This window comes from Salmo salar, chromosome ssa09, assembly GCF_905237065.1.
Source record: "Salmo salar chromosome ssa09, Ssal_v3.1, whole genome shotgun sequence".
Lineage (NCBI taxonomy): Eukaryota > Metazoa > Chordata > Actinopteri > Salmoniformes > Salmonidae > Salmo > Salmo salar.
The window spans coordinates 18,202,973-18,346,729 of record NC_059450.1 but is presented as its reverse complement, the minus strand read 5'-3'; the positions used below and the strand labels follow the sequence as shown (position 1 = coordinate 18,346,729).

Sequence of the window (143,757 nt, the reverse complement as noted above, 5' to 3'; positions counted from 1 at the left end):
TTGGATTATCACGCCGAGTCAAGAAGCCACACTATTTCACGTCACTCAGAGCACTGACATGATGGATTTGCTAGGCCACCTGGCAGAAGAGTGCCATACACACAACAAGAATCATTCATGATTGAAGAATACCATGGATTAATTGGCTATATTTTGCTGTTCTTGTTGGAAAGAGTGTGTGTATGCAAGACAAGTGCCAAGAAAGCCTAATATGGACATTAGCATGCTTGAATATAATTTACCCCTCAAATCCTAACGAATGTTCTCTCTATCTCAAACCGGTGGGAAAAGGGATTTCTCTCCAAGAATGCATAGGTAGAGAGTTCTGTAGTGTATGGTGATAATATATGGAGGTGTCCTTGATGTGAGGGGGTGGTGAATTCTCTAAACATGGTTGATGTAGGAGTCAGTCACTCCTCTTCATGTTCCTGCTGTTTAGTGTCAATGTCGTTCGTAGGCGTTCAATAAGTAGACACTTAATATGAGCCGTGGAGGCTGGCTTTGAGAAGGAGCTGTTGAGAATGCATTTGGTTATTACTAAACCTTGATCTGGTTCTTATTAGGAAAGCAATGGGGCCGAACTTACAAACATTAGAAAATGTTTGTTTAACCTGGACCTCAAAATGTGCCAATTCCAATTCCTGACATAGGGTTTGATCACGTGCAACTATGTGTTAGCTGTTCCCACATTTACATTTCAGTAATTTAGCAGACTGTGTTATTCAGAGCGACTTAGTTAGTGCATTCATCTTAAGATAGCTAGGAGGGACAACCACATATTTCAGTCATAGTAAGTACATTTTTCCTTAATAAAGTAGCTATCAGCAAAGTCAATGCTAGTAGGAAAATGTAGGGGGGAAATGTGTGTTCCCATCAGATAATGTGTCAGATTTAGTCTTGTGCTAACCTTTCTCTTCCATATACGTGCAGGCTAGGGATGAATATTTTCCCAAACATCTTCCAAGTTTCAATAGCGGGAATAATTCATATTTATCCCAGGGTCCCGGGAAATGCTTGAAGAACCGGAAGTACCCATTCAAAGCATTTAAAACCAAGATATGGTCAATGCCAGGATTCTCCCCAAATAGGAGGGTCGCTGCGCCACCTTGTCGGCTTGGCTGCATGTGCAAATGACACTGATATTTAATAATGATAGAGTAAATATCTTTGATCGCCAGTGACATTATTGTGAATTGTTCATAAATTCAGAGTGTTGTCATGTTCCTCAATTAATTCAGCGCATTTTGACAAACCATTTCTGTATGGACTTCGCTTTGTGCATGGGGACATTGCCATGCTGAAACAGGAAAGGGCCTTCCCCAAACTATTACCACAAAGTTGGAAGCACAGAATAGTCTAGAATGTCATTGTATGCTGTAGCATTAAGATTTCCCTTCACTGGAACTATGGGGCCTAGCCCGAACCATGAAAAACAGCCCCAGACCATTATTCCTCCTCCACCAAACTTTACTTTTGGCACTATTCTCATGGCATCCGCCAAACCCAGATCTGTCCGTTGGACTGCCAGATGGTGACGAGTGATTCACCAATACCGGCAAGCTTTACACCACTCCAGCTGACGCTTGGCATTGTGCATGGTGATCTTAGACTTGTGTGAGGTCTCGGCCATGGAAACCCATTTCATGAAGCTCCCGACGAACAGTTCTTGTGCTGACGTTGCTTCCAGAGGCAGTTTGGAACCCGGTAGTGAGTTTTGCACCTGAGGACAGACAATTCTTACGCACTTCAGCACTTGGTGGTCCCGTTCTGTGAGCTTGTGTGGCCTACCACTTTGTGGCTGAGCCGTTGTTGTTCCTAGACATTTCCACTTCACAATAAGCGCACTTACAGTTGACCGGGGCAGCTCTAGCAGGGCAGAAATTTGACGAACTGACTTGTTGGGAAGGTGGCATCCTATGACGGTGCCATGTTGAGCCACTCAGCTCTTCAGTAAGGCCGTTCTACTGCCAATGTTTGTCTATAGAGATTGCATGGCTGTGTGCTCGATTTTATACACCTGTCAGCAATGGGTATGGCTTAAATTGCCGAATCCACTAATTTGAAGGGGTGTCCACATACTTTTGAATATATAGTGTATCTACCAGAGCGAAAGTTGCTATTAGTAGTGGAGATGTTGAGTGAGCTAAAGGGGTGGTACTAGTGGGTCTGCCGTTGTGTATGTAACGAGGGCCAGTTGACCAGGGTGTAAAGGTCATGGTAATGAGTGTTGAAGGGGGCACTGGTAACAAAGCAGATGGCAGTTTGGTAAAAATACGTCTAGTTTATTGAAGGAGGTTTTGGAGGCAAGCCTGTAAAACTACGTCGCAATAGTCCAGGATTGACATTATGGTCATTTATACAAGAGTGTGCTTGGCAGAGTGGGTGAAGGATGTTTTGTTGCGGTACAGGAAACCAATTCTGGATTTAACTTTAGACTGAAGGTGGGGGATGTGGGTATGGAATGAGAGTGAGCAGTCCAGCCATATACCAAGATATTTATAGGTGTCAACATACTCTAGCTCTGACCCATTCAGGGTGAAATTGTTAGGAGGACAGGCACGTTAAGGTAGGTTCCGGTTGAAGAGCATACATTTAGTTTTTGGGATATTGAGGAATAGGTGAAGGTCAGAGAAGGCATGCTGGATGTTGTTAAAGCTATGTTGTAGGGTGGTCAGCACGGTGTTCAAGGAGGGGCCAGTTGTGTACAAGATAGTGTCATCGGCATAAAGGTGGATGGGGGAGTCACCACCAGCATGCGCAACATTGTTAATCTACTCAGGGATAAGGTCGGCCCAAGAATCAATCCTTGTTGAACTCCCATAGATACAGCCAGTGGTTTGGACTGTAGGCCTTTGGATTTCACACATTGTACACAGACAGAAAAATCGTTTTCAAACCAGGCTAGACAGTTCTCTGAGAACACTAGGTCGATGAGTCTATTGAGCAGGATACAGTGGTTAACAAAATCAAAGGCTTTAGCCAGATCAATAAAAGCAGACGCACAATACTGCTTGTTGTCAAAAGCAGATATGTTGTTTAGAACCTTCAGTGTTGCAGAGGTACACCCACGGACAGTTCTGAAGCCAGACTGCATTGATGAAAGAACACTGTGGGAGTCAAGGTGGCGGGTTAACTGTTTGTTGACCAGACTTTCGAAAACTCTAGAAAGGCAATGCAAGATGGAGATTGGTCTGTAACAGTTGGGGTCTAGCTTGTTGCCCCCTTTGAAGAGTGGTATGACGGCAGCAGCTTTCCAATTCTGTGGGACTTCAGATGTTTGTAAGGTGAGGTTGAAGAGGCAAGTGATGGGGGCTGAGATGATGCTTCAGCTTCAGAAAGAAGGGGTCCAGATCATTGAGCCCAGCTAATTGTATTAGGTTCCAGATTACTCAACTCCTTTAGGACCTCGATGTTCTGTACTGGCTGGAAGGAGAAACGGGGGGTGCTCTGAGGGAGAACTCTACTGGGGGGAAGCATGGCTCACAGCAAGCATGGTTAAAATCTGAGGTGAACCCTGCCAAAGTGCTTGTTGAAACTCTCAACCCTTCTGACTTTATCAGAGGTGATAGTGTTTTCAAAGTTGAGTGCAGAAGGCAGCTGAGAGGTTGAATTTTCATTCTCCATGGTTTTCAGTGTTCCAGAACTTCTTAGGGTCAGAACCACAGGCAACTAATAGTTTTTTTTTGTAATATCCTGCTTTTGCTTTCCTGATTGATTGAGTGCTCTTGTTCCTTGCTTCCCTAAAGAGCTGCGAGTCAGAAGGGTCCGTGGAGGTCTTTGCTTTATGCCAGAGCAGGTGTTTTCACTGGATCAACTCAGACAGTTCAGCGCTAAACCAGAAGCTGTAGCAATTTTTGGTTCATACCTTCTTAAGAGGAGCATATTTATTAAGGACTGTGAGGAAGAGGTTTTTAAAATGGCACCAAGTGTCCTCAACACAAGGGATAAGGTCCGTTCTGGGCCTGTGTACAGATACCAGGTCATGTATCAAGGCCTGCCCATTAAAGTGCTTTAACAGATGTTTGACAATAATCAGAGAGGGGGCGTTTAACATTGGTACTGTTGTGGACAATACAACAGTAGTCACTATGGCCTTGGCAGAAAACTGCAGAGGTGTACTTAGCAGGCATATTAGTGAGAATAACATCTATGAGTGTGCCATTATCTGTAGACTTGGGCTTGTATCTGCTGGGAGGAGCTGTACAATCTGGGGGAGGTTTAAAGCTTACAGCTGGAGTTGTACAGAGTTGGGAGGTCACCTAATAACACAAACTCTGAGGAGGTATAACGGGCAATCAGTTCACTTAGAGCAGTCTGAGCACAGGCGGGAACAGACTTCTAAATAGCTGTCACTAGCCGGCCTCCACCCAGTACCCTGCCCTGAACTTAGTCACTGTCACTAGCCGGCCTCCACCCAGTACCCTGCCCTGAACTTAGTCACTGTCACTAGCCGGCCTCCACCCAGTACCCTGCCCTGAACTTAGTCACTGTCACTAGCCGGCCTCCACCCAGTACCCTGCCCTGAACTTAGTCACTGTCACTAGCCGGCCTCCACCCAGTACCCTGCCCTGAACTTAGTCACTGTCACTAGCCGGTCTCCACCCAGTACCCTGCCCTGAACTTAGTCACTGTCACTAGCCGGCCTCCACCCAGTACCCTGCCCTGAACTTAGTCACTGTCACTAGCCGGTCTCCACCCAGTACCCTGCCCTGAACTTAGTCACTGTCACTAGCCGGCCTCCACCCAGTACCCTGCCCTGAACTTAGTCACTGTCACTAGCCGGCCTCCACCCAGTACCCTGCCCTGAACTTAGTCACTGTCACTAGCCGGCCTCCACCCAGTACCCTGCCCTGAACTTAGTCACTGTCACTAGCCGGCCTCCACCCAGTACCTTGCCCTGAACTTAGTCACTGTCACTAGCCGGCCTCCACCCAGTACCCTGCCCTGAACTTAGTCACTGTCACTAGCCGGCCTCCACCCAGTACCCTGCCCTGAACTTAGTCACTGTCACTAGCCGGCCTCCACCCAGTACCCTGCCCTGAACTTAGTCACTGTCACTAGCCGGCCTCCACCCAGTACCCTGCCCTGAACTTAGTCACTGTCACTAGCCGGCTACCATCCGGTTTCTCAACCCTGCACCTTAGAGGCTGCTACCCTATGTACATAGACACTTTAATAATGTTTACTTACTGTTTTACTCATTTTATGTGTAGCTACTGTATTCTAGTCCAATGCCTCTCTGACATTGCTCGTCCTAATTTATATATTCCTTAATTCCATTATTTTATTTTTAGATTTGTGTGTATTGTTGTGAATTGTTAGATACTACTGCACTGTTGGAGCTAGGAACACAAGCACAGGGTTCGATCCCTGGACCTTTGTTATTCCTGATCTATATCTATATCTATATCCATGTCCTTGCTGCTTTGTCTGCTACCGTACTTCCCATTTATTTTTGATGATTTTATCACGCAAGAATCTGATTAAGAAACTCACTATATTGTCTATCTACAACATTAATATACAAGAAACAATGCACCTTTATCTACAAATACACAAACCTCCCAGACAGCCTACCTAATCCCTTCAATAGATTCTTCCAGGTTAATTCCCAAATCCATGCATACAACACACAGCGATAACCTTCACCCTCCCCACTGCTGCACCTCACATAGTCAATTCTCTATCATGTAGCTTAACTCTCTTACTCACACATACACATAATCAAACATGTTTTTTCTTGTATACTGAGTATATCATGTACATTTATAATTAGTCTGCTCTGTTTAACTGGTGTAACCTTTTTTTGTACTTATATTTGAAGCCCTTTTGGGTTTCCAACCTCACCTGCTCAGTTTTATGATTATTCTACAAATCTTGGATGCTTGATACTTGGAGTCTAATATCGATATAATATTGCGATGTGTAACTATTATTTTTCCCCCCCGTGACATTGCAATATGTGAGTTTGTCATCTCAGAGCTGTATTCTCATGAATTTCAAGTTGAGGTCAGTTTTGGAAAATGTCGGCGTACTGTACGTTGATAGAGGGTTTGATGAACATCTATTGCATGACCCACATTAGACAGAAAAGGGGAGTTTATCCACCTTGGTTGCTATGAGACCATGTAGGCTAGACAACAGATGTGAGTGGTTGGAGAAGACAATCATCTCATGTTACAGGGATCCTGCTCCTTGATGACAGTGATAATCTAAAACATTTTCTCCTTCTATGTTGCTTGGGAGAACCCCTCTCTACAATGGGCTTACTCCCAGATTGCCTCATCAGGGAAGTCAATCTACTAATCTCCTCGTTTTCATTCTCTCAGATACTGAAACACCCAGCTGTCAGTGGCAGACAGTGGCAGACGTTTGTTTGTAGTGGGGAAACACCGGCCATCTCCCTTTTTTTGGTATAATAGAGTAGCCTACTTGTGCTTCTGAACTGTAGCCACAAAGTCACAACAAAAGTATAGGCTATGCGCTTAGATAAAGATCCGTAGGGGAGAGATCCCAGCAGTGGCAGCTTGTCACAGAGACGGTTCGAGATAACACAGACTTTTGAGTGAGCATTCAGGCACTATTAAATCGTTGAAATTTGGAAGAATGACCATTTTATTTTTTACAAGCATTTCACTACACCCGTAATAACATCTGCTAAACATGTGTATGCGACCAATGCAATTTGATTTGAACAGACAGCAACAGTGAGAGAGAGGTACTTTGAGAGTTTGATGTTTAACAGCAGCAGCTCAAACTGTTTGGGCACAGACTTCTATAGAATGACAGAGCACTGCAGACTCTCCTCACAATAGATGGCAACCCCTCCTCCCTTGGAGGACCTGTCCTGCCAGAAGATATTATAGCCAGGAATGAAAACAGAGTTTGTAACAGATTTCCTGTGCCGTGATTCGGAGATGGCCAGAACGTTAGGGGTGGTCGTGTGCACTAATGTTTTCAGCTCATCAAGTTTGGGGAGGAGACTCCGGATGTTCATATGCATAAATCCGAGGCTTTTGCGGTTACAGAAGTCTTCAAAGGTCACGCTATTAGCATCAGGCATGACAGAGTTGTTAACAGAGGAATTGCCAGGGTCAGGGTTTGAATGTACATTACCAGAAACCATCAACAATAATATGGTAAGACCATGACTGTTATCGGCGCTCTCAGGCTGCCGTGCGCATGAGAGGTAATTCATGATAGACTTAATGGGAAGCGTTTGGCCAATCTGTTTCATTAGCGTACAAGCAGACATCGGGGTAACATAGAGAATATCCCAAACAGACAGTCCCTAGAGTAACCATGAATGAAATAACATCCTAGATGAGGTGGGGAGACGCGTCGATGTTTCACCCTGGGGAGGGAGCGGGACTGGCCCGAGGAGCGGGACGGGATGCAATGTGGCATTAACAGACGTTACAAAAAAACAAGAGGAAAAGCCATAAATGACACCTCATTGCAGAGATGGTACAATGCCACCGTTCCAAATACGGGCACCGATGCGCATTGCTAGCACTCCTAGTGATCTGCTGTAGATGGAGGGTATGAGATGTAGCCCCGCTGCGAAGGGATCCAAGCCTGGGGCTCAGGGTTGAGAAAGGCTCGTAGCGCTCCGGTGTATCAACAAGGAGACAATCTGAGAAACATAGAAGAAGAAGAACAGTACAGCTGGGCCGCGGCGAGTCAGCGGGGAAAGCTCTGGGAGACACTGAAGGCCTGGATAGGCGAGGGCTCAGCGGAGAAGCAGCGAAGAATCCACGATGGTCACTGGTGATCAGTCCGGAGAAAACAGGGAAACTCGGACCCATAAGAGCAGATCTACTGCAGGCTGGCAAGGGAGGCAAGTGAGCCAAGGTAGGGAAGATGGGCGGAGAGCTATATTGTTTGTTAATCTTTGCATGTTATTATAATTTTTTATTTAATTTGATCTTTTATAAACAATTCAGAACATACAAATGACAACACCATGCAAACCTCAACTACATGACACCTGCCCAGACCCACTAGCACACACCCCTTTCCAGGGCCTGCATAAAACATTTGCATATTAATATAGCCTAGAAGTAGAGTTGGGCTTCAAAGGGTAGGCTCAAAACAACAATTGTAAATAAGACACAGATATAGACTAGATCAACAAAGCAAAACTGCACAGGGAAAACACCAAACACGGACATAGACAGGACATGCAATGTTACGCCCATCTTGGAATCATGAACTGGGAAATAACAGTTAGAGTTGGTGGGGTGGAGTTTTTGCCTGCCTGGTGACATACCATGTGGTAAATTAGTTAATAGACCAATAGAAAGAGTTCCAAACTTCTCTGCCAATAACAGCTCGTTTTCAGTTTTCCCCTCCCCACTCAGACCAGTCTGCCAGTCCTAGAAAATTATTGCCTGAGAATTTGCTCTTTGCTAAGAACCTATTTTTGTTTATTTTTTTACAATTGTGATGGAAAACAGAGTAAGGTACAAACTAAATTGTTACCCAGAAATGATTTACACTGAACAAAAATATAAATGCAACATGTAAAGTGTTGGTCCCATGTTTCATGAGGTGAAATATAAGATCCCCGAAATGTTCCATACTCACAAAAAAAAAACGTATTTCTCCCAAATTTTGTGCACAAATTTGTTTACATCCCTGTTAGTGAGCATTTCTCCTTTGCCAAGATAATCCATCCACCTGACAGGTGTGGCATATCAAGAAGCTGATTAAACGGCATGATCATTACACAGGTGCACCTTGTGCTGGGAACAATAAAAGGCGACTCTAAAATGTGCAGTTTTGTCACACAGCACGATGCCACAGATGTCAAGTTTTTTTTACCCCAATTTCATTGTATCCAATTGGTAATTAGTCTTGTCCCATCGCTGCAACTCCCATACAGACTCGGGAGAGGCGAAGGTCAAGAACCATGCGTCCTCTGAAACACAGCCCAGCCAAGCCGCTCTGCTTCTTGACACAACGCTCGCTTAACCCGGAAGCCAGCCGCACCAATGTGTCGGAGGAAACACCGTACAACTGGCGACCGTGTCAGCGTGCATTGCACCCGGCCCGCCATAGAAGTCTCTAGTCCTCATTGGGACAAGAACTTCCTTGCCGCCCAAACCCTCCCTTAACGACGCTGGGCCAATTTTGCGCCGCCCCATGGGTCTTCCGGCTTTCGACAGAACCTGGACTCGAACCAGGATCTCTAGTGGCAATGCAGTGCCTTAGACCACTGCGCCACTCGGGAGGCCTAGATGTCTCAAGTTTTGAGAGAACATGCAATTGGCATGCTTGCTGACTACAGGAACGTCCACCAGAGCTATTGCCAGAGAAATAAATGTTCATTTCTCAACCATAAGCCGCCTGCAACGTCGTTTTAGATTCCAACCGGCCCCGCAACCGCAGACCAGGTGTATCCACGCCAGCCCAGGACCTCCACATCCGGCTTCTCCACCTGCGGGATCGTCTGAGACCAGGCACACAGACAACCGAAGAATTTATGCACAAACTGTCAGAAACCGTCTCACGTGAGCTCATTTGCGTGCTCTTTGTCCTCACCAGGGTCTTGACCTGACTGCAGTTAGGCATCGTAACCGACTTCAGTGGGGAAATGCTCTCCTTCGATGGCCACTAGCACGCTGGAGAAGTGTGCTGTTGAATGAATCCCAGTTTCAACTGTACCAGCAGATGCGGGCGAGTTGTTTGCTGATGTCAATGTTGTGAACAGAGTGCCCCATCAAATCAAATCATGGTGGCGGTGGGGTTATGATATGGGCAGGAATAAGCTACGGACAATGAACACAATTGCATTTTATCGATGCCAGTTTGAATGCACAGAGATACCGTGATGAGTTCCTGAGGCCCATTGTCTTGTTTTCATCCGCCGCCATCACCTCATGTTTCAACATGATAATGCACAGCCTCATCTTGCAAGGATCTGCACACAATTCCATTGCCTGCGTACCAACCAGACATGTCACCCATTGAGCATGTTTGGGATGCTCTGGATCAATGTGTACGACAGTGTTCCAGTTTCCACCAATATCCAGCAACTTTGCACAGCCATTGAAGAGTAGTGGGACAACATTCCTCAGGCCACAATCAACATCCTGTTCAACTCTACGCGAAGGAGATGTGTTGCGCTGCATGAGGCAAATGGTGGTCACACCAGATACTGACTGGTCCTACGTTTTCTTTCTTTTTTTTTTAAGGTATCTGTGACCAACAGATGCATATATGTATTCCCAGTCATGTGAAATCTATAGATTAAGGCCTAATGAATTTATTTTAATGGACTGAATTTCTTATATGAACTGTAACTCAGTAAAATCTTTGAAATTGTTGCATATTGTGTTTCATTTTTGTTCAGTGTAATATTGAGATAGAAACAGCTGCATTGGACTTTTAAGAAATGCAATTGGTTGGTGGATGTAATGTCTAAAATGTTTGATGGGCTGATGCAGAATTTACTACAGGGAATAATCACTGTCAGCTGGTGAGGTAAACCTGGCACACGTTAGCCCTATGCTATATGGTGAGGTAAACCTGGCACACGTTAGCCCTATGCTATATGGTGAGGTAAACCTGGCACACGGTAGCCCTATGCTATATGGTGAGGTAAACCTGGCACACGGTAGCCCTATGCTATATGGTGAGGTAAACCTGGCACACGGTAGCCCTCTGCTATATGATGGGATCAGCTACAAAGTAGAGGTCAATCACATGCAACTACGTCGACTGTTGTAACAGGCTGACGCGCATTTTCAGACCGAGGTCCTGGTTAAATGTAAACGTTTTCTAATGTTCGCGAGTATGGACCCAATGTGATCAAATACATACATTTTCTGTTCTCTGTAAACAAAGGAGAATATATGAGGTATTAATTGTGAGGGAGGAAGGCCAGTAAAGTGGATGAAAGCAATAGAGTTGGCTACAATGATTTATTAAAGTTCCTACACTTTGCAGTCACAGTTGGTTTTGTGGTCACGTCCACCAACCTGTCAGAGGCTTCCTTCCCATTGCAGTCAACTAGCCCGCTGTTGACTTGGCCCACTCTGGAAGAGTGGTCAGGAGAAAAACTCTCAAAGGAAGGAAAGGACCAGACTAGGTAGGGAAGCCAACTGAGATAATACAGCAGATACTGTGTCCTGAACATGGTCTCTTCTCATCAGGGATGCTAGCGATATTAGATATTAGGTATTAAATTGCTAGTATCTTGGTGTGCAACTTTTATCAAGATACCTTACAGTGAGGGAACCTGTGAAATGAGAATAAGATAGAAGCCACTTTAGGGGTATGGAATGCATGATTGGTTCATTTGGACATAATACGTACTGCTCTGATATAGTTTATCCCTACCTCCACTGCCTTGACTACCGGTACACATATGTAATCTTGACACAATGCTGAATGTAATCCTGTAAGTGAAGACTACAATTGTATCAGGTGCATTGGGAATTTGAATTGAGTCCATGTACCAAAATATTGTACAAGACTTTGCTAAAGTAGCCTAGAAAAATGTTAAATAATTATGAATTGTATTTATTTTTGCTCTGTTTTTTGCTTTTACAGCATGCAGTGGAATACAAAAACTGCTAGATTCTATGCTGAATTGTGTGTGGGAGTGTTTTGTGGTGGGAGTGTATGCGAACTGCTATGTAGCCAATATTTAAAAGAGCAGCCTGTGCTCACAGGCAAGACTGGACTTGACTCTTTTTTTTTCTGGAGGCCGCAGAACACGCCAGAAACTTTTACCACCCAGTATGAACAAATAGTCTCTAAGAAATCTCCCCCGCCCTTCTGCTGCTCACTCGTGAAAGCTGTTTTCCATCGTTACTGAAAGAATGGGTTTGTCAATGCATGTTTTAACTAAGCTCTGACTTAGCGTAAGGTATTAAACCTAGACTGAATCATTTATCAAATGAAACAAACTAGGATCAGTTTACACCAGTCACTGGGCTCACAGGTTAGCCTGACCTCAGCTTTAGCTTACCCTCAATGAAGAGGACTCCATTGACCGTATCACTTTGAAACTTAACATGAGTTGCTGAAGCCATCTACAATAAGTCATCATACTGTATTGATAGAGAATAGATAATGGTTATGAGGTACAGTAATAGCTGAATCATTGTCCTCCAGGTTCTGCAGAGCCCCATACGCCCCTGTCCTCTAGAAGGAGGGAATCCCCGGGACGATTGAGAAGGAGTGGGAGCCTTGACTTGGACCCTGACATGTTCAAATCGACCAACTTCTCTGACACAGAGGAAGGTGAGGAAGTCTTTACTCTGCTCAGCCTATGTGCCTTCTACAGAACCCAGTTTCATTGAAAGGTAACTGAAGGATCTTTGTGTTGCAGTGGTACACAAGGCCCGTCTCCTCCCCGGGACCCCCGGCGTTGAGCGTACGTTCTCCCTCCCCTCGGCCCAGGGCAGCTTTCTACTGCCCTCCTACCCTCTGGCTACACTCCCCGGGGGCCTGCTGACCCCAACACTGTCCCGCCGCCACGCTGACTCCTCACTGTCTATGTCCAACACCTGGCCCAACAAGAGAGAGAGCAGCCCCCACAGACTAGACCCCAGCTCCTGGAAAGACATATCAAGTATGGGTCTGGTATCTACTGTATTATTGGGTAGATCCTGGTCGTCATGTTATTTAGTTGAGGCATGTTGTTGAGTGCTCTCTTTGTCCCCACAGGTGACTTCTCATCCAGCAGGTGTTCTCCACGGCCTCTCCGTGCCTCTCTGGTGAGCTCCTCGTCTGCCTCGTCTTTCCGTCAGGCTCTGAGTGGGACGCGGACCGTGTTGCCTGTTTCCCGGTCTCCAGGCCTTCCCCTGCCAGAGCGGGGCCAGTCTCAGAATGGCCAGCGGTTCAATCCTCCAGCTCCATCCAGCCTGCAGGACCATCTGTCTGAGAGGAACCTGGATCACCTCAGCCTGCAGGACCAAGACCAGGAGCAGGAAGAGGAGAACCTGGACCGGCAGGAGGTTAGGATCACTGTTTTACACACGGCTCTGCTTTTTATTTTATTGTACCTTTATTTAACCAGGCAAGTCAGTTCAATGACGGCCTAGGAACAGTGGGTTAACTGCCTTGTTGAGGTGCAGAACGACTGATTTTTACCTTGTCGGCTCGGAGATTTGATCTTGCAACCTTTCGGTTACGCTCTAACCACTTAGTGAAGTCTCCAGCTGAATGTAGCTCGGACACTGTCTGAAAGCTGCCATCTTGCCATCAGAGATTTATTCATAGCTGTACCCAAAACTCTGGATACCTCAGTGCTCGAAGATGGAATGTGGATCGTGTTTTCCCTTTATTAGTGCAGCGGTGGTGAAATGGGTCATATTTGGGACTAAGTATCTGTGTGGTAATGTTAGTGCTGGGTAAAGAGACTTGATATCTAAGTTGTCATGGATATGCACCCATGCATAAAATAGTATCTGTATTCACAGCACACTCTTACCTTGCTCTCGGGTTACTGATGAGCTAATGTGATGTTGATGTTGACAGATGCTGAACTCTCTGCGCTCCCTGCGCTGCAGTGCAGCTAAGAAGAAGGCCAAGGTGAGTCTGAGTGGCTCAGACCCTGACCCAGATAGCCCAGACTCAGCCATGAAACTGGAGCTGGCTCTGGACTCCCCCTCTCAAACCTCCCCCACTGTCACCAGCCCAGCTAGCAAGAGCGGCCTCTCCAGCATCTACTCACCCCCAAACTCTACCCTCAACAGCAAAACCAGGTACATTCCACTAGATTCTAAGGAGGCTCTAAGTTGAACCAAATGAGATCCAATTTCAAGAATATTGGGGGGCAAAGGGGTCAAGCTATGATATTCACGCCTTCAAGTAGACACACACCAAGGTCTAATAGATATGATATCCCTTTTGGTGAATGACCTCTGAACTCTGTCAGCAGCCCTGGGAATTCTGCCTCCTCTTCAGCAAAGCCTCACATTGCTAGAGTGCCTTCTGCTAAGCTGAGGTCTTCTGTCTCCATGGACGTCAGTGCCCTTCAAGGTACAGTGAGGATTTGACGTATAAAAGGATCTCTGATTAGTGTTGTTTCTGTTGCTGTAATAGTGTGTTTGTGTGTTTTCTTCACTAGGCTTTCCACTCCGGGATAAAATTATTCCTGAAGTAAGTGTGATTGGTCAAAGAGTTCCGTACTCGAACGGACCTATGGAACCTGAGGAAGAGGACCGGACTAGAGAATACTCTCCACCCTCAACTAGACCAGCCCTCCGGGAGCCAGTCGAAGCCCTGAGGTCTGCCAAAGGTCAGTCACTGCAAGGAGGTCTGCTCCATTCACGCATATTACTCTCTTTAAATGATGGGTATTTTTCTATATGTTTTCCATATGTTTCAGTGACTTGTTTAAAAATAAAGATGATATGCGTCTCTGTTCCTCAGGGTCCCAGATCTACAGCAACAGGGACTCACCACTCACTGACATACCTGAAGGTGTGGTTGGTAGAGGTCAGTACTTAACTGTCTCCTTTTATTTTACGACTCTGTGCCATTGTTCAGGTGTCCATGATGTCCAATACTGTGTTCTTAGGTCATGGTGTTCTGGCTCAGGGCTGTGTTTAAAGGAAACCTCCACCCCAAAAAACATATTTTGGTATTTGCTTCATTAGTCCATTGTTGATATAGTCCCAAACTGTTTTCCATGTCAGCAATCAAGGTTTAAAGATATATAATTTTCAAAATACAGAAATACAGCCGGTATGATGCGTTTTGCATCATATAAAATGAATAAAATGTAGAATATGATGCAAAATGGATCATACCGGCTGTATTTCTATATTTTCAAAGTTATAGATCTTGAAAACTTGATTGCTGACATGCAGGGCCCTGCCTGGGGGCCACACAGTATTCGGGCCAAGTCAAATAATTGTTTGGATTAACTCTTGTAGTTTGCAATACACTTAGCTTTGGCACAGTAACAGATGGAAAGACTTGCAAAAAGGAGAGAGTGCATCATATTTTGGAAGCCATCACTGCTTCCAGTATTCTGTAGCTATGTAAATACATTGTACTGCTCAAGGTTTCAGCTTTGTATTTATTATGGATCCCCATTAGCTAGTGCCAAGGCAACAGCGACTCTTTATGGAGTCCAGGCATATTAAGGCAGTTACATACAATTAAAAACACTATATAACATTTCAGATTTCACAATGCATTAAGTGTGTGCCCTCAGTCCACTACTTTACTACAACACAAAATCCATGTGTACGTGTGTGTATAGTGCATATGTTATCATATGTGTGTGTCTGTGCCTGTGTGTGTCTCTTCACTGTTCCATAAGGTGTATTTTAGTTTTTTTAAATCAGATTTTACTGCTTGCGTGAGTTACTTGATGTCGAATAGAGTTCCATGTAGTCATATGGAACTTTGCTGAATAACGGTTTCAATGAAAACATTAGCTTGAGCGCTCTTGAATCTTCCTCACTTCCCCCCTCTGCAGGAGTGTTTGGCTTGGTGATTCCGTCCAGCCGTCCAGGCGTTGCCATGTCGATGGAGCAGGGCGACTGTATGACCAGGCTGCACAGTGACCCTCCAACTGGCATCTACAGCCATGCTGTCCTCAGCCACCACCTGGACCCCGACGACAGCCCAGACGCAGAGGAGGCCAGGGTGAGCAGATCCACCATACTGTACATACACCACCAACAACCTCTGATATTGGTACTGATACTGGTATTACAGATTGAGAGAAAATGTCCCTCTACCACTGCTATCAGTCAGTTACACCTGTGACATGTATTTGGCTGGAGTGTTGTGTGTTTGTGTGCAGGAAAAGGTGAGAACGTCTAGGTTTGCGCGGAACAAGATGAGGCAGCAAGGATTGGCGCAGCAGGAGGGCCAGCCTACCCTGGGAGATTGTCAGAAAGCTGACAGGATGCGCCTGCGCCTCAGACAGGGGCAAAATGACCTGGCTACAGAAGATACAGCAGCCATTTCCAAAGGTCCAATGTTTTTTCCTTAACCCTCCAATACTATTCATAAACCTAGTACAGGGTTTCCCTTGATACACTGGCATTTGTAATGTTGCAAAATGTTGTCATGTGCTTGTGGTTCATCTCTACAGTGTTTGTTCTTCGCTTAACAGACTTGCATCTGAACGGTAGCACAGTGACGTCCACCAAGGCTGACTCTCTACCAGACGAGTGTCCCACCAGCCCTGCCAGCCCCCAGGGACCCCAGAGCCCGATTAAATGTTTCAGTCCCCCTCACCAGCCTAGCCCCCCCACGGTCCCTCCCAACCCCAGGAGCACCCTGGCCCGCCTGAGGAGGGCTCCCAGTTTCAGCAATACACGGCCGTCCATCTCACACAGCTCAGGTCAGCAGAACAGTCTGGCAGTCACCATATAATCTCTAACCTCTTTGCAGTTATAAGGTGGCGCCACGCTGTTTTTCATCATAGCATTAAATACAGAACTGTATGTTTTGTGACGTCTCATTCATTTGAGCAATTTAGTGATACTTTTTTAACATGATGAATCGTATGTCACTCTGAAGAGGTTTAGCCCATCACAGCTCCAACAGTAGCCGAGCTTGGCAACACTAAATGAGATGTTCTCTTAGATGACGGAGTGCAAAGCTTTGTTTTTACAGCTTCTATTAATAGGTCTCCTGCCACGCACGCTGCTTCATTTAGCCAGTGACTGTTAGAACTGTAATGTAACAATAGAGGTGTAATATAACACTCAGCTGTGTGTTGTTGTCACTGTCGAGGCTTACAGTGCCTTCAGAAAGTATTCACACCCCATAACTTTTTCCACGTTTTTGTTGTGTTACAGCCAGTTTTGTGTCACTGGCCTACACACAATACCCTATAATGTCAAAGTGGAATTATGTTTTTAGAAGTTAATTAAAAATGAAAAGCTGAAATGTCTTTGGTCAATAAGTATTCAATCCCTTTGTTATGGCAAGCCTAAATATGTTGTTCCTGTTTGCAATTAGGCCCTAAAAAAAACTGCAAAAACTGTTGCAAAGAAATGTACTTTACTGTATTTTTATTTATTTTATTTTATTTATTTCACCTTTATTTAACCAGGTAGGCAAGTTGAGAACAAGTTCTCATTTACAATTGCGACCTGGCCAAGATAAAGCAAAGCAGTTCGACAACATACAAAAACACAGAGTTACACATGGAGTAAAACAACATACAATCAATGATGCAGTAGAAAAAAAATAAATAAGATTATATACAATGTGAGCAAATGATGTGAGATAAGGGAGGTAAAGGCAAAAAAATGCCATGGTGGCAAAGTAAATAAAGTATAGCAAGAAAAACACTGGAATGGTAGATTTGTAGTTTGAAGAAAGTTCAGAGATAAAATATAAATAATATGGTGCAAGGGAGTGAAATAAATAAAATAAATAGATACAGTAAGGGAAGAGGTAGTAGTTTGGGCTAAATTATAGATGGGCTATGTACAGGTGCAGTGATCTGTGAGCTGCTCTGACAACTGGTGCTTAAAGCTAGTGAGGGAGATAAGTGTTTCCAGTTTCAGAGATTTTTGTAGTTCGTTCCAGTCATTGGCAGCAGAGAACTGGAAGGAGAGACGACCAAAGGAGGAGTTGGCTTTAGGGGTGACCAGAGAGATATACCTGCTGGAGCGCGTGCTACAGGTGGGTGCTGCTATGGTGACCAGTGAGCGGAGATAAGGGGGGACTTTACCTAGCAGGGTCTTGTAGATGACCTGGAGCCAATGTGTTTGGCGACGATTATGAAGCGAAGGCCAGCCAACGAGAGCGTACAGGTCGCAGTGGTGGGTAGTATATGGGGCTTTGGTGACAAAACGGATGGCACTGTGATAGACTGCATCCAGCTTGTTGAGTAGGGTATTGGAAGCTATTTTGTAAATGACATCGCCGAAGTCGAGGATTGGTAGGATGGTCAGTTTTACGAGGGTATGTTTGGCAGCATGAGTGAAGGATGCTTTGTTGCGAAATAGGAAGCCAATTCGAGATTTCACTTTGGATTGGAGATGATTGATGTGAGTCTGGAAGGAGAGTTTACAGTCTAACCAGACACCTAGGTATTTGTAGTTGTCCACAAATTCTAAGTTAGAACCGTCCAGAGAAGTGATGCTGGACAGGCGGGCAGGTGCAGGCAGCGATCGGTTGAAGAGCATGCATTTAGTTTTACTTGTGTTTAGGAGCAGTTGGAGACCACGGAAGGAGAGTTGAATGGCATTGAAGCTCGTCTGGAGGGTTGTTAACACAGTGTCCAAAGAAGGGCCAGAAGTGTACAGAATGGTGTCGTCTGCGTAGAGGTGGATCAGAGATTCACCAGCAGCAAGAGCGACATCATTTATGTATACAGAGAAAAGAGTTGGCCCAAGAATTGAACCCTGTGGTACCCCCATAGAGACTGCCAGAGGTCCAGACAGTAGGCCCTCCGATTTGACGTATGTATGTCCTGAAGCGTTATGTTTGGGGCAAATCCAACACATCACTGAGTACCACTCTTCACATTTTTCAAGTACGGTGGTGGCTGCATCGTGTTATGGGTATGCTTGTCATCGGCAAGGACTAGGGAGTTTTTTAGGATTAAAATAAACTAAATAGAGCTAAGCACAGGCAAAATCCTAGAGGAAAACCTGGTTGTCTGCTTTTCAACAGACACTGGGAGACAAATTCACCATTCAGCAGGACAATAACCTAAAACACAAGGCCAAATATACACTGGAGTTGCTTACCAAGACGACATTGAATGAAGACGACAATGATCAACAACCAACTTGACAGAGCTTGAAGAATTTTTTAAAGAATAATGTGCAAATATTGTACAATCCAGGTATGAAAAGCTCTTAGAGACTTAACCAGTAAGACAAAGCTGTAATCTCTGCCAATGGTGCTTCTACAAAGTGTTTACTCGGAGTGTGACTACTTATGCAAATTAAATATTTCTGTATTTAATTTTCAATAAATGTGCAAACTTTTCTAAAAACATGTTTCACTTTGTCATTATGGGGTATTAAGTGTATAATTCAATTGAATCCATTTTAAATTCAGGCTGTAACACAACAAAAGTGTGGAATAAGTCAAGGGGTGTGAATACTTTCTGAAGGCACTGTAGATATTTCTCTCGAGAGGCGCAGCGGTCTAAGGCGTCACTACAGACCCTGGTTCGATCCCGGGCTGTATCACAACCGGCTGTGATCAGGAGTCCCACAGGGTGGGGCACAATTGGCCCAGTGTCTTATGGGTTAGGGGAGGGTTTGACTGGGGTAGGCCGTCATTGTAAATAAGAATTTGTTCTTAACTGACTTGCCTAGTTAAATAAAAGGATTTACAGTGCATTCGTAAAGTATTCAGACCCCTTGATTTTTTCCACATTTTGTTACATTTAAGCCTTATTCTAAAATTGATTAAATGAAAAAAATTCTACACACAATACCCCATAATGACAAAGCAAAAACAGGTTTTTGGAAAATCAAAAACAGATACATTATTTAGATAAGTATTCAGACCCTTTGCTATAAGACTCGAAATTTAGCTCAGGTGCATCCTGTTTCCATTGATCATCCTTGAGATGTTTACCTGCATGTCAAAAACCAAGCCATGAGGTCGAAGGAATTGTCTGTAGAGCTCCAAGACTGGATTGTGTCGAGGCACAGATTTGGGGAAGGGTACCAACATATTTCTGCAGGATTGAAGGTTCCCAAGAAGACAGTGGCCTCCATCATTCTTAAATGTAAGAAGTTTGGAACCACCAAGACTCTTCCTAGAGCTGGCCGCCCGGCCAAACTGAGCCTTGGTCAGGGAGGTGACCAAGAACCCGATGGTCACTCTAAAATAGTTCCTCTGTGGAGATTGGAGAACCATCTCTGCAGCACTCCACCAATGAGGCCTTTATGGTAGTGGCCAGACGGAAGCCACTCCTTAGTAAAAGTCACATGACAGCCTGCTTGGAGTTTACCAAAAGGCACCTAAAGGACTCAGACCATGAGAAATAAGATTTTCTGGTCTGATGAAACCAAGATGGAACACTTTGGCATGAATGCCAAGCGTCATATCTGAAGGAAACCTTGCTCCATCCCTACGGTGAAGCATGGTGGTGGCAGCATCATGCTGTTGGGATGTTGTTCAGCGGCAGGGAGACTAGTCAGGTTCGAGGGAAAGATGAACGGAGCAAAGTACAGAGAGATCCTTGATGAAAACCTGCTCCAGAGTGCTTAGGATCTCAGACTGGGATGAAGGTTCACCTTCCAACAGGACAACGACCCTAAGCACACAGCCAATACAACGCAGGAGTGGCTTCGGGACAAGTCTCTGAATGTCCTGGAGTGGCCCAGCCAGAGCCCGGACTTGAACCCGATCGAACATCTCTGGATTGACCTGAATATAGTTGTGCAGCGTCACTCCCAATCCAACCTGACAGAGCATGAGAGGATCTGCAGAGAAGAATGGGAGAAACTCCCCAAATACAGGTGTGCCAAGCTTGTAGCGTCAAACCCAAGAAGACTCGAGGCTGTAATCACTGCAGAAGGTTCTTCAACAAAGTACTGAGTAAAGGGTCTGAATACTTATGTAAATGTGATATTCAGTTTTTCATTTTTCATTATGGGCTGTTGTGTGTAGATTGATGAGGGGGGACGACTATTTAATCCATTATAGAATAAGGCTGTAACATAACGTGGAAAAGGTCCATTATAATTGTGTTGTATTTAATTCTGTGGTTGTGTCCTCCAGATGAGTTGTCCCCAGGCACTCCCAGCCAGAAGAGTGACCTGACAGAGCAGCCTGAACTACGACCCTTCTCTAAACCTGAGCTAGCACTGACACAGAGCTTCACACTCCTCAACTCAGACGACTGGTGAGCTTTATTCTTCATTTGGATCCCTATTCGCTGACGTTTTAGTAACCGCTAAACCTCCTGGGGTCCAACTGAACTACAGCGGCAGCGTTTAACCCCATGCTATACATAGACATTGTCTAGTCAGACCCAACGTCAAATGTCCATTTATAATTTTTGGATACATATAAGCAATGGATTGGATTTACTCAATTTCTATTTGTAAATGTTTTAATGAAGGGAGAAGAAGATTGAGGGGCTGACCTTTCTCCGTGGTCTGACACTGTACCATTCGGACGTACTGCGGAACAGGCTGCATGACGTCTGTCTCGCACTCATCCAAGAGGTACGACCGCGACTCCCCATTCTTTTAGTCTTAAATAAATGTTAATGTCCAGTCCATTTTCCTGGGGACCATCATCCAATCTATTTTCTTCCTTCTAATCATAATCTCAGCCTCAATCAATTCAGTACAGGGTGGTCCTTGTAGACTCTAGCCGTTTGATGACTGATTTTTCCTACGTCCTGATGAGGAAATGTGACCCTTCAAGCCCTTGGTGAGATGGCTGATTCAATATCATCATCCGAGTGTATTGCTCCCCAGGTGAGGAACCTTCGGTCGGGTGTGTCCCGTGTTGCTGTTGGGGCGATGGGTGAGCTCTACACCGCACTGCAGAAGGGGATGGACCAGGAGCTGGAGGCCACTGCCAAGGCTCTGCTGCAGAAGGCCGGGGAGTCCAATGCCTTCATCAGGCAGAATGTGGACGCAGCGCTGGACAGCATGGTGCAACATTGCACCCCCACCCGCAGCCTCAACGCCCTGCTCACCAGCGGCCTCAGGTCAGACAGACACTCACTGTCACCAGCTAGCACACTCAGCAGTTCAGCACCAGTACTTGAAATGCATGCTTTGCTTGAAGATATTGATTGTTATCATGCTTGTATCTTATAATTAAATTGGGCCATTAGGCTTTATTTTCTGTGGTGCTGATCATATCCCTGATATTGTCTCTTGTGACCAGTCACCTGAACTCAGTGGTGAGGAAGTGCGCAGGTCATCACATGGTCAACCTGATGGAGAACATTGGCGCTGCCCGCCTCCTATCTGGAGGGAAAGACCTCACCGACCGAATCCTACCTGCCGTCATCAAGCTGTCACAAGACTCCTCCCAGGAAGCTAGGTAGGGAGGGAATTCTGTTTAAAACCAATGTATGTCTGTTTTAATGCTAGTAAGTGTGTCTGTTATCAATAGAATAAGTGGCATTGTTTGAGGCTGTTCTTCTTAGGTACCAGGGACGCCGGATGCTGCTGTTTCTGTCATCGCACCCTGATTTTGATAAGATGTTGGAGAAATGTATCCCTGCCAAAGACCTGGCTCCCATCAGAGACACTGTCTTCATACTGAAGACTAAGGTACAGAACACTGTCTGAGAAGGTGTGTGTGACTGTTATGAGTCATTCCTGTCGGTTTTTGTCTCCCCCTGCTGGGGGCTTGCGTTTTGAGACAAGACACTTTTTACTTTATGGTCCAATGCAGCTGTTTTTATCTCAATATGAAATCATTTCTGGGGATCAATTACTGTGATTGTTTTCAATTAAAATGGTAAAAAAGAAACAAAAATAGATTCTTAGCAAAGAGCAATTTCTCAAACAAGAATTTTGCTTGGACTGTCTGGGAGTGGTCTGAGAGGGAAACTGAAAACTAGCTAAAGAGGTTTGGAACTCTTTTTCTTATTGGTCTTTTCACTAATTTATTACCAAGCAGGCCAAAACTCCATCCCACCAAAACAGGCTGAAATTTCAGGCATTTATTTTTTTTAACAGTTCTTACACAAAAAGGGCGTTTTCACAATTTCACAGTATTTTTCCAACCTTATAGTGTGGAAATATACTGTATATAAAACACAGGGAAATCACATTTTTGACTGCACTAGGCCTTTAAGGAAGCAGTGGTTACATGTGTGTGATCCATGAGTTACATGTGTGTTAATGTGGTCTGAAGGGCCTGGGAGAGATGCCCCAGGACACCCCGTCAGCCAGGGGCCGGCGTTCCCTCCCTGGCAGTGGCACAGTTAGGGCCTCATCTGTCAGCAGGGAACCCCTCAAAGTGGTCAACAGGTGGGCAAACACAACAACACTAACTGAAATGTGTAGCACGTCAGTTTCGTCAAGTTTACACCCCTAGTATGCTGAACTGTTATGGTTAAAGCCATGGCTAGCTTTGCTGTTTGTCCATGCATTAGCACAGTTTTATCAATGTACAGTACCAGTCAAAAGTTTGGACACACCTACTCATTCCAAGGGTTTTCTTCATATATTTTGATTTGTTTAACACTTTTCTGGTTACTACATGATTCCATTTGTGTTTATTTCATATTTTTAATGTCTTCACAATTATTCTACAATGTAAAAATAAAGAAAAACCCTTGAATGAGTAGGTGTGTCTAACCTTTTGACTGGTACTGTATGTACAGTGTGTTTATGCGTCAGTAAGAACTACTCTCCATGACTTACCTACTGTTTGTGTATCTGCAGGGAGTCTGGGCAGTACAGCGGCAGACCTCAAGCTCACAGCATTGCAGACAAGACGGAGTACATCAAGCAGCTCACAGCCTTGCTGGGTTCAAAGGACTTCAGAGAGCGCATCAAAGGCATCAACCAGCTAGTGGTGGACTGCGAGCATAACCCCAACATAGTTATCGGCAGCATCTTTCCGGTAACTGACGTCATCGGAACAAAACCAGATATTCTTTAGCCTTATAATATATACTAGTGGTTCGCGGGTCAGATGTTTGTTTGCCCGCAATTGCTAATAACCCATCCGCAACCGCCCAACTACATGTGATAAATGGGAAAATCTGAGGCCCACACCAAACCCAAACCCGCTAATATAGAAAACGCGCTGTAGGCCACAGTCAGTCATAGACGTGGAGCTTACAATTAGGCCCAAAAGCTTAGGCTTACGCACTAATACCAGATAAACTAAAATAATGAAAGAAAAATCTCAAAGTAGCCTATAGATATAAATTGCACAACAATTATAGCTACATTAGACGTTTTTTTTAAGGCAGGGCTTGACATGAACTTTTTTAGCCACATGTCCTTCGCACAAGTAGGACAGATTTGTTTTACTTGTCCAGAAGAAAAAAGGTTCTGTAACACCATTTTTACATCATCGGATGATGCAAGGATGCTACTTTACAAAATAAAATGCATTACTATTTATTTTACCATAGAGAATCAGACCAAAATGCAGGATACACACTGGCTATTGACTTTGCATATTCAAGCCCGTCTCAAAATACAACATTGCCCCTTTTAAGGCTCTCCTGGAGGGTGGCTGCAATTACAACCAAATACTTTTTATGTTTTTATAAAACAATTCCCTCCTGGGAGCGAAACTAAGTGCGTCCTGTCATCGCTGGGATAATAAATATGGATATGGTTCAAAACAAACTCTGGGACAACAGATTCAAAATTCATGCAACCACTGCACACTTTGTTTTCTTTTTAAAGCAATGAGGCTGATGCAACAGATCAGACCGTTTAGCTCAACAATGTGCACATAGACCACTGCGCCACTCTGGACGCCCTAACGCACTGCATCGCAGTTGCTAGCTGCGTCACTAGAGATCCTGGTTCGAGTCCAGGCTCTGTCGCAGCCTGCCGTGACCTGGGAGGCCCATGGGGCAGCGCACAATTGGCCCAGCGTCGCCTGGGTTAGGGGAGGGTTTGGCCGGCAGGGATGCCCTTGTCCCATCGCGCTCTAGCGACTCCTGTGCCGGGCTGGGCGCATGCACGCTGACACGGTCACTGGGTGCACGGTGTTTACTCCGACACATTGGTGCAGCTGGCTTCCGGGTTAAGCGGGCATTGTGTCAAGAAGCAGTGCTGCTTGGTTGGGTTGTGTTTCGGAGGACGTATGGCTCTCGACCTTCGCCTTTCCCAAGTCTGTACCAGAGTTGCAGCGATGAGACAAGACTGTAACTACCAATTGGATACCACGAAAAAGGGGGTAAAAGTAAATAAAATAAATTAAAAATGGTGGCAGAAGGCTCAAATGTTCCAAAATGCAATTAGCGGGGAAACATCATTCTCAATAGCGCACTGCACGAGCTAGTGGTTTCATCTTTTCCGAGATGAAAATATCCGTTAGAATTAAGAAAGAGGGGAGATCTAAAGATGCACCAACTAGCATGGGTTACTAATATGACAAGGATCATGCCTTTTTACATGTCCATTCAGACAATTGAAATCTACATTCTTCTTGTCCAACAATTGTTTTGAGGACAAGCGTTCATTTCGAGCCTTGTTTCTTTTTATTCAACCCGTCCGCCACCCACCCGCCTTTCATCCACACAATATTCCATGACCCTAAACCCGCCCGCCTCGCGGGTATAACTGCAGAGACTGGAGGTTATGAATCAACCCGTGCGATTATATACCCTAAGCTGCCAATTGCCGAAGTCCTCTGACTATCACAAAGAATACTAGCTATAACTTTTATTGACCAAATATAGACCATGCAAATGCCCCTAGATAAGAGTACCTATGTAAGTAGGTCATAGTTGAATCTATAGTAATGCTTCTCTCCCAGGTGTTTGATGCCTTTAAGGCCAGACTGCAGGAGTCCAACAGTAAAGTCAACTTGTTCGCTCTGGAGTCTCTGCAGAAGATCATCACTGTGATGAAGGATAACCTTGCCCAGGTAGTCTACATCCTGGTACCGGCCATCGTGGACAATCACCTCAACTCCAAGAACAACGCTATCTACAGAGCTGCCATTGGAGCCATCCATGCACTCATCCAAAACCTTGGTAGGTGTCTGATGATGTTTGAGATCACCTCATCTAGTTTGAGGTTCCATGCGAGGCTGGGACATAGCTGAGAGGATGACCGGCTCTGACTTGTCCTTTACTTTGTTCACAGATAAAACCCTCCTCCTCCAGCCTTTCTGCACCAAGGCCCAGTTCCTGAGTGGCAAGGCTAAAGTGGATCTCATAGAGAAGGTTGCAGGTATTTTCACTGAAACAGTTTGCTTGAGATAAATCCCCTTAGCAACCTAGGTTATGTAGATGATACTTTGTAAACTTTTGGATTAGGATCTGAGTTTACAACAGCTGCTAAGCAACAGTGCAATGGCAAGTGTCTTTCTGCCTGCCCTCCATGGAGTCTTTAGCCTCTTAAAAGGAGCGAGAAACAGATGTGTCAGTGCCATATGCTCTCAGCATTTCATAAGCTCCTTGTTACGTGTTTGACTCCCCCCCCCCACTTCCCTTCCTTCCTCCCCCCACTTCTCTTCCCTCCTCTTCTGGCCTGTCTTTCAGATCTGGTGACAGAGCTATATCCTCGTAAGCCCCAGGTGGTGGAACAGAAGGTGTTACCCCTGCTGTGGCACCTCCTGGGCACATCCAGCCACAGTGGCACCGTCCACGGCCGGGGGCGGCAGCGTGCGGGGGGCCACTGCCAACCTGTGCCAAGCCCTTTACACCCACATGGGGCCTGGGCTGGCAGAGTGCGCCGCCTCCCAGCATGCCAATGTCCACAAGGGCCTCAACGAGTTCCTGAGGACCCTCCCCTCCCCCTGAGGGCCCGTCAGAAATCACAACCAAACCCCTCCAGACAGAAGAACAGAAACACTGACCTTACTTGAAGACAGAGATGTTCTGCATTTCTAATAGTGCCTGCACTTTTTTTTACATTAGAGTATAGAAAGTCTTTTAAGATGAGAGCCCTTAAATCAACTCTCTTCTCAGCGAGTTAGGGTATTCTTCAATAAAGGAGCGCAGACAGGCAGACAGACTTCAGCTGTTGGCATCAGGTCTTATTCTCAACAACCTGCTTCTCTTTGCACTTTGAAGAAGTCGCTCACTGTCATTATAGTTGTCGTGTATATTGCATTTGATGTATCGTAATATGATTGTCGCCGTTTATGAATCTTATTGTACGCTGAGACAACATGACGAAGAATGTACCATTGAAATGCACAAAAAGGAAACAGGACCCAAATATGTATATTTTTGCTGTTTCTTTAAATGTAATATGTGATATTTCTAAGATGTCTTATGCAGTTGTTTTAAAGATTTGTCAGTGAAGATTAATGATTACAAATGACTTTTGTTTAGCTCAAATGTGTGATTGCACAGTATTAGCCTAATTTGTATGCTGTACAATGTTGCAGTTTGTAAGTCCTATTGTAACAATTTGTTGAAGTGGTGTTTGTGACGTCTTATTTTTGTTGTTGTTTTATAACCAAAATGTACTGACAGGGAATCAAAAAAAATACTTTTCTTAAAGATTCTATATGTACACTGATGCCTAAACCAACAATACTGGGTGGGTATAACGTTGAAACCATTTAGCTTTAAACTAACAATGATACAGAGACAGTAAAGCCCAGGTCTGTGATTCTGTTTCAGTATAGTGCCAGTCTTGAAGTAGCCTTTCACAATTCTGTTTAAATTATATTAAACTTGTCTATTAACGAGAGGAAAGACCGAGATTGATATATAAATAAAGTGTTTATTTCTGTAAACTAAGTGCTCCAGTTGGTTTAATTCTTATGCCTAAAAATGAGTGAGAATAACTCCATCGCGAGGAAAACCACTTGCCTGCTTATACGATCATTGTAATGCGTCGGTGTGGTTGGCCTTGTTGCCTCGTGTCCCCCAAAGGGAAAAAAGAGGATAACGTGTGTGCCTGGTCTTTAACAATCTTGAGGAAGATGGCGCTGTAAGGTAAGGATCTATTTCAATCACTACATGCAAGACTGAGCATCTGAGTCAGTTAAAACAAGACTACTGTCACTGATTTGCTTTTATTTACAAGTAAATAAATACAATTAGTTTTGCAGGGGTTAAATGACAAAGTTAGGGCCCTGTGTTTTGGGCTTTCATGTCACATGACCTAGATTTTAACCTTTATTTTAAGCATTTTCCAGAAATGTAAGCAATTGTCTAAAGATGGTGCTGGACCATCTGACATATAAAGAGATGGGGACCTTTTGTTAAATCTTGAAAAAATCCAGAGGTGTAGTAATTACGTCGATTCGTTTTGCAACAAAACCGTTTACTCCAAACGGAAAATGCAAATGAGAGTTTCTATTGGACAGGTAGGTCCCTCCCCGTTTTATTCCGTTTGGTTCCTAAACCGTAAACTATTTCTGTAATGAATACACCCCTGGTCATGTGACAAAAATGCGCAAAACACATGGCCTTAATAGCAAAGCAAAAGACAAGATTGTATAAAATGTCAAGTTCCTTGAGAAGGTAGTTCTCATTGACAGATATGTAACAGGGTCCTAGTAGTCAGAAGCTACAGTTCTTATAGGACTCAGGTCCAGGCCATATTGGAAAAAGAGGTAGGCTTGGCAAGGTGAAGTAAAACAAAGGTGCCGTATCTTACACTTCTAATGGACCAAAGAAAGTTACTCTCTGGTCCCATACACACTACATGCAGAACTTTTAAAACCAATGACACATTAATCATCTTAGAAATGAGTAGAAGATCTAGGCATACTAGTTTGGTTTAGAGTTTAGCAACTTGTATGAAAATCACAGCAAATGGAGAGCAGCTGCCTTGTGAAAATGATGCTAATTGGTTTCTAACATGAAGAGTTTAAACTACTTTGCAAAAAATTAAGTCCCAAAATGACTTGACTAGTACAACACTCTTTGGACTCAACCCGAGACATTCTGCATAATGTTCTTTGAATGTAGTATCTTCTTGCAGTGTGTGTGTTTCTACAACATGTTCTCTTCATACACATGCATCAGATGTTCGCACCCACAATTTCATTGTACATCTACCATTCGTAGATAAGGGTAAATAGCCATGGCCTGTTTGTCCATCCGTTTTACAGCATTGCAGTGGCTGGTTGGGCTGTTGTGCTTTGGAGGGTTGCTACTGCTGAGCCTCAAATGCCTGAATATTCTAAGCTAAAGCAGCTCAGTGCCAATGCAGAGCCAGCAAGTTTCATTACACCTTGGTTGAACAATTTCTTGACATAGCTGTGAGAAAATGTCCAGTTTGAGAAACTACAATGACATTTTCAGACTGTAGTAATCAATTTTAGACATTACCTCACATATTTCAATTTCACCAAAATATACCATTTATATCTCACACTGTTCCAAGTACTCTCTTCTGCTTTATAAAGCATAAAAGATTTATAAACATTGTATTTCTAACCACCACATCCAGTGTGTTCCTCCTAATCATAATACATGTTTTGCTAGAAGGTATTAAACTCAGGACGAACATCCAAAGGTGCTGAGCTGACCCACAGTGACTGACAGCATGGGCTATAACATGTTATTTTTGCTACAGTTGATTATATGGCTGTGTACATATATTTAGCAATCAAAGATATATAACGATGTCCTTAATTTCAGTAAAGACATGATCATATGACGATGAATGAGAAAATGCACAATATCAATATCAATGCCTAACATTACAGCAAATGTTCTCCTTTATATTATAAAGTATGTGTGCCTCTGAAACAGGGAGTTTGATAAAGATGGTGGATATCTTGTCTCCTTTACAGATGTTCACACACACACACACACACACAAATAACAGGATTCATTAACATATCCTGCCGCTGCACTCTATACAAGTATAAGTTCAAAGGCTATTCTTTAACTTTCGGAATATTCCTTGACAAAAGATGTAGGCTAAAGCACAGTGCAATAACTAAAATAAGCAGAACTTGTGCTATGAATGTGGAGTACTTATCGCCCGATCACAGTTGATGTGCTTGACAGTTGACACCTGATTGAATCAATCATATACAAATCATGATTTAATCAGGGGCTTTATTTGGCCCAGTTTTGGTGCTAAGGCAGTTGGATCAACATCATGGCAACTTTTCCTCGTCGTCGTGGGAAGATGAGCAATCTGTCATCCTGATCTCCCTTGTCAAGGTCCAGACGTCTTGGGCAGGTCCTGGTTTTCAGCCAGGTGTAGTTTTTGTCTGGACACAGGTACATTAAGGATCCAACACAGACACGTTAAGGATTTAAGATAAATATAGATGATTCAAAGCCAGTGTTTTCCCAGGTGAGCCAGCTGAATCCCAGAGATTATGAGACAACTTTTAGAAAAGGATACATTGAGCTGCTGAGTTCCTCCAGCTGATGGGGAAATGAAGAACATGATCAGATTATGTAGTCCAACGTTGAGGTAATCGGAGTCAAAATTCATTAGATAGAAGCATAGACTTGCACAACAATAGCCTACAGAATGTTAGATCAATATTCAACACCATTTCACCACATCAATCATTGTATCACTGTTAGTAAGCCCTAAATAAACCCATATTATTAAATTAAATTCTTCTAGCTAATCTACACAGTGAAAATGTCATTTCACAGCCCATCTGTTTTGCTGCTACATTATTCTTTGCTGCTATGGCTACAGAGTATTCTTGGCACCTATATCTCTAATGAGCTGAATGGCTTTCACACCACCCAGCACAAATACCACACCACAGCAGTGGATGCTAGAAATCAAACTAACAATAGACACATTTGACATTTTGGGCCGAAGGTCAAATTGTCTCTGGTCTGTCGTTCTCAATGTTTGCTGCCACTCCACAGCCAACTACTGTGTACCTGGATAGTATGTGAAAAGCATGTATTATTAATTATCACATCTTTGGACTAGATGTTGTCCAATAGACAGCAGTGTGCTGGAGGGAAAATATGACTCAAGAGCATCTGCTTAGGATGTAAACAATGTATGGGAATAACCATATTCTGTGTATTTAAAAACAGCATGTAAATAACCCTTGCACTTGACTACAGTGTGGCTCAATATGACTCTACCCACTGGGCACAGACTTCAGTTCAATGTCTAGTTTTGATGTACATTCGATTGAGTTTTCAACTAACGTGAATTCATTGTGAAATCAACAAAACATGTCACGTCATTGGATTTAGTTTGTTTGTTTGTTGAAAAATAGACGAAATTCCCTTGAGTTAATTACTTTTCCCCCCAAATCCAATCAGTTTCCACGTTGATTCAACGTCATCACATCACATTTGTTTTGTTGAAATTATGTGTAAACAATGTTGATTCAACCAGTTTTTGCCCAATGGATATGTTCTGGGTAAGGACATAAATGTGGTGAGCTGTGTACTACAGTGTGAGTAAATCATTGATTGAGTACTGTAGAGAGTGTTAAGTTAGGTGCTTACATTGCAGAGCAGGTGCTCCAGGTTGTGGTCAGAGGCACACTTCCTCTTGTCCTCCGACAGCTCCTCCACATGGCTGTCCAGGCTGAAGTGTAGCCGTGCAAGCTTCTCCTGCATTTCACGCACATGCTCCAGCTGCTCAAAGGAGCAAACCTTCCCTGAGAGGACACAGCAAGCGTCATTCACACCTTCACATATCTGTCGAAGGGACATAACTTCCTACGTGACCATGGTACTATGGCACAATGTCAAACAAATGGCTGCGTTTCCACTGCGTAACTGTGTCTCAGTATTCACTGGGTGGTCCATGGTCATCTTACCAAAAGCCTGCAGTTTTCCGGAGTGGAAGTCATTGAGCAGGTTGAGGAGGCCTCCCTCCATCTCTCTCACATCAGACACATCCGTGAGAAAGGAGTGCTGCAGCGGGGAGGACTGGGCCATCTTACTGGGCCCTGCTGGCTGGGGAGCCCTGGCCTTCTCCTTGTGAGGCCTGGTGAAGACAGACCAGACAACAGGAAATAACAGTAAACAGAACTTTTACATTAATCCATTAATCCAACCTCCAATATACATTTTGTCAATCCAACTCATTTGACTCATTAAAGTAGACATTGGGACTGTTACAAACCTTGTGGTTTTTGGTGGAGCTGCTACGACCACACTGAGCACATCTTTGGACTGTCCTACTGCCCCAATGGACCTCTTGAACTTGCCTCTGTTTTTTGGGGAGGGGGGTTGGGGGAGGCCAAGGGAGAAGGTGGCACTCTTGCTGGAGGGGAGGACTGAGAGTTTACGGGGGTTGACCGGGGGAGGAGGGGGCTGGGGTAGAGACACTTTGGGGCTCCGCTTCTTACGCTTGTCCTCCATGGCTTGTTAGTGTGAAGTCCTCTGGGTAAGATGAGTGGACCCTGCCTGAGCTTCAGGACGTCCTGTAATAACGGTAGGAAGTCAGGCGCTAGCACTTCCACTCCCTGACAGGACTGCAGAGGGCTTGGAGGATAAACAGGGTCTAAGGAAATGCATGTTAAGTATAATGCATAAGAGTTTCTCCATTGGTTGTAAGCTAGGAACATGTAAAATAATGACTAAGACGCCAAAGGGAAAGAGTGAACCACCACCCAATAACAGACATTTTACTTGGTAGACCTGCTAAATGTCAAATTGATGGCCTCCTGAGTGGCGCAGTGGTCTAAGGTACTGCATCGCAGTGTGCCACTAGAGATTCTGGGTTCGAGTCCAGGCTGGGAGTCCAGACTGGGAGACCCATGGGGCAGTGCACAATTGGCCCGGTGTCGTCCAGGACGCGCAATAGCGACTCCTGTGGCGGGCTGGGCACAGTGCACGCTGACACTGTCACCTGGTGTACTGTGTTTCCTCCAGTGCATTGGTGCAGCTGGCTTCGGGTTAAGTGGACATTGTGTCAAGAACCAGTGCGGCTTGGTTGGGTTGTGTTTCGGAGGACGCACGGCTCTCGACCTTTGCCTCTCCTGAGTCCGTACGGGAGTTGCAGTGATGAAACAAGACTATAACTACCAATTGGACAGCATGAAATTGAGGAGAGAAAGCGCTAAAAAAATTATAAAGTAAAATTGATGTAATTCTCTCATTTCAAATGGTAGCACTTGCTGTATCTTGGATACTACCAGGCTGCTAAATTGATGCAGCCTCTTATCACTGACACAAGATCCTCTGGCAAACAACAAAGCGGTTCACTGCATGAGGATTCATGGCTGGATGGCTGCCAGGGTGAATGTACCAAACCTAATATTCATAATTTGGACGAGCTTTGTAAATGTTCAAGGTGAACAAAGTCACACATCCAGGTAATACTATAGGCTTATGGGAAAAACAAATGATGAGGGTTCATTTTAGAACGTCTGTCCCTGTATAATAGGCCTGTGTGAAACAGTTCCACTGAGGTATTTTTTAGAATACATCATGTCCTTGTAATTGGTCTGACAACATATTGCAAACAAGTCTTTCAACTGATGTAGCTGAAAACACGTGGACAATCAATCATATTGGCAAAAATGACAGAAGTTATGTTCACAACTTTATATTACTTGGGAGTGATTAGTGAGATCTTGTAGACCTAAATTTCACTGTTACCAATACTATTTTTAACTTCAAGAAATCAGATGAATGTGTGCATCCCACAAACATATTGCTTTAAATGTATTAAAATATATTTAATTTAATAAAAGGTTTTTTACTGATGGCTGCATGGGCAAGAGATAATGACAGTGGATTGGACCAGAGACGTGTTTATTCTAGGACGTTGATGCGCACGGTTCTTCTTTTTATAGCCTAGCCCAAATAGTAGAACATCTCATATCCGGTTGTTGTATTATAAATGGTTAATTCATTATTATTTCATACACTGAATAATAAAAAGGGATACAGAATAGGCTATAGCCATCCTCATCTGAACTTAAATCAGAGGACTACTGTGGTCCAAAGATGGCCACTAACCACACAGTCAACTTGATCCACCACTAAGCTGTGCAATAAATAAATTCACTCGCAATAATGTAAACTAAAAAGAAAAAAGGAGTGCATTATATATAAAACATATCAATGGCGTATTTGAAGTAAACCATGTAAATGACATGAACAAATGCGTCTATCAGAAGACAATAGATCACTTACCGAGTGTATTACGCACGAAAAATCTGTCAAACGAACACCGCGTCACTTTCCCCCGAAGAATGTTTATCATCTCATACACATCTTCTTCATAACGGTTAATTAATTGAAAAAAATAATACATGAGTCGTGGACAACAGCCACATAAAAAACGCAAAATAAAATCCCAGACGCGGCAATGGAGCTCACTCACCACGGAGCTATACGTCTTTATCCTGCACTTAAAGGGCCAGACACCACATTTCTTCCACTGGGAAATGATCCAATGAGCGGGAACATGCACTATAATTGTCCCATCACAACAAGTCTGAGTGGTCATGCTCATGGATGGAGAGTGCAAGCCAGATAATTTGGTCCCAAGAGCACGTTGTTGAAAGATGCTGCAGTGCATTCAATGCGGCTGTGTCAGGTGGACCTGCTTGCCAAGAAAAAACGGTTGTATAGAAGATTCTTTTGAAAGATAGCATTGGAAAAATACCAATACTTCAGAACAATGCCACCAGCCTGGAGTGGGTTTAGGCCCCTAGTAAAATGTTTTATTTTTCACAAGTTATTAGCAACTTTAGAGAGCCATGTCTTCTGCAAATAGTCACATTTTTAAATAATGAGAAACAATCTGTGATATTGACACATTCTTAATGTTAATAATCATTCTTTGATTATACTGAAATAGGAATTATATTGACATTGTTGGTGAAAAGAAGTTAGAGTTGTAGGAGTGGTATGGAGCCCTCTAGTGGGAAAGAGAAGACATCAGACAGCGTGGTCAACACAATAGTTCAACCACAAAGAATCATGGGCAGAACCTTTAAAAGGAATACAAAAATAGGTTTATTTTTATTATGGCATCTCAGAACAAAAACAGTGACACAAAATACAGTTGTAGAAAAAATACAAAGCTCTCATGCGTGTTTTCTTGTTCCAAGACAAATGACCAACAATAACTTACTTCTGGTCGGGTGAGCTATTGGAGTGTGAGTATGCCTTGCCTAAGACTATTCTGTCTCTGAGAAGCTTGAAGAAGGCGTAGTAGTTGCTGAAGAGAATTAAAGCCAAGGATATCGTCTGATGCCACCTTTCTGAGCATATCAACGAGTAGAGCTGGTAGAATATCGTCGCACCTTCCAAGATGATGAGGATGTTCAATATTCGTAAGGGCTTGTTGAAGAAAAACTAAAGGATAAAAATAGACAGAAAAAGAGGAGGCATGTTGTTATTGAACAAACAATGTCTGGAAGTACAACAAGCCCTTTAGCTTTGGCTGCCTGAGGCGCAAACAAGAACAGTCTTGCAGTTGGTGTTACTCACATAAAAGTGATAGTGGGAGACGTCTGAGGGGACAGCCACATTGTAGTGCCCTATGGCCTTGTATACATTTTTATTGTGTTTGACCAGGACACCCTGGGGCCACAAGTACTCTTCCGTCCATCTGTAGGAGGAAAAGAGAGAAGAGGGTTCAAATAAATACAAAGCAAATCTTAGTAAATCTAACGCTCGTCTGCTAAATAGCCAGCTATCAGATGAGCAGAGTTTAGTCTGTTCTTTCTCTTGGAAGCCACATGGATGCAAATATCTCGGAATACATTTTACCTCAGCCCTTAAGAATCTGTTTAAAGAAAACTACACTCCCCTCATTGGCAAAATTAAAGACCTGATTCGCTGGTCCACTCTCCCTGTGACTGCGATTGGATGGATTAACATAGTGAGGATGAACAAACGTTCTTTCCAGACTTAATCATCTCATTCAAATGAATTCCTGTATTTGCCCCCTACTGTATGCAGGTGCATGATGTCCCTGAATATACAACAAGTAACAGCAGGGCCATTTCTAGCTTTTTGGCCGCTCTAAGCGAGAGTGGTTGGGGGGCCCCTGCCCGTCGTGGGCGGAACATTTTAGTGGCCATCTTGGCAGCGTAGAGAAAATGTTAGTTGTAAAGCTAATTTCCTGCAGTTCAAGTCATTTTGCCAAGGGATGGAGAAAACATTTAGCAGTTTTTAAGGCTAATTTCCTGCTAATCTACACATCTTGCCATGACTTTTGCCATGTTCATATGATATCTGAGTGAATAACAAAATCAATGGGGGCCCCCTCGACGTCAGGGCCCCTGATTCTGCCATGATAACTACAAGGGTTAGATTGCTGGCTAGACTAACTTACCTAGAAATATATAACATGTTAGATGAAATGGGCTAATTGAGTGACTGACCTAAAAAGATGAAAACTGCAGATGCACTACCAAATGTTGAAATGACACGTGTTTTTTTCTACTATACTAACTAACAGTACGTTCAAACCGACTGATTTCCTCATTTGTTTTGTTTCATGGTTGGGAGGCCCCTGGGGGCCGCGGGGCCCTAAGCGGACGCTCAGGAGTAACAACAATATTAATACAATGTTATTACTAAAGTAATTACAGAGTTCTAGTCCCTCCCAAACCCTCAGTGATATCATCAGTGCTCCTCAGGCCGTGATGCCTCCTCAGTAGTAGTACTTACATGTGCTGCAGGACGTTGGGACAGAGAGAAGGGTCCACTTTGTGCCAGCAGCCCAGGTGTGCTGCGGCTTTATGGAGCAGGTCACAGTAGCGTGGGGGCAGCAGGTGCCTCATGAGGATGACTGAGGTACTGACAGACACCAGGATGAAGAGCTCACAGGACCAACGCTTGTCCACGTATTGTGTGCTCTGCAGAGGAACAGCACACAACCAGAATAAGCAGCCAGAAAAACACAGCGCCCTCAGAGACGCATTGCAACTGCAGGCATCAAGCAATGTATCTATTCTTGATTATGTTGACAAACCTAATTGGTGATATATAACAATGCTGCACTACGGTGCAAAAACAAAAAAGGGAGATCTGACGGTAGACCCTCCTTTCTCAAATCTCAGTCGTTAGCACGTCACAACACCTAACATAAGGCTGGGAAGTCAGTTATTAGTTACTCAACTTAAACCATACAGGTACGAAGGCCACGTAGTAGGCACTGAGCATGGAGCTGACCAGCACCTCCTTCATCCTCCAGTTGAAGTCCATCTTCAGGTACTCCACCTCTTTGCGGATGAGGTCTGGGGAGAGGCAGCAGGCGTGTGTGGGCATGGCCTGGACCCCGTACAGCTGGCTGGTGTGCTGCTTCCACGTCTCCTTCAGGGCCGTCATGTAGTCACGCCCACGCCGCCCAGCTACTTCGACCCGATGCTAGCGATGGGCGAGAGTGGCCCGACCCGGCAGAAGTAGCAGTTTAACCGGAAAAAGGGAATGTACATCCCGAACCTGTGGAAACAGGGGATTGCAGAACTTTCAGGTTACAATGTATTCCAAACTGACAGTCTATTCAGATCATTTGAATCCTAATCACCACCGATGACCGACTTGAGCTGTATGGAGAGCATCACGTTCCTCTGAGACACTGGAGGTGTTCAGAGTCGTTGAACTTGATCCCTAGTGAAGGTTGATACTAGTGAGTGTTGTTGGGCAGTGAATAAGTCATGTACAGTCGTCTCTAAAATGAATGGCACTCTCGATAAAGATGAGCAAAAATTACTTGTCTAAAATAAATCAAACAAATATTGAGTAACATTGTACGCAGAATTTTAAAAAACATATCATTTTACAACTAATACAATTGCTCAGAGAAAGACATTTTGTTTAACAAGTAATACAAAATTGGCACCCCTAAAGACTTTTAAATAAAAGTTAATCTTAGCTTATGGAATTGTATTGTGGCCTTCCATGGCATCCTGTTTCACTGGGGTTTAAATAAGGTAACAAGCATGTAAAATGTATCTGTCATACATCACTAGAGGTTGGACCAAGTCACTATTATTCGAAGCACAAGCAAGTCTCAAGGTTCGAATCTCATGTCACAAGGTCCGAGTCTCAAGTCGAGTCCCAAGTCGAACGGGTCGAGTCCAATTCAAGCTGAGTCACAAGTTATTTTTCAAGTCAAGTCTCAAGTCGAAATGTATTTGTCACGCTCCGAATACACCACGTGAAGACTTTTCCGTGAAATGCTTACTAAAGAGCCCTTTAAAAACAATGCAGTTAAAAAGAAAAAGGAGCAAATAAAAAATAGTAACACTATAAAACAATAATAACGAGGTTATTTACAAGGAGCACCGGTACCGAGTCAATGTGCAGGGGTACGAGGTAGTTGAGGTAATATGTACATGTGGGTAAGGGTAAAAGTGACAATCTGGATAGACAGAGTAGCAGCAGTGTATGTGAAGAATGTGAATGTGTGTCTACGAGTGTGTGTGTGGCGTCAATATCGATGTGTGTGTGTGTGTGTGTGTGTGTGTGTGAGCTTGTGTGTGTGTGTGTGTTGGAGTGTCAGTTTAGTATGTGTGAGTGTGTGGGTAGAGTCCAGTGAGTGTGCAGAGAGACAATGCAAGCGAACCAGTGCCATTTGATTAACTGTCCAGCAGTCTAATGACTTGGGGGTAAAAGCTGTTCAGGAACCTTTTGGTCCCAGACTTGGCGCTCCCGTACCGCTTGCTGTGCAGTATCAGAAAGAACATATTATGACTTTAGGTGGCTACCTCTTGACACCACCTGGTATAAAGGTACTGGATGGCAGGCCCCTGTGATGTACTGGGACGTACGCACTACCCGCTGTCATGACTGGCCTGTTCGGGTCAGGTTACCGTGGACCACACATCTCTCACACCCGCCAGAGGGGGAGAGATCGAGAGGTATGGAGGTGGGGGGGGGGGGTTATGACACCTCACGCCCATTGTAAATCTCACTGTGGAGGAATGGAATGTATGATGGGCCTATGAAGAACCTACCTCAGAACAGTAACATGCGATAAATGGACTTTGGGACAATATGTTTCGTCAGTCAAAATGGTAGTAATGACGATAGATGGAATATGAAAATGAATGTCGTTTTTGTTATGTTATTAAAAAGTTAAATGACAACGTTATAACAAAAACATTGCAACTTGAAGTTTCCACAATATTTACCTGATGTTTGCATCCGGTAAGTTGTGTGGAAAATGTCCAGATCAAAGAGAATGTTTTTGTAAAGATGAACTGTGAAGTTAGTTGTCTAAATTGGATCCTAGTAAAATCCAGACCTTGCCTCTTAACTAGTTAAGCCCAGAGAACTTGCCCTAAAGGCGGAAACGCCCATTTCTGACCCCAGGGTATAAAACATGCGAGTTAAGAATGAACATCATGACTAGGTGACCACGAGCTGCAGCCAAGGTCCGATTAGTTGTAAACCCAAAACGCAACATGAGGTTGAAGAAGACAAAGGAACCTTTTAACAATCTATGCTACGGCTGAGTAGCTGTGTCTAAGAGGGTGTATTCATGCTGGACCACCCGGTTATTCTCTCCAAAGAATCGTGTGTTCACACTCCTTTCATTCCCACGCTGGAACAACCTATATGGATGATTAGCTGTCCTCAGAAGACTTCCATTTCAGAACAAGGGCGAGGAAACAGACCACTAAGAGAAAGGACACTGACATCGTGAGGACAATCAGAGTTATACCCGGTAACCGAATAAAGTGCCGTCATCAGAGAAGGCGAACCCGGTCCACGAAAAGACACCCCCATCGGAGACCTTCGACACATAATTACTGACCCGCGGCAGTTCGGGGCAAGGTTATGGTTAAATTAAGCATAGTTTACAAATGTGCCCAAGTGTGCTTTTCTCTTGTGCACTCTCCATTTTGTGTAACACGTGTCATATTGTGCTGGCCCACTAGGGACCTGTTTCATTGTACTCAGTTCTAATCAATAGCCTATTCTGTGTGTATGTGTATCTTATATTGTCATTTTTGCTTGTTAGTAAATAAATCAATCAACTCAATTGGTGTGGTACGGATTTATTTAGTGGGACTCGGGTTTGTGCAGATTCCTGGATTATGTGACGTTCAGAATGAGACTGTAGAGGAAATTAATTAGCGACTGTTGTAAAATTGATATTCTGATAATTTGGGAAATAGAAACTGAATAAAGCCAAACTTTCCCATGCTGCCCCAGGTTACTGAGTTAATAATTACCTGATTAATTTAATCACGTAATTATAAACAGTTAATCATTCGATGAACAGCAGTTGTCACATTAGTCAATCCAACGTTACGACACTGCCTTGCGGTCGGATGCCAATTAGTTGCCATATCAAGCAGTGATGCAGCCAGATGCTCTCAAAAGGTGCAGCTGTTGAACTTTTTGACGGGCCATGACAAATCTTTTCAGCCTCCTGAGGGGGAAGAGGCGCTGTCCTGCCCTCTTCACGACTGTGTTGGTGTGTTTGGACCATGATAGGTCCTTAATGTGGACACCGAGGAACTTCAAGTCAAGTAAAAAAAACAACATCTATACATGCAATGACTTGTTCAACTGCAAATCTTTGTCTATTTATTGAGGCTACCAGACAGTCCTTTTCATTATTTTGTTTACAACACATTTCGATTATGTAATAATTAAACAAAATTCCAAATGCAAGCTTCATTAGTAAATCATAAATTTCAACATACCAAAAAGACCAGTAGGCCTATGCCAGAAATTGTTGCTTGATGCCCCATTGATGGTGAGCTTGCAAAGTAAACAGTTAATATTCTTGAGCACCAGTTTCTTTGGAGCTGCAAATTTATTTATGGCAATACTCTCTCCCTACAATTTGACGTTTGTACTGCACCTGATCCTAGCTGTAGGCGTACAGCAAAAGCAACAATCTGTTCACCAAATCAGTGGTTCTCAAACTTTTTGACCTGCGACCCCCCAAAAAGCAGGAGTTCAAAGCGTGCAACCCCCGGGCACGTTCACTTATAATTCACTGTATCACAATTCCAGTGGGTCAGAAGTTTACATACACCAAGTTGACTGTGCATTTAAACAGCTAGGAAAATTCCAGAAAATTATGTCATGGCTTTTTGAAGCTTCTGATAGGCTAATTGACTTCATTTGAGTCAATTGGAGGTGTACCTGTGGATGCATTTCAAGGACGACCTTCAAACTCACTGCCTCTTTGCTTGACATCATGGGAAAATCAAAAGAAATCAGCCAAGACATCAGAAAAAAAAATGCAGACCTCCACAAGTTTGGTTCATCATTGGGAGCAATTTCCAAACGCCTGAAGGTACTACGTTCATCTGTACAAACAATAGTATACAAGTATATACACCATGGGACCACGCAGCCGTTATACCGCTCAGGAAGGAGACGCGTTCTGTCTCCTAGAGATGAAGATTACTTTGGTGCGAAAAGTGCAAATCAATCCCAGAACAACAGCAAAGGACCATGTGAAGATGCTGGAGGAAACAGGTACAAAAGTATCTATATCCACAGTAAAATGAGTCCTATATCGACATAACCTGAAAGGCCGCTCAGCAAGGAAGAAGCCACTGCTCCAAAACCGCCATAAAAAAGCCAGACTACGTTTTGCAACTGCACATGGGGACAAAGACCGTACTTTTTGGAGAAATGTCCTCTGGTCTGATGAAACAAAAATAGAACTGTTTGGCCATAATGACCATCGTTATGTTTGGAGGAAAAAGGGTCATGCTTGCAAGCCGAAGAACACCATCCCAACCGTGAAGCATGGGGGTGGCAGCATCATGTTGTGGGGGTGCTTTGCTGCATGAGGAACTGTTGCACTTCACAAAATAGATGGCATCATGAGGAAGGAAAATTATGTGGATACAGTATATTGAAGCAACATCTCAAGACATCAGTCAGGAAGTTAAAGCTTGGTCGCAAATGGGTCTTCCAAATGGACAATGACCCCAAGCATACTTCCAAAGTTGTGGCAAAATGGCTTAAGGACAACAAAGTCAAGGTACTGGAGTGAGATTAAAATAGCAAACGAGTTTTACTATGACTTCGGCAATGCATGGTCGGACGAACCAAGTCTCGGTCCCTGAGAAGGAACGTTTTAAAGGCCCACCTCTTGGCATCGGAGAGAAAATGTAGCAGTTTTCAAGCTAATTTGTTATTATTCTACACACCTCTGGCAAAAAGCTGAGGAATGGGCCTGGAGAAATTGTACCACTCAAATTCATAGACAGAGCAATGGTTTCAAGGACTGACCATCGATGAAATCAAAATGTATAGTTAACAAAGTTGAGGCTGTACAGTGTTTTACATTTACATTGTTTACAAATATTGAAGCAAAACAATCTTATATTTTGGGTTGTATTTGGGGAATACGAGTATTATAATTGGTGGAGAACTGTGGATACTAATATCCCTCTGTGCCTCCCATGCCCATGTTGCCTAGGGTTAAGAACATAAATTGTATATTAATAATATTATATTGTACTCTCTACACTTATTCCACAGAATGTTTGGCCTAAATTCTTTGAATCTGTTAGAAATACGCATAAGAAAAATGTTATACAAATATTTTGAGAACTGGCCGCAGACCCCCTGCAGTACCTCCGTGGACCCCACTTCGAGAACCCCTGAATTACAGAACTTGGGTCACCAAGTATCTAAATCTTCAATTAGATACTACCTCCATGCCAATAGGCTATTTAGAAGGGTTGCCAGAAAATAGCCTTTATCAAGAGCAATCAACAGATGTACAGTGGCTTGCGAAAGTATTCACCCCCCTTCACATTTTTCCTATTTTGTTGCCTTACAACCTGGAATTAAAATAGATTTTTGGGGGGATAGTATCATTTCATTTACACAACATGGCTACAACTTTGAAGATGCAAAATATTTTTTTATTGTGAAACAAACAAGAAATAAGAAAACTTGAGTGTGCGTAACTATTCACCCCCCAAAGTCAATACTTTGTAGAGCCACCTTTTGCAGCAATTACAGCTGCATGTCTCTTAGGGTATGTCTCTATAAGCTTGGCACATCTAGCCACTGGGATCTTTGCCCATTCTTCAAGCCAAAACTGCTCCAGCTCCTTCAAGTTGGATGGGTTCCGCTGGTGTACAGCAATCTTTAAGTCATACCACAGATTCACAATTGGATTGAGGTCTGGGCTTCGACTAGGCCATTCCAAGACATTTAAATGTTTCCCCTTAATATGGCTTGAATCCCGTTAGCGGGATCGATATGACAGCAGCCAGTGAAAGTGCAGGGCGCCAAATTCAAAACAACAAAAATCTCATAATTAACATTCATCAAACATACAAGTATTATACACCATTTTAAAGCTTTACTTCTTGTTAATCCAGCCACAATGTCTGATTTCAAAAAGGCTGAACGGCGAAAGCAAACCATATGATTATATTAGGTCAGCGCCTATACACAAAAAAAACAGCCATTTTCCAGCCAAAGAGAGGAGTCACAAAAAGCAGAAATAGAGATAAAATGAATTACTAACCTTTGATGATATTCATCAGATGACACTCATATGACTTCATGTTACACAATACATGTATGTTTTGTTCGATAAAGTTCATATTTATATCCAAAAATATCAGTTTACATTGGCGCGTTACGTTCAGTAATGTTTTGCTTCTAAAACATCCGGTGATTTTGCAGAGAGCCACATCAATTGACAGAAATACTCATCATAAATGTTGATGAAAATACAAGTGTTATGCATAGGATTATAGATGCACTTCTCCTTAATGCAACCGCTGTGTCAGATTTCAAAAAAGCTTTACCGAAAAAGCACACCATGCAATAATCTGAGTACGGCACTCAGACACAAAAACATGCCATACAATATATCCGCCATGTTGGAGTCAACAATACTCAGAAATAGCATTATAAATATTCACTTACCTTTGATGATCTTCATCAGAATGCACTCCCAGGAATCCCAGTTCAACAATAAATGTTTGTTTTGTTCGATAAAGTCCATCCTTTATGTCCAAATACCTCCTTTTTGTTCGCGCCTTCAGTTCAAAAATCCAAATTCACGACGTGCAGGTCAGACGAAAACTCAAAAAATCCCATTACAGTTCGTAGAAACATGTCAAACGATGTATAGAATCAATCTTTAGGATGTTTTTATCATAAATCTGCAATAAAGTTTCACCGGAGAAATCCTTTGTCTTCAGAAATGCAATGGAACTGAGCTACCTCTCACGTGAGCGCGCATGGCTGAGCCTCATGCCCTGCTGGCAGTCATCTGACACCAGGAGCTCTTATTCATCCCCACTTCACAGTAGAAGCCTCAAACAAGGTTCTAAAGACTGTTGACATCTAGTGGAAGCCTTAGGAAGTGCAAAATGACCCCACAGACACTGCAGTTTGAATAGGGAATTAATTGAAAAACTACAAACCACTTCCTGTTTGGATTTTTTCTCAGGTTTTTGCCTGCCATATGAGTTCTGTTATACTCACAGACATCATTCAAACAGTTTTAGAAACGTCAGTGTTTTCTATCCAAATCTACTAATAATATGCATATCTTAGTTTCTGGGCATGAGTAGCAGGCAGTTTACTCTGGGAACGTCAGTCATCCAAGCTACTCAATACTGCCACCATCCATAAGAAGTTAAACCACTCGAGTGTTGCTTTAGCAGTATGCTTAGGGTCATTGTCCTGCTGCAAGGTGAACATCCGTCCCAGTTTTAAGTCTCTGGAAGACCAACAGGTTTCCCTCAAGAATTTCCCTGGATTTAGCGCCATCCATCATTCCTTCAATTCTGACCAGTTTCCCAGTCCCTGGCAATGAAAAACATCCCCACAGCATGATGCTGCCACCACAATGCTTCACTGTAGGGATGGTCTTCTAGGGGTGATGAGAGGTGTTGGGTTTGCGACAAACATAGCTTTTTCCTTGATGGCTAAAAAGCTCAATGTTAGTCTCATCTGACCAGAGTACCCTCTTCCATATGTTTGGGGAGTCTCCCACATGCCTTTTGGCAAACATCAAACATGTTTGCTTATTTTTTTCTGGCCACTCTTCCGTAAAGCCCAGCTCTGTGGAGTGTACGGCTTAAAGCGGTCCCATGGACAGATACTGCAATCTCCGCTGTGGAGCTCTGCACCTCCTTCAGGGTTATCTTTGGTCTCTTTGTTGCCTCTGATTAATGCCCTCCTTTCCTGGTCCATGAGTTTTGGTGGGCCGCCCTCTCTTGGCAGGTTTGTTGTGGTGCCATATTCTTTCCATTTTTTTAAATAATGGATTTAATGGTGATCCGTGGGATGTTCAAAGTTTCAGATATTTTTTTATAACCCAACCCTGATCTGTACTTCCCAACTTTGTCCTTGACCTGTTTGGAGAGCTCCTTGGTCTTCATGGTGCCGCTTGCTTGGTGGTGCCTCTTGCTTAGTGGTGTTGCAGACTCCGGGGCCTTCCAGAACAGGTGTATATATACTGAGATCATGTGACACTTAAATAAAGTCCACCTGTGTGCAATTTAACTAATGTGACTTCTGAAGGTACTTTGTTGCACCAGATCTTATTTAGGGGCTTCATAGCAAAGGGGGTGAATACATACATATGCATGCACTACTTTTCCATTTTCTGAAACAAGACATTTTTTTTATTTCACCAATTTGGACTATTTTGTGTACGTCCATTACATGAAATCCAAATGAAAATTCATTTAAGTTACAGGTTGTATTACAACAAAATAGGAAAAACGCCAAGGGGATGAATACTTTTGCAAGGCATTGTAAACGCCTGGAGTCTGCTAAACGGCCTTGGCACTTGGATTGGAACTGAATAGAGGTCTTTGGCCATGCAACCAGTGGTGGGTTTGCCGTCGAAAGAAGGATGCATAAAATAACCTCATACCTACTGTAAAATATGGTGGTGGCTCTTTGATGTTATAGGGCTGTTTTGCTTCCACTGGTCCTGGGGCCCTTGTTAAGGTCAACAGCATCATGAACTCTACCAAGTACCAAGACATTTTAGCCAAGCACTTAGTTGTCTCTGCCAGGAGGCTGTAACTTGGCCATCTTCCAGCAAGACAATGACCCCAAGCACACAGATATCCACAAAGAAATGATTAATTGACCACAAAAATCAACATTTTGCAATGGCCATCTCTGAAGACCTGTGGTTTGAATTGAAGAGGGCAGTCCATAAGCGCAGACCGAAGGATATCAAAGAGCTGGAAAGATTCCGTATGGAGGAATGGGTCTAAGATCCATCCCAATGCCTTCTCCAATCGCATAAAAAATTATAGAAAAAGGCTCAGTGCCATTATCCTGGCAAGGGAGGGTGCACAAATTATTGAAAAGTGGGGTTCCAATCCATTTTTTGATAGTTTTCTGTATTCCTTGTTCAGTAAAATCTCTTTCTCAGATCACTGGGAACCACTGACACGGCTGGCTAGCCTATCTTCAAAGAATCAGCTTCAGGAGTGAATGGAAAGTAGAAAAAAACTCTAGTTCTGTTCAGGACTACACGACAAGTCAACGGATACCAGATGACAACAGTAGAAGACGGGTGGGGACCTTTTTGGACAATCAGAGCATTACAAGCATGCCGCGAAAAGACCCAACCAAACCCCTTTCCAAGAAGGCTTGGTTCCGACAGAGATACACGGCAAACCAAGGCATTCACACGTAAATACATTCATGATTTCTTACTCCAAAACAGGCGGCGGTGTGCTATGTATATGATTGTGAGTGTAGTTTCTAAATGTACCAAAGTATGATGTCTCTGTCCCTCTCTCGCCCTCCATGTCTTTTTGTAACAAGCCGCCATATTGTGCCAGTCCACTAGGGACCTGTTTCTAATGTATTAAGTAGGGATGCACGAAATATCGGTAAGCATATTGGAATCGGCCGATATTAGCTAAAAATGCCAACATCGGCTTGATGTCTAGTTTAAAGCCGATGTCAAAGCTGACGTGCATACCTATATAACGTAGGTAGATGACGTAATGACACCACGAAAAATACAGTGCTACACACCATTCCTAACCTAGCCCACAATGTCTGCTGTGTGGATCTACTTTGAAGTTTCAAAGGAAGATAACAAAAAGGCCATATGCAACGTTTGTGCTGCTATTATTTCCCGAGGAGGGGAGAAAGTGAAATCGTTCAATACCAGAAACCTAATTACTCATTTGAAAGTGCATCATCCCCAGACGTTCAGCGACTACTTAGAACAAAAGCAGAAAAAAACTAAGCACACACTTCCAACACCTAAACAAGTTCAAGTCGAGCAGTCATTTGAAAGAGTAAGAAAATTTCAACAAGACAACTCAAAGGCGAAATCCATTAAAACGGCAAGATAATGGAATTCATTGCCCTTGAGAATCAACCGTTCTGTCGTGGATGATGTTGGCTTTCGCCGACTGGTCAAGCACCTCGAGCCCCAGTACACACTACCAAGTAGGCGCTATTTTTCAGATGTTGCCCTACCAGAGGTACACCGTATTATTGAAACGCACCTCTGAGCTACTTTCTATGGGTGTCACTGCTATTAGCTTCACGACTGACATTTGGACCAGCGATGCCAGCCCCATGAGCATGCTGAGTCTGACAGCATGGTGGGTCGACAAGGATTTTCTACTGAGGAAAGCCGTATTACATGTTCAAGAATGTTCTAGTTCTCATACCGCTGCTGCCATTTCAATGGCATTTGAGAACATGAACACACTCCTAGCTCCATTTCGAACAACTGACTCGAGAAATAGGCTCAACAACTGCGCCTGCAGCAGACGTGATACCCTGTCATGGCATTGAAACGCCGACTCAACAGAAATGCTGACACTGTGGGGTTAAAACTTGCAAAAGTACTTGTGGCTGTGAACAAGCGATTCGGTGGCATTCTCTCTGAGCCTCTTTACTGTGTTGCCACCATGCTCGATGCTAGGTACAAGGACCGCTACTTCGATGCAGACAAGAAACAGGGTTTATGTGAAATGTTAAAGACACAGCTGGACAAGATGGATACGATCCCAGTTACAGTGTGCACCGAGGAACAGAGGCCATGGACAGACAAACTGAAATGGTCCACCCACACAGACAGCGTGGTGAAGAAGGCGCAGCAGCGCCTCTTCAACCTCAGGAGGCTGAAGAAATTCGGCTTGTTACCAAAAACACTCACAAACCTTTTCAGATGCACAATCGAGAGCATCCTGTCGGGCTGTATCACCGCCTGGTACGGCAGCTGCTCCGCCCATAACCGGAAGGCTCTCCAGAGGGTAGTGAGGTCTGCACAACGCATCACCGGGTGCAAACTACCTGCGCTCCAGGACACTTACACCACCCGATGTCACAGGAAGGCCAAAAAGATCATCAAGGACAACAACCACCCGAGCCACTGCCTGTTCACCCCGCTATCATCCAGAAGGCGAGGTCAGCACAGGTGCATCAAAGCGGGGACCGAGAGACTGAAAAACAGCTTCTATCTCAAGGCCATCAGACTGTTAAACAGCCATCACTAACATTGAGTGGCTGCTGCCAACATACTCACTCAAATCCAGCCACTTTAATAATGGAAAAATTAATGTAATCAATTTATCACTAGCCACTTTATGTAATGTTTACATACCCTACATTACTCATCTCATATGTATATACTGTACTCTTACCATCTACTGCATCTTGCCTATGCCGTTCGGCCATCACTCATTTATATATTTTTATGTACATATTCGTATTCATTCCTTTACACTTGAGTGTATAAGGTAGTTGTTGTGGAATTGTTAGGTTATATTACTTGTTAGAAAGGTCCGTCATGGTCTGGGGCGGTGTGTCACAGCATCATCGGACTGAGCTTGTTGTTATCGCAGGCAATCTCAACGCTGAGAGCTACAGGGAAGACATCCTCCTCCCTCATGTGGTACCCTTCCTGCAGGCTCATCCTTACATGACCCTCCAGCATGACAATGCCACCAGCCATACTGCTCGTTCTGTGCATGATTTCCTGCAAGACAGGAATGTCAGTGTTCTGCCATTGCCAGCGAAGAGCCCGGCTCTCAATCCCATTGAGCACGTCTGGGACTTGTTGGATCGGAGGGTGAGGGCTAGGGCCATTCCACCCAGAAATGTCCAGGAACTTGCAGGTGCCTTGGTGGAAGAGTGGGGTAACATCTCACAGCAAGAACTGGCAAATCTGGTGCAGTCCATAAGGAGGAGATGCACTGCAGTACTTAATGCAGCTGGTGGCCACACCAGACACTGACTGTTACTTTTGATTTTGACCCCCCCTTTGTTCAGGGACCCATTATTCCATTTCTGTTAGTCACATGCCTGTGGAACTTGTTCAGTTTATGTCTCAGTTGTTGAATCTTATGTTCATACAAATATTTACACATGTTAAGTTTGCTGAAAATAAAAGCCATTGACAGCGAGAGGACGTTTCTTTTTTTGCTGAGTTCACACACACACAACCGGTCAAAAGTTTGGACACACCTACTTAACCAGCATGGCTACCACAGCAATACGCCATCCCATCTGGTTTGCACTTAGTGGGACTATCATGTGTTTTTGAACAGGACAATGACCCAACACACCTCCAGGCTGGGTTAGGGTTAGACTTAGGAGACTGATGAAGTGCTGCATCAGATGACCTGGCCTCAACAATCACCCTTCCTCAACCCAATTGAGATGGTTTTGGATGAGTTGGACCGCAAAGTGAAGGAAAAGCAGCCAACTAGTGCTCAGCATGTGTGTGAACTCCTTCAAGACTGTTGGATTCCAGGTGATTCTGGCATTCCAGGTGAAGCTGGTTGAGAGCATGCTAAGAGTGTGCAAAGCTGTCATCAAGGCAAAGGGTAGCTACTTTGAAGAATCTCAAATATAAAATACATATTTTGATTTGTTTAACACTTTTTTGGTTACTACATGATTCCATGTGTTATTTCATAGTTTGTCTTCACTATTATTCTACAATGTAGAAAATAGTAAAAATAAAGAAAAACCCTTGAATGAGTAGGTGTGTCCAAACTTTTGACTAGTACTGTGTGAGTGTGTGTGTGTAAGCATGTATATCTATCCAGTGGTCACCAACCAGTTGATCACGATCGACCTTCAAGGCATTCCTAGTACATTTCCAAAATGTTTGTAGAAAAGCCAACGATAAAGACATAATTGCTTGCACTCTTTTTTTTCGTGTTGCGCTGTTGGCGGTAGGTACACTTGATTCAGAAGCCCTGCGACCCGGGTAGGCAAAGTGTTCCAATTCTGAACCATTTAATTTGTCTGAAAGGACAAACTCTGCCTACCCGGCGGACCGGGAGGTCTGTGGCTAAATAGAGTGCGCCTACTGCGCTGGCCAATCGGATAGCTCAAATCACCGTGCTTACAGCTTCCACGACCACAGCAAATTTTATGCTAGCCTACGTGAGTTTTAAAACCATGACCAGAGTGAGACTGTCAAAGAATACAGCAAAGAGCTGAGTGAGTGAGTTCATGTAAGTTTTTATTCAACACTATTACAAAACATTCTTCTCCCTACTTCCACTGCAATGAATGAGTAGCCAAGTGGGTCAATATCCTGCATTTGTATTATTATTAGCTGCTCGTCATGTCTTTCAACATTGAGAAATATTTCACTTTCTCTTGTCATATGCACAAATCCATGTTGTGCCTGAGGCAGATGCGGTGCGACTCGAGTTTTGCCAATCAGGTGGAAGATGGTGTCCCCTCTCTCTCTCGTCAGTCTCACCGGAGGAAAGGAAAGAGAGAGTAGGGACCGTAAGAGGAGGACCCTCTGCTGCTCTCTCCCTCCCGCCGCTGAGACTAATGTCGTGTTCAAAACAACTGGGAACTCGGAAATCTACGACTTCAGTGCGTTCAAGACAACTGGGAACTCCGAAAAAAAGTAGTTACAACTGGGAAGACTATCTTTGAACGGTCATCCAAGACAGAAACTTGAATGCACCATGACCATCAGATGTAGATACCATCAGTCCAGAAAAATAAAAAGGCAAATTATGCTCAGCTGTGCCTCGCAAGTGCTACAATAAACAAAAAATCATTTTTTTTATCAAAGCTTTGAGTTTTGAAATATAATATGGTCTGAGAAGAACAATACTGGCAAGCCAGACATAGCCAATATGCTGTCACAATGTATTAGGCATACTGCACAACCCTCATTCCTACAGAACAGGTTAATGTTACTTTTTTTTATTTTATTCTGAGCGGTAGATCTCAGCTTGCTTTTTGACTGGGAAAGTGATCTTGACTCAGAAAAGGTTGGTGACCACTGCTGTACATAGTGGAAACCTGTGGAATAAAGTACATTTAGTTTTTACTCTTTAGGTCGGAGTCTGTGGCCGTTAACTAGAGTGAGTGATGTGCATCTACCATACAGCCTCCTACCTAAGCTATCCCAAAGTCAGCCACCCTAAAAGCCAAATTAGACAGACAACAAACAGCACCAAAATCATAGAACATCATCAGTCAGTGAGAGTGGGTGGACTCACCAGCGAGGTGTGTGAGGGAGGGTGTGAGTACCACCACACAGTCTTGTAGATGTTGACATAGTGGACAAAGAGGGTGATGGGGTGGCAGAAGAACAGGTGCAGCTTGAACAGAACGTTTGTGTCCATGGATAACTCTGGGATCTTACAGTGCTTCACAGGAACCACGGTCTGGGCTGCCAACGGGGGACTGGATAGGCTCGTAGCCGAGCCATTCCTAACGGTACAACACACATGGCTTTCAAATCAAAATATTACTTTGTGTTACTACAGGTTGACATCTAAAGACTATAGCTTATTACTATTCTCACCCTCCATAACAGCAGGACTGTGGTATGGGCGTACACTCTATGGGGAAAAAAACAGCTATCTATAATCAAGAAATAACGAAACACCCTTACAACATGTCACAGTGTTCTATGTAGTACACAGTCAACCCATACGATCCCAATGTCCTCTCACCTTGTCCGAGAGTGAACCCCCGTGACTGGGGAGCTGGTAGAGTGGTTGCCATTGCTGACTGAGCCTGGCTCACTGTTTATTGGAGACCTGCAGTAAGCAGTGCGGTTGACCCCTCTCCTTCTGCCTGCCATGGCAGACACCCCCATGTTTCTCTTCCTCTTGTATGTTTGTGTGTCTGAGCGCTAGTCTTTCTTTAAACTGATCAAACTGTAGGAAATCACCCTGATGATTAGAAAAGTTGGTTAATTTTCTTATTTCTATAGGCATCACCGCTCAAAGTAATATGGTCATCTAGCAATGCTATGATATACTGCAGCCTGGTGATGGCATGGACAGTAGTTAATTAAGATTGGACACTACATTTCAACCATAAAGGTTATTTTGCATTTACATTACTCAAATCAAAGATCATGTTTATAAGGCATATTAAGCGAAACAGTGACAGATCATGAAAGTGTGATTTGCTATTTATCCACCCAACTTGATGATAACGTGGCCTTAGTACAATTTGAACAAACATACTGCAAGTCTAGAAATATCTGCTAACCCATGCCTCAGCACAAGGTGACCCTGTGTAATGATCATGCTGTTTAATCAGTTTCTTGATATGCCACACCTGTCAAGCAAAGGAAAAACCACATTCACTTATGAGGCGGGACCAACACATTTTCCGGAAGCTGACATACAAAACCGATAGTGTCATCAATGAAGCGACAGGCCATACATATACTACACAAGTACCATGCATCTTATCGTAACGTGCACGTGATAAAAACGTGTCTTTCCGCCAAACCAGTCTTTCCGGTACGACAGTAAAAATGCATGCTCGACAAAATACTGCGCCCTACCATATAAACAGCCAGCATAATGGCTAGCTAACGTTACCCAAATCATACAAAATGTAAGCTTACCGAGGTTTGGACAGGGATTTTATCTCAAATGCGGTTGTAGTAGTATATGAAGTAGCAGGTTACACAACACAGACTTTCTGAGCATTTGTTGAGAAAAATGCACGTCTCCCATTATAATAAACGAAATCGATCATTGTGTTGATGAGGTACTACAGATGTGCGATAGCATGGGGACGTGACGTGAATGATGACATCATGACATGTGGGAGAGGAGTGTTTCTTTAAAGAGACATCATGCAATACCAAAGATTTGTACAACTAAACCAAAACAGACCATAGCCTGCCGTTTCCAATGGGAACAGATGCGTCATGGTGGGTAGAACAAGCAAAGAAGTGGACAGAGCAAAGCACGAGCTAGCGAGGTCATATTGGCTCGTTCTAGCAGACATCTGCATATTTCCGGTAGGGAACGGCTACTATGTGAAGTACACCTGTGCAATAACTCAATTCGCCTTTGCGCTCCTTCTAAACAACGGATTATTATTTATTTTTTACCCTGGCAAAGTGTAAAATGTACAAAATGTAGTCCACTCTGTTCATAACAGATGATATATTTGGGAATAGAAAACTATTGAGAGCAAATGTTTCATCGATGAGAATATGTGCAGAATGTAGGCCAAAATCCATATTTTTCCATCTCCCACTGGCCGGCCGCTAAACTTCCTCTCCACTACCAAATTTGGTAGTGAGTGGAAACGCCAAGCGGATGCTTCATATTTATACATCCAGTGAATTATCTGTCTCATTGTTCTGTGGTAATACTGTATTTACATAATACATCCTGATCATTTTTATTTGAAGATGGACGAGTTAAGGTTTATCATATTATGGTAAAATTGTTATCTTTTAATTTCAACATTTTCTCAAAGCAAGTATCAATTTAAACTTTGTCACATGCCCCGAATACAACAAGCATTGACCTTACCGTGAAATGCTTACTTACAAGCCCTTAACCAACAGTGCAGTTCAAAAAGAGTTAATAACATATTTACCAAATAAACTAAATTTAAAAAATACAAACACAATAACAAGGCTATATACAGAGGGTACCGGTACTGAGTCAGTGTGCGGGGATTTAGGTTAGAGGTAATTTGTACATGAAGGTAGGGATGAAGTGACTATGCATAGATAAACAGCGAGTAGAGCTTGGAGTAGAAGCTGTAAAGGAGCCTTTTGGTCCTAAACTTGGCACTCCGGTACCACTTGCCATGCGGTAGCAGAGAAAGCAGGCTATGACTTGGGTGACTGGAGTCTGACAATTTTATGGGCTTTCCTCCGACACTGCCTATTATATAGGGCCTGGAGTGCAGGAAGCTTGGCCTCAGTGATGTACTGGGCCATACGCACTACCCTCTAGCGTGTTACGGTCAGATGCCGAGCAGTTGCCATACTAGGTAGTGATGCAACTGGTCAGGATGCTCTCCATGGTGCAGCTGCAGAACTTTTTGAGGATCTGGGGACCTATGCCAAATCTTTTCAGTCTCCTGAGGGGGAAAAGGTTTTGTCGTGCCCACTTCACGACTGTCTTGGTGTGTTTGGACCATGATAGATCATTGATGTGGACACCAAGGAACTTGAAACTCAACCCGCTCCACTACAGCCCCATTGATGTAACTATATAACTGGTTGTGTTTTTGTAATTTGTACCACAAGACATTCAGTCCATAAACTTGACATTGCTTTGCTGTTATGATCAGATCAACATAAGTAGGCCTAGTATACATTGTTCAATGCATGAATTCATTGACTGTACTTTTGCATAGACCTGCATCTCACTCTCAACAACCTATAGATGCTTCAAGCGTTCCTGCATCCTCTCATTATTCACTTGTAGGACAGGTGAATGCAATGTGGTGGATGGCTCCTGGGAATTTATTTTCACCTGTCCAGTTCTTTGATATCTATAAACCACTATTTGAATAGCTATGTCATTCTTTTCCCACCACTAAGTGTCATTATTTAGTTGATCTGGGGATTGGATACATACATACCATAGATACAAATTAGGAAAACTGGTAATGGATAAGGTTTACATAAAAGTGCATCATGTGAATGATGAATCTGAATCCACAGATAAAGTTGAGGATTTAAGCTTGAAATATCTACTCAAATCTAATCAGCAGCATGTCCCTTAGAGCCATTTAACAATTTTCAGGTTGTCAACTTGAACCCAAATAATCTGCATTTCACCATGCACTTGTGATACTCTTGTTAATAAGAATGGTAATGAGTTAACTGCCTGCAGTTCCCACATGGGGCACATATTGATATTGAAAAAAACATTGAAAAAAAGGTGTGCCATCAGTGGGAACAGCAACATTTTGTTTCTGACCATGAACCTCAGGAAATCAAATAACTGATAATGCCTTGATCCAATCTGACACTGACATTGTGCATGCTTGCAGTTTCTGATGTCACAGGGGTAAAATTTGAGTATTGATGACAACCTTGGGAGACAGAACAGTATATGCATTTGGAGGGAGGTTGGCCTTAGATTAAATTATATGTATATATTTAATTCCTTTCAAAGGTCACAGATGATTCCCACTGTTTATTTCCATCCTGCTGAAGTGCCCTCCGGTTCAGCCCTCTGAGGGACTGCTCAGCCCAATGACAACAGGAGCTTTTCTCAGTGTCAGATATCACACTGCCTGCCAACAATGGATGAACCATCTGTTAGTGCATATATTCTGATAATGTTGACAGATTTTAAATCAGATCACTCTCACATCTTCTGATATGCATAACAGACCACAGCACCTGGCTCTCAAATTCTAGCGCAGGGATCATCAACTAGTCGCAGGCCAATTTTTTTCCTTGAATGGATGGTCAGGGCGCTGGAACATAATTACAAATAATTTGTTGACTGCAAGAAGCCCAAACATGTATAACATGACATGACTAAAAGTTCAAAATATTGCCTACATTTGTATATGATCAAATCTTGTAAGAATACTTTGGCACAGATTTCCAAAATTATAATCACTAGGCACTGATTTGCTGCTGTTTTTAGTCTAGCGACCTCTCCGTATTTTCCAGCTGCTAAGAGCATTGTCTCAGCAACCCGTCTTGACTGCAGTGGTTTAAAGTACTTAAGTAGTACTTGAAAGTATTTTTACTTAAGTCATTTTTTGGGGGCATCTACTTTACTATTTATATTTGACAACTTTACCTTGACTACATTCCTAAAGAAAATGTACTTTTACTCCATATATTTTCCATCACCCAAAAGTACACTACATTTTGAATGCTTAGCAGGACAGGAAAAGGGTCCAATTCATGCGCATATCAAAAGAACATCCCTGGTCATCCCATCTGCCTGTGATCTGGTGGACTCACTAAACACACATGCGTCATTAGTATGTCTGAGTGTTGGACTTTGCCCCTGGCTTTCAGAAATTAAACAAATAAAATGGCATCTGATTTGCTTAATAAGGAACGTAAAATGATTTGTAGTTTTACTTAAACTTACGTAGATTTAAAACCAAAATACTTTCTCAAGTAGTACTTTACTGGGTGACTAATGGTACTTTTTCCATCACTACTCGACTAAATTGCTTCGAGTCCAACTTCACTAGATGCTCCATTGAGCTTTCGCTTGTTGCTACCTGTTAGTCCCAACTAAAGGGTCGCTGCTCCAGTAAACTACAGTGTATGTCTTAAAATCGCTTTCCTTTATCCTTCTCCCCTTTGTTAATATTCTGTTCGATCACCATACTCCTTACAGAACGGGGCCAGACATCACTAACCAGCTTCCCCACAGTGGACGAAAAATAAGAGCGCGAGAAACACGAGCAGAGCAACCACTCACAACGCTGCCATTAGACACCTGGTACCCAGAGAGATGGTGTTTATTTAGTAAGGGAAGAGATTAGGCCCATGATAAGATTTGTTTGTCCATATATACAGTAACCAAGGCTATATTTAAGCTACCTATAAAAATGAAGGTAGCTGAAGGATTGACCTTTTGAGCCTCAAAACACCCTTACCAACACAATTAAGAAACAGCATAGTCAGGATATTGGGATTTATTCAAGATATATAAAATTAAGTCTGTACACAAAACATCCAAGACATTCCTGTGGCAACTACAGTTTTACAATTACACAAAATGTCAACATAGTTAAAAATGTAAAACGTGAGGTAAAAATGAACAAGTCATGGAAATCTATCAGGAGCCAAAGGAAGATAATACGCCAACTCAGTTCCTCGTACTGTACTCTTGGAGTATTCGCCAAGCTGCTTTGTCGGGAACCAGACCATAAATTCATCCAAACTCAAGTTGAATGCACTGTAGGCCTAATGTTGATTTCTCTGGAGACTGGGCGAGACAATCAACTGTATTCCAGGGAGTGCCATTATCCCAAAGTGATGGAACGAGCTCATTATTTTATCCTCATTTCTAACAAACTGTTGAATCTCAAGCGAAAGAAACCTAGGCAGTCCAGACATTTAAATCCCCAACAAAACATCCGACTGCCAGGAGCCTTAAATCATCAGTGCAGTCAAGGCCTTTCACAGGATTATACCTGTTGAAAATATATTTTTTAATTCAGTCACGCTGTCAAAAGATTGAGGACAGATTGAGGTAAACCTTGATCAAATATTGGGAAAAACCTAACATTTCCTCCAGTCTATCAGAAAGTACTACATCAAAACCCTGGTTTGATTTTCTACTAGAGCCGGTAAAGACAGACAAGTCAGCCTGAGGGTCCATTCAAAAACCTTGCAGTCGGTTGTGAAGGGGACTAAGCGCTTTCTGGCCAAATTCAACAAGCATATGCAGAATCTGAGGAATACTCAGTTGGCAGACTTGGTTCATTCTTGATTTCATCAGTTCTTTATTTTACTAATAGTAAAAACAAATACTGTAGCAGCTTGAGCATTTTTAAATTACATATTGCTGAAGACAATACTTACCATGAGGACATTCAGCTCAAGTCCAATGCCTTTCTCAAACCCAGAGGGACTAACTCAGAATACCTGGGGACAGAAATACAAATGAGACCCATGTGCAAGTGCGGTTGACAACTACATGTAGTAAAAGTTGGACAATCATTCATGCAAACCTAATATTTCACTGCAAAAGTCATGCAACTCAAGCTGAGGTTGTCAATTTATTTTTTGTAACCATGACTTAAAGATTGCTACAAATGCTGAACATTTTAACAGTATTCTAAAACAATACAAAATAAAAGGCAAAAGTCATTTTAAATGATTGGACCATAAACTGCGTTCAATTTTAGCAAGAGTTGCATTACAATCATTTCTAATAATTTTGTACAGCTATTTTATTTGAGATATTTTTCAGTCACGCAGTTTTGGACAACTGGTTTGGGTTGACTAGCAGGTTCTAGCATTTTGAGCATAAGACAAAAAATATCTAACAAATGACAGTTGGGGTTAGTTTTACCTTCTTGACGTGATCTTTTGGCTTTTAGCATCCTCTCCTCTGCACTGCGATATTTTTCTTTAATAAAACCAGCCAGCATGACTTTGCATCAAAGTCAAGTAAGATCCCTGCAAGCTTGATTGTAAATACTGTTGAAAATCAGTTATTTCAAAGGACTAAAAATACATGGCTCATTGGGAAGCTTGAGGAAATGTGCCGTTGTAACGATTTCAAATAATACAAGTCCAAGCACTATATCCTTCTCAAGCGAAGTATTTGGAAATACATTACCTTGATTAAGGTACCATCTTTATTTTAGGTGACATAACGAGTCTCTTCTAGATCCTTTTTAATACAGAGAGATGAAGAGGACGTGCTCTTTATCAAAGTAAAGCAGATGTTCTTTTTGGTTGCTTTTGTCTCTTATGTACATACAATAATCTGGTGATTGTTTAGGAGTTTTGTGAAAATCCTCAAAACGAGAATCAGTTTTATTAGAAGTGGAAGGCATTACTATACAACAAAAGCAAAATACCAGGTTTAGTTTGATAAAAAAACAAACAAATTAGGCTTTATTGATACAACGCACTGCAGAAAAACATTTTTTTGGATATATTTAGTATCCTATTTAGGCAAGAGTACACACGTACGTAGCACTATGCATTTTGGAGACGGCACAACTTTAGAAAGCAATATACAAAATTGTCTTAAGTGTATGCATATAATATTGAGATGGCTGCAGTTTTCCCTTACATGAAGACCATGTGAGGACCATGTCCAAATTCTTGTAGGACCACTCAAAGTGAGCAATTTATCAGCATTTCTATCAAAGTCAGCCCAATAAGATGTAGACCAAAGTAAGCCAAGCAAGAGTTAGCTAAAGTAGAATGTACTTACTACCAAGTCGAATTGAAAATACTTAAAGGAGATATTTTAGGACAGACTGTGTGTCTAATAAGGCTAGAATTCAAAACCCTAAGAAAAAAAACTTTGAAATCTATGCCTCTATAGGGAATGTTAGTTTCTACAAAAATGATTTGTCTAGAAAATTATTTTGGTTCTTCCCCATATATTCTTAGTCTAGTTGCCGATGTTACATTGACGTCATTAATCAAGTTTTAGCTAAAAAATACGTTAGAAATGCAGCCTAAATGAGTCTGCAACTGCCACAAATCATTTCAAGACAGAAACTGAAACAAACCTTCAAAAATAACATTTAACACTATACAAGGTATCACGTTTTTCTAAGTAACCATTAAATTAGATCTTAAAACTGTCAATGATGCAGTGGAAACAAACATTGAATGAAAACGTATTATCCAAATCCTTGCATTCGCTTGCTACGCCCACTCGATACGATACATCCAGTTGTCCTGCTCTCAAATCATTAAAAAACAAAAAACTACAGAAAATGTAAAAGAAAAACATTTAGGGAAATTACTTTGGAGAGTTAAGTGAGTTACAATGGTTGCCATGGCAACTGTCTCCCCTCTACCGGAGGCTGTTCAGTATCTTCCGTATGGATGCTCTCTGTAGGCACCCCTCTTATCCTGCCTTGCTGGAGGGGCTTTGCCTCCAGTGGAGGACCAGGAACCCTCCCAATCGTCCTGGGCTACAGAAGGAAAAAAACACCACGCATAGGTCAATGCTTGGATACATGCAGTGTGACAAAAAGAGTGGTGGTCAAATCCTTCACAACAGAGTACAACACAGGGACAGAGGACCAGTTTGGACCAAGTATGTCAGTTTCATTATATGAAAATGTATGAAAAAATATGTACTTTGCCCACCATTAATTTATTGCCCTCTTACCATAGGGTTCATAAGCCTCCTGAGCCTCTCCATGTCCGTAGTCATAGTACTCCGTGTCCCTGAGAAGAGAACGTCAAAGAGCCTTTTGAGACAGACTGATACTACATTGAATATTGCGAGGGTAAAATGTCTGGGGCCCCACAGCATTCACTTGAAAATATGGCACAATATATCAGCTTAATTACAAAAGTTTCCGGAAATTCAAATCACTAGGGAAAGCGGGATACCTAGTTAGTTGCACAACAATGCATTCAACTGAAACGTGTCTAATGCATTTAACCCATCACCTCTGAACCAGAGTGGCTGGGTTGGCTGCTGGAATCCAGCCTAACCATCTTGACCTTAATATTTCCTATGACAATTCAAACTCAAAATGCAGGGGCGAAAAAAAGTCTGCTATTACAATCTTCTGAGGATTGGCCACTTCATTGTTTTAACCATTATATTATGAGAAAGACTTACGCTTGTGGAGGTTGTTGACTGTAATAGTTGTCATAACCTTCATATGCAGGCTCAGCGTAGCTTTCTTCATAGGCAGGCTGGGGAAATGAAGACAACACACGCCACTATTACCACAGAATGACATGTAAAACAGAATGCTACTAGCATGTCAGAATAAAACTGTCAAGTGGACTAAATGGGGCTTAAACCCATGAATGAAGTGACCTGTCACCCATGATGAATAGACAATAAAATATTAAACTGACAGCTCTTCAGTTCTGAAAGAAACTAGGTATTACAACCCAATGACTTAACAATTGAGTGGTTTGACTTACATATTCATTGTAAGCCTCAGCCTTGGGTGGTGGTGCATGTTGGTGCTGGTGCTGCTGGTGGGAGTGGGCTGGGGACGGGAGCATCCTTGGTGTCCCTGGGGTGGGTGGTCTGGAACGGGGTGTTGTGCCTCCCCTAGCAGGTGTAGAGGGGGGTCCACCCCGACCAGCTGGAGCCCCTCTGGCCGACCCACCCCTGGGAGGTCCTCCTCGGGAAGCTCCACCACGTTGGGTGCCTCCACGAGGGGCTCCCCCACGAGGTGGCATTCCTCGCCCCCTGAAGAAAAAAATGACAGTGAATTAAACTTTGTAGGATTGTGAAGGCTTTTGGTCTTGAAAGGTAAGGGGCTGGGGTTGTCAGGCACTGCAAGTCCTACCTGGCTCCTACTGAGTTGGGTGGGGGTGCTCCCCTGCCCCTGCCTGGAGGGCCCCCTCGTCCCCTGGATTGTGAATCTTGACCGCCATTCAGGTAGCCAATCTCCATGAACTGATCCTGGCATATACCATCCATGGTGTCCTGCTTATAAAGAGTAAAGAGAGTAGCTACATTAACATGACAGGTCAGAGATTATAACACGGCAGTAGCATGGAAAGTCTTGGACCATTGCTAAATTACCATAGACCGAATAGCTAGGCCCATATATCACAACTTGAAATAGCTTTGATTGAAGCAGGATGCTCCCTGGGATACTTACAGGGATGAGGAACTTCTTGACCTCGTCCATGGCGTGAGCCATGCGCAGGTATGCCTCAGGTATAGGAGCAAACACCTCTATGAAGACATGCAGTTCCATGCCCAGATGAGCATATTTGGGCTCACCACCCTTTCTCAGCTCTTCCTCCTGAAATTCAACAACATAAAAAATTACAATGAATTCTGCACATTACACATCCAATCACTGCTGTTTGTTACAAAGGGACTTTTCTCCACACGTACCCTGTCAACTCCTCCCTCCATTCTTACCTTCACCTTGTCCCTCATGGAACCTTTGCCCAACACTGAGATCTTTGCTCCAGTTTCCTCCTGGAGGCGCTTGATTGTGTTCCCCTGGGGTCCCAAAATCTTACCAACAAAGTTGAACTGTGGAAATAAAAAAGGGTTCACTAATATACTCAATGTTGTTGGTGCAGAGATAGTTGTATTCAGGGACATTGAAACATAGATGATGGTAATGTGCTGCGGAAGACACTATCAATGCCTCGAATCTATAGCATGCTGCCTTCCCGTCTAAGGGAGAGCGGCAATAGACTACATTACAGACAAGCATGTCAGAGCCAGTCAGTCTGCTGCAGCAGGGGGGAAACCTGGCCAGAGTAGGTAACATTTATAGATGAATTAATCACTCCGGCACTCTAGCGTGACAGCTAGGGCAATTTGGTTTCTCCAACCACACTTATTCATGCAGGAAAAGGCTGAGAAGGGATATCAAACAGACCGCCAGACACTAAGAGAGAGCCTGCCCAAAAGACAGAGGGAAGTTAGTCAATGTTTAATAGCGGTAGATATGATAAAGCAGTTTCAGCACACAGAATTGAAGAGGAATGAACCAGCTGTCCTATTTATTTGATTTATGCCTGTTTAAGTGGGCCATTTTGTACACACCACTGGGGGTCTAACAGCACAGCAGAAGGAGCACTGTGACATGCCATTCTGACTTCACTCCCATGAAATTCTCCTATTAAAATTACTGCACTATATGCAGTCATATCCATTTAAGTTTGAGGTCACTGATAACCCTGAGAGGTGCAAGTTGTGTCCCTTGACAGTGAGGGAGAGCCAGACATGCAGTAGGGTGTTCAATTGTAACATATGCTTTGAGCAGAGTAAATATGACCCCCCTCCCCTGTAAATGTAATCGCATGTGAAAAGCAATGGCCCAAACTGAAGGTTTCTATTGTACAAGAGAAAACTTTACTCACCCTTGGGTACTGTTTGACGGGAATGAGTACACGTTCCTTGACCTTGATGTTCTTTGTGGTAAACAGGTCCAGGTAAGTTTCTCTTTCTGTCTCTTTCTTTGTCTCTCCTTTCTGAATCCTTTCTATCTCTACAGAAAGGAAAACATGGCTTTTTAGTTTGACTAACATGACTATCATTCACAAAGACTGATCATAAACAGTGCAAGAGCTACATGAAATGTTCAGAATTTACAAGTAATTAGCAGAACCTGGTCAAATAAAAGTGTAGAATAATTATTTATAGCTACATCAATACATAGACTTACTACTAGAGAAAATCCTGTTGTAGTAAGATAAAATACAAGTCATCCAATAGCACTAGCGCCCTCATTTCCTCACAAAAATGTAGTGGGTGGGTCTCAAGTCACACCACAGTTCACATCATTGACAAAAAGTTGCTGATCAGACTAGAATACAAATTTGGCCACAAAACAGATTCTAAACTCATCTTAATGCATGTCCCTGCTTAGTTTGAAACAGACTGGCAGTGGTGAATTGTCTGGGTAAAAATTGGCTCTGGGGGAGAGGCAGGCTGCAAGCAAGCTGTTAACTGGCCCTGCAGCAGGATGAAACCGTTTATAACCTGGTCTGACAATTAACTACAGAAACCATCTTCTTATACTATAATGGCATGCCAACCGGACATCCCGGACAATGCTCAGCTTCTGACTGCCATTATAGCAGCCTTGAGGTTTCTGGCAGAGGTTCCAACATATTGTAACAATGTCCTGCCTACAGCATTGCCATTGCAAGCAACATTGTAGCAGACATCTCAAAACATGTGGGCCCACAGATGTGCAAGCTAGCTGCTGTCTACTACCAATTTCAGAAGTGCAACATCATATGAAGGTAGTCGCAAAATAAATTAAGGAATCCAGCTGTAAAATGTGGGAAATGTTTATTAGTAGAAATCTAAGTGACTTGCATGAGTAAACATTAACCGAGATTCAATGTAGTTATGATGGATATAAAATAAAGTGGGTGATTAATCACAAAACAAGGTTTTAAAGAAATTGCAGGATGCAAGTAAAAGGAGGGCTCTGATTGGTTCCCTACTATGCCAATTTCAGAACTTGAATATGCCCATAAAATATATTATGTTCAACAATATATATAATATAAATACCTCAATATTGATGTTTATACTTGTCAATTAACAAATGAATGTAAGAAATTGTTATAGAAAAATATATTACTCAGGTTACAGAGCAAGCTGTAATGCTTTATATGACCACATTTTTGCTTTGTAGCACCTACATATGGAACATGGACAAGGCCTTGATAAGGCCAAAATGGCATAAATACGCCACCTGATTAATTATTTACAATTACGCTTTTAGATACAAAATGTCAAATCCTTCCTCCAAAAGGTACATTCTATGGATTACATTTTGGGGAAAAAACTAATTTTATGCGTGTTTAGTGAGGAATCATCCAACTACACATTTTTACAGCACAAACAAATAAGCAGCCCCAGTTCATAAAACTAGCTACTGTCAAGAGAAAAGCAGCACGCAAACTTGATCGTCAGATAACAGGTTTATTTATCGTCAGAACATGTTATCTGACAACAAAAAAGCTTTCCATCCAACCATTTTATGCAAGCAAAGTACATGTCATGAAAGGCCTGATGGAAACACATTTGTCAGTAAATGTCCCAAATGTTAAAACATGCTAGACACAGTGGGATCTTTGTGTCGGTAAAATTGTGCGAATAATTGCGGTGCAAACGCCATTATGTGTAAGTATTTATATAATAACCATATCAAAGTGAATTTGGAGTCAGGCGATGATGTTGTGCGGTCCTCCCAATACGATTTGGGAAAGCGTGCAGTTTGAGGATACAGACTTAAAAAGTCATTATGAATTTAACAGGGTGGTGAAAGAGCACGGTGATGAGCTTGATGTTACTTTCCAATAATATCGAGGGCCTTATTCCTGCGACACGATGATTGAAGCTTGTTTGACTGCCTTTTGACAAATCTCGCTCTTTTGTCCATGATCTCATCATGTAGGCTATACCTGGGAGATGTTGGCTAGAGCACACGTGCCATGAGAAGAGTGGGCACATTTGCTTTATAACGCTGCATTTTTAGTGACAAAACCAAACAGAGTAGAAATAAGATGGAAACACATTTACCGTAGGATATTATATTCGGTGCATGGGAATTTAACCGCATAAATTGTTTTATGTGCACTACATCCACGCACAATTTTATTCGCAACAAGTACATTTAATGGAAACACGAATTGTTTTTATGCGAATTTTAGAATATTCACATAAATCTGTAGCCAATTGGTTGGAAACCTAACTACTGAATGGAATTCCATTTGAGAAAGATGACAAATTCGGCAGCAGCCTTCCATATGCATTAATTTTCACGTCGGAAAAGTACTAGGTTATAACAGCATCGTTACCTAATTAGATACCTACAGATTCCCTACACGGATCCTACTCGGTTCCATTCGAGCCTCGTGCTAACAGGCCGCTCTTCCCGCCGCAACCATTGTTGTCCAACACAAGGCCTACATTTTTACAGCGTAACTCAAATTAACTAGGATATATATATATATATATATATATATATATATGGGTTTAGCAAAACCCATTGTATCGAATCTATAACCAATAATAGCCTATCGTTTAGGTCAACACAAATAGTTTGTTGTAGGAATGACAGAAGTGTTAACAGCGTTAAAATCAGAACAGTTAAGTAACCTGCTAGCTACGTTAGCCTAGCCATCGTCGTATTTTTAGTTACACCAGCTAGTTAACGCGTTACCTATCAAACTAGTTCAAGGAGTCACTACAAACGTGCACTCTGATATTTGAGTAAAATATTACCTGTTGATATAAGTTTCATTGCATGTGTGAATGAAGAATCCAGACTGTCTTTTTCTGCCAGAAGCTCAGGGAGATACTTGCTTTCATTCTCCATTTTGGCTTTTTTAGGCTCGGGCTTAGCGTCAGAACTCATGTGGCTCGCGTTCTGTAACGTTTTCGTTTACTTGGTTTCCAATCGGTCGGGAGCGTCCCAAAACAACCTACTTTATAAAGTTGACCAGCTTGATGTTCTCAGCTATGTTTTCGAACGTAATATTCTCCGGTAACTAGCTACACGTTATCCGTATTTTACCGCTAAAAGAGAGCGGGTGGTAGATGAAAACGGTTTGTAGAATGGACGACGTTCTTCTCGTGCAAAAAAAATTAAGAAAAATACGTCACATCGGAAACGTATGCATCGGAAACGAGGCTGCTTTGAGGATTTAAAGAGACAGTGTTTTTGAACTGACAACAACATACACCTTTTCATTTTGTCCCAGATTGAGGTCAAGAAGGCAGGAAAATAAACTTCTTGAAAATGTTCCTTTATTGTTGATTGTTCCCTAATTTCTGGTTTGTCTTTAAAGAAAAAAATCTGTTTATTAGCTGATGCCTAACTGAGAAACTATATGCCGAAGGCTAAGTGCATCCTCAATAGTTTTATTTTGTCTTCTTGTCTTTCACCCAACCCAAACTGAATTAGGATCACAAGATCTTCTATCTTTAGGCAGTCATTTTATCATTTTGGAGTCACTTTTATTGTTTCTGAGCACTTGTACATTAATGTGGATGCTACCATGATTACGGATAATCATGAACGAATCGTGAATAATGATGAGTGAGAACGTTGGAGGCATAATGTCATACCCCCCCAAAAAACGGTGACCTCCCCTGTTATTGACAATGGTGAGAGGTAAGCATGTTTTGGGGGCATGATCTCTGTGCATCTGTAACTTTCTCACTCATCATTATTCACAATTAATTCATGATTATCTGTAATCATGGTAGCATCCACATTAATGTACAAGTGTTCACAAACATATTCTTATTTACAATAAAAGTGATTCCAAAATTACATGATACATTATTTACCATGTATTTCTATTGGGCACAATAATCCGAAACACAACCAAAACAAACAGAAAATGCATCCAACAAGTGTGTAGAGTCACAAGCTTTATGTAGTCATAGCATGCTAAGAATATGGGACCAAATACTAAACTTTTGACTAAATGTAATACACTTTTATGGAATTTGTCCAAATACCTATGACACATTCAAATGGGGGGACTAGCTATATACATAAAGTGCTTTAATTTCTAAACAGTTATATAGTTAATTTCTAAACAGATATATATGAAATACCCTTAAATAAAAGGTGACATGTATTGTCACCTAATATAAAACATTTGATCTCAAATCCAAAATGCTGTAGTATAGAGACAATTTCAAAGTTTTAGTGTCACTCTCCAATAAATACGTAGGGTAGTCTTATCGCTTTTACACGAAGCAGTATCATCTGAAATATTTTTATAACTATAACCAAGATAGACCAAAGCCTGTCGTTGGCATGAAGATGGAGTAGAGGACTGAAGACCAGCAGATGGGTCTTGGTGGGAAGATGGCGGAAGTGGATGCCTAGTTTGAATCAAGCAGCGCCTCAAGCAAATTTTGTGAAGACAAATGTTCTGTTATAAACCATATACATACCATAGAAGAACACAAAAGCCTGTCGTTTCCAATGGGAACAAATGAGTCATAGTGGGCAGAATGATCAAGGAGGAGGGCTGAGCCAAGCACAAGCTAGCGAGATCCTATTGGTGCATTCTAGCATTATTTGCATATTTCCGTTAGAGAAGGCGACGCTCTGTGAAGTGTGCATGTGTAATAACTCAATTTGCCCTTGCACTCCTTCTAAACAATGCTATTTTTAAAACTTTGGCAAAGGGTAAACTCAACAAAACTTAGTCCACTCTGTTCGTAACAGATTGTAGTTTTGCATAATGTCGGCCAAAATCCATCTTGCTCCATCTTCTCCCTCTGCCGGCCTCTTGGCTTCTTCTCATCACCATATTTCGCAGTGAATGGAAACGGCAACCGGAAGCAAGAGTCGGGAGAGTGGAGTGGAAGATGGCGGAAGTGGATGCTGAGTTCGAATTAAGGAGCGTGTCGAGTAAATTTGGTGAAGACGAATGTTCTGAATGGACAACAGTAATATCGAAAATTGGAATTAAAAGGAAATTGTCTAAAATTGGAGTGGTGGATACATGTTTAAATGATGAGGAATAGCTTCTTGTTGAGATGCGTTTGTTGAGTAAGGATACATATGTGGGAAACCTGTTTGAGGTGTCGAAAATGTTGAAGTATGCGCTTGGAAAAGTGGAGTCTGTCAGAGTGACCAGGAGTGGTCTTATTTTGATTAATTGTATTTCTGAAGAGCAGAGGAAGATTGCAGTGACCTCAAAATAATCCGGACAACAGAGGTTTTGTGATTTGAAATTCGTAGTAGAGCACCCGTCAAAGGAGTCATCTCAGGGGTGATGATGGATGTTCAGATTGAATAAGTAGCAAATACCTAAGCATGTGAAGCTTGGATATGTAAGATACGCCGTAAGAGCTTTCATCCCCAAACCACTGCAGTGTAAGAATTGTAAAGGATTTGGCCATGTTTCAAGTGTGTGCAGATCAACAAAGTATACTGAAGAAAGGTGTGTAGAAGGATGACGGTGTTGCAATTGTGGTGGAGATCATGATCCTGAGTTCCTGGAGTGCCCTGAAAGACTGAAGGAAATTGAGGTGGCAAAAATTAGAGGGGTCAATCGAATGTCCTTTGCGGAGGCGATTCAAAGAATTGAGAAAACAAGTGATGCTAGTCAAGAGATGGTAGTGGATACACCACAGCCTGTAGTAAATGTTTGTTGCTAGACAAAAGATACAATGTGTGTTAAAAAGGTGGATTTTGTTGCATTCATTGCCACAGTTATATACACAAGTCTCAAAGAAGTTGAAGAAACTAGACATTGTGGCTGCAGCAGAAACGTTTTTGGGACTCAAGGATTTTACATTGAAAGACTTGCAAGAAGGTGTACTGACGCCGGAAGACCCGCCCTCCAAAGTTCTCCTTGAGCCCGTGTAGGGATCAGATCTGTTTTACTTCTTTATTTTTAACAGAAAAGTTGTTTGATTTATTCATTTTTTGGTAGTATTTGGGTAGTTCAGTTTTTTGGGGGGGGATCCTGTTCCCATCCCACATTGAAGGTGGCGGGATGCACATTAAATTGTTTGATCGTGTCCTCCCGAGTGGTGCAGCGGTCTAAGGCACTGCATTGCAGTGCTAGAGGTGTCACTACAGACCCGGCTTCGATCCCGGGCTGTGTCACAACCGGCCGTGATCGGAAGTCACATAGGGCGGCACACAATTTGCCCAGAGTCGTCCAGGTTAGGGGAGGCTTTGGCCGTGGGGACTACTTGACTCATCACGCTCTAGGGATTCCTTGTGGCGGGCCGGGCTCCTGCAGACTGACCTTGGTCATCAGTTGAACTGTGTTTCCGTCGACACATTGGTGTGGCTGGTTTCCGGGTTAAGCTGGTGGCTTTAAGGAAGTTCGGTTTGGCGGGTCATGTTTCGGAGGACGCATGACTCGACCTTCGCCTCCCCACATGGCAAGAAACTGACTAATTTCAGCTAGTTTCATCTTGTTCTTGATACCATGCCTTGTTTTAAGGTATTTTGACAGATTTCATGTCAACGCTAATATGGCTCAAATTTTATAGCTAGTTACTGTAACCAACAACTGTAACAATGTATTTAAGAAACAACAAGTGGGCATTGTGCAATTATTATATATACACCAAAGTATATTGACACCCCTTCAAATTAGTGGATTTGAGTATTTCAGCCACACGCGTTGCTGACAGGTGTATAACATTTACATTTTAGTCATTTAGCAGACACTCTTATCCAGAGCGACTTACTTATGTGAATGCATACATTTCATTTCATGCATTTATTTTTTTTGTACTGGCCCCCCGTGGGAATCGAACCCACAACCCTGGCATAGCACACACCATGCTCTACCAACTGAGCCACAGGGAAGACAAAATCTAGCACAGACATGCAATCGCCATAGACAAACATTGTCAGTAGAATGGCCTTAGTGAAGAGCTCAGTGACTTTCAACGTGGCACTATCATAGGATGCCACCTTTCCAACAAGTCAATTATTCAAATTTCTGACCTGCTAGAGCTACCCAGGTCAACTGTAAGTGCTGTTATTGTGAAGTTGAAACATCTAGGAGATAGGGCTGGGCGATATGATGATATATATTGTGTGACGATAGAAAAACGTCTATCGTTTCATATTGTGCTCTATCGTTTATTTTGTTGCGTCGCAAATCACTCTTTACGGCAATATTTTTTGTCAATTGGACGACGTTTTGCGTACTTCCACACGGAAATTTGCAACACAAACAAACATGAAAGATTGTGAACGTGACACAGAGCACGGAGACACGAAACTCATGCCTAAAAGAGGGGCAATTTCAGTCGCATGGAAATGGTTTGGGTATGAAAAGTCTGACACGGACCAGAAAACCGTCCACTGCAAAATATCCCGCAGGCCGGTCCCGACAACAGGCTCAAACACCACTAACCTCTTTTACCACCTATGCACCTATGCAAGAATCATGTGAAACAGTACGGAGAGAGTCTACGATTGAGACCCAAAAAAGTACAGTCGAGTGCTCAAAACAAACCCTCGACTCAGATGTTGCAAGAGGCTTTTGCCCGCGGCACACTATATGGCAAAGAACCATGAAGATGGAAGGAGATAACAGCTGCTGTTACAACTTACAAAGACATGGCCCCAGTTTACACGGTCGAGAAACCGGGGTTTCGTGAGTTGGTGCTAACACTCGACCTAAGGTACTAAATGCAAATTGATATGTGACACGTATTAATTCCAAAATAACATGCAAAACAGGCAAGCCCCCCCCCAAAAATATATTGAATCTGTTTGCAACTATAGCTTAAGCGTTTTCTATTTACCTTTTTATATTTTATACATTCATATTTTATATTTTGTTACATGCTTAATTTAAAATGTGCACAGGTTCTAAATAAAATAAATGATCAAATATGAGTAAGTACCTTTTTTTATTTGTTCAGTATAATTCAACATGTAATAAGAAATAGGCCTTTACATGTGGGTGGTCATTTTATATAAACATTTTATATTTACAGAAAATGTGCTATATCATGATATGTATCATTATTGGGATATGAAATGACCAATATCGGGATATGAGATTTTGGCCATATCGCCCAGCCCTACTAGGAGCAACAAAAGGCTCACAGAACAAGACCGCCGAAGTGTTGAAGCACATAAAAATCATCTATCCTCGGTTTCAACACTCACTACCAAGTTCCAAGCTGCCTCGTTCATTTGTACAAGAACTGTTCGTCGGGAGCTTCATAAAATGGGTTTCCATGGCCGAGCAGCCGCACACAAACCTAAGATCACCATGCGCAATACCAAGCGTCGGCTGGAGTGGTGTAAAACTCGCCACCATTGCACTCGCGTTCTCTAGAGTGATCTGGCAGTCTTATAGACAAATCTGGGTTTGGCGGATGCCAGGAGAAAGCTACCTGCCCCAGTGCGTAGTGCCAACTGTACATTTTGGTGGATGAGAAATAATGATCTGGGACGATTTTTCATGGTTTGGGCTAGGCCCCATAGTTCCAGTGAAGGGAAATCTTAACGCTACAGCATACAATGACATTCTAGACGATTCTGTGCTTCCAACATTATGGCAACAGTTTGGGAAAGGCTCTTTCCTGTTTCAGCATGACAATGCCCCCATGCACAAAGTGAGGCCCAAACAGAAATGGTTTGTCGAGATCGGTGTGGAAGAACTTGACTGGCCTGCACAGAGCTCTGACCTCAACCCCATCGACCACTTTTGGGATGAATTGGAATGCCGAATGCGTCCAGGACTAATTGCCCAACATTTGTGCCTGACCTCAATAATGCTCTTGTGGTTGAATGGAAGCAAGTACCCGCAACAACGCTCCAACATCTAGTGGAAAGCCTTCCCAGAAGAGTGGAGGCTGTTATAGCTGCAAATGGGGGACCAACTCCATATTAATGCCCATGATTTTTGAATGAGAATTTTGACAAGCAGGTGTCCACATGCTTTTGATCATGTAGTGTATTTTCCTTCTTTATTATTTTCCTCTAACCCTACCAACCCTCTCCCTAATTGGAGTAAACTAATGGAGAACAATACTTAGGCTTCCACTTCCAGTTTATACAGTTGAAGTCGGAAGTTTACATACACATAGGCTGGAGTCATTAAAACTCGTTTTTCAACCACTCCACAAATTTCTTGTTAACAAACTATAGTTTTGGCAAGTCGGTTAGGACATCTACTTTGTGCATGACACAAGTCATTTTTCCAACAATTGTTTACAGACAGATTATTTCACTTATAATTCACTGTATCAATTCCAGTGGGTCAGAAGTTTACATACACTAAGTTGACTGTGCCTTTAAACACCTAGGAAAATTCCAGAAAGTGATGTCATGGATTTAGAAGCTTCTGATAGGCTAATTGACATAATTTGAGTCAATTGGAGGTGTACCTGTGGATGTATTTCAAGGCCTACCTTCAAACTCAGTGCCTCTTTGCTTGACATCAAGAGAAAATCAAAAGAAATCAGCCAAGACCTCAGAAAAAAACTTGTACACCTCCACAAGTCTGGTTCATCCTTGGGAGCAATTTCCAAATGCCTGAAGGTACCACGTTCATTTGTACAAACAATGGTACAACGCAGCCGTGATACCGCTCAGGATGGAGATGCGTTCTGTCTCCTAGAGATGAATGTACTTTGGTGGAAAAGTGAAAATCAATCCCAGAACAACAGCAAAGGACCTTGTGAAGATGTTGGAGGAAAAAGGTACAAAAGTATCTATATCCACAGTAAAACGAGTCATATATCGACATAACCTGAAAGGCCGCTCAGCAAGGAAAAAGCCACTGCTCCAAAACCGCCATAAAAAGGCCAGACTATGGTTTGCAACTGCACATGGGGACAAAGATCGTACCTTTTGGAGAAATGTCCTCTGGTCTGATGAAACAAAAATAGACTGTTTGGCCATAATGACCATTGTTATGTTTGGAGGAAAAAGGGGGGAGGCTTGCAAGTCGAAGAACACCATCCCAACCGTGAAGCAACGGGGTGGCAGCATCATGTTCTAGGGGTGTTTTGCTGCAGGAGGGAATGGTGCACTTCACAAAATAGATGGCATCATGAGGGAGGACAATTGTGGATAGATTGAAGCAACATCTCAAGAGATCAGTCAGGAAGTTAAAGCTTGGTCGCAAATGGTCTTCCAAATGGACAATGACCAAGAGCATACTTCCAAAGTTGTGGCAAAATGGCTTAAGGACAACAAAGTCAAGGTATTGGAGTGGCCATCACAAAGCCCTGACGTCAATCCCATATAAAATTTGTGGGAAGAACTGAAAAAGCATGTGCGAGCAAGGAGGCCTTCAAACCTGACTCTATACAGTACATTTCACAGACAGCATATTTCACATTAGTTATCTTTTGTTTGTTTTTAGTCCCAGTCTTCAGCTACCCTCAACCCCTTCCATCTATCTCTGAAGGCCATCCAGTTTTAATTTCTAGCTGACATATATTTTTCTACTGTGATGTTTCTGAACCTTTCTCATAGTCTCTACAGATTGTAAATTAAAGATACATTTTTTTTCTAAGAGTATTATTATATTATTGATGACTTTTCAAATCACTATGACTTTTCAAATCACCCAGCAGGGCTATTTGCAGAGTTGGCCCCAAGTAAATGTTGCAAAAACAATTGGTGGCAATCACACTAGTTGACTGTCCCTTATGTACTGTTTCTACAGCATTAGTGAATTCCGGTGCCGCAGGAAACTTTATTGACCAGACCCTTGCCTTCTCTCTCAACATCACCTCATACCCGCTCTCCTCTCCTTTGCCGGTTCAAGCCCTCGATAATCGGCCATTAGGTTCCGAGACCATCACACACATCACCAAACCACTCACCCTCACCGTGGTGTCCATCCATCAGGAGAACATCCCCTTCATCACCAGCTCACAAGATCCTCCTTGGCTTCAATGCCACAACCCCACCATCTCATGGTCGAGAATGAAAATCAGACTGGTCACCCGAATCCCGGAGGACCTGCTTCCCCATCCCCTGTGGTTCCATGTCGGTTGAGAGTCCTGTGGTTGCCCTTCAGCCCAACATCCCAGAGGTAAACCAGGACCTGTGGGAGGTATTTTCCATAACACACACCACCTGTCTCCCTCCTCATCACCCCTGGGACTGTGCCATCGACCTGCTGCAGGCTCTGCGCCCCCGCGCAGACGCATCTACCCTCTGTTGGTGGCTGAAACCCAGGCCATGGAGGATTACATCCATGAGGCGCTCCAACAAGGTTTCATCCGCACGTCCTGCGTCAGCAGGTTTCTTCTTCATGGCCAAGAATGATGGAGGGTTATGCCCATGTATTGATTACAGAGGACTCAATGAAATCACCAAGTACCGTTACCCTCTCCCGTTGATACCGACAGCCATCGAACAGCTCCACGGTGCCCGGTTCTTTACCGAATTGGACCTGCGGAGTGCATACAATCTCATCCGCATTCGGGAGGGGGATGAATGGAAGACAGCTTTTAGCACGATGTCTGGTCACTATGAGTTCTTGGTGATGCAATTTGGCTTAGCCAATGCTTTGTCAGTGGTCAAGGCATTCGTTAACAAGACGCCAGGTGGTCGTGTATATCGACGACATCCTGGTCTACTCGGCTACCTTGGAGGATCACATCGCTCACGTCCGGAGTAGTCCTGGGATCAGTTTCAGGAGCTCAGTAAGCAGGTGATGGCTCGTGTGGATATGAGCGGGGATGTGGATAGTATGAATAACTGGGTGAGAACAGCATTAGTTGGGGCAGCTACTGAGGCTGTACCTAAGAGTTCAGGAAGGAGGAGGAAAGCAGTCCCATGATGGATAGAGGAGTGTGGGGCAGTGGTGATGAGTAGGGACAGGGCATTTAGAATACTGAAAAGGATGTATAACTTCAAACATCTGATTCAGTATAAGCAGGCCCATGCCCTGGTGAGGAGAACTATTCGTCAGGCAAAGAGGTCATGTTGGCATCGGTTCTGTGACACCATTGGAAGGGCAACACCTGTGGGAGAAGTGTGAGGGATGATTAAGAGGAGCGGGGTCAGAAGGGAGTGGGGTTATCCAGTGTTGACGAGGGAGAAGAATGTGGCTGTAACAGATGAGAAGGCAGAGACGATGGCCAAAGCATTTGTCCAAGTGCATAGCTCAGCAAATTTGTCAGAGGAGGGGGAGAGAGAGAATGAGAGAAGGGCATCCCAGAGTGCTGGATAGGAGGGAGGATGTAAATGATGTATTGAATGCACCATTTCATGGCAGAGGTGAAAAGTGCAATAGGTAAGGCTGGATTAACTTCACCTGGGAAAGATGAGGTGTGCTATGCTATGTTAGCCCATATTAGAGATAAAGCACTGGATAAGGTATTGGTGTTGTACAACAGAGTGTGGGAGGAGTGGAAACTACGAGGCAGCTGGAAGGAGGCAGTAGTGGTGCCAATCCGGAAGCCAGGGAAATACCCAACGAGGCCAACAAGCTATCGGCCAATAGCTTTAGCATCACATGTATGTAAGATTATGGAACGTATGATTACGGAGAGGCTCACTTTCTTCCTGGAGAGCAGGGCGCTGGTATTTCCACATCAGTGGGTTCAGGAAGGGTAGAGGAACTATGGACCCAGTACTCTGCTTAGAAGCAGAGGTCAGGAAGACTCAGGTGAACAAGGACACTTTTTTGATGATTTGGAGAAGGCGTATGATAGGATGTGAAAGGAGGGGTTGTTAATCAAGCTTGATATTATGGGGTAGGAAGAATAACGAACAACTGGATAAAGGATTTCCTGTTTGGAAGGTCTATCCAGGTGAGGGTGGGGAAGTCTCTATCAGGCAGCTACCTGGTGGATTATGGTTCACCTTAGGGGATCGTGATTTGTCCTCTGTTGTTCTCAATCATGATCAATGATGTTTACTCTCAGGTACAGACGGATATTGGGAGGTCGTTATTTGCAGATGATGGGGTCTTGGAAGAGGGGAAGAAATTTGCCTTACATAGTCAGGAAGGTACAGGAATGAATTGAGGAAGTAGAGTGGTGGGTATTAATCTTTACCAGGAGGAAGGTGGAAGATGAGGTATGCTTGAGGTTATATGGGAGAAACTTGGAGAAGGTGACACTAGACTCACCTGGGCAGAACACATTGAGAGAGTGGTGGTGGTAATGTGTAAGAAGGTGCTAAATGTGATGCGCTGTCTGACGGGGAAGGAGTAGAGGGCTGGGCGTTCCTCATTGAGGACCATGTATGTTGCATTCATCTGATCCGTAATAGACTATGGCAGTATAGCGTATGGTTCGGCAGCCCAGACATCATTGGAAAGGCTAGATGTCATACAGGGGCAAGTACTCAGAAGATGTAGTGGGGCATTTCGGACCTCCCCAGTGGCTGCACTACAGGTGGAGATGGGGGACATGCCATTGAGAATTAGGAGACAGCAGCTGGCAATGATTTATTGGGTCAACCTACAGGGGCATGGGGTGACTCATCCTGAAAAAGGGATTTTACAGGCATGCTGGGAACATGAGCGAAGACAGAACACAAGCTTTGGGTGGGTGGGTAATACCCAAACGAAGGAGATGGACTGTATGGAAGGGAGTTTAGTCCAACAGTAGCTATTCCTGTAAATCCACCATGGCTGCTCCTGCCTTCAGTAGTTGATCTAGAAGTGTTGGAGAGACTACAGAAAGATAGGGAGGTGTTGATCCATCTGATCTGTTTAAGAGACATCTGGATACTGTGCATCAGGATTTTGTGGCCATTTACACAGATGGTTCAAAAGATCCAAGGACAGGATGTACTGGGTCAGCATTTGTAGTACAGGAATGTGGGGTGGCACAACACCAGTCTCAACGTCAACAGAGAAGAGGCGACTCCGGGATGCTGGCCTTCTAGGCAGAGTTCCTCTGTCAGGTGTCTGTGTTCCTTTGCCCATCCTAAGCTTTTATTTGCCAGTCTGAGATATGGCTTTTTCTTTGCAACTCTGCCTAGGAGGCCAGCTTCCAGGAGTCGCCTCTTCACTGTTGATGTTGAGACTGGTGTTTTGCGGGTACTATTTAATGAAGCTGCCAGTTGAGTACTTGCGAGGCGTCTGTTTCTCAAACTAGACACTCTAATGTACTTGTCCTCTTGCTCAGTTGTGCATAGGGGCCACCCACTCCTTTTTCTATTCTGTTTAGAGCCAGTTTGCGCTGTTCTGTGAAGGGAGTAGTACACAGCGTTGTACAAGATCTTCAGTTTCTTGGCAATTTCTCGCAAGGAACAGCCTTCATTTCTCAGAACAAGAATAGACTGACGAGTTTCAGAAGAAAGTTATTTGTTTCTGGCCATTTTGAGCCTGTACTCAAAGCCACAAATGCTGATGCTCCAGATACTCAACTAGTCTAAAGACCAGTTTTATTGCTTCTTTAATCAGAACAACAGTTTTCAGCTGTGCTAACATAATTGCAAAATGGTTTTCTAATGATCAATTAGCCTTTTAAAATGATAAACTTGGATTAGCTAGCACAACGTGCCATTGGAACACAGGAGTGATAGTTGCTGATAATGTACGTCTATGTAGATATTCCATTTTTTTTTTTTAAATCTGCCGTTTGCAGCTACAATAGTGATTTACAACATTAACAATGTCTACACTGTATTTGTGATATATTTTATGTTATTTTAATGGACCAAAAATATGCCGTTCTTTCAAAAACAAGGACATTTCTAAGCGACCCCAAACTTTTGAACGGTAGTGTATATTGTACAATAATCCTGAAAGTCACCATTTCAAAATAAAAAATATATAAACCAAAAGTTAACATGTTCACTCAGGTATCTTTACTCTCCAGAAAAAGCCTTAGTGTGTTTGATTCAATCGGTATGAAACATCTTGGCCGAAGCACTGCATTTGTCTGTGATGTGGTGGATCCCAGCCTGGATCGTTTGATGTATTTTTAATCTGAGAGGTGTGGCACCTAAAATGCTTAAATAAATATCTAGCTGTACATATACAGTACATATGACAACAACAAAAAAACTGTCAAAGCCCCTGCACGGTCTCTCAGCAAAAAATCATTTAAAATCCCTACAAGTACATACATTATTGTGCCATCTTCGTAACATAATTGTTTAGATGATTCTGTCTCTTGACACTTTTTGGATTAATTTGTGATCCTTAAAAATAACAATAAAAACCTTAATTATTGGCATTCCTCAATCAATACCCCTTACAGCACTTACGAGAAGAGCCAGGTGACACTATATATACAAAAGTATGTGGACACCCCTTCAAATTAGTGGATTCGGCTATTTCAGCCACACCCGTTGCCGACAGGTGTTTAAAATCGAGCACACAGCCATGCAATCTCCATAGACAAACATTGGCAGTAGAATGGCCTTAATAAAGAGCTCAGTGACTTTCAACCTGCCACCGTCATAGGATGCCACCTTTTCCAACAAGTCAGTTCGTCAATTTTCTGCCCTGCTATACCTGCCCCGGTCAACTGTAAATGCTGTTATTGTGAAGTGGATACGTCTAGCTGTGGTAGGCCACACAAGCTCACAGAACGGGACCGCCGAGTGTTGAAGCGCGTAAAAATCATCTGTCGTCGGTTGCAACACTCACTACCGAGTTCCAAACTGCCTCTGGAAGCAACGTCAGCACAAGAACTGTTCGTCGGGAGCTTCATGAAATGAGTTTCCGTGGCCAAGTAGCCACACACATGCCTAAGATCACCATGCACAATGCCAAGCGTCGGCTGGAGTTGTGTAAAGCTCGCCACCATTGGAAACGCATTATCTGGAGTGACGCTTCACCAACTGGCAGTCCGACAGACGAATCTGGGTTGGGCGGATGCCGGGAGAACGCTACCTGCCTCGATATAGAACACACGGTTAAGTTTGGTGGAGGAGGAATAATGGTTCAGACTGAAGAACTTGATTGGCCTGCACAGAGCCCTGACCACAAACCCATCAAACACCTTTGGGATGAATTGGAACGCCTACTTGCGAGCCAGGCCTAATCGCCCAACATCAGTACCTGACCTCACTAACGCTCTTGTGGCTGAATGGAAGCAAGTACCCGAAGCAATGTTCCAACATCTAGTAGAAAGCCTTTAAATGTTTGTCATTTAGCAGACACTTTATCCAGAGCGACTGACAGGGGCAACTAGGGTTAAGTGCCTTGCTCAAGGGCACATCGACATACTTTTAATCTAGTCGGCTCAGGGATTCTGCCACCTTCCCAGAAGAGTGGAGGCTGTTATAGCAACAAAGGGGGACCAACTCCATATTAATGCCCGTTATTTTTGGAATGAGATGTTTGACGGGCAGGTGTCCACATACTTTTGAACATGTTGTGTATCTTGAGCAGTTACTCTGCTGCTGCTGATGTTTGCTTCTCTCTGGATATCTGTCTGTAAACAATTCAAATTCAGGGAAATATTACACTTCACTCATCCAGTTTTAAAGCCTATGCTGTTGCCCTTAATCAAATGTCAATTTTCAAAGCCTATGCTGTTGACCTAAATCAATTGTCCAATCACACAGGCACATATAGGTTTGTTTCTATTGTCCTGTTCCCTTCTGGGACAGTTTCTCAGTAGTAGTATCCTCAGATGTCAATGATGGCAAAGATCTCGGGCTTGTCGATGTCATGGATCTGCATGGCTGAGTAAGTGATGGCCTTCACTTCTGTCCCCTTTAGGGACAATATACACATAGTTTAGTGACACTTTCAAAAACACAAACTACTGTAATCAGATGACTCCTGAATCAATGAAAACAGTCTATGCCTACTAATCATGTATGTAGTATAATATTTCAGTAACAGAATACATATCACAACCACTGTTGGATAAACAATCTTCATCAGGTCATAAACAGTAATTATGCCTTATGGCCAGGAGGGAGTCAGACAGCAGACCTCTTTGTGGTCAGATATGGTGAAATATATCAGGTGCATCTCCCATTCGCTCACCTGTGGATGCTTGACCAAGTTGAACTCTTCTCCCCACCTACAACAGCAGAGGAAAACAATGTGAGGCATGGAGGGAAGCTGAGAACGAACCAGAACTCCTGGCATAGGAACTCGGGGAGGAAGTAATGATAACATGCAACACTTGTCTTTCTCAGGGGTAGAATGTTCCAACTAAAACCAACCCACCATATCCCCTCAGACTGTTTCATCTAGGAGTAATGTACATGGCTCAAAAGTCAATGATCAATCACATGCGAGTATAAATTAGCACCACCTAGTGAGCAAAAACTAAATCCTGACGTGTGTAACTTTAGATCAACTTACCCGATGGAGCGGATTTTGAAGTGCATCCTGTCAATGTGCAAAACTTTAACCTCCTAGAAGACATAAATTAAGTTAGGCAATACCTTATTATTGTAACTGCTAAATTAAATTGGTAGGGGACCAGTACGGGGTAAATAAACACTTGTGGTAAATGTAATGATATGTTACAGTGGGGGGAAAAAGTATTTGATCCCCTGCTGATTTTGTATGTTTGCCCACTTACAAAGAAATGATCAGTCTATAATTTTAATGGTAGGTTTATTTGAACAGTGAGAGACAGAATAACAACAACAAAAAATCCAGAAAAACGCATGTCAAGAATGTTATAAAATTATTTGCATTTTAATGAGGGAAATAAGTATTTGACCCCCTCTCAATCAGAAAGATTTCTGGCTCCCAGGTGTCTTTTATACAGGTAACGAGCTGAGATTAGGAGCACACTCTTAAAGGGAGTGCTCATAACCGCAGCTTATTACCTGTAAAAAAGTTGCCAAACGTCAGCCTTGAAACCTTAATGACTTGGAGAAGATCTGCAAAGAGGAGTGGGACAAAATCCCTCCTGAGATGTGTGCAAACCTGGTGGCCAACTACAAGAAACACCTGACCTCTGTGATTGCCAACAAGGGTTTTGCCACCAAGTACTGAGTCATGTTTTGCAGAGGGGTCAAATACTTATTTCCCTCATTAAAATGCAAATCAATTTATAACATTTTTGACATGCGTTTTTCTAGATATTTTTGTTGTTATTCTGTCTCTCACTGTTCAAATAAACCTACCATTAAAATTATAGACTGATCATTTCTTTGTCAGTGGGCAAACGTACAAAATCAGCAGGGGATCAAATACTTTTTTCCCCCACTGTATCTTCCAGTTGTAATCAGGTTTCAAACCCCTTTTTTTTTTTGCAATGCAATTATGTGCATGCTCCTTTGACATCATACAATTATACATACAGGCACCAAGAAATCTATACATCTATTGATGGGGGGTAGGAGAGAGAGAGCGAGCTCCATGTAGCCTCTGGAATTAATACATTGAAGGCCCTTACTCTGGGAATGAAGAAAAGATCTGCACTGAATTTGAATAACCAGTCGTCTAGGAAGTGGAAGAGAAGAGATTCCATGTCATCACCTGGTCAGGAAACAAAACAGACATAAGAAAGTATTCAATGCAATGGTAAGTAAAATATTGACCCATATGAAACATATTTACATTACATTTGTCATTTAGCAGACACTATTATCCAGAGTGACTTACAGTAGTGAGTGCATATATTTCTTCCCCCCGTACTGGTCCCCCATAATCTACTCCAGACATGTACTGTCCCTATGAGTATTATGCCTGTTTTCAGTCTGTTATTCCATCTCACCTTCTGACTCCACTTCTACTGTGTCAATGGGCTCCACTGTCTCTGTATCTGTCATATACCCAAACATTGCCATGGCACACTGCTCAAAGGCCTCCTCCAGCGAGTCTCCCCAAGAGTGGAGCCTAGGAACATACATAAGAGTGATGACACACATGAAAGACGAACCCACTGGGCACAATTCAACGTCTATTCCACGTTGGTTCAATGTAATTTCATTGAAATGACGTAAAAACAACGTTGATTCAACTAGTGTGTGCCAAGTTGGAAGCCACTCCGTACGGTCAAGTCACAGATCGCTGCTCTGCATGATCAGGTAGGCTTTGGGGATTTCGCAATAAAGGTGTAACCACCACAACTAAGGGTAGGAGCAGCAGTTGCTGTGGTTCATGGGTAGTCAGTCCACTTACTGTACATCAGCAGTGTGGTCCAAATCTAGAGAGAAACCAAATTACAAGATGAATAGATAGATAGATCAATTATTCAACTCATGTTACTACAATAAAGTAGAGTGGGCTATAGGTAAACATTCAATCCAATATCTGAGGGTATTCATCTACTAGGCCTGGCTACAATATCAATGTGTCAATGAAGCAATTTCTGGTGGTAGAACTGTCTCCTCCACTAAAGATACTCTTCCACTGAACATTTCAACAGAAACCCATTCATGTACTACTACCTGGTGAACAATCTCAAATCAGAACCAAAGCAAGCTAACTAGCTAAAAATGTAAGTATAGCTTGTCATCAAGCATGTTCATAACAGATTAGCTACACAAGTGCTCAACTCACATTCATACTTCTTGTTGATCGGCGGGTATTTCGACTTGGTATCTTTCTGTGACTCGGTGAGATCAAGCTCACGATCATCCATTGTGATTTATTTAGTTGATTTGAACCCTAAACGACTGGAACGTATACTTGCTGTTGCAACAACGTGTATTGTTTCAGGAAGTATTGTCAGTGTAGTGACCAATCATGTTACCAAAGATAGCTCGCCTGCTACTTCTTTGATATAATGGCGTTCGCAACAAGTATATGTGTATTCCGCCACCTACTGTACGGGTGGATAATAAATATCCCAGAAATGAAATAATGCGGGGTAAAAATATCGCTTTTTGCTGTGTCGTCACTAGTTACCACAGCCACGGAGCCATAACCCCCCCCCTTTTTTTAAACAATTTATCTTATTAAGATTTGATTTTAAACCTAACCAATAACATTAACCACGCTGCTAACATTGTGCTAACCCGAGACTTAAACTAAGACCAAAAATCAAATTTTGGTTTTCATGAATTTTTACGATATAGCCACTTTGTAGCTGTGCTATCTAGTGGAAACATTTTTGGTAACCCGGAATCCTGTCGGAGTCTTTTCTTTGACGAATACATATACGACATCTTCCGGTTTAGTTGACGGTGATTGGCTATTTAACCTCCATAGCGTTCCCGCCAAGCTAGCCCGGCTGCGTGCTTGTTCTCCGCGAAGCGCTATTTCTGAAAACAAAGCTACTTGTGTAATATTACCAACGCCATGGCTGATAAAGAAGGTAATTTCATTCAAAAGTGAATAAGCTAGCTACCAAGGTAGGACGGGGGCTCCCGGCGTATCAATCGTGAAGATAATGAGTTTATAATTGTATACAAAGAAAAGTACCCAGCTAGCTAGTTAGCTAGCTAGCAAGCAAGCTAAATGTATTCAAAAGAAAAGCGTTGTTTAATGCCAGAGACAAAACCTGTTTGGGGGAGTGTAATGGGTTAGCTAACGTTCGCTCAATTTGTCAGTACGTTTGCTAACAACATCGGGAAAACCCTACTCAATGGGCGTAACTATTAACTAGCTAGCTAAGACTTTCTCAATGTTAATAGGGTGCCCTCAATCACAACTATATTTCCTTTGACTGGGTTGCTGCTAGTATGAGTTACATTTAAATCTCTCGATTGACTTTCATTCTGTTTTACAGCAGCGTTTGATGATGCTGTGGAGGAGAGGGTGATAAATGAGGAGTACAAGATATGGAAGAAGAACACGCCCTTCCTCTATGACCTGGTGATGACACACGCCCTGGAGTGGCCCAGCCTCACAGCACAGTGGTTGCCTGATGTCACCAGGTAGGGTTCATTTGGTACTTTCAAGACAACTGGGAACTTGAAAAAAACGAGGTGAAAACATGAGTGAACTTCAGGGAGGAAGGAGTGATCTTCAGGGAGGAAGGTCAGAGGTCTAGAAATATGCCAGAATTTCTTAGTTGGATGACCATTCAAAACTATTTTTCCCAGTTGGAGCCCATTGTCTTGAATGCTGCAACTATCTGTGCATCTCAATATAGGAATACATAGCTAGCTATAGTTCCCATGAATACCAGATACTTGTGCTGATCACAAAACTGCCTTTGCTAGATTACTGAGAGTGCTAAGGTGTCTTCCGGAAGATTGTTTTTGGTCTCCATATGTGTTGCGAAGATATCCTTGTGTGGACCATGTTGAGTTTCTAATGCCCTCTATTACATAAAAAAAGGAAACTGTTTAAATGTATCTGTTTTGGAACACCTTTTTTCTCAAATTTTAGACCTGAGGGGAAGGATTTCAGTGTACACAGGCTGGTTCTTGGCACACACACATCAGATGAACAGAATCACCTGGTCATTGCCAGCGTGCAACTGCCCAATGACGACGCGCAGTTTGATGCTTCTCACTATGATAGTGAGAAAGGCGGTGAGAGAATGTTTTTGCTACAATTACAACCTTTCTGTGTAAATGTTTTCATTCAAAATATTTTACTGGTGGTAATATACATTAGTCCTTTTTGCTGTAGGTCACTGATCTCTGACTCTCTCGCTCCCTTCAGAATTTGGAGGCTTTGGCTCAGTCAGCGGTAAGATAGAGATTGAAATCAAGATAAACCATGAGGGAGAGGTGAACAGAGCCCGCCACATGCCCCAGAACCCCTGCATCATCGCCACCAAAACCCCAACCAGCGACGTCCTTGTCTTTGACTACACCAAACATCCCTCCAAACCAGGTGGGTCTGCTTACTGCACATTTAAAGTGTATGGCCAGGAAGTCCAAGTCCTGCTTTAAACATGTTTGGTAATAACGTGTTTATGTGTACTACAGATCCATCTGGAGAGTGCACCCCAGATCTGCGTTTGAGGGGACACCAGAAGGAGGGTTACGGTCTCTCCTGGAACCCCAACCTGAGTGGCTGCCTTCTCAGCGCTTCTGATGACCATGTGAGTGACTTGTCACTTGACCCAGAGCAAGTGCTTGAACACTCTTCCTCCCTCCATGTCTTTCCTTTTCTCACCTTGTTTCCCATCTGTCTGCAGACGATCTGTATGTGGGACATCAGTGCAGTTCCTAAGGAGGGGAAGGTTGTGGACGCTAAGACCATCTTCACTGGACACACAGCCGTTGTGGAGGACGTTTCTTGGCATCTACTGCACGAGTCGCTCTTTGGATCTGTAGCTGACGACCAGAAACTCATGATGTAAGGCTCCATGAGTTAACTCCCCTACAGAAAAAAAGACCTTTGAATGAGCAGCAGCATTGTTTGGTCTTGCTCATTGAACAATAACACTGTTGGTTACTGTGTTTACTGTGCAGTTGGGACACGCGATCAAACAATACGTCGAAACCTAGCCATGCTGTGGACGCCCACACTGCAGAGGTCAACTGTCTGTCCTTCAACCCTTACAGCGAGTTCATCCTGGCCTCAGGCTCAGCAGACAAGGTGGGCTGGATCTCTTACTGCTCTCATATTGTAGTTAGTGAAGCAGTAGTGTGGATTTAATGGTTTCTCCCTTTTAAGACTGTTGCTCTTTGGGACCTGAGGAACCTGAAACTGAAGCTGCATTCATTTGAGTCTCACAAAGATGAGATCTTCCAGGTATGTTAAGTCATGAAGTGGACAATTATTCCCTATGAAGTCTGTTTTGCACAAGCTGTGTGTTGAACCATCTATGACTAAGTTGTGTCAAATATTTCTGTTCCTTTCCTCCCTTAAGGTCCAGTGGTCTCCTCATAATGAAACCATCTTGGCCTCCAGTGGCACAGACAGGCGACTCAACGTGTGGGACCTCAGTAAAATCGGAGAGGAGCAGTCGCCAGAGGATGCTGAGGATGGTCCACCTGAACTGCTGTTCATTCACGGTGGTCACACAGCTAAGATCTCAGACTTCTCGTGGAACCCCAATGAGCCCTGGGTCATCTGTTCGGTGTCTGAGGACAACATCATGGAAGTTTGGCAGATGGTAAGTCATTAGGACAGACGGTGCTCTGTCAAACAGTGGGAGGCTATAGAGAATAGTTTATTCATTTCATGAGGCCTAACAGGTTTGCAGGGATGGCAGAAGCACTACCATCTTACTATAATATGTTTATTTTTATTAGTAGGAGTACTAAGAATGTCTTTCCATTTTCCAGGCTGAGAACATCTACAATGACGAGGACCCAGAGGGAGCAGCAGACACTGAGGTCCAGGCATGAGTGAAACTGTTTAGTCACACAACCCTCCATTGATCACATCCTCAAAACACTTTTTTTCCCCTTTTTTTTTTTAATAGGACACAATGTTTAAATGTCTTCAAAAAAATACATGGTGCATAAGAGTGGGTTGTTTTGCATTTATGTAGGGGGAAACAAATAAATGTAGGGGGGAAACATCTTAAATGATGCTCATTGTGTTAGTAACATTTATACAATTTAATTTCATAAGAAATTACATAGATTTTCATTTCATTCCCTTGACAGCTGTATTGTAGATTTCCCCAATCACCTTTGTGTGACCAGTATCCCTGTCAATTGCTTTGTATGCCACATCTGCATCTGATTTCTTTTTGCTGTGTATGTGTATTCATAATAAACATTGTTTTTACAGTAGACCTTCCATGCACAGTGCAGTTTACAGTTAAGACATGCTGATCTCACAGCCAAGGCCAACTATCATAATGGCATTGTTAATGTATTAAGAGCAGTTTAAGTAAACCAATCACTGACATTATTGGCTAAATGCACAATCAAGGACACTTGCAAACAATACATGTTCGGTCTGGAGGGGTTGTGGGTATTCCAGGTGTTTTGTCAACTGTCCTGTACTTCCATGGAAAAGTTATGATTCCCCTTCAGCAAATGTCTTGCTTACTTCAATACAGCCATGTAATAAAATCACCTTGAGACTCCCAGGAATGTTAATTGTACATGTCAGCCTATCTATACAGTAGTACAGTCTTAATATTAACTTGATAAACCTTCATTCTTAAGGGTCAAAAGGATGGTCTGCTAGTTCTCTACATCTCATGGCCACTAACATACCACATCCTACCTCTCAAAAGTCCTTTCAATTCTTCCAATTGTCTGTTTTGCCTTTTTCTAAAAATGAGCGTTCAGCTTCCTCATGGTCTCCTAAACTGAGTCCAGTCTCCTGACGAGAAGAAATTAGAACAGTTACACCACGCCTTTACTGGCTCGGGGTATCCTTCCCTGCCTCTTCCGGAGCAGGGCTAGCAGGCGCGGCTCATACCAGCCTTCTAGATTCCTCATGCTGCCGCTGCAGGCACAGTGAAGTCGTTCATGGCCCGGTAACGGGATGTTCAGCTGGTTGTTCCGGGTCTCCAGAAGCTGGGCTACCTCTGAGACTGGACATGGGCCTGAAGCTCCTCCTGGGGTCAGAAAAAATAAAAGCAAGTTACCACTCATGCTAACAGTGATTAACTCAATGACAGGCAGCCGTTAACAGCAATAACAAATATGTGGTAGCACCCATCAACATAACACATGTCAACACAATGAAATGTCACAAAGGGTGACATAAAAGAAATCACAGGAAAATGCTGAGAAAATGTCAACACCCATCATACTGTAACCCTTTACTCAGGGTACATAAACTGCATTCTCACAAAAGCTTACATGCAATGTTGTGGGGTTTCCACTCCACTTTACCTGTGTGACTGTACTGGGCCGTCATACTGTTGTGCAGTCAGTGTTAGCTGGTTCTGAATACAGTCTGGCCGTGACAAATAGCTTACTCTTCACCTGTCCCACCTCTATCTGCAGATTAATATACTCCAACTGGATGCTGGTAAGGACTCTATGTGCCTCTAACAACTGTCCCCTCAGAGCCTCCGTAGCCTGCAGCATAGGCTGCTCCAGGTGCAATAGCTCCCATACCAATTCATCCCTCTGACTTTCCAGACGGCCCACCTCTATGCACTCCTCATACTGTCCATGCTACCCTCCAGCTGGACAAAGGTATGTTCCACCTCAGTGATGCGTGCTTGAACCATATATCCGGCACAGTATATGCTTCTCTCAGAGTGGGTTAATGCTGCCGTTAGGCTGCTCTCCACAGAATGTGCCTCCTACATAAACTCCTCTTCAGAGAGCAAGTCCTCTCTAGACTCAACTTCCCTCCCTCGCTGTAGATCCGTCATTGGTGTCTCCATCACCTGTCAAAAGAAGTGGAAGTAGACAAGGATAGGAAGAAGGGGAAAGGGTAAGAGAGAGTTTGTGTTGCATTCACAGATCATCCAGACTGATAAGTCATGGGATCCACAGTGAAATAGCAAGACTAATGATTCATGGGAATCAGAGCTCTTTCAAAGCCAAACTTAATCTATGAAATTGCACAAGAATAGACTGAGAAAAGCACAAGGATCCAGTCAACATTAGAGATCTGTTTTTGTGATTCCACCATCCTATGAGCTTCTGTCTAGACATACGGTATATTCCTCTCTTATCACTTCTACAGTACGCATCTGTGCTCCTGATATCCAAGTCGGTCTACTCTTACCTCTATCTGATCTTGATATGATATGGTATAGACAGTGACATTCTCAGACACTGTAATATACATGAAGTGTACAGGCAGCTGCATGTCAGAATTTTACCCATGTGTAATTCCAAATTGGACATGAAAACATCTCCTAAAATCATCTTTAATTCGCTTAGCATATTTGTCAGATAAAGCTATTCTGAACATCGGTTTTATCTTTATAGTTATTTGTAAAGTGAACGACAAACAGTGCAGACAAAAACAAAGTAAAAAGGTGTGCAGGTGAGGTTTGAAACCCAAGAGGGCTTATATGAAAACCGCACCCAAAAAATAACAATATACACTGAGTGTACAAAATGTTAGGAACACCTGCTCTTTCCATGACATAGACTGACCAGGTGAATCCAGGTGAAATATATTAGCCCTTCTTGATGTCACCTGTTAAATCCACTTCAATCAGTGTAGATTAAGGAGAGAATACAGGTTAAATAATGATTTTTAAGCCTTGAGACAATTGAGATATGTATTGTGTATGTGTGCCATTCAGAGGGTGAATGGGCAAGACAAAATATTTAATTTCCTTTGAACGGGATATGGTAGTAGGTGCCAGGCGCACCGGTTTGAGTGTGTCAAGAACGGCAACGCTGCTGGGTTTTTCACACTGAACAATTTCCCGTATGTATCAAGAATGGTCCACCACCCAAAGGACATCCAGCCAACTGGACACAACTGTGGGAAGCATTGGAGTCCACATGGGCCAGCATCCCTGTAGAATGCTTTCGACACCTTGTAGAGTCCATGCCCCAACAAATTGAAGCTGTTATGAGGTCAAAGGGGGGTGCAACTCAATATTTGGAAGTTGTTTTGTACACTCAGTGTATATACTGTATGCACAAAGGTTATAAAAGTCACTGGCACCTTCAACTACAGTGGCAAGAAAAGGTATGTGAACCCTTTGGAATTACCTGGATTTCTGCATAAATTAGTCATCAAATTTGATCTGATCTTCATCTAAGTCACAACAATAGACAAACATAGTGTGCTTAAACTAACAACACACACATTATTGTATTTTTCTTGTCTATATTGAATACATCATTTAAACATTCACAGTGTAACTACAGTTGAGTTGTTTGGAAGAAACACACAACACTGTGTGGAGAACAGCACACCAACATCAAAACCTCATCCCAACTGTAAAGTATGGTGGAGGGAGCATCATGGTTTGGGGCTGCTTTGCTGCCTCAGGGCCTGGACAGCTTGCTATTATCGACGGAAAAATGAATTCCCAAGTTTATAAAGACATTTTGCAGGAGAATGTTAGGCAATCTGTTCGCCAATTGAAGCTCAACAGAAGTTGTGTGATGCAACAGGACAACAACCCAAAACACAGAAGTAAATCAACAACAGAATGGCTTCAACAGAAGAAAATACGCCTTCTGGAGTGGCCAAGTCAGAGTCCTGACCTCAACCCGATTTGAGATGCTGTAGCATGACCTCAAGATGGCAGTTCACACCAGACTGAAACAGTTTTGTAAAGATGAATGGTCCAATATTCCTCCTGACCGTTGTGCAGGTCTAATCCGCAACTACAGAAAACATTTGGTTGAGTTGCTGCCAAAGGAGAGTCAACCAGTTATTAAATCCAAGGGCTCACATACTTTTTCCACCCTGTACTGTGAATGTTTACACAGTGTGCTCAATAAAGACATAAAAACGTATAATTGTTTGTGTGTTATTAGTTTAAGCAGACTGTGTTTGTCTATTGTTGTGACCTAGATGAAGATCAGATCAAATTTTATGATCAGTTTATGCAGAAATCCAGTTATTTCCAAAGGGTTCACATACTTTCTCTTGCCACTGTAAAAACCAAAAACCAATATAAATACACACACACACACACACACACACACACACACACACACACACACACACACACACACACACACACACACACACACACAGAATATATATGTGTATATACAGTACCAGTCAAAAGTTTGGACACACCTACTCATTAAAGGGTTTTTCTTTATTTTTACTATTTTTTACATTGTACAATAATAGTGAAGACATCAACACTATGAAATAACACATATGGAATAATGTAGTAACCAAAAAAAAGTGTTAAACAAATCAAAATATATATTTTATATTTGAGATTCTTCAAAGTAGCCACCCTTTGCCTTGATGACAGCTTTGCACACTTTTGGCATTCTCTCAACCAGCTTCATGAGGTAGTCCCCTGGAACACCTGGAATACATTTCAATGAACAGGTGTGCCTTGTTAAAAGTTAATTTGTGGAATTTCTTTCCTTAATGCATTTGAGCCAATCGTGTTGTGATAAGGTAGTGGTGGTCACTGGAAGTTCAACATGGCACCTCATGGCAAAGGAACTCTCTGAAGATCTGAAAAAAAGAATTGTTGCTCTACATAAAGATGGCCTGGGCTATAAGAAGATTGCCAAGACCCTGAAACTGAGCTGCAGCACGGTGGCCAAGACCATACAGCGGTTTAACAGGACAGGTTCCACTCAGAACAGGCCTCGCCATGGTCGACCAAAGAAGTTGAGTGCACGTGCTCAGCGTCATATCCAGAGGTTGTCTTTGGGAAATAGATGTATGAGTGCTGCCAGCATTGCTGCAGAGGTTGAAGGGGTGGGGGGGTCAGCCTGTCAGTGCTCAGACCATACGCCGCACACTGCATCAAAGTGGTCTGCATGGCTGTCGTCCCAGAAGAAAGCCTCTTCTAAAGATGATGCACAAGAAAGGCCGCAAACAGTTTGCTGAAGACAAGCAGACTAAGGACATGGATTACTGGAACCATGTCCTGTGGTCTGATGAGACCAAGATAAACTTATTTGGTTCGGATGGTGTCAAGCGTGTGTGGCGGCAACCAGGTGAGGAGTACAAAGACAAGTGTGTCTTGCCTACAGTCAAGCATGGTGGTGGGAGTGTCATGGTCTGGGGCTGCATGAGTGCTGCCGGCACTGGGGAGCTACAGTTCATTGAGGGAACCATGAATGCCAACATGTACTGTGACATACTGAAGCAGAGCATGATCCCCTCCCTTCGGAGACTGGGCCGCAGGGCAGTATTCCAACATGATAACGACCCCAAACACACCTCCAAGACGACCACTGCCTTGCTAAAGAAGCTAAGGGTAAAGGTGATGGACTGGCCAAGCATGTCTCCAGACCTAAACCCTATTGAGCATCTGTGGGGCATCCTCAAACGGAAGGTGGAGGAGTGCAAGGTCTCTAACATCCACCAGCTCCGTGATGTCGTCATGGAGGAGTGGAAGAGGACTCCAGTGGCAACCTGTGAAGCTCTGGTGAACTCCATGCCCAAGAGGGTTAAGGCAGTGCTGGAAAATGATGGTGGCCACACAAAACATTGACACTTTGGGCCCAATTTGGATATTTTCACTTAGGGGTGTACTCACTTTTGTTGCCAGCGGTTTAGACATTAGTGGCTGTGTGTTGTGTTATTTTGAGGGGACAGCAAATGTACACTGTTATACAAGCTGTACATTCACTACTTTACATTGTAGCAAAGTGTAATTTCTTCAGTGTTGTCACATGAAAAGATATACTCAAATATTTACAAAAACGTGAGGGGTGTACTCACTTTTGTGAGATACTGTGTGTATGTGTGTGTGTATATATATATATAACAAAAATATAAACGCAACATGTAAAGTGTTGGTCACATTTTTCATGAGCTGAAATAAAAGATCCCAGAAATGTTATATGCAAGGGTATTGAGACATTGCCCAGGCAAAACACAGACCAACAAACTCACCCATATGAAACAATTCACATTGTCACTAACTTTCAAGACAACGATCCAGAGAAATGTTTATCCCAGCAGGTAAATAGCCAGACTGTTTCCTCTTAGACCACCTTCTGTGTGGCTCTTTCTGTCTCCAGATAAACAGAGATTCTGTTTGTGTTTAGAAATAAGCTGCGAGGGAGGGGAGAAATACTATCCTTCCCCCAAGGTAGACTTTCTCACCCCCCACATGGTAAACTGAGGTCACTCACTGTGTCAGAAAGAGAGTGAGTGAGAGAGGCCTAGACATTGTTCATGCCATTGCTGACACGTATCTAGGCCAGCCTGTGCAGAGCTATGTTACAGAATATTTAGGCTTTTTAAGGTCTGTCATTTATGATTAAGTAAGATAATATTGATCTCATGGCCTCCATGTAGATCAGTATAAAGAATCATGCACCAATGGGACAAAATGCTGTCCGAGTTGTATGATCATTACCACACATTAGATTGAAGAGAAGCCTATTTGTGCTGATTTACCTGGTCCTTGTATATGCTGTTTTGGTGATAATGAGATTAGATAACTTAATGTATGGCACCTATGATAAACAATTCAATTATCTGGTGAAAATAAATCTAACCTTAATCACTCTGATAGCTGTCAAAATAAGAAGTTACACTATATTCATGTGTCAGAAGTATTTGTTATCATGTCAATCTAAAAGTCGTATCTACACACCAACAAGTGATAATGCAATCTTTAATAAACTTTTGTCGGAGGGCAATAATAAAGAAGAAAAGAGAACGATAACACGTTATATGAGGGATATTGTCCCCGCCACTAGGCGGCAGTCCTCAACATCATCGGTAATTCCTTTCATGTCCTCACCTGTGCGCGCACTACAGCCATAGGTTCCTATGGCACAGACGCAAGCATTTTGCCATTTGTTGGAAACATTTGGAGCGTCCGTGTGCAAAACCGATTGCTCTAGTTTGTACAAAATTATTGTAGCGTCTCAGCAAAATATCACTAGTCTCCTCCTGTGGCACATTTTGCGGATATGGTTTACCTGGATTTTCAGTCCAGGTTCTGAAAATAAACTTCAGAGGAACGCAGTGGAAACGCTTCAAATGGAAAGCGGATAAGGAAGACTTCTCTATCAAATCGGGACCTAAAACTTTTTTCTAAAGGTAAAACGATTTTTTTTTAATTCATGATGTTCCTCATATTTTATGGTCAAAAAGGGTGTGTAGCACTGCAGAATTTCGCTTTTGTGTGATAATGAGCAAAGGAATGTAACTTTGTTTTATCTCAGTCTTGATTTTTTTTTTTTAAGAGTTCAGACAATTATCCAACTTGTAAATTCATAACTTTCATCACAGAATAACTTTCTTATTAAATAGTGAGGAAACATAAGATCTCATTGAGGTATCAAGCTTTTAGAATGTGTTAGGCTTTTTGAAATAAGCTATGACTGGCGGATGATGGTACAGTACAGCTAGAGCGCAGACTAGCCTAAAGACCAGACGATGAATACATTTGAATTCTACGTCAGGCATAATTGAGCGTTTGCATCAGGAAAGATTCCTCTTATGACCTCTACAAGCCAGAATGTTGAATACAATTATATTTTAACTTACTTTATCGGTTGCCTGTGTGGTTGGTCCCTTTGCTGGTAGGAATGTGAGACATTATATGCACAGGAAAGTATAATTACATCAAACTTTTCAAAGCACTGGTAGTGCATTCAGATTTCTAGCACAAGATAAAAATACAGAAATCTGAATGCGATGTAATTATATTTTGCTGTGGATATATTGTCTCACATTCCTACCTGCAAATGGACCATCGGCACGAACAACCTGTAAAGTAGGTGGATATATTGTCTCACATTCCTACCTGCAAAAGGACCAACCGCACGAACAACCGGTAAAGTAAGTTCAAATCTAATGTTATTAAACATTCTGTCTTGTGGAGGTCGCGAGAGGAAACTTAAAACGATCCAAACGTTCATTTATGTCCGACATTGAATCCAATGCAATTCAATGCCAGGTTTTCAGGCTAAGCACATAAGAATCCTTCTAGTCACTGAGTCAATACTTTAAAAAATAATTTAAAAAACATCTTAAACCCTTACTGTGTACTTATGTTTGTCTTCTGTTGTTGCATGCCTTTCTTTGTTTTCTGAAATCCATGCTTTTTAATTAAACGTTTCTCATAAAACCACCGACTGTTTCCTCATTGCTGTTGCTCTATTGCTGTTGCTCTAAGATGGCAACTCAGTACGAATGCGCAAATTGAATCTCAACAAGGAAACACAGTCGGTGGTTGTGTTTGATTAACATTTTATTATAAAGTATGGATTTAAGCAAAGAAAGGCATGCAACAACAGAGGACAAACAGGTACACAGTAAGGGTTTAAGAATTTAAGTATCGATGCATAGCAACTCAAAGGAGTCTGAGGTTAATAAAACATTTTTAAAAAAAACTTCAGTCTTCGCTCAACTCAGTGGAGGAGTTGAGGTACTTGGCTAAGGTACAGCCAACCATTGGCATTTTTTATTTATTTTTATTTAACCTTTATTTAACTAGGCAAGTCTGTTAAGAATAAATTCTAATTTACAATGACGGCCTAACCCGGACGACGCTGGGCCAATTGTTCCCCGACTGATGGGACTTCAGATCACGGCCGGTTGTGATACAGCCTGGAATCGAACCAGGGTCTGTAGTGACGCCTCTAGCACTGAGAGGCAGTGCCTTAGATCGCTGTGCCACTCGGGAGCCCAAAATAAATGTCAGAAGTGGGATGCAGGGTCAGAGGTGGTGGAGATTTTTTGTAGCTTAGCCTTTGGTGATCCAGGAACAGTTAAACAAACGGGTAGAAATACTAAATCCTAATCCTAAACAAGATTTACTAAGGAGGTCTTTGCAATGAAAGGCTAAATCAGTTTTTCTATTAATTATCTGAGCAGTACTCATGGACACTGACAGTCTTATGGCACAGGTGATGTTGGTTGGTACGATCTCTCCCAGTAAATGGCCACATGGAAGTCTAATTTATTTCCTATATCCTTTATCTTGAGTGAAGATAACCTGATGTTCTCCAGGGTCTCCCTCTGTTTGCAGACATACTGTACATTGTCCATGGACTTTGAACTGGAAGCTTAAAGCATAACATTGTTTTGACTGCAGATCAGTTGGGAAATGTATTGGTGCCTTTCCATGGATAAAGACTCCTTTTTGGAGACAAATTGGCCAGATTTATCAGTCGTGCTAGATGTCGTCACATAATGTCAGTTGCTTGTTCTTTCTCATTAATGTTATTATGGACAACTACAACCTGATAATTAGCAGTAATTACCAGTGTAGTCTGCTAATGAACATTGGCGTATAGTCTCTTTCCTGACCATTTCTCCCCCCCCCAATCTAACCTCTGCCCTTAATGAGCTCACCCTGACCTCTACTGAACAGTCTGAACTGTAGTGGAGACTAGATACTTTTGTTAAGGAAGGGTGTGTCCTTTACTGGTGGTGCTTCCTTCTCACCTGGCCGCAAGCCAGGCCATGGCTTGTTTCCATGGAGATAACAGGTGCCTTATGTAACCACAGAGCCAGGAGGGGATGCCTCTGCACAGCTAGGGCCCTGACTTTTCCCCCAGGTTGGAACTTGACCATGAAAAACTCAGGACACTAGTAAGAGAGGGGTGAGGGCATGACAGACTGAGGGTGCTAAGAGGAAGAATAGCTCAGTCTCTAGACTGTAGTCGGTGTTGGGAGAACTCAGTAGAATGACCACAGTCACCATTGCAGCAGTGGAAAGAGAACATCCCGCTATTATGATGGGCTGTAGACGTTCTAATCACAGTCTGGAATGGGCGACAGTCTTGTGAGTGTAGTGGAATCAGCAGTGACTCAGGTCTGCAGTGTAGTGAGGAGCCTTCTGTGTGTAGACTGAGTGGCAGACAATAGGTTTAATCAGTGGGATTGGCTGAGTTACTCATCTGTCATCATTGAACCTTTTATCAATATTAATGAGAAATCCAATGAGTTAAAACATTGCCCCTCAATGTGTGTGTCATGTTCTCAGTCTGACTGTCCTTGACAGTGCATAAGTATAAGCTGGGGGACTGTGTTTCAGTAGTATTTGCCAAATGGGACATACTTTCTTTTAGTTGCCCATTTAAGCCTTCTGAAATGTAAAAAAAAAACATTTACATAGAACATTTGCATCTTTCCACTGCTGGATTAGACTGTTCTCCTGTATTTCTGCATGTCCCATCTAGTTTCCACTATATGGTTTCCTAGTCCTCTCAGCATGCTCAGTGGGTGTGTGTGTGTGTTGTGGTCAGGGCACAGAGGGCTTGTTTTAACTGGCGAGAACAGAGGCTAGAGGTGGCAGGAGAGGATGTATTTTAAGCCACAGCTGTTTTTTTTCTTCCCAGTAGCCACTGTTACTACTGTCAAAATACTTATTCTCCCCTGGTTTTCTTCCAAAAATACAGAGGTCCAGGCTTAGGCCCACAGCAACACTGAGGAGGTCTAGAAACAGGCAGATTGAAGTGCCCAGTCGTGAGAAAGGAGAACACGAGAGAGAGAGGCTGAAGGAGATTTGGAAAGGGGAGTTCCTCAGCAATTATCAATCTCTCAGGAATGCAGCCTCTACTCTTAGACAAGCTGCTGCATGGCTACAGTGTCCCAAAAGCACTCAGACTTGAACAGATTTGTGCTCGGCTCCACGTATTCCCCCTTACAGCAACAATGAACCTGAATGAGAGTAGCAGAGGGGTGGGATTAAAAACCTCATGATCGGTAGTAGTTATTACTGAAAACACTATGTATACTGAACAAAAATATAAACACAACATATAGTTTCATTTCATGAGCTGAAATAAAAGATCCCTGACATTTTCCATATACACAAAAAAGCGTTTCTCTCAAATTGTGTTCACAAATTTGTTTACATCCCTGTTAGTGAGCATTTCTCCTTTGCCAAGATAATCCATCCACCTGACAGGTGTGGCATATCAAGAAGCTGATTAAACAGCTTGATCATATACACAGGTGCACCTTGTGCTGAGGACAATAAAAGGCCACTCTGAAATGTGCAGTTTTGTCACACAACACAATGCCACAGAAGGCTCAAGTTTTAATGGAGCACGCAATTGTCATGCTGACTGCAGGAATGTCCACCAGAGCTGTTGCCAGATAATTGAATGTTCATTTCTCTACCATAAGCCACCAACTTCATTTTAGAGGATTTGGCAGTATGTCCAACTGGCCTCACAAACGCAGACCACGTGTAACCATGCCAGCCGTGGACCTCCACATCCGTCTTCTTCATCTGCGGGATCTTCTAAGACCAGACAGCTGATGAAACTGTAGGTTTGCACAACCGAAGAGTTTCTGCAGAAACTGTCTCAGGGATGCTTCTCTGCATGCTCGTCATCTTCACTAGGGTCTTGACCTGACTGCAGTTCGGCGTTGTAACCGACTTCAGTGGCCAAATGTTCAATACTGGCACACCGGAGAAGTGTGCTCTTCACAGATAAATCCCAGTTTCTACTGTACCGGGCAGGTTTGCTGATGTGAACATAGTGCCCATGGGGGCAGTGGGGTTATGTTATGGGCAGGCATAAGCTACAGACAACTAACACAATTGCATTTTATCTATGGCAATTTCAATGTGCAGAGATACCGTGATGAGATCCTGGAGGCCCATTGTCGTGCCATTCATTCGCCGCCATCCCCTCATGTTTCAGTATGGTAATGCACGGCCCCATGTCGCAAGGATCTGTACACAATTCCTGGAGGCTGAAAATGTCCCAGTTATTCCATGGTCTGCATACTCACCAGACATGTCACCCATTGAGCACGTTTGGGATGCTCTGGATCGACGTGTACGACAGTTCCCACCAATATCCAGAAACTTCGCACAGCCATTGAAGAGGAGTGGGACAACATTCCACAGGCCACAATCAACAGCCTGATCAACTCTATGTGAAGGTGATGTGCTCCGCTGCATTAGGCAAATGGTGGTCACCAGATGTATTTTTTTTTTTAAGTGCTTAAAACTTTTAATTCTGTTACCAGATCGGTAATGGAATTTCCAAAAAATTGGTAACAGAATTTCTGCAATTGAATTGGCTAAAGAGTTAAATCATAGTCACAAACCACTGTTGGGTTCACAAGTTTGAACAATACAGTAGAGTAAAGAAAAATAGAGTTCAGTATAGTAAACAGTAGCGCACACTAGAGTTGAGTACACTATAATGTACTGAACTCTATTCTACTGTGCTGTACTCTGATGTCCAAATTTGTGAAACATAGATGTCTATGATTAGTTCAGATTTGGTCCGGACCAACCAAATGTGCTCTTGTTTGGGGGAAGAGCTCATTAAAATAATAGCCAGTGTGTAGAATAATACCCAAGTATGCAAAGGAAGATATTGCTTATTTCTACATTTGCGTACCTATTCAGGACCCCATGAAGAGAATGCCATTCATATCCACAACTATGCATTTCTGCGTAGCACAGATAAGGGACCCATGATGAAATTTTGTTTCCGCTATTCTGTTAGTGGGAGTAAATCCACTTTACTTACTGTAGTTCAATAACCCTATTCTTTCTGCAGACACCATTGAATCTTAATTCGGACCAAAGATTACTGTTTTTTTGGAAAACGTGGACTCATAAAAAAAATTTTTTAAAAGTGAGGGAGATTTTACAGAAATTCTGTTAAACTTTGCATCTGCACAGTTCTTCCAGTCAATGTGTTTTTGTACAATGTTCTGTGTAAATTAAGTCTTCCTTGTACATAGTTGTATGGTTTGTTAAACTTTGAAATCAATGGTTTTTGTTTGGCATACATTTTAAGTGAAACATCTGAGTCTGCTGTGGAATTGCCCATATGTAACAAAAAATCTGTAAAAACAAAAATGTAAAGCAAAGTTACTTTTGTCCTCCAAAAAGGACAAAAGGATGGGCCCCCCCAAAATAGTACTAATAAAATAACAATGACCCTGATTCACTGTCGACGGACCTTATCTCACACTTCATTGGCATGTACTGTTGCATTTTTATCACTATCCTGATCCACACATCCTTTAATAGCAACAACAAAACGTACGTAAGGGATTTCCTCTCAAGAAAAATGCGTAGCTCTATACAGTATTCTTGAAATCCTGGCATTCAGCCTCTCTCTTTTGAAGGCCATATGTGTCTTATCAGATGTATTTCAATGTTTCCTCTTTTTCTAATGTTTTGCACAAAAAGTAAATGGGAAGACTAGGAACTGCCCAGAGCCATTTGCACAACATAACAAAATGTTTTAGAAACCACCACCCGCTGTTATTGCTTCATGTGACTATCCTTCTTAGGAAATTTAATTCATTGGATTATTCCAGTGTTCCCCTATAGTGGTGCCTCACCTATAGCAATCGACATACATAATGAATGCATGCACGTCTCTGGTTTAGAACGTGTATGGTGTTCTAAATTGACCTCTCTGTAGAATGCCCTTTATTTGAGTGCTGCTGCTCTCCTTTGTTTGATAACGGCTACAGAATAAAGGCACACCCTGATTTATGAAAGAACAGTAAAGCCACTTTCACACTAGTAAAATGTTAACACTCAATTATTATAGCAGCACCTCACATTATTTCACAAAGTGTTACTCTATTCAAAACTGTAGCTTATACTACCCTGGGGAGCCGTTGGGTTGGAGGGGATGCTGTACTGAGTCTGACTAGATCTTAAACTCTGCTCTGCCACTTTAAATCCTGGAGCGCAAACTCCTATATAAAGGTGAATGTGCTCCTGCTTAAACCAAGCTATACTCACTCTTTAAACAAAGGCATCTGTTTCACTGCCACACCCTTTTTGACTTGTCCCCACGGGCACATGTACCAGCCTGGTCTGCTTCTTCACTCTGAGTCACTTTTGCAACAACTCCTGTAGTGTAAACTTATTCCAACCCTCACTTACACAATACTTCATAAAGTATTCACGCCCCTTGACTTTTACAGTATTTTGTTGTTTCAAAGTGGGATAAACATTTAATTGTCATTTTGTTGTCAACGATCTACACAAAATACTCTAATGTGGAAGAAAAATTCTAACACTTGTTAAAAATAAATACAATCATTAAAATAAACTGCTAATATATCTTGAATAGATAAGTATTCAACTCCATGAGTCAATACATGTTAGAATCACCTTTTGCATCGATTTACAGTTGTGAATCTTTCTGGGTAAGTCTACAAGAGCTTTCCACACCTGGATTGTGCAACATTTGCCTATTTTCAGAATTCTTCAAGCGCTGTCAATTGGTTGTTGATCATTGCTAGACAACCTTCTTTTCACTGTCAATTAGGTTAGTGTTGTGGAGTAACTACAATGTTGTTGATCCATCCTCCACTTTCTCCTATCACAGCCATTAAACTGTAACTGTTTTAAAGTCACCATTGGCCTCATGGTGAAATCCCTGAGTGGTTTCCTTCCTCTCCAGCAACTGAGTTAGGACACCTGTATCTTTGTAATGACTGGGTGTATTGATACACCATCCAAAATGTCATTAATAACTTCACTATGCTCAAAGGGATATTCAATGTCTGCTTTTTTTTACCCATCTACCAATAGGTGCCCTTCTTTGCGAGGCATTGGAAAACCTCCCTGGTCTTTGTGGTTGAATCTGTTTGAAATTCACTGCTCCCTGCTCGACCTTACAATTATCTGTATGTGTGGGGTACAGAGATGAGATGGTCATTAGAAAATCATGTTAAATACTATTATTGCACACAGTGAGGCCATGCAACTTATTGTGTGACTTATTACTATTTAGGCTTGCCATGACAAAGGGGTGGAATACCTATTGACTCAAGACATTTCCGCTTTTCATTCCCCTTTGACGTTATGGGGTATTGTTTGTCACTGGCCTACACACAATCTTAATTTTAATCCATTTTAAATTCCGGCTGTAATGCAACAAAATGTGGAAAAAGAGTGAATACTTTCTGAAGGCACTGTATAGGTTGTGCTGTTGCGTTACACTGGTCTGTATATGTCTGCCATAGCAGGTTTGGTTAACCAAACCAAAGTCGCACAAACTGGTCCGTCTTTGCTGTGTTACATTTGAACCAGGAAATATACACCCTTCAATAGCTGGATTGGGATACTCGGGATGAGCTGCACTGCAGATGTTGGATATGTGGCCTGGTTTACGTACATAGTGGTGTGTGGGTCTGAGGGTTGCTTCAGGCAAAGCAGCTTTTCACTGCTTCACTCCCCAGGCTTCCTCATAAAACTGGAGACCTACAGATCCTATGGAATTGATGTGGGTCGATGACATACGGTAATGCAAACTGTCAGGGCCCTCACTGCTCCAAGATATCCAATCACAAGCCGTTCAGTTCTCAAAGAAGGGAGGCAAACACAACATTCTATCCGATACACTGTCTTGTAGTTACTGATGAGATATTTAGCTGCTGTTGTGCTGTGTAGGACTGTTCAGTAGACGTTTCTCCTGGCCAATGTGAAAGCACCACATCTATTGTGAGGGCAAAGTAAACAGCATGTCAGAGCACAGGTCTGCTCCAGCAGGATTGGGCTGGGCTGGAAAACCACAGGGGAGGCCAATGATTGCTCGTGTGTGTGGATGCAGGTAAATCAATAGCCACGTATTAATCAATGTTTATACCTTAAAGTCTCAAGGAACGTGTGATTTTTGTCCTTAACCCTCTTTTTTTTGTGTGTATTATTATGTGTGTATCATTTGCGTCAACACCCAGCCACCATTGAGCTGTGTGGTTTGGAGTACTATAATTACAGTGCCAATGAAGCAACTGTGTAATTTTGGCAGGGGCAACTTTGTGTGACAGAGTTTTGGTGTGTCCTGATTCTTAATTTGTGTGTGTGAGAAAGAGGGTCTCTATGGTAACGTCCCGACTAAAGTGTTCACAATAGTCCTAAGTGCTCTGTTGTATACTTAAGCAAACATGTATTTATCTAAGGATTGGTCATGACTGTACAGCAACAGCATTGTGATTAGATCCACTGGAACGATATACAATGTTGTCATTAATGATCTCTTATGTGCTAATGTGAATGCGGTTTAGACTTCTTACTTATAAACGCATAAGCTAGTGATGCGCGGGTCAGCTGTTTGTTCACCTGCACCCGCCCGCAATTGCTAAGAACCTATCCGCAACCGCCCGACCACAGTACCACAGTCAAAAGTGTGGACACACCTACTCATTCAAGGGTTTTTCTTACCTTTTTACTATTTTCTACATTGTAGAATAATGTTGAAGACATCAAAACGATGAAATAACATATGGAATCTGTCAAGGCAGTGCAAAGCTGTCATCAAGGCAAAGGGTGGCTACTTTGAAGAATCACAAATATCAAATATATTTGTAGTAACTTTTGGTTACTAGTACCAGTCCATTTTGTGACAAGGTAGGGCTGGTGACTACCTCAACCAGATTCATGAGGTATTCACCAGGAATGCATTTCAATTAACAGGTGTGCCTTGTTGAAAGTTAATTTGTGGAATTTATTTCCTTAATGCATTTGAGCCAGTCCGTTTTGTGACAAGGTAGGGGTGGTATACACAAGATGGCCCTATTTGGTGAAAGATCAAGTCCATATTATGGCTAGAACAGCTCAAATAAGCACAGAGAAACGACAGTCCATCATTGACTAACATTCATGTCTTAAAGTAATCTGTAAAATGTCAAGAACTTTGAACCAAATTGAAGATTTTTGGTTCCAACTGCTTTCTTTGTGAGATGCGGAGTAGGTGAACGGATGATCTCCGTATTTGTGGTTCCCACCGTGAAGCATGGAGTAGGAGGTGTGATGGTGCTTTGCTGGTGACACTGTCAGTGATTTATTTTGAATTCAAGGCACAATTAACCAGCATGGCTACCACAGCATTCTGCAGTGATACGCCATCCCAACTGGTTTGCCCTTAGTCCCACTATCATTTGTTTTTCAACAGGACAATGACCCAACACACCTTCAGGCTGTGTAAGGGCTATTTGACCAAGAAGGAGAGTGATAGAGTGCTGCATCAGATAACCTGGCCTCCACAATCACTCGACCTCAACCCAATTGAGATGATTTGGGATGAGTTGGACCGCAGAGTGAAGGAAAAGCAGCCACAAGTGTGCAGCATATGTGGGAACTCCCTCAAGACTGTTGGAAAAGCATTCCAGGTGGAGGTTGAGAGAATGCCAAGAGTGTGCAAAGGTTGGCTACTTTGAAGAATCTAAAATGCACTGCTCAAAAAAATAAAGGGAACACTAAAATAACACGTCCTAGATCTGAATGAATTAAATAATCTTAAACTTTTTTCTTTACATAGTTGAATGTGCTGACAACAAAATCACACAAAAATAATCAATGGAAATCCAATTTATCAACCCATGGAGGTCTGGATTTGGAGTCACACTCAAAATTTAAAGTGGAAAACCACACTACAGGCTGATCCAACGTTGATGTAATGTCCTTAAAACAAGTCAAAATGAGGCTCAGTAGTGTGTGGCCTCCACGTGCCTGTATGACCTCCCTACAACGCCTGGGCATGCTCCTGATGAGGTGGCGGATGGTCTCCTGAGGGATCTCCTCCCAGACCTGGACTAAAGCATCCGCCAACTCCTGGACAGTCTGTGGTGCAACGTGGCGTTGGTGGATGGAGCGAGACATGATGTCCCAGATGTGCTCAATTGGCTTCAGGTCTGGGGAACGGGCGGGCCAGTCCATAGCATCAATGCCTTCCTCTTGCAGGAACTGCTGACACTCCAGCCACATGAGGTCTAGCATCGTCTTGCATTAGGAGGAACCCAGGGCCAACCGCACCAGCATATGGTCTCACAAGGGGTCTGAGGATCTCATCTCGGTACCTAATGGCAGTCAGGCTACCTCTGGCGAGCACATGGAGGGCTGTGCGGCCCCCCAAAGAAATGCCACCCCACACCATGACTGACCCACCGCCAAACCGGTCATGCTGGAGGATGTTGCAGGCAGCAGAACGTTCTCCACGGCGTCTCCAGACTCTGTCACATGTGCTCCGTGTGAAACTGCTTTCATCTGTGAAGAGCACAGGGCGCCAGTGGCAAATTTGCCAATCTTGGTGTTCTCTGGCAAATGCCAAACGTCCTGCACGGTGTTGGGCTGTAAGCACAACCCCCACCTGTGGACGTCGGGCCCTCATACCATCCTCATGGAGTCTGTTTCTGACCGTTTGAGCAGACACATGCACATTTGTGGCCTGCTGGAGGTCATTTTGCAGGGCTCTGGCAGTGCTCCTCCTGCTCCTCCTTGCACAAAGGCGGAGGTAGCGGTCCTGCTGCTGGGTTGTTGCCCTCCTACGGCCTCCTCCACGTCTCCTGATGTACTGGCCTGTCTCCTGGTAGCGCCTCCATGCTCTGGACACTACGCTGACAGACACAGCAAACCTTCTTGCCACAGCTCGCATTGATGTGCAATCCTGGATGAGCTGCACTACCTGAGCCACTTGTGTGGGTTGTAGACTCCGTCTCATGCTACCACTAGAGTGAAAGCACCGCCAGCATTCAGCAGTGACCAAAACATCAGCCAGGAAGCATAGGAACTGAGAAGTGGTCTGTGGTCCCCACCTGCAGAACCACTCCTTTATTGGGGGTGTCTTGCTAATTGCCTATAATTTCCACCTTTTGTCTATTCCATTTGCACAACAGCATGTGAAATGTATTGTCAATCAGTGTTGCTTCCTAAGTGGACAGTTTGATTTCACAGAAGTGTGATTGACTTGGAGTTACATTGTGTTGTTTAAGTGTTCCCTTTTATTTTTTTGAGCAGTGTATATTTGTAGTAACAAAACACTTTTGTTACTACATGATTCCATATGTGTTATTTCATTAGTTTTGATTTCTTCACTATTATTCTATAATGTAGAAAATAGTAGAAAAACCCTTGAATGAGTAGGTGTGTCCAGACTTTTGAATGGTACTGTATATGTGATAAAGTGAAAATCTGAGGCCCGCCCCTGACCCTAACCCGCAAATATAGAAAATGCCCAGTCAGAGATGGCAGAACAATTTTTTGATAGGCATATGTTTCTTCATATAATTTCTAACATTTTGGTAGGCTATTTGTTGGTCAACTTGTCTATAATTAGATGCATGCAAATGCAGCTTCTCTTCTGTCATTACTTGTTACCCTAGAACAGGTATTCCCAAACTGGGGTACGCGTTGTCATTCACTTTATTTTTAAAGAAAGAAATATCTATATTCTGCACATTTTCAAACGTCCATTTATATTTTCTAACGGGGCTATACATTTGGGTGAGGTTTTTTCTCACCTGAGTAGCCTCGTTTCACTGCCAAAAATAACATTTAAACCATCTAGTGTTCAGCGAAATAACACAATGTTAAATACAGGTAGCCTAGTCAAATAATTAACATCCAATCACATTAACCGTTACACTCTCGCGGGAATTCCACTAACGGTCCGTATGTAGCCAAACATAGCTGCTGCTCATTCCGTTTGCTTGAATATTGATAAATGGTTAAAAAAAAAGTAAGGCCCATGTCCATAGAGACACATACCAGCTCTACTGGTAGTACTGCTACTACCAGCTCTACTGCACCTGTCGACGACAAGTTGTTCTGCTTCCACGAGCACATCCAATGCTAACATCAGTCATTCTACATTTGATGTTAGCCCAGCTAGCATGGACACTGACAGTTGTGAATCTGATGCAGCCGAAGATCTACTGCCCCCATACCCGGGAAAGCACCGAACAACAGACAGGGACGTTGGACCATCTAAGAGGCGCAAATATGATGAGAACTACATTGATTTGGGGTTCACTTGTATTGGGAGGAGTGCCTTTCCTTAGCCACAGTGTGTTATATGTGCAAAAGTACTCTCTCACAACTTGATTAAGCCTTTAAGCAAAACATGCCAATTTGAAAAATAAGCCACAGGAGTTTTTTGTGCGAGAATTAAGATGACTTTTGAGTAGTAAGACTTGTATAAAAGCAACAAATACCATTAATAAGGGGCTAGAAGCGTCTTGTCAAAACTGTTCGCTGCTCTGGCACCCCAATGGTGGAACAAGCTCCCTCACGACGCCAGGACAGCGGAGTCAATCACCACCTTCCGGAGACACCTGAAACCCCACCTCTTTAAGGAATACCTAGGATAGGATAAAGTAATCCTTCTAACCCCCCCCTAAAAGATTTAGATGCACTATTGTAAAGTGGTTGTTCCACTGGATATCATAAGGTGACTGCACCAATTTGTAAGTTGCTCTGGATAAGAGCGTCTGCTAAATGACTTAAATGTAAATGTTGTATGGTGAGCTACCAAGTGGCTAGGACAGGCAAGCCCCATACTATTGTGGAGGACTTAATTCTTCCTGCTGCTGTGGATATGGCTGGGGGAAAAGACAAAAAAAAACTATACAATGTCTTCATCAAACAACACTGTTTCACGATGCATCAGTGACATGGCAGGAGATGTTTTGAAACAATTACTGCTTTGCATACAAGGCAGTGAATTTTATGCGTTACAGCTGGATGAGTCAACAGACGTGGCGGGCCAGGCACAGCTCCTGGTATATGTCCGTTATGTTTATGGGGGTCAACCAGGACAACAGGAGAGGATATTTTTAAAGTACTGGACAGCTTTGTGACATCAAATGGACTTTGGTGGTCAAGATGTGTTGTTATCTGTACTGATGGCGCAGAAGCCATGACAGGGAGACATAGTGGAGTGGTAACGCACGTGCAAGCAGTTGCTCCTGACGCCACTTGGGTACATTGCAGCATCCACCGAGAGGCTCTTGCTGCCAAGGGAATGCCTGACAGCTTGAAAGATGTGTTGGACACTACAGTGAAAGTGGTTAACTTTGTTAACGCAAGGCCCCTGAACTCATGTATTTTCTGCACTTTGCAACGATATGGGCAGCGACCATGTAACGCTTTTACAACTTACAGAAGTGCACTGGTTATCAAAGGGCAAAGTATTGAGAAATTTTTTGGAATTTAGAGATGAGCTTAAAGTTGTCTTTACTGACTATAATTTTCACTTGTCTGACCGCTGGCATGATGACGAGTTTCTCACATGACTGGCCTATCTGGGTGATGTTTTTTCTCGTCTGAATGATCTGAATCTAGGATTACAGGGACTCTCCAACTATATTCAATGTGCGGGACAAAATTGAGGCTATGATTTAAGAAGTTTGAGCTCTTCTCTGTCTGCCTTAACAAGGACAACACCCAGGTCCTTCCATCATTGTATGATTGATTTATTATTTTTTTTGTGTGCAAATGAACTCAAGCTTATGGACAATGTCCAATGTGATATAGCGAAGCATGAGTGAGTTGGGTGCGCAATTACGCAGGTACTTTCCCGAAACGGATGGCACAAACAACTGGATACGTTATCCCTTTCATGCCCTGCCTCCACTTATCGATATCAGAACAAGAGAGCCTCATCGAAATTGAATTTAATCAGAAGCCACTGCCAGATTTCTGGATTGGGCTGCACTCAGAGCATCCTACCTTGGAAAACCGTGCTGTTAAGACACTGATGCCCTTTGCAACATGCCCTTTGCAACCACTTACCTATGTGAGAGTGGATTCTCAGCCCTCACTAGCATGAAAAATAAATACAGGCACAGACTGTGGAAAATGATTTAAAACTGAGCCTCTCTCCAATACAACCCAACATTGCACAGTTAGGCGCATACTGTCAAGCACACCCTTCTCATTAACCAGTGGTGAGTTATTCACAATTTTCGATTTACAAATAAGGTTTTATGTAAGATGGTTAAATAAAGAGCTAAATTATTATTTGTGCCTTGGTCCTATAAGAGCTCTTTGTCACAACCTGGCTTGTGGGAAGTGACATACTCATTCTTAAGTTTAATAAATGTATAGTGTGTGTGTGGCAGGTTTACAATGATGCAAAAAACAACATTTGAGAGGGCGCTGACCCTGGTGCTAGAGGGGGTACGCAGCTGGAGGTTGAATGTTTAAAGGGGTACGGGACTATAAAAAGTTTGCGAACCACTGCCGTAGAAGACTAAAACTCTTGCTCACCAGAATGTCATAAATCAATAGAATGCTTCAATGTAGTTGACGTCGCTAAGGTTTCTCTTTCCTCTTTCATATCTGCTTCTCTCGGCCAGCAAAGACGTTTAGGGACCAGGGAGAAAATGCAATATCAAACAAAACGTGAAAGATTTGACCAGTTTAAAGGGATATTTCCTTTTTTTATTTCCCATTTTAGACCTCATTTCCACTTACTTTCAGTGTTAAAGCATCATCCAGACAGTTATGGTCAGAGTTCCATTCCTGAGATTTCTTTGGCTGGCTTAGTTGCTTGCATGAGCCATGCAGTGGCCAGACTCACCCCCCCCCAAACTAAAGTTTTTCTAAACATCCCCACAAACTCGGAACTGGTGGTGTAAATGTGAAAAATCTGAGAGAAATTCAAGCCAATGTTGACCGAAATTGAATGTCTGTGCTGTTCAGATTTGGACTTGATAATGCCAACCAAAGACACTGATGATGTCGATCACAGCACAACAGTCTGTGTGACAGATCATGCAGATCTCCTAGCCCTTATCAACCCAGGAGTAATTGAAATGTTTTTCCATGTCCCTAAGATCAACTTAAAATAGCGACCATGCCCAGCTGTACCAAGCGGGCAGCTGTCCATAGAGGAAGTAAACATTTGAAATTGAAGTTATAAATAATGTATACATATCAATTTTAATGTATTTTCTGTTTCATATAATGATCCCTTGTTGATATTTTCCCCTGTTCCATAGTAAATATTGTCTTGTTGCATTTCGCATTGTGATGGAATGGGCACTCAAGGGAGTAGCTTAGAAAAGGTACCAGACAGTATTACTCGTCATGCGTCGTTGAGGCCATCCGTAGAAACTATCCTTTACCTTCAGGAGTATACATTGGATTCAAGGAGTCTGAGGACGCACACCTCCTTCTCTGAACCACTTGATTCTGAAGAATGTATGAAGACTGAACTTGGTGTCATTACATGTTATTACACAACATGGCTGTAACCATGTAAATACAAGGTGTATAACTGGCTATGTGTATGTGAACAACAAAGTTACTTGTTCTTCAACATGTTCCCAAATAAAAGCTTGTTTTTATGAGACACAAACATGTTCCCAAATAAAGACGCACTGTGCAGGTATGTGTTTTTGACAATACATTAGTAATATAAAGGTGTTGACACAACACATACAACTAATAGAAAAAAAACACTTTTGAATAAGTTAAAGAACATATAAACATGTTATATCCCTACAAACGCACACAAGGGGGTACTTAAGGGGTACTCCGGGCAGAGCAAAATTCATTTGGTGGTACAGTAACCAACAACAAAAAACCCGACAACTCATCCAGAACGCCGCAGCCCGTCTGGTGTTCAACCTTCCCAAGTTCTCTCACGTCACCCCGCTCCTCCGCACACTCCACTGGCTTCCAGTTGAAGCTCGCATCTGCTACAAATCAAATCAAATGTATTTATATAGCCCTTCTTACATCAGCTGATATCTCAAAGTGCTGTACAGAAACCCAGCCGAAAACCCCAAACAGCAAGTAATGCAGGTGTAGAAGCACGGTGGCTAGGAAAAACTCCCTAGAAAGGCCAAAACCTAGGAAGAAACCTAGAGAGGAACCAGGCTATGAGGGGTGGCCAGTCCTCTTCTGGCTGTGCCGGGTGGAGATTATAACAGCACATGGCCTAGATGTTCAAATGTTCATAAATGACCAGCATGGTCAAATAATTATAATCATAGTAGTTGTCGAGGGTGTAACAAGTCAGTAACACAAGAGTAACTGTCAGTTGGCTTTTTCATAGCCGATCTTTGAGAGTATCTCTACCGCTCCTGCTGTCTCTAGAGAGTTGAAAACAGCAGGTCTGGGACAGGTAGCACGTCCGGTGAACAGGTCAGGGTTCCAGCAGGTCTGGGACCGGTAGAATGTCCGGTGAACAGGTCAGGGTTCCATAGCCGCAGGCAGAACAGTTGGAACTGGAGCAGCAGCACGGCCAGGTGAACTGGGGACAGCAAGGAGTCATCAGGCCAGGTAGTCCTGAGGCATGGTCCTAGGGCTCAGGTCCTCCGAGAGAGAGAATTAGAGAGCATATTTAAATTCACACAGGACACCGGAAAAGACGAGAAATACTCCAGATGTGACAGACTGACCCTAGCCCCCCGACACAAACTACTGCAGCATAAATACTGGAGGCTGAGACAGGAGGGGTCAGGAGACACTGACCCCTACAAGACCATGGTATTCTGCGGTTGGTGTGTTTTGTAATGATTTAAGTGACCATTGTGCTGTTGTTGCTATTAGAAATACTAAGATTCCTAAGACTAACCCACGTTTTATTCGTAAGAGAAATCTGAAGTGTTTTAATGAGCAGGCTTTCTTTCATGATTTCTTTTATTTTGACTGGAGCAAGATTGAGTTTATCCCTGATGTGGAAACTGCCTGGAAATTCTTTCATGATGGTTTTCTCCAAATAGTAAACAGACATGCTCCATTCCGCAGGTTCAGGGTTAAAGGGAGGGATAATCCATGGTTTTCTTCTGAGCTGTCTTGCATTGTTCACGACCGTAATCTAGCCTGGGCTAAAGCAAGGAAATCGTGTTCTGATGCTGATTGGCTTGTTTTTAGGCAGTTACTAAACAAGTGTTCTTTTCTTCTTAGGAAGGCCAAGTCTGAATGTTTTATGTCTGTTACCACTGATAACCTGAATGACCCTAGAAAGTTTTGGAAGGCTATTAAGTCTATGTCTGGTAACAGTAATGCTAATGAATTACCGCCATGTGTTTTGAAGGACTCTTTTGCTGTATATGACAAAACTGAAATGCTGAATTGTTTCAATGAGCACTTTGTATCATCTGGTAGGCTGTTTGATTCAGTGTCCTCTGTCTCTGTACAACCTTGTGTGGATGAACCAGTGAGAGCTGGTCAAACTTTTAGCTTTTTGCCATTCTCAGTGCAGGTGGTACATAAAGCCCTGAAATCCTTAGATCAGAGAAAGCCTGCAGGTCCTGATCTTTTGGATCCCTGCTTTTTAAATCTGGCAGCTGATTTCATAGCTGAACCACTTACATATCTGTTTAATCTAACCCTGGAATGTAATGAAATTCCAAAGATCTGGAAATCAGCATTTGTCCTGCCACTTTTAAAAGGGGGAGGTCCAACTCTTAAATAATTATAGGCCAATCTCAAAGCTTTCACCACTGGTGAAAATACTTGAAAACCTTGTGAGTGAACAGCTAAAATTGTTTTTATTTACTAGCTCTATTTTATCAATGTACCAATCGGGTTTCAGGAAGAAGCATAGCACAATTACAGCAGCCATGAAGGTTTTAAATGATATCACTGAAGCTCTTGACAAAAAACAGCATTGTGTCTCACTTTTTATTGATCTCTCTAAGGCTTTTGATACAGTTGATCATGCTATACTAAGGCAGAGATTGTCGAGTGTAGGTCTTTCACAGCATGCAGTTGCATGGTTTGTTAACTATCTGTCTGATAGAACTCAGTGCACTCAATTTGATGGGCTTAGGTCTGTTAAATTGTCTGTCTTTAATGGTGTGCCCCAAGGGTCTGTACTTGGTTCTCTCTTATTCACTATTTATATAAATAATTTAGACAAAAATGTCCAAAATGCACAACTTCATTTTTATGCTGATTATACTGTTATTTACTGTTGTGCCTCATCTCTTACAAAAGCTTTCCAGAACTTGCAAACTGCTTTTTATACTGTTCAACATACCTTGTGTCAATTGAAGCTTATCCTCAATACTGACTAAACTAATGGTGTTTTCTAAAGCAAGAAATAGACCTCTGAACTTTTCACCTATTACTACCTGTCAGGGCAAGGAGATTGAGGTTGTAACCTCATATAAATATCTTGGAATTTTGATTGATGATGGCCTCTCTTTTTAAAATGCATATTCAACAATTTACAAAAAAATTGCAGCTGAAATTAGGATTTTATTTTAGGAATAAGGCTTGTTTTTCTTTTGAAGCCAGAAGGAGGCTAGTATCAGCTACATTTATGCCTTTACTAGACTATGGGGATATTTTATATATGAATGCTTCCGCTCAGTGTTTGAGATCAATTGACACCCTTTACCATGGCACTTTGAGATTTATTTTAAACTGCAAAACCCTGACGCACCACTGCACTTTGTATACCAGGGTTGGCTGGCCTTCTCTAGTCACTCGTAGGCTCAGTCACTGGTATACTTTTATTTACAAAGCCATTTTGGGTTTACTACCTTTTTATATGGGCATTTTTATTGTTCAGAAATGTGGTGGGTACTCTCTTCGTTCGCGGGACTTTATCTTGCTAACTGTTCCGAACTGAATTTGGTAAAAGGGCTTTTATGTACTCTGTGCCATCGTCTTGGAAAGCCTTACAAAATACTTTTAAACTGGAAGAACTTGTCCCGATTGGTATTTTTAAATCACTGATGAATGATCATGAGACTGATTCCCTGACCTGTCAATGTTTTTAATTTGCTGTTTTTGATTTTGTTATACTCTTGTGAATTCTATGGTTTTTACTAGATTACTTGTAGTATTTCATGTTGTTTGTCTGTAATTTTTGTAATGACTTGGCGCTGCCTATCTTGGCCAGGACGCTCTTGAAAAGGAGATTTTAAATCTCAATGAGACCTTCCTGGTTAAATAAAATAAATAAATAAAATAAATGGTGCTTGCCTAGGGAGCTGTGAGGGGAACGGCACCTCCGTACCTTCAGGCTCTGATCAGGCCCTACACCCAAACAAGGGCACTGCATTCATCCACCTCTGGCCTGCTGGCCCCCCTACCTCTGAGGAAGCACAGTTCCCGCTCAGCCCAGTCAAAACTGTTCGCTGCTCTGGCACCCCAATGGTGGAACAAGCTCCCTCACGATGCCAGGACAGCGGCGTCAATCACCACCTTCCGGAGACACCTGAAACCCCACCTCTTTAAGGGATAGGATAAAGTAATCCTTCTAACCCCCCCCCCCCCCCAAAAAAAGATATAGATGTACTATTGTAGCGGTTGTTCCACTACAATATGATGTAAATGTAATGCACTACTAGGGATAGTCTACATGTCCCTAGCTAGGACAGGGGTAGTCTACATGTCCCTAGCTAGGACAGGGATAGTCTACATGTCCCTAGCTAGGGACATCTAGGCTGTCCGTATCCCTGTCATAGCTAGGGACATCTAGGCTATCCGTATCCCTGTCATAGCTAGGGACATCTAGGCTATCCGTATCCCTGTCATAGCTAGGGACATCTAGGCTATCCGTATCCCTGTCATAGCTAGGGACATCTAGGCTATCCGTATCCTTATCTCTGTCATAGCTAGGGACATCTAGGCTATCCGTATCCCTGTCATAGCTAGGGACATCTAGGCTATCCGTATCCCTGTCATAGCTAGGGACATCTAGGCTATCCGTATCCCTGTCATAGCTAGGGACATCTAGGCTATCCGTATCCCTGTCATAGCTAGGGACATCTAGGCTATCCGTATCCCTGTCATAGCTAGGGACATCTAGGCTATCCGTATCCCTGTCATAGCTAGGGACATCTAGGCTATCCGTATCCCTGTCATAGCTAGGGACATCTAGGCTAGCCGTATCCTTATCTCTGACACAGCTAGTGCAATGCTGCTTGTTTTCTTTATCCGCTGTTGACAAGTGAGACATGACATGCCAACTCTGGAGCGTCATACTTGTTGCTCGTGCAAGCGGAACAACACTGGCAACATACTTCTGCTGAAATAGTTAGTCCTATATCACATTTTTCTACAGGCCCCCAGAAAACGTAATCGTCTGTAGAATTTTATTTGGAGTCATTTTGAAGCACGTTTTTGGTGAGTCTCACCTCTACCACTATTTGGCTCATGCAAGCAACTAAGCCAGACGAGACACATCTCAGGAATGGAACTTTGAACAAAACAACTGTCTGGATGATGCTTCAACACTAAAAGTAAACACAAAAAAATGAAATATCCCTTTAAGGAAATGAAAAGCTGTTAAAACGACCCAACATGATTTTTTTTTTTTTTTAATTTATAAGATCTCAGTTCGGCTTGGATGCATATTTTTATGTGGTTGAAATACTATCAGATTTTATTATGCTGATAAAGAGGGCACCTTTACAGACGATCCTAACCACTCATTCATTCTCTCAAGATGCTGAAAGAAATAAATATTTCTCCACTCCTGTTCCTGAGTCAAAATGTACATTTTTGTTGTGTAATTTTATGGTAAGAAATGGGTATTTCTGCAGGAGTTCATATTACATTAGGCTATCTGAGAGGTTATAGACCAAGAGTCAGTGTCCAGATTTCAGTTAGGCTACTACTCCATTTAACCCATCTGAACAATACAGTTCCCTTGACGTGCCATTTTAAAGTCTCTGTCTTGTGACTGTCTAATTTCTATAGCACCTCACAATCACACATAACTTAACAGTGCTGGCTAACATCATCTCTTACCACTTCACCAAATCTTTCCCAACATTAGACTACTGTCCTGGCTCTCGCTTCTATTTATTTTCAACCCTCTATTTTGCAGCTTTTCTCCAGCATTGTCCTTTTTGCCTCAGTGGATCGACGTTAACTTTTTCTGCCCAAGTTCCCAAATGCATTTGGCAATTTGTGTCTGTTTGGCGCGCTACATTTAGGCCCTAAAGCTTAGGCTACGCACTAATGCCATATAAAAATAATGAAAGAAACACCTCAATGTAGCCTATAGATAAGAATTATGGATTTTTTTTATGCATAGTTTTCTCTTTTCAACCTGCCAGCCCTGCGGATATGAGTCAAACCACGCATCATTAGCATGAGCCTTTGTCAGACCTAACTTCATCTTGTGCAATGTGTGTAGATAATTTTGAGAAACAGAAAGACATTGGTTAAGGAGGTCAGTTCCTTGCGACAAGACTGAACTGAGTCAGGTGGGCGGTCCTCCACTGTATCCCAGGTTGCTTTGCGTCTCCCAGGAGACGTCGGACCCCCAAAGTGTTCGACAGCCATCCCATCTCTTCACTGCATCTGCACATTGTCAAATGTAGCCACTGCTTAGATTAACGGATGTCACTCATCCCTAAATTACTGTAATTTGCATTGAGAGAAACACAGGGCTCACTGCAGATGGATGAAAGGGGATGGGACTTTTCACTAAAGGATACCCACTTTACTGGCCTTGTTGGCCTTTCACTGCAACTCAAAGTATGGCTTCTGAGTCTCATGTACTCTCTCTGTGATGTTTTCTTATGAGAAACATTTACACTCATGAGCTCCTCTCCAGCTATCCTCTTGATTCTTTCACAGACCATGCATGGGAAAGTCCCCTCATTTCCGATTAGACAATCATGTGATATGAACTTGTATATGTCTCTTGACATTGCTTGTGAAATTCCCTGCTGGGGATGGCAGAGCCAAGCCGAGCCTGAGCAGTATTGTCTGTGGTGTTAGTTCAGTGATGGTCACTGTCTGGGTGGGTGGGGATGAGATGTTTACCCATATTCCTCCATTTAAGAGCAGTTGGAGGTTCCAGTGGTTGAATGCTGACGTTCCTCCAGGAAATTGGAGTGATTAACGGTTCATTTCTGACCAGTGTGAGGGGCGTCTGGCTGCCTGCGTCTGCCTACAATCATTTTAGTGTGTTATAGCCAAACCAGGGCCTTAATTACAGTACACCACTTCTCATTCCAGATCCTCAATACTTTATAACAGAGTGCTGTTAGAGAAGAGACCATTTTATGATCATTTTGAAACCCATCTTAGAGGGATTAGAGGCCTAAAGGCTCCTGGACATTTTGCTATTAAGGTACAGGGACATCTTGCCAAGTGATTTGGGGGACTTATGTGTTGGTTTCATGTCTCAAGCACACATTCTATCTGAAGAATTGAGATTTGGCTGATGTGCTTTGCATGTAACTTGGCTGGAGTCCCCAATCCTAGCCGCCAATCGGTTATAGTGAACTCCTTTGCCGCCTCCAAACCATCATCACATACGATAAAGCCCAAGGGTTGGGAGAGATTCTCTAATGCTTCCCAAATCATAGCTTGTATGGCGATGAGTGTCAAATAAAATCCTCAGCTGGAGTGAACCCAACACAATGGGTCCCCAGGAGCGAGGTTGTGAAACCTGTCTTAGAGGAAAGAAGTTTGACAGGAAGGAGGAGGGGGGGGTGAGCTCATTGTATTGGTGTTGTTGAGAGGAAGCCAAAGAGAGACCATAACAGAGCGAGGAAAAAGTGAGCTAGTTTTGGAGATGGATGCTGTCAGTTGTCTGGTATTATGCTGGAGTACATGTGTATATGTTTGTTTAGTGTCTGTGGGTATGTTTGTGTGGCTTCGGGTGGGGCACTGAATTATGACTACATGTTCAGGAATGAAGAGGGCGGTGCCAGTTCTTTGCAGAGGCAGTGAAGTTTGGTTGAGAGGCAGGGCAGGAGGGGGTTGAGTGGGCTGGGCTCTGAGCTTCCCCACACCCTAACATTGAGAGAAGGGCATGATCAAATGTGTTGAAGTAAATTGAAACCAATGGTGCAATGCTTGTGTGCAATTGATGTAGCAATGGTGAAGTATTTATACAAAGGTTTTTCCTCAATGAGTGGAATTGCTAGTATTGTGTTATATTAATATGGTGGTGTTTGTCTAATTGACTCCTCTTTTCTCCATCTCCTTTCTCTCTCTCTCTCTCTCTCTCTCTCTCTCTCTCTCTCTCTCTCTCTCTCTCTCTCTCTCTCTCTCTCTCTCAGGGAGTAAGTCCAGTGTGAGGTGGGATGTCTAGCCGTGAATCTGTGGGGGACCTGATCCCCCAGGACCTGGCGGAGGTATTTGCCCATGAGAGGCTCACCAAAGGGGGCCGAAGGAAGAAACGTCGGGGCTCCCTGGGCCGGGCATTCGGCTGGCTCAAAGGGAAGAAGAAGAAGGACGTCAATGCCAATGGACAGAGCCAGGACTTTAATCCGGGCCGGCCGATGACAGGCAAGACCTTCACACAGGGCCACAGCCATGGTAAGATCAACCAGGGAACCCAAGAGATTATTGCCATGTAAATCCTCACTCTCCACTTTGATTGCTAAACAATGTTAAACATAGTCAATCACATAGACTCTCTGTCTCTCTCGACAGTATTTGAGGATGTGGCTATAAATGTTTTTTGTTTATTGGTATCATTTCAAGTAGGCTAGGTGGCTATATTCTACTATAGTCTAGTCTCTAGAAAGTGCACATCCCACAGTGGAGTTTGGTGTTCAGAAACAGTTCAATATCCTGATCTTGCGCTCCAAGGCATGTTTGCTCTCTGGAGAACTGTTTGAACAGTCTCTGACTCACCAGCTGCCCTTTGACCTCCCCCAGCCATTGAATGCCGTGAACAAATCTCCATCGGTACTGTTCTGTGTTACACACAGGTTGCGATTCCATACTGTAAAACAAGGAAGTCGACTCACAGAGGGGATGCAATACGGCACGCACACACAGGTTAAAACATACAAAAATGTACACATTAAGACATGCATAAACTTACACACTTTTAGACCATAAATGTATGTTTAAACATACAGAAACGTACCCCCTTTTTAAGACATAAACTAATACACAATACCTGCAGCTGGCTGAATATCCTACTCAGGCATAGTCTTATTCAGCAATGCATGTTGGAGCTTGTGCATGTACATTTAAATGAGAGAATGTTGAATAATGTCAGTCCTTCAATGTTTTCTCAGTGTACTGTATCTTGTGGTATTGCCACGTTAAGTGATGTTTCACTTGCAAATTCCGCCATGTTTTGAAAATCACACCTACAATCCAAGTAATGCAAGCAGCACCACACAAACATGTTCTAGTGCTGTTTCAGACTAGAGTGAACCCACCCCTCCCTGCAGTCACACAGCTGGAAACGCAGAGCTGCTAGTTGAAGTGGAAAGGTGTTTGGATTTCCAGTGGGCCCTACTACTACACTGACTCTCACAATCAAAACATACTCACGCATGAACATAAATACACACACGGGTACGCACACTAGTGATGGGGTAAAAATCGATAATTACATATCACAGTATTATTTTTGGAGGATATATTGATATTTGACTCCAAGTAGGCTATCGATTTGTAAAAGTATTTATTTTTGTTGCTACTGTAGGTAGCGTTAGCTACCGCCAGTCGGCTGTACCTGCACCAAAACTCTTGTTTTTTTCATTCGTCATCTTTTTAAATAGTGCGCATTTTTTTATTTCACTGATTTATCAAAACTTGCTTTCTCTTGTCTCTGCAGCAGACATACCAGCACATGTTTGGAACGGTACTTGCATATTGAGCAAGAGACCAGATGCTATAATTTAGAAGCTTATTATGCGTAACTCATCATAATTAGCCAAATATATGGCTAACACTGCATTGAATTTATTACCTGAAAGAGGTAGGCTTGATATAGATAGATAGCGCTATCTCTCAATCTAGAACAGGATTATTTATTTTGGATGCAATTTGAATGGCGTTGATGGAGAGGGAGAGACTGCGAGTGTCAGTGTGCACACTGATTTTAAAGCAACGAAATTTGAGTGATGGGCTGTTTTAAAACTCTGCAGCTGCAATTACAAATAAAATAATCTTTACAATTAAAAAACAAGGTCACCCTGAAAGCCAGATGGAGATAAATTAGACTCGCATTCAGTCTTTATATTACTCTAGCATCGGCTATGCTGCAGCAAATGTTAGCCTACCTGTCACAATAAAAGAAGTTGCCATGAGATGATAGGTCTACATTGTGAACTGCGCTCCATACTGACATGGGCTGCCTGTCCCCACCCTGAGCGTTGATTCATCATGCAGAGGCAGTAGAGAAGCCACATTTAGACATTGCATATAATTTAAGTTCCATTTCACGCCATGCTGTTCACATAATTTACCGGTTTCTCGCAGTTATTTATCCCGGGAAAACCCGCTATATCTCGGTAACCGGGTCCCTGCAATTAAACCCTAGTGCCTATTCGTGTTAGTGGTTGGCTGTTAAGAGCTCGGCGAGAGAATGTAAACTGAGTGGGAGAGAAAGCATTTCTCCCCTGCCACGGTCAGCACAGGATACCTCCCCACATTGTGCACAGCAGGGCACAGGCCTCCCATGGAAGGTTTTTCCTCAGGTTTCTCCCTCAAATCTCTTTTTAACCCAGTTCAGAGCAAGTTTAGTGTTCTCATTTGTGTGTTACCAACAGGCGGGGCTACGAAATGAATGGACTTCTGCCATCCAGTGGTGTACAGCTGTAATACCTGAAAATGTTACATAGGTAAACATTATCTGTTGAAGGAGATTGAAAAGGGAAATTTCAAATTTGACCAGACGTGTTGTGTGGCCTGAGCAGGGGCACTGTTTCAAACGGTGGGATATTGCTGTTGTGCTACCTGTCTGAGTGGATTACTCACAGATGCAGCAGTAATGAAGAGGTAGGCCTCAGGTAAAGCATCCCTTCAAGTAACAGATACTGTCATAATAACAAAGTCTTCCTTTTTCTATGTAATTTATAGTCCAGCTGTTATTACGCAAGGTAGCCCTCAGCGATGAACACGTGGCATGTTCTGTGTTTGCTCTGGCAAGTAACTCCAAAAGGCAGTTTGCTTTTACCAACAGCATGACTTGCTCAAATAAGAAAGCAACTAACATTTTACAAGATAGCATCTAGAAGTATTGTGCCTGGGATCAGATACTGAAATGCTCCTGGAAAAGCTCACAGTATCCCCACAGAAGGTTAAATTCCTCCAGATAAGCCATATTAAAATGTAATGGCAGCTTATTCTGGAGGTGATTCACAGTCATACCAAAGAGGATGGGGCCTATTGCCTGGCCTGGCCAGAGGGCTGGTGTTGGCATGCACCCAGTTAATTCAAACCCCAGCCAGAACAGTTACAGGAAGTAGAAACAAGTGGTTCTGTTTCTTATTATGACCCAGCCCTCCCTCACATAGATCCCTCCCTCCTCACCCTCCTATGAATGAGCTGAAATGGGTTTCCATCAGAGATTAAAACATGTCTGGCTGGGGATTGTGTGTTGTTGTGTCCAAGCAATGCTACTATTATAAACCTCAGTCTAACCGACAGCTGATGTGTGTCCTGAAACAATATACTCCATGTCATTGGGAATGAGAGGGGCTCTATAGTGGTTTGTTTAGCGTTGTTAGGGTGTCATGGGCATATGGCCTCTTGTTCAGAACTTTTGGTGAGAAATTGAGGATGTGTTTTGTAAATCTTTCTTCCAGTGCAACTCCCTTAAAATAGTATGTTCACCCCACCTTTCCTGTAGGTGGGAATGTATTGGTAAACATGGACCATAGAGTTTGACCCAGACATCATGTTTGAGTACATAGTAGCTTGCAGAGATAAGTGTTCCTTCTGGACCCTCCATTGTAATGTGGGGTAATCCACTGGCCCAGTAACTGTGTTGACACAGCCTTCTGTGATGACCCGGACAATGCCTCACATGGTCCTGGGACACACAATCCCATAGGCTTCTGACCCTTTGTGTGTTTGCTGTACATGCATGATTTACCTGTGGGTACTGCACACTTCACCTGCATGGGCCTCCGTGCTTCTACCGTGTGTTATTTGCCTGCATTTCTCTTGGCCCAGTTGATCCTGTAAGCCACCAAGTAAAGCCAGGCTGTTAGCTGGCCTAATGCTGCTGTTGTCGCTCATATCTTGTTATATCTACAGCTGAACTTCTTCAACAGGTTCACACTAAGCTGACTGATAGGGGTATAAGGAGAGGGGGAGTGATGCCAGAGTGATTTGGTTCTACTGTTCTCCTGGCACCTGTAGGTCACCTGGATTCTTGATCTGTAGATGTTATACTCTCACCCGGAGATTCCATGCATTCCTCAGCTCTAGACACACAACTCCTCTGAGCCCAGAGAATGGTTGCTCTTTGTACGGGTTTGTCAAAAGTTATCACAGCGATTTTTGTCTTTTTAGTCCTTCTAAAGTTTGCACGATTTTGCCACACCTGGGCAATGTCCTGCAATATTGTAGTCATACAGAAGCACAGGAGGAGTGCTGTACAGTATTTCAGCATGACTTTCAATGTTATCTTACATACAGTTGATTAGCTGCGTTTATACACGGAGTTTGGCATGACATATAGTTTCATAATGTGACGGTGTGTATGCATGGGTGTGGGTGACTCTGTACAGCATGAATAAACCTCTGAGCCTTGGATGAGCACATAAAGGCTGGGGAGAGCAGGGGAACCGGTTTTAGCGCCTGGATACTGTTTCTCTTTCCTCAGCTTATGGCGGGAAACAAACACACCGCCCAACTCTGTATTGTTACATTGCCCCTGGCTGCTGCAGGAGTTTAACAGAACTCGCTGTGGTGTATGTGCTTGTCTTTCCTGCTTTGGTCTTATGGGAAGGCAAGGACCTCTGCCTTACCACTGTGTGTGAAATCCCTGAATGTAACGCCAGTCTGTCTGAAAGCAGTCACCATGACACTTCCCAACGTCACCTCTCCAAGGTCATGTACAGGGGCAATGTATGCCTTGGCTCTTAATGACAGGGGCTGAAACACTCCTTTGGACATTGAGCTAGAGATGCCCATTATTTTATGTGCAACAGCTCAAGCACAGCCTGTCGCTTGTAGGATTTTGCTTCCTGCCTACTATGCCTAGTAATTAACAATACAGATGAATGGGGAAAAAGCTGTATGACATAGCATGTAATAACATTTTCAACTGGAATAATTGGGAATATTAATCAGCACATCCTGCTTTTTATATGAAGTGCCAGCATGCATGCCCTCTAGTCCTATTTATATGATGTGTTGGGTTCCATCTCTCATTTCTCTCTTTGTGAAAGTATAATGCTTAGTCTAATCATTACCTGGTCAAGCCTCATGGCGTTCAGCAACCGTTATTTTTCATGAAATAATCTAGCATTTATTGTAATGTAACACAGATGTGTTGTGTTACACCGGCTACTCACACCCTCCAGACTATTGTCATGGCAGAAAAACCATTTGAAACTCTGCCAGCCCACAAAAGATGATGAATGCATGACAGAAGTTGAGTGATAAATGGGTATTGTATCTTTTTGGATGACAGTATCTTTATACATCATGGCATGCTAGATGAATGGAACCATGCAGCTTTTGATCATGTCAGTCTCGCTTTGACAAAATGGTAGCTTAAAGTCAAAGTGGTTAAACTGGTAAGTTTTCCCCTCCCAGAACGTCATGTTCTTTTCATGCCCTCTCAAAGACTGAGGTAGTGATAAGCAGCATGTACATGTGCACACAGAGAGAGACCTGCCCAGTGGAAACCACCTAGCACACCCACTGTGCTTATGCTGCTACGCCCATGGTACCGTACTGAGCTTTACTGCCTTCTGCAGGCGTTGTGGAGCAGTGGTCTCAATTCAGTTTTGCTGGTTTATATGCTCCCAGACTAAAGCTCCACGCCATTTGCCAAACAAACAGGTAATATACTGTACGTAATAACATCCATGGACCTTCAATACGGAAAAAATTATGCTTTTTTTTAATATAGCTAATATGAAGAGTTCTCCAAAAACCAGACGTTCTTTACAGAACAGCTTGCCATAGGATATCTAGAAATCATGGAAGCCTAACACTTGTCCTTGAGGGCATAGTGTCTACTGCCTGGGAAATTCTCCCTGCTGGTCTAGTAATGTAGAGTTTAAGCTCCTAATGTAGTGTGACCTGCCTGCCAGTAGGGGCCTACCAGAGCTGTGCCTTCCTGAAGTGTGCGTGCCCTAGCAGGTCTGACTCTGCATCTTTCACATTTTTCTTTCATTCTCCTCCGTTCTTTTTAATGGGCTTTTATCCAGAGCTTATCACTAGCTAAGCCCTTGCTGTGGTGCTGCCTGGCAGGAAAGTGGGATACAGGAAGTTCAGTCACTCCTGACCTTTTTAAGTGTTTCTAATTAGAGAACAACAGGGAAGTACTCTGTACACATGACTTCTGGCCTTAATTGGTGTAGTTACTGTGATTATTACATGTTTACTGTGCTTGGCTGCTAATTCTGTCTGTGTGTGTATACGTGCGCGGGTCACACGCGTTTGAGTGAAGGTTAATGTGTATGCTGTGCATGTGCGTGTACAGACATGTTAAAACCTGACGGATTGTTCTGATCTGCAGTGTCTGAAGCTGAAATTAACTGAAACGAGGTAGGACAGACATTTGTAAGTACACTATACAGTGCATTCGGAAAGTATTCAGACCCCTTCCCTTCCAAATTTTTGTTACAGCCTTCATTTAAAATTGATGAGGAAACAAAATATTTAATCCATCTACCCACAATACCCCATAATGACAAAGCGAAAACAGGTTTTTAGATTTTTTTTACAAAATAAAATATACCTTATTTACATAATTATTCAGACCCTTTGCTATGAGACTCAGTGCATCCTGTTTCCATCCATGAGATATGTCTACAACTTGATTGGAGTCCACCTGTGGTAAATTCAATTGATTGGACATGATTTGGAAAGACACACCTGTCTATGTAAGGTCCCACAGTTGACAGTGCATGTCAGAGAAAAAACCAAGCCATGAGGTCGACGGAATTGTCCGTAAAGCTCCGAGAAAGGATTGTGTCGAGGCACAGATCTGGAGAAGGGTAACAAAACATTTCTGCAGCATTGATGGTCCCCAAGAACACAGTGGCCTCCATCAGTCTTAAATTGAAGAAGTTTGGAACCACCAAGACTCCTCTTAGAGCTGGACGCCCGGGCCAAACTAAGAAATCTTGGGAGAAGGGCCTTGGTCAGGGCGGTGACCAAGAACCCGATGGTCACTCTGACAGAGCTCCAGAGTTCCTATGTGGAGATGAGCGATCCTTCCAGAAGGACAACCATCTCTGCAGCACTCCACCAATCAGGCCTTTATGGTAGAGTGGCCAGACGGATGCCACTCTTCAGTAAAAGACGCATGACAGCCCGCTTGGAGTTAGCCAAAAGGCACATAAAGACTCTCAGACCATGAGAAATAGGATTCTCTGATCTGATGAAACCAATATTGAACTCTTTGGACTGAATGCCAAGCATCACACCTGGAGGAAACCTGGCACCATCCCTACTGTGAAGCATGGTGGTGGCAGCATCATGCTGTGGGGATGTTTTTCAGTGGCAGGGACTGGGAGACTAGTCAGGATCAAGGGAAAGATGAACGGAGCAAAGTACAGAGATCCTTGATGAAAATCTGCTCCAGAGTGCTCAGGACCTCAGACTGGGGCGAAGGTTCACCTTCCAACAGGACAACGACCCTTAGCACACAGCCAAGACAACGCAGGAATGTCCTTGACTGGCCCAGCCAGAGCCCGGACTTGAACCCGATCAAACATCTCTGGAGAGACCTGAAAATTGCTGTGCAGAGACTCTCCCCATACAACCTGACAGAGCTTGAGTGGATCTGCAGAGAATGGGAGAAACGCCCCAAATACAGGTGTGCCAAGCTTGTAGTGTCAGACTCGAGGCTGTAACCCATTTTTGCTTTGTCATTATGGGGTATTGTGTGTAGACTGATAGGGTAAAAAAACAATTTAATCCATTTTATAATAAGGCTGTAACAAAATGTGGAAAAAGTCAAGTGGTCTGAATACTTTCCGACTGCACTGTGTAGCCGTAGAAGCAGAGTGACATATCCTCAGTGTGGTCATATTTGTGGCTTATTGGGGGTGTGGCTTTCAGTTAGTTATTTTTGGCCACCCATCCCTTGAGTGAATGTCATTCCGGTGCACTGCTTGCTCTGAGGGTGTTTAGATAAAAATACAAATGTCATTTTTGTTGTTGTTGGTTAATCTGATTGTGTGGGCCTGGCTCCCTAGTTGGTGGGCCCGGGCACACCCCACCCGTGCCTACTTGGCTGAAGAAGGGTTTTAACAGTTTGGGGTTGCGAGGTGGGGGTTTGTTACTACGCAGATAAATGACAATATCTATCTGGACCTTTGCCACTTAGGACATTTGTGTGACTGGACCATCTCAAGGAGAACTGGAGTACCCCTGCTATAGTCCTACAACACATACATGGCTCCTAGCCTCCCACGCATAAGGCCACTTTCTGTCCCTGACATTAAAACTGAAGCTAAATAATATAAAAACGAAATAGAAATGTTTTTATCAAACTGAAACCGAACAAAAACGAGTAAATCAAGTCTGAAAATGAACTGAAACTAAACAATAAAAAATAAAATTAAAATAAAATGGAAATAAAAACTAACAGAAAATCACAACTATAATAACCTTGTTGTGCTCACTAAATGAAGTCTCTGTTGTTTTTTGTATTTTTTATTTTACCCTTATTTAACTAGGCAAGTCAGTTAAGAACAAATTCATATTTTCAATGATGGCCTAGGAACAGTGGGTTAACTGCCTTGTTCAGGGGCAGAACGCCATATTTTTACCTTATCAGCTCGGGGATTCGATCTCGCAACCTTTCGGTTACTAGTCCAACGCTCTAACCAATAGGCTACCTGCCGCCCCATCAGAACAACCTTGATGACTGTGTTAGATCCTGAGGAACAGGCATGAACTCATTCTACTGATTTCTCTCTTTAAATTGAGTCTGTTATTTAGTTGAATAATCATGTCATTGACTTAATTCCTGAAAGACCTAGCAATATACCAATAGTCTGTATTACCAACTACTGATGTAACTGTAATGTAATGGCACATGGCTAAATGCTCAGAATGCGTCGAATGTACAATAATAATATCACCAGAAGTCTAAAATCGTCTGTTTTTTTTATTATTGAGACTGTAAACTGATCTTTGATGTCGATTGGATATCATGCATATTAGATTGGGTATCGTCACCGAAATCCGTGGAGTAAACATTCGTTTGGGGTCTCATAGGATTACAACCCCCCCCCAATAAATCCTGCTGCTGTTCCATTTAGACTCAAGTGACAGATGGGGTATTACTGTGATGAACATAATTATAATAGGCTCAAATAAGTACAGATGACATGACCACCCCCACCCCCCCACCCACTATTGACTATCTCTGTTTGACTGTTGTATTCATCTTTAAATCTATTTGTCATTTTGGCTGTACCTACATTTCCTATTTTCTCCTCCTGTACCTGTTTTGTCCCTACCTACAAAGGTCTCACCTCTCTCTTATCTTTGAATGACAATGTCATGTTAAATAAAATAAAAAGCCATTGATGGCCCACGTGAGTCATATTGCGTAAGAAAGTACCATTCATCCTGGTGAAATACCTGTAGCACTGATGTAAAGAGTTATAGCAACTGAGCATGACGATAACATGGAAATGTTTGCTTACTGCATCAGGAAGTAAATATACCACTTTCCAAGGCGCAGATTGAGGTTTGTGCGTCACAGTAGAACACATTTTCAGACATATCCCTCGTGCAAATAAGGAATGTCAATTGTAGATTTGCTTAAAGGGATGTAAAGTAGTAAGAGATATTAGCCTCTCCACAAAATTCGTATCAGCAGTAAATCACAGGGAATTATGTATTCAGTTGATTATTTTAGTCCAGTGAGAGCCCATTGACTGTGTTGGTAGATAAAAGTAATTGGGGAACATGATTTCATTGTGTAACATTATTATATTGTGTAACAGACAGATAAAAGTGTTCAGAACATTCTCTCCCAACAGGATCTGTCTTGTTTGAATACTGAAACCTTCATACTGTCTCGCTCCTTTACTCCACCTTGTGGGGAATGTGTGTGGTGAGAATCAGACTTCATGAGGAACTTGTTCTTCAAGGATTCCTATAGATCTCCTCTGTCAGTTAAACCACATTAGTTGTCAGAAATGGCACAGTAGCTAGTCAGTATGATTTAAATGGTTGCTTCAAGCAGACGAGAGCTTAGACTGTCTAACCATTATTTCCCTTTTGCGTACGTGTGTGTTTGAGCGATTTTGTGTCTGATCCCAGCATGGTCAGTGTCATAACCCCGCTCTGACCAATCCAGGGTCAGCATGTCCACAAACAGAGAGCAGTGGGGATCAGTCGCTCAGGGACATAAGGAAGGGGGTGCTTATTCGAAGGGTTGGGTAGAATTAGGTTTCTGGGATTAGTGTCAGAGTTTGCATTGTCTAGTGATGGAACCACTAGATCTGGGTGGCAACAACAACAACGGAGATTTCTTTTCTGGATCCACTGAATTATTTTGTCTGTATCGGATGATGATCTACCCTAAAACAAAATGAAACTCTGGAAAAACAAAAACTCACTGGGATAGTTTTGAACTCCTGTTTACTTTCGAAGGATAAGATCTGTTTTTATACATTTTTGGGGATTATATTACCATGGTATCTCAGAAGCTATGGTGGTGCTTTTGACTCAGAATGTTTACTGTCTGGCAGTGCCTTTGCTTTTCAAGAGGAATGGTGAGTTACAGTATAGGCTAAAGCAATGGGCTGAGTCCTGGATATTATCAGACAGTGTTTTCATTTGATACTTACCTTGAATTCCATTCTTTTAAGTTTTATGGCCAAGCAAGTGTTGGCCATAAAACCTTTTCTAGGTCCTTTCTAGGGGATAAGGGAAGGGTGGTTAACTGGTTCAATTGATATGAGTAAGACTGTAAAGTGACTAGTTCATACCTGTAGTCATGAAATGTGTTAACTGTTAGCTATTGGTGGGATACAGAGGCATTGCAAACCCTAATGGACCATTCAATTTGATCTCTTCTTATGATGTTAAAATGTTGTCTACATGTATTTTGGTGAATGTCTATCACTGAGAGCTTGTATTTCCTTACTTTGCTGTGGTACTGTCACTGTTTCTGCAAAACACTTAATTCATCAATCATTCTGACTGAATTGACAGTTTGTGTGAACTTGGTGTTGTTATTATTAGGAGGATATGGTAAATTTGGTCAATGGTATAATTCCAGAGAAATAAAGAGATGGTGATGTGTATAGCAGGGATCATTGAGGGCACATGGTTGAGAGGACTAATTCCAGCATGGTCCTCCTAGCCCAATCGAGTATGTACAGGACGTCGCTACATTTTAAAGCAGCTTTGTTTCACTAAAGATGACGGCTTACCACACGGCCACGGCTGCCCCGCACTCTTAACATTATCTCACTGATCCTAGATGTCAGGACGGCTGTTCTGGAATGGGTACTACAACTGTTCTCATTATTTTGGGTTGTTGCATCGTCTTTATTGCACATAGCAGCTATTGTATAGTGAGTTATATAAAGATTGTTTTGGAACAGGATTGATAAGTAGAGACGTATCAGTTCACATTCAACCTTTGTGGATATAATTAATATCTGATTATTTTTGACACAATGTAGTTTTGTCATTGATATTGTGCATTTATTTACACATGCTGTAATGAAAATGCATGCATAGACATACACAGTATGTATGTATGTATGTATATCCACTGACATTCTCTCTCCTCCCAGCAGTCCCAAAGCATGAGGATGTTGGGACTCGCGTCCCACCACACTTCCAGGAGAATGTGTTCATCGAAGGCAGTCGGCCCAAGTACCTGGAGGACCTGCACACTGAGGCCCTGGAGGGACTCAAACTGCAGCAGCAGGAAGGTACTAAACACCCTGTAAATCCATCCAAATACTGACGCTTACTCCATCACCTACCCCTGATTACATTAACTAATTAAGTACATTTACTCTGGCCACTCTATTTGAAAAATGTTGACCTTTATTTCAGAAACCAATAATTGGGTGGATTACCAGGATGACCAAAGTGTCACAGTAAGTTTCCCGTTCTACATTTCAATCACGGTGCTACATCAAATCACTAAACATTATCCTGTTACAAGTTCACACCAAACCTGCTTTAATTAAGCGTATTCTAATGGTTGACTGTTGAACTTTCTGGGATTCCTATAGTCGACAGTGACCCGGCTGCCAGACGACACTGAGAGTGACAGTGAGAGGAGAGGCTATCTGTCAGACAGCACCATACCAGACACAGCGTCACAGGTCTCAACACGCTCCACTGTCTCCACACGGTCCTCACGGTCAGGACTGACCCGCCAAGGTAACCTGACATGACCATAACCAGAGAATGATTCATATCGGAGCCACTATAACACCTTGTCCACCCAGTGATTGTTTGATTGTATGGAGTGAAAGTGCCTGTTGTTGGTGTTGGTCGTTCTGACCTAATATTTCTCTCCTGCTTTTTGTCTCCTTCCCCAGCATCAACCTTCAGGCCCCTGAAGCCAGAGAAGGCCAAGGCCAGGAGGAGACACAGGAGAACCACAGTTATGGGGATACCACATCACGTCCAGAGGGAACTGGGTACGCTACTCATTATTTATGCTTTAAGTGGATTGAAATGTGTCAATATAGGCAAAAGTGAAGATGCCTGTGGATAATTGCACCCTTAATACAAGCACATACTTTTCTATTGGCTTGTGTAGCTGTATATGATCCTATCCTGATTTGTCCTGTTCCTCACTTAAGGGTTGGACAGAGCCTCATGGGCAGATCGTCAGGTTATAGATGAGGGTGGGCTCCCTAACGGTGAGAGTCTGGACTTCCCCACCATCGATGGGCCTCACCTGGCTGGTTCCCAGGAGGGGGTGAGGATGTACCTCCAGTCCGTAGAAGGCCTGCAACCTGTCTGTGAGGACCAGATCCAGAAGGTTCCCTCCCGGGCCGGACACAAAGACGACCTGGCTCTCCTCCAGCACATGGGCCTCCAGCTGTCCGACCTGAATCGGCCCAAGTCCCTGGCTGTCCCCTGGATGACCACAACCTCTAGCCTGCTTCAGCTGCACCCCAGCCCCGTCATGTCCATGTCCCCCCAGGCCACCTACATGTCTAAGATCATCCCCAACGCTGTGCTGCTACCCTCCATAGACGTGGTGGAGATCACCCGGAACCGTAGTCGGAGCAGCGTTCGTACTGTCAGTAAGAGCAGCCTGCTGCTGGCCAGCCCTGCCTCCTCCCGCGCCTCCTCCCGCGCCTCCTCCCGCGCCTCCTCCCACGCCTCCTCCCACGCCTCTACCATGTCCTCCGCCTCCCGCTACAACCCACCACACTTCTCTGACAGCTCTGGATGGAGCCACTCTGAGTCCTCTGAGACCCTGGTGTCTGACTCTTCCACCATCTCCTCCAACAGCACCACCAGACAGGGGGGCTCACAGAGGGGGGGTGGGGAGGGTTCATCCAGGGAAACGTCCCTGGACAGCAAGAGTATCCACTCCTCTATCAGTAAGGCCTCCAGGACCTCCGCCACCAACGGCAAAGGGAAAGCCAGAGGGGATGATGGCAAACAGGAGGGGCCCTTCGCCCGGAGCATGTCTGTGATGAAGTCCAAGAGGGCACCGGCCCCACCCAGCCGCTCCTACTCCCTACACAAGGACAACATGAAGAGGCACTCGCGAGACCTGATTGACAACATGGTTACAGCCCCTCCCCAAAGCAGCCCATTCCAGGGCGGGGAGGTTAAGGCTGTCAGTGCTGGGGAAAGTAACAACTTTAGCCCTGGCTACACAGCAGACACCAGCTCTCTGGATGAGTCTTCAGGCTCTGTGACAGCCAGCCCCTTCAACACCTCACAGCAGGCAGCCAGGGAGAAGGTGAGGAACGAGCAGCCAGGCTCCACAGGCTTTTCTCCCCAGAAACAGACCCCCCAGGAAAATGGCCTGAAGAATGTCTCTCCCTCCAGCGGCTACTCCAGCCACGGCTGCACGCCCACCCTCCTTTCCAAACAGACCCATAACCCATCTCCAGGGAAAAAAAGAGGCATCCGAGCAATCATCTTCCCAGTGGCACCATCGCCGGCAGCTTCAGCCCCATCGCTTGTCATTCATCCCCAGGCCTCTGACAGCAGCAAGACGCCTGAGCCAGTCGCCACTGTAACTCCCTCACCTTCAGTCATGTCACTCAGAGAGCTGTTCAACATCCCGCCCCCACCCAAGGTGTCTGCCCCCTCTCCTCCTCCTCCGGAGGTATGGGCACACAACAAGTGTACATTTGAACTGCTGCTAGGTCCCCCGGCCCCCAACAACACGGTTACGATGGTGCGAAAGAACCCAAAGGATCGACGACAGCAGAGGCAGTCTCCCTCCACATCAAGAGAGGGTTATGTTAAGAACTTGTCACCTGAGAGGAGAGATGAGGAGGCAGCACCAGAGCAGGAGGCAGGAGGTGTGCTGGAGAGGGTCACTGAGCCTCAAGCTGAAGAGCAGACAGGTCCAGCAGACCAGGAAAGGGTACAGTCTTCCATTGTGGAGACTAGTAATCCAGCAGCACATACGTTTGAGTCAGGAAAGGGTCAGGAGAGTGAAGTAGCACAGAAGGTTGAAAAGAGGGTCCAAGGAAGTCAGTTGGGAGTTGAAGAGAAGGTGCAGGGAAGTCAGTTGGTGGTTGAACCAGAGAGGGTCATTGTAAATCAGTTGATAGGTAAACTAGAGAAGGTCCAGACAACTAATTTGGTAAATGGGAAATCGGTGAACGCCGCAGTAGCTCCAGGAAAGGGCCTAGAAAAAGTAAAGACCAAAATACAGACTACTACTCCTGCTGCAGCCAAAAAGACTGAATTCCAACCTAAAATGGACACGTCTATGGTAAGCCCTGCTCGAGCTCACATCTCCCCATCTCCGTCTCCTCCCCCAGCACACTATCCTCCCCTTCCCCCTTCCAAACAGACCCCACCTGTGGCCCCCTCAGACTCTATGCCTGCTCCAGAGACGCCACTACTCTCCACCACTGGGGAATCCTCCTGGCCCCCTCCCCCTTCTCCCATGGACTTGGCCACCCTTGGCAATGAGCTTGACCTGCCCATTCCCCCACCACCAAGGGTAGTTATAACAGAATATGTGCCCTCTGTTTCATCTATACTACAGGGAATCCCACCTCCACCCCAGGGAATCCCACCTCCACCTCCCCAAGAAGCCCCGCCTCCACCAAAAGCAAAGTTTGGTCCTTCTTCCTACATCCCTCCACCTCCCCAAAGTATTCCACCCCCACCTCCACTGGAAAACATACAGCAGCACTGTCCAGTGACCACAGAGAGACAGAACCAAGAGAAGTCGTCCCTCAGCAAGAGCTCTTTCTCTCCCACTCCCCCAGAGGAGGGCTCCACTCCCGTGGTCACCCCCACCCTTCTGCAGACGGTCAAGCTGAGGTCTGTCAATAATGGTGACCAGGATCAGGAAAAGGACCAGGGACAGGACTGGACAGGGGTCACTTTGAGGGCCAAAAAACCCAGTAACGGTGAGGCTCCTCAGAAGCCTATTCGAAGGTCTCTGTTCATGACATCTCCCCCTCCCACTGTCACATCCCCAACTACGACTGTTATCTCACAATCTCCCATAGCCCAACCCCCAGAGGCAGCCCCAGCCCCAGCGGCAACCCCACAGGCAGACTCAGAGCCTGCCCCAGCCCCCGTGGCAGCCCCAGCCCCAGAGGCAACCCCACAGGCAGACTCAGAGCCTGCCCCAGCCCCCGTGGCAGCCCCAGCCCCAGAGGCAACCCCACAGGCAGACCCAGAGCCTGCCCCAGCCCCCGTGGCAGCCCCAGCCCCAGAGGCAACCCCACAGGCAGACCCAGAGCCTGCCCCAGCCCCCGTGGCAGCCCCAGCCCCAGAGGCAACCCCACAGGCAGACCCAGAGCCTGCCCCAGCCCCCGTGGCAGCCCCAGCCCCAGAGGCAACCCCACAGGCAGACCCAGAGCCTGCCATGGCCACATCCCCAGAGGCAACCACAGCCCCGGAGGCAGCCACAGCCTCAGCTCCAGAGGGAGCCACAACCCCAGCCACAACCCCAGAGGCAGCTGCAGAGGCAGCTCCAGCCACAGTCCCAGCTGAGGCCCTAGAGGTAGCCACAGCCTTAGCTGAAGCCCCAGCCAAGCCCCAGCCCAGCATACTTAATTTACCCTTAAAGTCATCCACTGTCACCTCTCCTACGAGGAAGTCACCTCCTGCCTCAGCCACCACCCCCTCCATGAGGATGCAGGAGGCCATCCGCTTGAGGACAGCATCCAGAAGTAAAGAGGGGCCTCCCTCTCGTCTCAGTCTGCACTCTCCAACAAGTCTCAAGTCTCCCTCCTCCACCGCCAGTTTCATCTTTGCCAAGAGCACAAAGAAGATTGTCATAGAGACCCCCTCATCCCCTGAGGCCCAGGCCAATCTCACAAAGAACCTGATAGCTGAGCTTTCATCTGTGTCTATTCCAGCCAAGTCCACAGAAACACAGAAGGTGGTGGTCAAGGTGCCTCCACCTGTGTCAAGGAAACCCAAGCCTAAGGTCAAAGAGACAGAGCCCAGTGTGGAGACTGAGCATGTGCAAACTGCGGGTCAGGAAGCATAGCCAGCAGACAACACTGAGGGTAAGGGATCTGTGATTGTGACACAACCAAACTTGCCTAAATTGTTACAGCTATTGTCCATTTGCACTGTTTTTTGATCTGATCTGACTGATCTTTCTCTCCTGTCAAAGGTGCTCCAGAGGCTCCAAGCGGGACAGCAGTGCCACCATTATCCTCCACATGAGCAACACTGCCACTAAGCAAGGATTAATCATTCACAAAGACATTGACTTTTATCTGTACATTGAGAAGACACCACATGTCAAGCACAATATGCAAGAGGGAGAGAGAGATGGATTAAAAAAAAGAAGTGAGCAGAGGACACATACAGAGCCTTCTGAAGACAGGGCAACTGGACATAACTAAATGTAACCCTCTCACATAGGAGCTCTTTGACTTTGAAATCCTTTGTGTATTTAAAATGGTGTTGGTCTTTAATTTTTCTAATACTCTTGTTGTATTTTGGAGCATTTTTCTTTGGCAGAGGGACTTCTTACTGGTCTGATTTAATAATGGACAGTCAGTCAGTCACACTGCATGCTGGTCTAGGTTGCCCTCTAGTGTCAACTATGGAATGTCACAGCTACTGCTGTTGGGTACCTTGATTATATACCACAATGTTGGATTTTTGATATACTCATATTGTTATAAGATAATGCACTATTAGAATGTGTTGAGCACTAGCGGTTCGGGGGGGGGGGGCAGTGCCTCTGTGACAACAATTGTGGCCCCCCTAAATGTGGAGTATGAAATAATTTTTACATAACTCATTTTTGCTATCGTTCTTTTTTTACATCCGTTATTAGACAGTGGCAACACGGAACATGGTCTTTTACCTGCTAATGCCTGCAATGCAGTGAAGAAAACGATATGACAACAATAACGTCTAATGTAACTGGCCCCTCTAACAGTACAACTGGCCCCAGCTTGCCCCCCCCCCAGTTGAAATGGTCTAGAACCGCCACTGGTGTTGAGTTCTTATTTCATCCATCTTGTTTGTTATAATAAAATAATTTACCTAAATTATTTGTTCTGTAGACATCTTCCCATTAGATTTTGTGGGAAATGTGATGTTGTTTTCTATGTCAATATGTGGCAATCTTTCCTGATGTTGTCATATTTCCTTATCTCCTTAGCTACTAAAATGCTATCATCAGAGCTGGGTGATGCCACTAGTTCTAGAATGAGGATGAGAATCCCAATTTTTATAGTCATGTTTTTCTTTTGTTGGCATGAATGTACAGACTTTTACAGGAATCTCACCCTGCATGTAAATCAAATCTCACAGGTTTCATCTGAAGCACAGTTTATGAACTTAACTGGTCATTTAAAAAGACCATTGGGGCAAATTTTTGTCTTGCTTTTAGTTATATCCTGCAAATGTTGATACATTTCCTTTCAACCAGATGGGAGCTACATTATACATTGCATTTATGTTAATAATTTGTTCAGAAATTGGGATATTGCTCAACAATGAAACATCTGCTTTGAAAGTACATATTATCCAGTGATTTCAATGATTGTAGAAAAGTAATCTGACAAATGATTATGTATAGTTTCATTTATTTCAAGGTAACAGAATAAATGTATTTCTTCACAATGAATTCATTCAGCCATTTCATTATTTCTACCTTGTTTCTGAAACCTTTTGAGAAATGTTCCATCAATGTTTTGTGAGTCAATTAGGCTTCTCTAGATTCCATTTATGCAACACACACACAAACACCCTGTTTCCAGGTTTCCACCTTTTGCGTCTTATCAGGATGTCTTGAAACCTCCCATGTTCACACACGTCTGGGTTTTCAGTATCCATCTTAGACACATCTGTATGTTGAATTACAGTCCAAACTAGGACTATATAAACTAGATTTTGACTGTATACAGTGAGCTCAAACTATTAGACCAGTGATATTTTTGTTTTGGCTCTGTACTCCAGCACTTTGGATTTGAAATAATACCATGACTATGTACAGACTTTCAGCTTTAATTTGAGGGTATTTAAATCCATATCGGGTAAACCATTTAGGAATTACAGCACTTTTTGTAGATAGTCCCATTTTAGGGGACCAAATGTGGATGCTACCATGATTACAGATAATCCTGAATGAATAATGAGTGAGAAAGTTAGAGGCATAAATATGATACCAGCCAAAAAATGCTAACCTCCCTTGTTATTGTAATGGTGAGAGGCTAGCATGTCTTGGGGGTATGATATTTGTGCATCAAACTTTCTCAATCATCATTATTCACGATTCATTCAGGACTATCCGTACTTATGGTAGCATCCACATTCATCTAGAAGTGTTTAGAAACATATTCTATTCTTATTTACAATAAAAGTGACTCCAAAATGACACATTATTTACCATTAATTTCTATTGGGCACCAAATTATCTGAAACACAAACAAAAAAAACAGCAAATGCATCCAAGTTTGTAGAGTCACACGCTTGATGTAATCATTGCGTGCTAGGAATATGGGACCAAATATTAAACTTTTGACTACTTTAATACACAAAGTGCCTTCAGAAAGTATTCACACCCCTTGACTTTTTCCATGTTTTGTTGTGTTATAGCCTCAATTTAAAATGGATTATTGGATTTTGTCACTGGCCTACACACAATGCCCTATAATGTCAAAGTGGAATTATGTTTTTTGAAATGTTAAATTAATAAAAATGAAAAGCTGAAATGTCTTGAATCATTAAGTATTCAATGCCTTTGTTATGGCAAGCCTAAATAAGTTCAGGAGTGAAAATGTGCTTACAAAGTCACATAGTAGGTTGCGTGGACTCACTCTGTGTGATATAATAGTGTTTATCAGGATTTTTTTTATGACTACCTCATCTCTGTACCCCACACATACAATCATCTGTAAGATCCCTCAGTCGAGCAGTGAACTTCAAACACAGATTCAACTACAAAGACAAAGGTTTTCCAATGTCTCACAAAGAAGGGCAGCTAGTGGGAGATGGGTAAACATTTTAAAAAGCAGACATTGAATATCCCTTTGAGCATGGTGAAGTTATTAATTAGACTTTGGATAGTGTATCAATATAATCATTATAAAGATACAGGTGTCCTTCCCAACTCAGTTGCTGGAGAGGAAGGAAACCACTCAGGGATTTCCCCATGAGGCCAATGGTGACTTTAAAACAGTTACAGAGTTGAATGGCTGTGATAGGAGAACGCTGAGGATGAATCAACAACATTGTAGTTACTCCACAAAACTAGCTTAATTGACAGAGTGAAAAGAAGGAAGCCTGTACAAAATACAAATATTCAAAAACATGCATCCTTTTTGCTACAAGGTACTAAAGTAATACTGCAAAAAATGATGCAAAGCAATTAACTTTTTGACCTGAATACGAAATGTTATGTTTGGGACAAAACCAATACAACAAATTACTAAGTACTACTCTCAATATTTTCAAGCATAGGGTTGGCTGCATCATGTTATGGGTTATGGGAGCTTGTAATCTCTAAGGACTGGAGAGTTTTTCAGGATAAAAAAGAAACGGAATGGAGCTAAGCACAGGGAAAATCCTAGAGGAAAACCTGGTTCAGTCTGCTTTCCACCAGACACTGGGAGATGAATTCACATTTCAGCCGGACAATAACCTAAAACACAAGGTCAAATCTACACGGGAGTTGCTTACCAAGAAGACAGTGAATGTTCCTGAGTGGCCGAGTTACAGTATTGACTTAAATCTACCTGAAAATATATAGTAAGTCTTGAAGTACAGAGCCAAAACAACAACAAAAATGTGTATAGCCGAATCCACTAATTTGAAGAGGTGTCCACATACTTATGTATATATAGTGTATCATCACGTGGCTCCAAGTTTACTTCGATATAATGGTAATTATATCAACATTTGTGTATAAAGGCGTTTCCACTGACATTTCTCGCATAATTAATTTTACTCACAAAAAAAGATTCTACCATGTGGAACAACCGAATTGTCTGTCGGCATTTATAAAATTGTACCGGTATATTCTGTTTCCATCAGCCCGGTCGTGACTTTTTTAATGCTTCATCTGCAAGAAATGTTTGGATGAAAACTACTGTCCCAATGCTTTTGGAGATCACTGTATGTATACAATGTATATTTAAGTATTGATATTATTTTGAATTTATATAAAACATTATTTATATTGGAATTTCTCATTTTTTTGTCACCTGGGTAATGGGTCAAACAATCTGTTACCTCTGTAGATGATTATTTTTAGATCATCTCCTGTCAGAGTTTGTACAACTCTCATGCTCATACATGAAAGTGTATGTCTGCAAAGGGAATCCTTGAGGAATAATGGATTGAATTTATGTGAGCGGCTGGATCTATCTATTGCCTTTATATGATCATAACATAATGTGTGGATCCTGATTTACAATGGTAATATGCAGGTCATACTGTAGAAGATACTAAAATAACTACTGCCTTGTGCCTCGAAAAGGAGTGTCAGGAATATTATGGAAAACAATGTCTTGGGAACGTCACTGACGTTGTGCGTCATCGGGCACGTCTAGCCTCTGTGAGGAGCCAGGGCTAGGTGGAGTAACAAAGGGTGAATAGTAGATCAGTTGGTGTTTCATTCCTCACCATAAACTGTAAGACACTAGTGCCTGGACTGCTGTTGATTCATTGAAGGACTTGATTTTCTACTATTGCTGGCTGAATACAGTAAACTCTGTCATGAGCTGGAAATGCTGGTTCACTCAAAGTTTTTTTTAAACTTTATTACATTTAGTTTTACAGGAACAGTGCACATTAATCAACATTACTGTAAAAGTGCCAGTTTTAGCCAGCCAGCTAATTTTCAACTGCAGTCCCTTAACAGGTTATCAATGAAACTATTAAAATGCAAACAGACAATGAGCACAGCCAGAGCAGCAGAGTACAACAGGACAAGGAAACATATGACAATTAAGACTTAGCAAGCAGACAGGCAGAGCATGTGACAGAAAAAAAACAAGCATTATTTGTTATCTTCTGTCTTTCAATACTGGTGAGACACTTCTATGGTACTCCTTCCTCCAACTTTAATAACAGGACTGATGTATCTGATCCAGGATATCTTCTCTCCCGGGGCTAAGGGGGGGCTTGACCAATACGTGGGGGTGCTAAGAAAATAGTTGATTTTCATGACTTCAGAGTTATAAGGAAGTTCTCGTTTTTCAATAAAAGCAGATATGGCACACAGCACATTCGATATAAATGTCGTTAATTGAATTTGGCCAAAGAATATTCAACAAAATAGCTATTAGCCTAATACAAGTGACCACAAGGCAATGACACAAACGCCTTTCACGTGCAAAGGTGATATACTTCAGCATCGGACAGCGCCCATGCACTGAAGTCTATCAGCAATAACAATACAATACATCCAAAATGCGACAACAACAAGAAGTGCATTTATTCCATATGCATAATCAGACAACTGTGCATTGGTAATAATGTTTCGGATGAAATGGCTATCACAACGTCAGAAATGAAATTAATAATATCCAAAGTGCAGCCACAACGACAAGTGAAATGCATTTAGCCTATGCCTGTTAACTGTGCACACACTTGTAAAACGAACTGGCTATAATCACAATCTTAGTTATTATATTTCTATTGCAAAAATACTTGTAGGCCGACTGGCCGACAATATGCATGCGTCTTCTTGTTCCATCCAGATCAGCGCGATTGAATCATGTTCCCGCCACCGGACAGGTGCGCTCTGTCAATAAATAAAAGACCTTTCAGTTACAAATTCATAATAATAGATGAGGCTACGACAGGCGCACAATATACAAAATTACCCAACTTAATACCACATAATAATTTATCGTATGGCATATTTATAATAAATGAATCAGTTACTCACCAAGTGTTGTTTTTTTAGAAAGACGATGCGTCTGTTGTTGTGGTTCAGTGCAAATGAGCCTATCATTTTCTGGACATCCTGGGCTTTGGTTCTTTCTGCGTGTATGGACAGGCAGGCAAGGTTGCTGAGTCGAGGGTTTGCCATTCTGTTTCTCAGGTAGGTTTTTACACGCCGCATGCAGGAAAAACTGCGCTCACATGACGCGGAGGTTACTGACAGTGTGACAGATATGTGTGACAACAAAATCCCCCGCTGGCTTCACGTTTCTGACACAGTCCACCAAAACAAGATTGAGACGGTGTGCGTGGCAATGAATGTAGATTGCCCGAGGGACGGCGCCGTCATGCAGTGTGATCAGTGTTACATTTACTAAGAGTCTCTTTGATCGTAGCGAAAAGCGACTCGGCATCTAATCCATCAGTTGGAGTGAAATGAAAGAAATTCCTGAGGTCCTTACTCTCATCTACCATCAATGCAAATAGTTTAGCATCTTGTATTTCACCACTTATCTGATCCCTAATCTTATTTGCCATGACTAGTATTTCATTCTGTATATCATGATGCGTGTACTTAACATTTCTAGGATTATCTGATATTTTCTGTGCAACTGTTTTGTCGAATTTTCCTATGACCTGTAAAAGTTCAAGGAAGTTTCCCTGGGTTGACAGCCATGTCGTTTTCTATGTCTCCTCTCTGTGAAAGTCCCTGGTATGCAGTGAAACGCAATGACTCCACAACTGCTCTCATATACTCTCTGTTGTCTCGGACTATTTTCGAATGTTCATCACTTAGAGCATTGCATATTGTTGAGCCAGACTCTTTCTGAATCGTCCACTCACATTCCACGCTGTCATTGCATATGTATGTTCCACGCTAGCATTGTGTGTCTTGAACGAACGTGTCGCCTTCTTCCAGTTCTGGTAGCCATCGTGGGCAAATGTCGCTTTCTTTCCACCATGGTTTCCTGGACGTTGAAAGTGGCGGCATGCAAAGCAGAAAGCATGGTCCTTTGAAATATAATATTTCAGCCATTTGTAATCCTCATACCATCTACGATTGGAGTAGCGATCCTGCTGTCCAACTTTTGTGGCTGGAAAACGCCGAAGAAGAGGGCGCCTTGGTTCTTCAACAGGTGACTGGTTTAAATCAGAGGGTGGCTGTGCTAACAGTGCAGCTAACGATGGCTGTGGAGCAGCTAGCAGCGACGAACTGCTCTGGTGCTCCCTCACGTCGTGGCTCACGAGTTTCTCTCTCCGACTCATTTTTCTTATCTCCCTCTTCTTCTTTGGCCCCCTCGGAGACTGGATTTTTTAAAATGGATTTTCAATTTCTACCCGCACTCTTCTCTTATTTTAAATTTCTACCCGCACTCTTCTCTTGGTCAGAAAACGTCCCACTGTAACGGGGCGAGATGCGCGACTAACAAGCTACAAGTTAGCTCATATAACGTAGCCTAACGTGCGCGAGCACACACACCAGACCTAGCTGATTATTGAGTTGCTGCTGTTAGTGAAAAGCATCTGAAATATGTGTGAAGATAATGTGTCTCGAGTCTAATTTAAAATGTTGAGACAAGAAGATGTGAGGCGAAAGATAGTTTATAGGCGCGTCTCTCTCCAGAATCCACTAAACTTTCTCCCGACAATTATTGCGCATTGTTATTTAATTTAACTAGGCAAGTAAGTTAGGAACAAATTCTTATTTACAATTATTGTCTACCCCGGCCAAACCCTCCCCTAATGACGCTGGGAAAATTGTGCGCCGCCCTATGGGACTCCTGATTACGGCTGGTTGTGATACAGCCCGGGAACAGAACCTGGGTCTATATTGACAACTGTAGCACTGCGAAACAGTGCCTTAGCCCGCTGCGCCACTCGGCGCACCTGATTCACACAGTCTCCGCTGAACGGTTGATGTTGAGATGTGTCTGTTACTTGAACTCTGTGAAGCATTTATTTGGGCTGCAATTTCTGAGGCTGGTAACTCTAATGAACTTATCCTCTGCAGCAGAGGTAACTCTGGGTCTTCCTTTCCTGTGGCGGTCCTCATGAGAGCCAGTTTCATCATAGCTCTTTATGTTTTTTTGCGACGGCACTTGAAGAGACTTTCAAAGTTCTTGAAATGTTCCTGATTGACTGACCTTCATGTCTTAAAGTAATGATGGATTGTCATTTCTCTTTGCTTATTTGAGCTGTTCTTACCATAATATGGACTTGGTCTTTTACCAAATAGGGCTATCTTCTGTATATCACCCCTAACTTCTCACAACACAACTGATTGGCGCAAATGCATTAAGAAGGAAAGAAATTCCGCAAATTAACTTTTATCAAGGCACACCTGTTAATTGAATTGCATTCCAGTAGTAAAAATAAAGAAAAACCCTTGAATGAGTAGGTGTGTCCAAACTTTTCACTGGTACTGTATATATACAGTACATTCGGAAACTTTTCAGACCCCTTGACTTTTTCCACATTTTGTTACGTTACGGCCTTATTCTAAAATTGATTCAATAGTTTTTTTTCCCTTCATCAATCTACACACATTACCCCACAATGACAAAGCAAAAGCTGGTTTTAGTAGACATTTTTGCAAATGTATTAAAAATAAAAGACAGAAATATCACATTTACATAAATATTCAGACCCTTTACTCAGAATGATGAAGGCCACTGTGTTCTTGGGGAACTTTAATGCTGCAGAAATTGTTTGGTACCCTTTCCCAGATCTGTGCCTTGACAATCCGGTCACACACCCATCTATATGTGGGGTGGCAGATAGCCTAGTGGTTAGAGCATTGGGCCAGTAACTGAAACGTTGCTGGATTGAATCCCTGAGCTGACAAGGTAAAAATCTGTCTTTCTGCCCAATGTTCCCTGGAAGGCTGTCATTGTAAATAAGAATGTGTTTTTAACTGACTTGCCTAGTTAAATAAAAGCATAAATTATTATTTTTAAATATAAGGTCCCACACTTGACAGTGCATGTTTGGGCAAAAACCAAGCCATGAGGTCAAAGGAATTGTCCGTAAAGCTCCGAGACAGGATTGTGTTCGATGCACAGATTTGGGATAAGGGTACCAAAAAATGTGTGCAGCATTGAAGTTCCCCAAGAACACAGTGGCCTCCATCATTCTTAAAAGGAAAAAGTTTGGAACCACCAAGACTCTTCCTAGAGCTTTCCGCCCAGCCAAACTGAGCAATTGGGGGAGAAGGGCCTTGGTCAGGGAGGTGACCAAGAACCCAATGGTCACTCTGACAGAGCTCCAGAGTTCCTCTGTGGATATGGCAGAACCTTCCAGAAGGACAACCATCTCTGCAGCACTTTTCGTATGCACTGTAAATGTAAAATAAATAGTAATTTATTCATATAACAAATCCCTAATTTTGTGGATTAGTTGCATCTCAGATTAGCTCTGTCTCTTGTAAGTAGGCCTAGCAGTTTGTTGAAACTGCTATAATATTGTAGTTGCACTGACCATAATGATTGCTGTGATGGCTGCTGGACCAACTGATGTCCTCTTACCATGGAGGAAAACATATTTTGGACCATCACAAAAAAATATCGCCTTTCAAACAAAAAACATCTACTGCACTTCATAAAGCAGAAAAAGGGAACACATTTATGAATGGATTAATTCATGGATTTATTGGCTTTATATAATTTTACACTGTCCGCAATATTTTTCCTACAGTATGAGTAACTGCTGTATTATTTTATAGTTTTTTTCAAACAAAACAATGTAGAATAGAGGATGGTGATTGGCTTGAAAATGAAGCCAATGGCATTGGTTAGAGAACAAACAGATCTGGAACCAGGCTAGCTAGTCTGTTCACATTCTTATCTAAATGTGTTGCCATGGGTGCACATTGTATCCAGTTGTATCTGATTACTGGTGGTAGGAAGTTGTTTGCTAAGGAGTGGACTCTCAACTCATTCACTGTTAACTGTAATTTTTAGAGAAAAAAAAGAGAAAAATCCCATGGAATCGACGCTAAATGTTATTTTATTGAGCAGGGGGTCTTTTTGAAAGCTGAAAGGGTCCTACAGTATCAACCAAAAACAAGGTTTTACCCAGAATTGTAATTTATTTTCAGCATGTCTGGGTTCACATGATTTTGTCATGTGCTGGTGTCACAGATGATGAGTCATAATACAGTCATCTTTTTTTAAACAAAGTTGTATGTGTTCTGTGTCCATCTTTGACACATCTATGTGTTGACTCAACATAACTAAAGCAGAATATGAAATTGAGTTTGACAATGGTATATGTCAGTATGCTTAATGTCAAACATGTTTTGTCAGTCCAAGCTGTTATTTGTCCACTTGCTCTTAGTTGGATGTAAATGTATATACATTTAATGCTGTTCATATTGCATTTGTCTCCTGGGTATTTAGTGGTACAAAGCTCATCTATGTTGAGATGTAAGGCCAGATGTTTATTTGTCATGGTTACTGAGCTGCCAACAAAACTGAGAGGGTGTGTGTGTCTAGTTCGTAGGAAAGAAACCTGTTCCGACATGAATAGGTGGACAGTTGAAGTCAGAAGTTTACATACACCTTAGCCAAATACATTTCAACTCAGTTTTTCACAATTCCTGATATTTAATTCTAGTAAAAATTCCCTGTCTTAGGTCAGTTAGGATCACCACTTTATTTTAACAATGTTTAATGTCAGAATAATAGTACAGAGAATGATTTATTTCAGCTTTTATTTCTTTCATCACATTCTCAGTGGGTCAGAAGTTTACATACACTCAATTAGTATTAGCAAAGCACCCCCACAACATGATGCTGCCACCCCCGTGCTTCATGGTTGGGATGGTGTTTTTCGGCTTGCAAGCCTCCCCCTTTTTTCTCCAAACATAACAATGGTCATTATGGCCAAACAGTTCTATTTTTGTTTCATCAGACCAGAGGACATTTCTCCAAAAAGTACGATCTTTGTCCCCATGTGCAGTTGCAAACCGTAGTCTGGCTTTTTTATGGCGGTTTTGGAGCAGTGGCTTCTTCCTCGCTGAGCGGCCTTTCAGGTTATGTCGATATAGGACTTGTTTTACTGTGGATATAGATACTTTTGTACCTGCTTTCTCCAGCA

At 42.9% G+C, this 143,757-nt stretch overlaps 6 protein-coding genes, 2 long non-coding RNA genes and 1 pseudogene across 15 annotated transcripts in view; 3 read left to right on the top strand and 6 right to left on the bottom strand.

Annotated features, from left to right (window-relative positions):
- Nucleotides 1-27,327, top strand: part of LOC106610878 (TOG array regulator of axonemal microtubules protein 1) — a 40,989-nt gene extending 13,662 nt beyond the window's left edge. Inside the window, 21 exon segments of the mRNA XM_014210526.2 lie at nucleotides 12,127-12,255; nucleotides 12,344-12,586; nucleotides 12,682-12,971; nucleotides 13,495-13,721; nucleotides 13,898-13,998; nucleotides 14,087-14,257; nucleotides 14,392-14,457; nucleotides 15,449-15,618; nucleotides 15,779-15,950; nucleotides 16,094-16,324; nucleotides 20,689-20,812; nucleotides 21,032-21,137; nucleotides 21,396-21,631; nucleotides 21,814-21,972; nucleotides 22,079-22,205; nucleotides 22,795-22,910; nucleotides 23,328-23,508; nucleotides 25,390-25,609; nucleotides 25,722-25,808; nucleotides 26,120-26,229; nucleotides 26,231-27,327. Coding sequence (XP_014066001.2) covers nucleotides 12,127-12,255; nucleotides 12,344-12,586; nucleotides 12,682-12,971; nucleotides 13,495-13,721; nucleotides 13,898-13,998; nucleotides 14,087-14,257; nucleotides 14,392-14,457; nucleotides 15,449-15,618; nucleotides 15,779-15,950; nucleotides 16,094-16,324; nucleotides 20,689-20,812; nucleotides 21,032-21,137; nucleotides 21,396-21,631; nucleotides 21,814-21,972; nucleotides 22,079-22,205; nucleotides 22,795-22,910; nucleotides 23,328-23,508; nucleotides 25,390-25,609; nucleotides 25,722-25,808; nucleotides 26,120-26,229; nucleotides 26,231-26,380 — 3,416 coding nt within the window. The 3' untranslated portion in view covers nucleotides 26,381-27,327.
- Nucleotides 27,328-27,593: 266 nt separating this feature from the next.
- On the bottom strand, nucleotides 27,594-33,877 carry LOC106610880 (coiled-coil domain-containing protein 28B). 2 transcript variants are annotated; one of them, XM_014210531.2, is made up of 6 exons: nucleotides 33,641-33,877; nucleotides 31,620-31,920; nucleotides 31,312-31,481; nucleotides 30,995-31,149; nucleotides 29,907-29,929; nucleotides 27,594-29,769 (listed from the first exon to the last, which is right to left on the bottom strand). In XM_014210531.2, the coding sequence occupies exons 2-6, from the start codon at nucleotides 31,856-31,858 to the stop codon at nucleotides 29,715-29,717; spliced, it is 642 nt and encodes a 213-aa protein (XP_014066006.1). In that variant the 5' UTR covers nucleotides 31,859-31,920; nucleotides 33,641-33,877; the 3' UTR covers nucleotides 27,594-29,714. The 2 variants fall into 2 exon arrangements, with proteins under 2 accessions (XP_014066006.1, XP_014066007.1); XM_014210532.2 differs by having other exon boundaries at nucleotides 31,620-32,000; nucleotides 33,641-33,874.
- Nucleotides 33,878-34,444: 567 nt separating this feature from the next.
- Nucleotides 34,445-53,275, bottom strand: LOC106610826 (transmembrane protein 39B-like; annotated as a pseudogene).
- Nucleotides 53,276-58,199: 4,924 nt separating this feature from the next.
- LOC100380864 (KH domain-containing, RNA-binding, signal transduction-associated protein 1) lies at nucleotides 58,200-65,418 on the bottom strand. Of its 2 annotated transcripts, none has more exons than XM_014210529.2 (9): nucleotides 65,050-65,418; nucleotides 62,166-62,293; nucleotides 61,210-61,326; nucleotides 60,941-61,087; nucleotides 60,623-60,765; nucleotides 60,249-60,522; nucleotides 59,935-60,011; nucleotides 59,473-59,531; nucleotides 58,200-59,272 (listed from the first exon to the last, which is right to left on the bottom strand). In XM_014210529.2, exons 1-9 carry the CDS (start codon nucleotides 65,180-65,182, stop codon nucleotides 59,166-59,168), a joined length of 1,185 nt encoding a protein of 394 aa, XP_014066004.1. In that variant the 5' UTR covers nucleotides 65,183-65,418; the 3' UTR covers nucleotides 58,200-59,165. The 2 variants fall into 2 exon arrangements, with proteins under 2 accessions (XP_014066004.1, XP_014066005.1); XM_014210530.2 differs by having other exon boundaries at nucleotides 60,623-60,762.
- Nucleotides 65,419-77,048: 11,630 nt separating this feature from the next.
- zbtb8os (zinc finger and BTB domain containing 8 opposite strand) lies at nucleotides 77,049-81,824 on the bottom strand. Of its 2 annotated transcripts, NM_001139814.1 has the most exon segments (7): nucleotides 77,049-78,932; nucleotides 79,212-79,248; nucleotides 79,536-79,588; nucleotides 80,584-80,666; nucleotides 80,905-81,026; nucleotides 81,312-81,336; nucleotides 81,693-81,824. In NM_001139814.1, coding segments are annotated over 7 exon segments (489 nt in total). In that variant the 5' UTR covers nucleotides 81,775-81,824; the 3' UTR covers nucleotides 77,049-78,845.
- A 525-nt stretch (nucleotides 81,825-82,349) lies between these two features.
- Nucleotides 82,350-86,080, top strand: rbbp4 (Histone-binding protein RBBP4). Its single transcript, NM_001140070.1, has 10 exons — nucleotides 82,350-82,449; nucleotides 82,864-83,011; nucleotides 83,469-83,614; nucleotides 83,748-83,921; nucleotides 84,017-84,132; nucleotides 84,229-84,389; nucleotides 84,506-84,632; nucleotides 84,711-84,788; nucleotides 84,907-85,152; nucleotides 85,325-86,080. The coding sequence occupies exons 1-10, from the start codon at nucleotides 82,434-82,436 to the stop codon at nucleotides 85,385-85,387; spliced, it is 1,275 nt and encodes a 424-aa protein (NP_001133542.1). The 5' UTR covers nucleotides 82,350-82,433; the 3' UTR covers nucleotides 85,388-86,080.
- LOC106610883 (uncharacterized) lies at nucleotides 85,569-93,751 on the bottom strand. Its single transcript, XR_001330004.2, has 3 exons — nucleotides 93,584-93,751; nucleotides 86,840-87,345; nucleotides 85,569-86,559 (listed from the first exon to the last, which is right to left on the bottom strand). It is a non-coding gene; the product is annotated as an uncharacterized lncRNA (long non-coding RNA).
- LOC106610882 (uncharacterized protein KIAA1522 homolog) lies at nucleotides 92,348-134,395 on the top strand. Of its 5 annotated transcripts, none has more exons than XM_014210535.2 (8): nucleotides 92,348-92,636; nucleotides 116,265-116,523; nucleotides 127,914-128,051; nucleotides 128,179-128,222; nucleotides 128,361-128,511; nucleotides 128,673-128,774; nucleotides 128,940-132,812; nucleotides 132,923-134,395. In XM_014210535.2, exons 2-7 carry the CDS (start codon nucleotides 116,289-116,291, stop codon nucleotides 132,791-132,793), a joined length of 4,524 nt encoding a protein of 1,507 aa, XP_014066010.2. In that variant the 5' UTR covers nucleotides 92,348-92,636; nucleotides 116,265-116,288; the 3' UTR covers nucleotides 132,794-132,812; nucleotides 132,923-134,395. The 5 variants fall into 5 exon arrangements, with proteins under 5 accessions (XP_014066010.2, XP_014066008.2, XP_045579393.1 ...); XM_014210533.2 differs by having other exon boundaries at nucleotides 127,911-128,051; XM_045723437.1 differs by lacking the exon at nucleotides 92,348-92,636 and adding an exon at nucleotides 93,100-93,380 and having other exon boundaries at nucleotides 127,911-128,051.
- Nucleotides 134,396-138,184: 3,789 nt separating this feature from the next.
- Nucleotides 138,185-140,395, bottom strand: LOC106610884 (uncharacterized). The gene is made up of 2 exons (XR_001330005.2): nucleotides 138,665-140,395; nucleotides 138,185-138,517 (listed from the first exon to the last, which is right to left on the bottom strand). It is a non-coding gene; the product is annotated as an uncharacterized lncRNA (long non-coding RNA).
- Nucleotides 140,396-143,757: the final 3,362 nt, after the last annotated feature.

Bases quoted from the DNA above. Each gene is read 5' to 3' on its own strand.
- LOC106610880 (XM_014210531.2), bottom strand. From the start codon at position 31,858: ATGGAGGACAAGCGTAAGAAGCGGAGCCCCAAAGTGTCTCTACCCCAG. The intron at 31,150-31,311 runs GTAAGATGACCA...GTGTCCTCTCAG, and splicing joins CGGAAAACTGCAGGCTTTTG to GGAAGGTTTGCTCCTTTGAG. The intron at 29,770-29,906 runs GTATCCTTTTCT...ACCTGTGTCCAG, and splicing joins GAGGAACTCAGCAGCTCAAT to ACAAAAACTACACCTGGCTG.
- LOC100380864 (XM_014210529.2), bottom strand. From the start codon at position 65,182: ATGAGTTCTGACGCTAAGCCCGAGCCTAAAAAAGCCAAAATGGAGAAT. The intron at 60,766-60,940 runs GTAAGTATCCCA...ACTCTTTATAAG, and splicing joins TCAAGAAGTTCCTCATCCCT to CAGGACACCATGGATGGTAT. The intron at 60,012-60,248 runs GTAAGTCAAACC...TCATTTCCCCAG, and splicing joins CTGAGGCTTACAATGAATAT to CCTGCCTATGAAGAAAGCTA.
- zbtb8os (XM_045723244.1), bottom strand. From the start codon at position 81,040: ATGTATGTTCCTAGGCTCCACTCTTGGGGAGACTCGCTGGAGGAGGCC. The intron at 79,249-80,583 runs GTAAGGGCCTTC...CTGCTGTTGTAG, and splicing joins ATCTTTTCTTCATTCCCAGA to GTGGGGAGAAGAGTTCAACT. The intron at 78,933-79,211 runs GTGAGCGAATGG...TTGTCCCTAAAG, and splicing joins ACTTGGTCAAGCATCCACAG to GGGACAGAAGTGAAGGCCAT.
- rbbp4 (NM_001140070.1), top strand. The intron at 84,133-84,228 runs GTGAGTGACTTG...ATCTGTCTGCAG, and splicing joins TCAGCGCTTCTGATGACCAT to ACGATCTGTATGTGGGACAT. The intron at 84,390-84,505 runs GTAAGGCTCCAT...TTTACTGTGCAG, and splicing joins GACGACCAGAAACTCATGAT to TTGGGACACGCGATCAAACA.
- LOC106610882 (XM_014210533.2), top strand. From the start codon at position 116,289: ATGTCTAGCCGTGAATCTGTGGGGGACCTGATCCCCCAGGACCTGGCG. The intron at 116,524-127,910 runs GTAAGATCAACC...CTCTCCTCCCAG, and splicing joins CACACAGGGCCACAGCCATG to CAGTCCCAAAGCATGAGGAT. The intron at 128,052-128,178 runs GTACTAAACACC...CCTTTATTTCAG, and splicing joins CAAACTGCAGCAGCAGGAAG to AAACCAATAATTGGGTGGAT.